This window comes from Lontra canadensis, unplaced genomic scaffold (genome assembly GCF_010015895.1).
Source record: "Lontra canadensis isolate GAN:19392208 unplaced genomic scaffold, GSC_riverotter_1.0 scaffold47, whole genome shotgun sequence".
Lineage (NCBI taxonomy): Eukaryota > Metazoa > Chordata > Mammalia > Carnivora > Mustelidae > Lontra > Lontra canadensis.
This window is the reverse complement of record NW_022631041.1, coordinates 8,985,966-9,130,144: the sequence shown is the minus strand read 5'-3', so window position 1 is coordinate 9,130,144 and position 144,179 is coordinate 8,985,966. Positions and strand designations below refer to the sequence as shown.

General features: G+C 40.5%; 1 protein-coding gene across 1 annotated transcript; it reads right to left on the bottom strand.

The window, feature by feature from the left end:
• Positions 1-65,633: 65,633 nt before the first annotated feature.
• Positions 65,634-115,855, bottom strand: SAMD5 (sterile alpha motif domain containing 5). The gene is made up of 2 exons (XM_032873148.1): positions 115,147-115,855; positions 65,634-66,658 (listed from the first exon to the last, which is right to left on the bottom strand). The coding sequence occupies exons 1-2, from the start codon at positions 115,600-115,602 to the stop codon at positions 66,596-66,598; spliced, it is 519 nt and encodes a 172-aa protein (XP_032729039.1). The 5' UTR covers positions 115,603-115,855; the 3' UTR covers positions 65,634-66,595.
• Between the last annotated feature and the right edge of the window lie 28,324 nt (positions 115,856-144,179).

Here is a 144,179-nt window from a genome sequence, read left to right as displayed (position 1 = left end):
TTCTAGTCATTTGATTATGCATCCTCCCTCCAGCCCCCGCTGCCCTATTTAAATCACCTGGTTTTTTATTTTTGTGTCCTGGTCCCATCAGAACAGAAAACTGATCTGCTACTGTAGAAGTATATGGATATTTACTAAATACATACTGTTTACTCATGAACATTGCACAAGCGATTACACTCTTCTCTTTCCCCATTCCCAGGCTCTGGTTAATGGGTAGAATTTTCCATTGGTCCTGCATTTGTATAAAAAGCCCACAGACTGGCTGTGGCTCACGGGGCACCGGTGGTGGTAAAGTTTGTGGACCCATACCCTCAAGCTATTTCTCGGTTAACCGCAAATCTGGTGTAGCTGATTACACAGAGGCAACAGCATGCTTTCATTTGTCCCCACATGAAACCTAAGATCTTTTCTTTCGTCCAGCTACCTTGTTCTCTCTCTTAACAGCTTTAAAAAAAAAAAAAAAAAAAAGATATTTGAGAATCTATGAAAACCCTTTTCTCAAGGGTACAAGTCTGAGCAGACCTCTCTCCCTGGACACACAACAAAATTCAGCCTTTAGTAGTTCAGGGCGAGCCTTGTTGCAATAGGCATTGTGCGGTTTGATGTCATCCTGAAATCCCACACAGGTCCCATTGCAAAAGACCATTTAAGCAATTTCAGGTTGCTGCATGTTTGGCGGCAACGTGCTACTTCAGCTGCAAAGGCTCTGGGTAAATCCCATGAAATAAAATGGTAGGACATATCCAACATGGTGGGAAAATGGAATGCTATGATGGTGGGAAGATTTTATTGTAGTTTATTTTTCTCCATCCCAGCTGGAGGGATCTGGGAGACTGGGAATATCTCTGGAATCTGAATAAAACTGGTCAGGATTGTGTTCTGGAGTTAGGAGGATAGGTCCACCTCTGGCCCAACTCACTTCAGGGTCCTCCCTGTTCATCTAGATCCTGAAAAGAAAGTCAACTCCAAAAATTAGGGGTAACTAGGGCAAAACTAGTGTTAACCATGAAAAACTGCTGCCATGATCAGTATCTTGAGTTGGCGGAGTTGCCCTCATTGGTGTAAAGTGAAAGTCTCCGAAAGAAAGATGCGTGACAAAAGCCTGACCCCGACCCTGTACTCCAATCTCTAGCCAGACCTCTTCCATCACACCTTCATTTCTCTCCGCCAAGCAATTCTTTCCTTCCAGTGTATTCTTGAGCTTATCCTGGGACGAAGCACGGAGTCCTGCTTGCAAAATATCAATCTCTTGCAGGTGCAAAATGCCAGCACTAAGTATCTCCATCTCTCCAAAAAGGTGAGTAAATAATCATTCACGTGTCCATTGCCACAAGGATTTGCAATATCAAATAGAATGTCAAAGCAGAGAGTGTGAAATAGATAAGAGACCATTAAGTGTTCCTCATGGAATAATGAATACATTTGTTATTATGCCATGATGTGTTTACTTGCTAAATTTCTTGTATCTGGGGAAGTAATCAATATCTTTGCAGAGTTAGGCACATCTAAGTGGTCTGTGCTTTCTGTTTCTCTTCAGTGACTTTATTTTGGGGGTGACAAAGGTGCCGAGGGCAAGGAGCTAGCCACTGGGATGCCTCTCACCTGGGCGCTGAGCTCCCACATACCAGACCAGCCAGGAGGGGTGGCCCTGGAGGAAATGGGTAGGTTTCAACCTTCCATAGGAAGGTTTTACAGAATCAGGCTGTAAGGTTTTGCAGCCTCAGTTTGGGATTATTTATAGTAAGACTGGGGTTGGCATAGCTATTAGAAAGACAACAAAAAGTCAGTTTATTTGCTCTCACATCGATGTTTCAATAAAACACTGCTTTGTTTTCCTGATCTGTAAAAAGGAAGGGTGGGGCTAAATGACCTTGGCCCTCGGAGCTGATAGACTTCTCTCAGAAAGAAGGTCTTTCAGGGAACATGCAAATGAGAACCTTGAAGCTTGAATGTAAAGGTCACATCTTAAAAACGCAGGGCATGAGGAGGGTCATTCAGCTGCTGAATAAATGACTTATTAACCTTGAGCACTGCCAGGATTACAGTGTCATCTAACTTGGACTTTCAATGATTTTCAGAATCATCTTCAGAATCATCTAAGGAAAGGCTCCCATTTCTCAGCTGAAGAATCTGAGGCCCAGAGAGGTGACATTTCTACTAATGGGGCCCTTATTCAGGGCATTTTTTCACAGCTCATATATAGAATTAAATGCACTAAAAAGGACAACGAGGAACACGAGAAAAGCTGGAAACTAAAATCTTTTTATCAGCTCCTTAAAGTGAGAAGGTTTTAAAAAAAATTGGATTTTTTTCTTTTTAACTAAGAAATAATTACAAGTGCTACATGCATTCTTACAGTGGGCTGCAGTCTAGCTCATTATTTTCCTACAAAGAAAGAGAAAAAAAAATGTGTGATGTGTGTATAATAACCTCATTGTTCACTTTACAGAAAACAAAAAGGAAAGTTTTAACGAAAGGTACAATTCATTATTTCCGAATCCGTACAAATTAAACAGAACAATAACATAGGAAAATAAATCAAACATCTTCATGTTAGACTGTCATTATTAGAACAAAAAACAAGTACCCTAAAAGTGTGATTTTCTTCTAAGCATCTTATAACTGAATTAAGTGAAAAATCATTTTAGTAAACATATCATGAATTCAAACTCCAGTGAAACAAGAATTTTAAAACTTACTCAAAGTTAATAGGTAAGGTGAATAGATTCTGTTGCACGCCTCCTACCAAACACTAAAAATGTAACGGCCAAAGTCTTGCAATAGCACGCAGGGCAGAATACCAAAGAAAGCTCACAGCAGGGTTTTGAGACAGCTGGATGTTAATCATGTACAAAACTCTTAAAAAATTTAGGATCTGAATCATCATTTTAAAACACACACTCTCTCTTTAGACATTTTGAAATTTTATGATGAGAGTCTAATCATCCAACCATTAAATTTCTGAGCAAAAAAATATTGCAAAAGGCAGGGGGAGGAAGAGTGTTGGAGAGTTTGCATCAGGCAATAACCAAGTTGGAGAAGCAGCCTGATATGCAGAATACTAACATATGCTCCAGCTCGTGCCTCCTCCTCCTGAATGCTGCACTCTACCATGTCTAGAAGGTCCACCTTCCAAATGGGGGTGACTTTCTTGATCACACTCATTGATGACATACATTGCCAATGAGTCAGCTCCTAAATTTAGCTCCCTAGCAACTGGACAAGGGATTGTATCATGTACTGCTGATGCACAGTTTAATGGCGAAATGGGGGAAAGGAAATTCTTGGGGGAACTCTCCCAAGGTTGGACTTCCAACTTTGAACCAAATACCTTAGCTGTAAGAGCTGAACATTGAGTAGGCTGTTCCAGGCAAAAAACTTCAGGGTTCAGGTTAAAAATCTGGACTTCTGGGTGCTATATCTAGAAATGCTCATTTATCATTGTCCAGCTATTATTAATGTCTACTGGAAGTGAAAGCAGGCTTACAGAGGATTAAGGAGCCCAAACCTACTCTTACTCAACTTTTTTTTAAAGATTTTATTTATTTATTTGACAGACAGAGATCAAAAGTAGGCAGAGAGGCAGGCAGAGAGAGGAGGAAGCAGGCTCCCTGCTGAGCAGAGAGCCCGATGTGGGGCTTGATCCTAGGACCCTGGGATCATGACCTGAGCTGAAGGCAGAGGCTTTACCCACTGAGCCACCCAGGCATACCTCTTACTCAATTTTTAAGTTTCAACAAGAGTTCAGTGAATCTTTAAAGGACTATTGGAGGAGTTGAAGAGGCAGCACAAAAGAAGCTAACATTAAATTGAAAAATACTTAATTGCTAAGCTACAAGATAAGCATTTGAGTGATCTTTTTAACGACAAAGTCCCCAGGTCTATCTTTGGAGGTCATGGCTTTGATACAAAATCTTGCAAAGCCAGTGGCCATTTTCTTGACAACTTTTCTAGGTATGCTTCCATTTCAATATTAAGGAAATGACATCCTAGAAATGTATTTCTTTTAATAAGGATATTTCCCATTGAACCTGTCTTAAATGGAAAGAACACAAGGATACTGGTTTCTTTGGGTAAATGTTTAAGTTAAAATGTGTGCTTCTTTAATTTGTGAGGAAGATTTTAGCATTTTAAACACATTCTAGGGTTGGTTCCTCCATGAAAATTGGCTAGATTTTGCAGAGCTCTGCTTCATTTTATGTTTATCATCTCTTGCCATTAAGCCTTTTTAGCTATAATATATGCAGTTTCCATCATAAGCTCTTCTTTGTTCCTTCTCTACCCTTACAAAAGAACCTGTAGTCTTCTTGGCCTTTACTGCCAGCAGCAACCTTTTCTAATAAAAATAAATCAATAAATAACTATCTCAATTAGAAGTTGTCTCTCCTAAATGGTTATTAAAGATTACCTAATACCATAATAAAACAAGAAAGAGCAGTAAGTAGAACAATGAGATTGTGTCAAGAAGCAATCATATTAAAAAAAAAAAAAAAAAAAAAAAGCATGGGGACCCAAAATTGGAAGATAAATGTATAAGCAAATAAGTGCATCCAGTTCTGAAGACACAGGATACATGGAAGGAGAGAGAGGAGGATGAGATTTAATTCTGACCCTACCATTTTCCAGCTTTATGACTGTGGGGAAGTCATTTCACTTTCTTCCACTTGTGCAAAGGGGATGAAGACATTCACGTGACTCTTTAAACATTTCTTATTGTAAAACTATTCACATACACAAAATAGAGTAGTATAATGAATACCATATGCTCATCACTCAGAATCGACAACTTTGGAGATGTTAACATACTGGCTTCACTTATTTCTTCCCTCCTGAAGTAGCTTAAAGCAAACTCCTAACATTGTATTTTTTTTTTATCCCTGTATACTTTAGCACACCTTGATGAACAGTATCAGCACTTTCTTATAGACTCACAAAAATTTAATAATTCTTTTGCAATAACGATGTATCAAAACTATAATTCAAATATTTTTGTCTCAAAATTTACTTTTTATAGTTAGGAAAAAAAAGATGACCTATACTTGAAGTTTTAGGATATAGGCTGCCAAGTCAAATGGAATGGATGTTCAAATTGATAAACCTGAGTAACTGTTACCTCATGATGTTCCAAGAGTGAATATATATAAATCCTTCCAAAGAAAGATGCAAAGAAAACATTCACAAGCACATTTTCAACTCTTCTTAGTCAGAAAGGAGGCAGCTGTGAGGGAAGGCAAGTCTTATGTTAGCCTCTACTATTCCTATAGGCCTCTGGCTGACAGAATCTGGAAGAGGTAGCACCCCCACTTTGCTCAAGGAGCTCACAAAGATGAAGATGAGTCATGGGTAACTTCTCTGGGATCCCCAGACAGAAGCTCCATTCTTCGTGACCAGTGTGGGCCTAGCTTTGAACTATACAGGCAGCTTAAGGAGAGACAGGTCTTATTGAAAATGCCATTCACACTCATGAACATATACACTGGCTATATGGAATAAAACTAATATCCTTATATTGAAAATACATGCATTTTCATAGACCCAAATACTGGATAATGTTCAGCATTTTTAAAATTAGAAGCTTCATTAATTGTGCTCTCTATTCTGTTAATAATTCATATAACTACAGTATGATACTTAGAATGGTAACTACCTTCTAGTTAGAGATTCTGGCTTCCTGGCATGGATTCCAAGACTATAAAAATCCAAAAGAGGTTAGAAACTGAGTAACTTTCATTTGCCAAGTACTTGCAATTTATAGCTTAAGTAATTAACTTTGTCTCGTCTATCTTTACCAGAACACATAGCATCCTGCCTGCACGGAACTTGTCCAGGTCAACTGATGTTTACGTATTTGTGCTAACGACACTATCCTACTGGGAAAAATCAGTCAGCATTTGGTGTGACACAAATTAATAAATATATTTCAATACATTGGCCTATCAACTCATCAGATAAAAAATGTATTAATATATTTGTATTCTATCAAGATGCATATACAAGTAACACAAAATAAATTTAACAGCACTATCCCTGAATTCTAGAAGGTCACCATCTACAACAGAACATACTCAAGTTGACAGACTCAGGAAGAATAACTGTGCACATAATTGAGTCCGTAATAGGGCTATAAAAATGTCTGGCATCAAGGACTGAAACATCCCACATTTATTTGCCCAAGGATGACTTGGCCAACCAAGTCACGTGTGTCACGGCACAAACAGTCACCTGGGGCCCACATGTCACAAAATAGTGCCACACAGCCTTAGGTAAGCCCTGCTGGACCCAGCTGAATTTTAAAGCAAGCTTGGGAGACAGGTGAACATCAACACCAGCACATACCAGACACTCACGTCTCACATTCCTAATCAAGTTTATCAAAGCAGTTCCCTTTGGCTGTGATTCATAGAATGGATGAAGAAAATGTAATTATGCTACTTTAAAACAAAATCAAATTGCCAAAGTATAGGTCTAGGCAGAAAAATATCTTGATGTAATTCCTTTGAAGCCTTTGGTGAACAAATGGAAAAATTTCAGTAGTGTAGATAAATGGACTAATGTTCCTAACTGACATATAATAAGTAAGTTATATGTGCCATAACCATCCTATTTCTTATCAAGAGGCAAAGCATTTTCAGAGAGTCATTTTTTAAAATAGCATCAAATGTGATTCTTTTCTTTGCTTTACACGATACTCCCCCCCTCCCCCAAATATTTGGTGGAAAGAGAGAGAGATAGCACATGAGCAAGCAGGTATAAATGGTAATGCTTTTCTCTGTAGTCCCCATTACCATTACTAAATGTAATTGAATGTATTAGCAGGTCTCTGTAGGAATGTGATATGCTAACACACTCTAATTTTCATTAGTTTCTCAAAACTGTCATGTGAGGAATTTAAAATACATGCATGAGAGAAATTAATAATGGTTGGTACTGAACAAAAGTATTAAACTGGCTTAAGAAAGAAAAAAAAAAAAAGCAGAACTTGCCTATGAAAAGGAAGACACTTAAATCATCCACAGGAAAGCCTTCTGATGACGGACCACCATTCATTTTTCTGAAACAGCTGCTCTGCCGAAGAGTGATAACAAAGAAGGCTTCAAGTCCCCATCATGGTGAACATCTTTTTTTTCCCCCCCACTATTGTAGATATAGGGGAGCTAAAAACACTGATGAGATTAAGGGTTTCTCTCTCTTTTTTTCTCCCCAAAATGAAAAGGTGTTCAAAGCTGAGTGGTTTTCAGTTAGACTACATTTCTGTTTGAGAAGACAGTCAATGGAAAAATCAGTTTCTGCTAAGACGTTAATACCTGGGCACTGTGGGGAGTTTCAAGATGGCATCCACCTTCTGGTCCTTCATCCCTTATATCTAACAAGCACATTAGGATTTAATTATGCTTGCAGGCAGTGCTTCTTCCTTTCTTTCTTTCCTTTTCTTAGATTTTATTTATTTGACAGAGAGTGAGGATGTGCACACAAGCAAGGGGAATGGCAGGCAGAGGGAGAGGGAGAAGCAGACTCCTGGCTGAGCAGGGAGCCTGACATGGGGCCAGATCCCAGGACCCAGGGATCAGGACGTGAGCCGAGGGCAGATGCTTAACTGACTGAGCCCCCCAGGTGCCCCTGGAGCATTTCATTCTATCAGTAAAATGGCCCCAAGGGAGATAAGTAGGTATTATCCACTGAATAGATAGGAAAACTGTGGTTCAGAGACATAAAGTCATAACCTGCCCATGATGACATAGGTTCAATAGGCATCTGAAATCAGTTTACTCTGTTACATGTAATGTTTATGAAGAGCCTTTATGTCCCCAACTCTTTGGCACTGAGCTGAATATAGAGGGGCACCCCTCGCCCTTCCTGGACTCCCTCCCTTGTGACTATGGGATTTCCCCTCCGTTTAAGTTGAGGAGGGTCTGCCTTGAGTGTCTTACTGGCCCCAGAAAATGATGGCTGTCCAGGCTTGGGCTGCTCTGTGCCAGATGAACAATTCTCCACGGTCTTCTAGCACCCACTTTCAACCTGATGCTCAACCACTTCTCTCTCTTTGCTATCTCCATGTGGCTGGAAGATTACTGCCTGGGATGAGTAATTCTAAGATGTATCCCTCTATTTATCCAAGACAGTGTTGTTGCTATTGTTGGTGTGTGAGTGTGTGTGTGTGTGTGTGTGTGTGTGTATTCTTCACTAAGTCTATTGCTTGGTCTGAATTATAAGTATATTTAAAATTAATCTGCTGACCATCTCCTAACATGAGGTAGCAGCAAGAGACCATAGGTCCCAGGGGTTAGAGTTTAGCTCACACCATGAACAGTAAGATTTAACACTGGGTGGTGGTCGGCCACATGACTGACCCTTTAGAAGGATTATTAAATGTAAAAAAGTTAAATAACTTGAGAAGCTAGATCTTCACCCAGGTCTACCTGACCCCAGAGTCCAAACACTTAATCACTGGGCAGCAGCACCCCCAGCTACCTTGGCCACAGAAGTAAATAAAACCGATAAAAAGTGACAGACACAGGAATATCATGACAAGGTATCTTATTTTTGATAATCCAGGCCAGCTGACAAAAAAATGAAAATGAGGGGATTTTGTCATTTCATTCCTATGGTTTCATTCAAGTATCTTGACCACATGCTCATAACAATGAATTACTCGGGAGAGACTCTAATTTCTCAATTTTTGGTGGTGGATGTCTAATTTCTCAACTCTTGATAAGGCTGTCATCTCTATTTGCTTCAAACAGGACTGAAAACCTCCTGAAAAGGGACATTTCTTGGTGTTCAGAGGAGGTAAGTCCTCCTATATATTACATAAATTTTCTCGCATTCTCATAGCCCCTCGACCTTTCTAGATACACCAGTCATTCATGCTGTCCTCTTCTCAAAACTCCCAGAGCACAGATGTAGCCACCTGCTGGGCACCTTGCCAGATTTCATCCTGCCTTCTAATAATATATGAACATATCATTTTTCCTGACTAAACACCAAACTTAAGACACCAAAGACTTTACTCAATGCATCTCTATATGCCCAGCACCTACTACAGTGGCCAATACATGGTAGACAATCAAATTACTCTTGGTTGAATTAATTACTGAGTGAAAGCCCACATAGATTCTACTGTAATAATATCATCAAAAATAAGTTTGTATCACAAAGGACCCCAACCCAGTGGCTTGCAAGGTCAAACATGTATTCTTGTGCTCATAGATTTGCACAGTTGAGCAGATCTGAGTGGGCTTCAAGGTTGCAGATCAGCTGGGCTTGGCCCCAGGCAGGTTGGCTCTGGCCTGCTCCATATGTATTCATTCTAGGTCCCAGACTGAAGGGACAGTGTCTATGCGGGCATCCTCTTTTCATGGCAGATCATTGGTGCATGAAAGGCAAGTCAAAGAGTGCTAGCACATTTTAAGGCCTCTACTTGCTTTACATCTCTTAATATTCCACTGACTAAAGCCAGTCATATCAACCCAAATTAATGAGGTGGGAAGAACATGCCACCCACATGGAGAGCAGCTGGGGTGGGGGTAGAGGGGGGTCCGTGGGTTTATTTGCTAATAATCTAAACCACCACAACTATAAAATCATCTTAAATTAAAATGGACTGAAACAGAATTAAGACTAAATGTTTGGGAGCTGCAATTAGAAATGACTTTAGAAGAATATGAGGATATCAGAGTAGATCAATTCTAGTTCAAATTCCAACCTCATACCCTACTTTTCTCACATGTAACACTGAGGATATGAATAGGTCCTACCGCATAAAATGGTTAGGAAGACTAATAAAATAATCCATGTAAATTGTTTTGGAATTTGTGTCATGAATATCATAAAAGACCCATTTTGGTCCATTTTAACATGTATGCAGTAAATGTCCAGGTGATGATGATGGTAGTGGTGGTGGTAGTAGGGATGAGAAGGAAGAGGATGGTGATAAGCCACAAAAAATTTCAGTTACTTACCAATGAACTGGTTTTTAATATAAATTGAAACAATTTCAGGATATTATACAAACCAACCAAACATAACTATGTACATGGTTGGCTCTGCCAAAATTCTCAATGTAATACATGGTGAGTACTATAAAATTTTGACTCCTAAAATGGTTCTGTGTATCTCTGGGTATATCCATTTGCTACTCCCACTCTATCTCTGAGCCTTCTTCTTTCCAAGGTCCTCTGTGTCCCACTGTGGGATTTAGCTCTTCTCCTTTATTTTATCCTTTTCTATTTCATACTCATTCAACTTACTATGCCAAACCATCTCTCTCACTTTCCCTTTCATATCTTCCCTAAATAAGCTCCCCTCTGGCTAAGCTAAAAAGATGCCAAGCTTTTTTTTTTCTACATTTACATCTATTTAGCATCAATTCAATTATATCATATTTGTATTATGTTGCAGAAGACCTAAGTCTAGTAAGGAAAGAAATCCATCTCCTTAAAATACATTTAATCCTGGGTTAAATGTCTGACTCTTGATTTGGGCTCAGATTGAGATTCTTTTTCTTTCTCTCTCCCTCTCCCTGTCTCTCTCTCAAAAAAAAAAAAACAAAAAACAAAAAACAAAAAACAAACAAACAAACAAAAAAACAAACAACAAAAAAAAACAACTTATAATCCAACAGATGAGATAAAACTTCAATGCCTCCAGAAAATGAAAGAATAGAAAGGAGATATACCCATGCAATGGAGTATTATTCAGCTATACAAAGGAATGAAATACTGATTCAAGCTACAACATGGATAGACCTTGATAACATTATGCCCAATGAAAGAAACCCATCATAAAAGACCATATATTGATCTAAAAGACCATAGGTATGATTCCCTTTACAGTAAATGTCCAGAATGGGCAAATCTTAAAAAGAGAGACAGTAAATTACTAGTTGCCAAGTGCTAGCAGGGATGGAAGTTGGAGAGAAATGGGGGAGTGACTGTTAAGGGATACAGGGTTTATTTATGAGGTGATGAAAATGTGTTAAAATTGATTATGGTGGTGGTTACATAATTCTGAACATACTAAAAATCACTGAACTGTATACTTTGTGATTTGTAAGGTATGGAGTACAACTCAAACTATTTTCTTTTTTTTTTTAAGATTTTATATATTTATTTGACAGAGAGAGATCACAAGTAGGCAGAGAGGCAAGCAGAGAGAGAGAGGAGGAAGCAGGCTCCCTGCCGAGCAGAGAGCCCGATGCGGGGCTCGATCCCAGGACCCTGAGATCATGAGCTGAGCTGAAGGCAGAGGCTTAACCCACTGAGCCACCCAGGTGCCCCTCAAACTATTTTCTTAAAGAGGAAAATGGATGTAGTTTTTTGCACACACAAAAAAGTGAAATCATGAAAGAAAGGAGGAATTAGCAGATCTTGTTGTAATAAAAACTCATTATCTGAATTTTTTAAATTATATTTGAATTGCCAGATCAAGTTCAGTGCTTTGCATAGAGGCAGTGTGTGTTGGCCCCCAGAGGAAATCATTTCCACACCAATACCAGTACTTTCCTTTACTTGGAAAAAGAGCAGTTGTCAGCCTTTGGGTGTATAGGCTTCTTCCCTAAGGCTATCTCCACAAAATGCCAGATTGCACTGTGCAAGCAGAAGATGTCCTCAGTCACTCCCACTCCATTCAGCAACCAGCAAAGCTAATAATGTCGCTGGATATTTTGCTTCCAGTGACAGGGAATAAGAAACTACAGGCCTCAGGTCAGGAAACCTTACAGAGTAGTGACAGCAGAAGGTGCCAGCTGGAATTTCTCATCTTTTCAAACCAAGTAACATGTAACCCTGGTGAAAGTTTATCTATAATAATTACTACAATTTTAAAGTAAGCAATTGGATACTTTTGCCTCAAAAATGCTATATTTGGTACATTTTGGATGAAACCTCATGAAGCCTTAGGTGTTGAATGAGATGGTCTCTTATTTTTTTTAAGATTATTTATTTAGGGGTACCTGGGTGCTCAGTGGGTAAAAGCCTCTGCCTTCAGCTCAGGTCATGATCACAGGGTCCTGGGATCGAGCCCCACATCGGGCTCTCTGCTCAGCAGGAGCCTGCTTCCCTTCCTCTCTCTGCCTGCCTCTCTGCCTACTTGTGATCTCTGTCTCTGTCAAATAAATAAATAAAATCTTAAAAAAAAAAAAGATTATTTATTTAGAGAGAGAGAGAGAGTGAAAGAGCATGAGTGGGGGGAGGGGCAAAGGGAGAGGGAGAGAATCTCAAGCAGACTCCGCGCTGAGCATGAAGCCCGTCTTGGAGCTTGCCCACCACCCCAAGAAGACCCCGGCTGAAGCCAAGAGTCTGATGCTCACCAACGGAGCCACCCAGGGACCCCAAGATGGTCGCTTTCAAAAGAGCATCCTGAAAACAGGAATGCCGGTCCTTCTGTCACTTCATTCAACTTCCCCCTTCATCCAAGGGTTATAGGGGAACACTGTGTTTTTATTCTTTTCCTTCCACGGTACCTGTGGCATAGAAAGTACTTAATGGTACTTTCTTCTTAATAGAGAGTACTTCCTTCTTAATAGAGAAGGAAGGAGGAGGAATGCGAAGATGGTGGAAGAGAAAGAATGTGGAAAGGAGGGAGGAAGAACTTATATGAGCTGTAGGACACTTTAATTAGTATTAAACACACTGTTAAAATTTTAAATCATGATGCTCAAATAGGGGAACTAATCTAATACCTGTCATAGCATCAATTTGCAAAGAATATTATTTCCAGGTCTATTCTTTTTAAAAGCACATTAGCCATTTACACACACTTGCGAATTTTATTACTCAGTACTAGGTTGGAAGTGAACAAACAGCCCAAGAAAGAGTGTTGTCACCAGACACTCATCGAGCTTGTGGTCTGAATCCTCCTGACCCTTGGATCCCTCTTGTGTAAGGAGTAGGTGAAAAACCGGGCTTATGGTCTTATGGTCTTATGAAAATCCAAGGATCATGACTCATTAAAAACTCTTCAGTGGGGCGCCTGGGTGGCTCAGTGGGTTAAAGCCTCTGCCTTGGGCTCAGGTCATGATCCCAGGGTCCTGGGATCGAGCCCTGCTTCAGGCTCTCTGCTCAGCCCACCTCTCTCTGCCTGACTCTCTGCCTACTTGTGATCTCTGTCTATCAAATAAATAAATAAATAAATAATCTTTAAAAAAAAAAAATCCTCTTCAGTGGATAGAAGTTGGACTTCAGCTACTTCAGAGCACATCACCGCTGATGGTTAAAATGGAGAAGTGGCCCAGGGAGGAGATTGTTGACACACTCCCACGAGAAGAAACCGTGTAGTCAGAAACAGGGATAAAAATCCATACACAAAGTAAAAGTGGATAACTCTGTGACCCAGCACAAGTGGCTAGTGTTTTTACCATAATGCATATCATAGCTCACGCTGGCTCTGACCAACCAAAAATATGAGATCATATGTTGCCCTGTCCTAGATATCCTTTTACTTCTCTTTCTTACTATCCACTTTAAAACCAACTGGCACCCTCAAGCCTTTCTCATACTTGATGCTAAATTATATCCTCTGTCTTATACATATGTGACTGGTTTGAATAACTTAAATGCAAGGCTTTTCATCTATTCCCATTAAATTTCATCCTATTGGACTTCCTTGTCATTCTACCCCTTGGAGACCCAATTAGAGATGGATTTTGCCTTCCATCACATTAAGATTTTCCCTAGTTTCATATTCAGGAATATGATCAGCACCAATATCTTTATCTTCACCTAAGAAATTTAGAAAATGAAAAACATGAGAAACAGAAGAGGAAGCTCTGTGACATTCCACTGAAGAATGCATTCTAGAATGCCATCAATAGAATAAGAAGCCCTGTTGAGGATGGTCACTCAATCAATTAATGAACCCAAACAAAGATGTTATCAAATGAGTCAGGAGTTTTCCACCTCTTCTCCAAAGAGTTGTGAGATTTAGGGGCTGCAGGGGTAAAGAAGAAAGCTCTCCCTTCTCCCTAAGCTAACTCTTTTCCTCTTTCTTTCTCCTTCTTTCTTGCATAATGCTTTTCTCATGATCTTCTGTTAAAAAAAAAAAATTCTGTGTTCAAATGAACTTTTGAAAACCAGTGATTGAGACCAAAATTCTCTATTTCCTATGAATACATCATGAGAGCCTATGACAAACATCTTTTGAAATTTGGTGAGATTTTACTGACCTTCTCTCACCAGCACTCCTGTAATCCTACTGTAAGATCAAACAATCTTAGCAAATCCATGTTGGCTCCTAGTCCTCCCCTGCTTTTTAATTTTTTTAATTCTCAAAATATGTTTTTTTTTAAGAAATTATACTGGGATGGAATGAGCACTAAGTTTATTATTTTTGAAAATTAGGGCCACACTTAACCAAATGACAGAATTTTAGAAATTGTCATTTTTTCCCCCACAAATCCTTGTGGGGGAAATGATCAATTTTGGTCCATGAATAGGATTTACACTTGTTCTGCATATTAGAGTGTAATTCATACTAAGGGGTTAGAGTCATTGAAGGAAGCCAAAAGCTGTCTTCTAAGTTTCTACTTGGGACCTTATTCTCCCTTACCTAAAGCTTATGAGTAGATTCAAGAAACTTCATCAACATCCAGGAAACAAACAATAAGCAAATCTATCAGCAATATCTACTGTCCTTAATAATAATATTTTCCTTCATAAAGAACTGTATGTTTTCTCAGACTAAAGATATTTTTTTCTAGGCTTCTCATTTAGTATTCAGTAACTATTTTGAACAAAATCCTAGGCATTAGGCTAGGGTGGCCACAATTATTAACCCTTCTGTACTTATCAAAGATAAAGAACAATGACTTAGTGCCAGGAGACATCTGTACAGAAAAAAAAATGTAAAACAGATGAATGTGAATAGTGTCTTTAAAACTCTAATAAAATTTCATTTTTGCCAGTAGCTTGCTTTCGTTTGAGCCAAATTTCATTTAGGTACAAGGCTGGCAATACTTTAGGCTGTCATCCAAATATAAAGAAATTTTCACGCAGATTTACTAGATAGCACTGCAAATTCTAGACTGGGCATCATAAAGAGCACAGGAAAAGGGAAGGATAATTATGTAAAGCCAACATTTGAATGCATTGTGTGTGGCTGGCAGCCTTCTCCTGACTCACATTAATATTCACATCGGGCACTGTTTAATGATGCCATTCAGAATGGGGATATGGAGCAGGAAGAGGTATAGAGGCAATCAAAAAATAATTTATTGCAATAGAAATATTCCTCCTTTTGAAGCATCATTTAAAAAAGAGGCACTTTTTTTCCCCTGTCCCTAATTTTACTAAATAGATTCTCTTCCCTGTCAAAACCCCAAGGATTCTTTATGAGAAATATAAATTGGTATAATAAAAAATTCCTACATAAAATGTATATGGCTCAGGTGCCATACTACACAGATCCTTTCAAATCATCAAACTGTGTTAAACATAAGCAAGAGCCTCCAGTCGGTCAGGAGGTGCGTTTCTAAATATCGTTACCCATTTTATCCGGGTAACTTTGGAAAGCTCAAAGAAAATGCTTCTGCTATCTTTTGTACTCCAAGTCGGTCTAATATTGATATTCAAATTAAAATTACATCCAGGAATGAGAAATCTTCAGATCATTTCCAACACTGAATTTCAAGGGTTAAAGTCTCTCTTCTTAGGTAAATATTTCCTGATAGTTCCAAAGCCATTGCTTTTGTGCCATTAGTAAAGGGATGGAGTCCCATATATAACCTTTACCAGAAACCCAGAAGAAAGAGAAAGAGGAAGACAAATAGAATTACAATAAAACAACAGCAACACCGACTCACATTTTTTAGCGCAAATTATGTACCAAGCCCTCTGCTAAGTGTTTCAAATGCATGATTTTTGTTATTCCCCAAAAGCACCTTATGAGGTACATACTATTACTATTTCCATTCTAAAAATCTGGCAACTGAAAGGACAATTTCCCAAGGTTATATAGCTTATCTAAAATGCATAAAAGTAACACTAATTACAAAAGCTAAATCTATATTAGAGTAAGTAATAAGGAGGTGGAACAATTATGAATGAAAATATAGATCAGAAGACCTCTAGTAACTATTGGCTGACTAGAATATACTTCCTAGAATAAAAAAAATGGAAGCAATTGATGTTTTTAGGCTGGATAGCACCTCTATCAATAGGAAGATATTTGATTACAAGTAACAAAACAATTGCAGTGGCTTCAGTAAACATGGGTTTAATTTTCTTAAATGCAGCAAGACATCTTGAGATAGTTGGTTGCTGGTATTGGTTCAATGTTGAGGCCAGTGACACTGCAGTACTCTTGGCCATCTCCTTATGGTAACAAGAGAGCTGTTGCAACTCCAGCCATCACATCAGTCAAAGAAGTGAAATAGGTGCTGTCAAATATGTCAAAAAAGCAAAAGATTTCCCCAAACCACTACCTTTTTCCCAATTAGAAGACTTCCAGCTCTCCTAGGTCAGAACTAAGTCACAGGACTACTTTATATTGCAAAATAGGCTAGGAAATACAAATAAGATTGTGGTAACTGGTTTGACCATTTGTGACCATCTGGAACTAAGCACCCTGCTGCCTGGAACTGAAATGGGGTTCCATGAGCAAGTTGGGACTGGATTTGGAGTTCATTTGGTTGGCCACTGTTCCTTAGGGATCTGCAAACTTTTTCAGTAAAGAACCAAAGAGTAAACATTTCAGACTTTGAAGGCCACATATAATCTCTGCCACTTATTTATCTTTTGTTTTGTTTTGTTTTGTTTTGTTTTGTTTTAATGACCTTTAAAAAATTCTTCGCTCCTCAGTGTTCTAAAAATCAGCTGTGAGCGGGGCTGTCGTTTGTCAGAGGTTCAGGATAAGGCTTCAGATACGAAGGAATCTAAGTAGCTAAGGCCACTCTGAGCCTTAACATTTCCCTCTATTTATAGTTTTATTTTCTCAGAAGAATTAAGAATGGGAGTTCAGAAAACCAGATTCCTAGCCTAATAAATAATAAATAAATGTCTCAATTAATAACCGAGGCAAGTCATTTCAGTAACTCCCCTATTCAATTTAATTCTTTCAGCCAGGCTGAATTCTACAGAGTGAAAGAAAGGTCGATTTGCCGAGCCACAAGCCCCTTCCAGCTCTAATACTGAGTGATTCGAACATCAGGAAAACATAAAACAGAAAAACAACAGCATTTCTCACACTGACAAAAAGCCTAAACAGTGAGCACACTGCATCCCTGTTAACCACAGAATATTAGTGAATGAGCCTACAGTCCCAGGTCTCCTTTGGCGGGCAAGGGATAGTCACTGACAGTCACATGGACCTCCCCAGCCCCCACCTAAAACCCTTGCCAGTGGAACAACTGGTCTAGAAAGAAGTTACCCACTTCTCTTCATCTCCGTACTCAATCTCCACTCTAACTGTCCAACAACACCCTGCCTCCTCCCCACCATGACTAAATGCACAACTGGAGGAGAACTGCCCTAAACAGGCAATTTTTAATTTAAAAACAACAAAAACCCAAAAAACTAATTAAAGAAATCAAGCTCTTCTTGAACTCTTTCCATAATCTTCCTCTGTTTGTTTTAACATGAAAATAATGTTTTTAATTACTTCACTTTAAGCAAAACTGATGCTCCAGGAGTATGAGCTATGATTCCCATGGCCTGTGTTCCCGGGGAAAACCCACAGGTCCTGGGGGCTGGGGCAGTATGCGTGGTCTGGCTGGGACCCATGGCTAGGCCTGCTGGCCAAGCTTCACGTTTAGGCTCCTTATGAACTTCACTGGAGGGGTTTAGATTTTCTTCCTTTGATTTTAGAATTACAGAAATTTGGAACATAAAATAAATGTACCCAGGAAATAAACACAATAAAAAACAAATGCATATGGCCTTGGTTAAATTTCAGTCTAATTGAAACATCTTAACTGGCACCCACCATTTGCCAATTCTTCATTTCTCTAATGCGTTCAATCTTACTTAAATGTAATGGCCCTTTGAGATCTTAAGTTTTCAGATGCACTAAGCATAACACAGAGTTATGATGAGCAAAAGCTTATTTTTTCACAATATACTCAGTTTTGAGGAAGAACTGTTGCAAGTAGCTGCTGAGTTACATTATTTTCTTCAATGAAAATGTTCTAACAGGAAAATAGATCATGGAAATGGCAAAGATAATCTCAGATTACTCCATTTTCCCTATTCTACCTCTTACAAGGCTAATTTAGTATTTGCTACAGTTCAATAGCATAGCATAGGTCCTCAGATATAAATGTACAATTTTTGTGTCAAAGTCCTTCCGTATGCAAATGATCTTTGACATTTGTCCTCTGTGGCTAACTATTCATTAATCCTATTGTGTGTGAGGACTTACTGAAAATAATAGCTAAATAAGCAATAAGAGTAGTAGGCATGTTCTGAGGAGTCTATGCAGTTCTTCGGGACCCCTCTTGATTTCCCCCTGCCCTTTTCCCTACACCCACACCCACACCCACACAGCTGCCATGATTGTAAGCCATAATCTCACAATCCGGGGAAGCTCAATAAACCAGGGCAGACCATCCATCCAAAAATGTGAGATTGTGACCAAGTGACTCTCTTCATTTCGGGTTGGTCTCTCAAACAAGAAATGTTGCTGGGCCACCTTCCTGCCATATGGCCTATGAAGTGAAGAAAGCCAGCCTACACCAGGAGGAGAGACAGAAAAACATTCCAGGTGTCTTTAACAATTCACAATTTAACAATTTAGAGTTTAGCAATTCTAGATCTTTCCCTAGGACTCTTTATCTCCAGCGTCTCTCCCCTTTTTTAACCCAAGAAGTAAAGATAACTACATAAGAACCTCACTCACATTGTATTACTCTGCTACATAAACCTTCACCAACCCCCCAGATTCCAGAATAAAATTCAAACTCAGTAGCCGGGCATATAAGACCTTGTGTGACAGCTTTCTGATCCATCTTTTCAGCCTTATTGCCAAAGGGCTGTCCCCAATACACACACACCCACAAACACATACAAACACAGAAATATACCTGGTTCCTTCTTCCAACCTTGTCTCCCCTTGAAGTCCCCCCGACGCACAGACAATCTCAGCATCCAAATCGAACCCTCTTTAAGAAAGTGTACTCACCATCTTCACATCAGGACACACATGGGAAACGATGCTATTTGCATGGCCTGCGAGGTGAACAGAGCTGCTGGTGACCTCTGGCTGGCCACATCCTCCAGCTGACTGGTTGCTAAGGGGATAGTGGCTTAGTTCAGCAGCCTCCGATCCTCAGCACACCCGTAAGGGAGTCCCACTGCAGGAACACAGTCTCCTTCATGGAGTCTCTCTGGATCTGGCTGGAAGAATCTTATGGCTCTTACAACGCTTAATACTTCTGCCTTGAAGCTAAATTAATTATGCCTATGTCTCATTTCCCCCATACTGTGAATTCCTTGCAGGTGGAATTCCTGCCCAGGCTTTGCCCATAATTGGGGCATAGCAAATGCTGTGAACTGTGATCTTCATTCTGAGAGCAGAGCTAAGTAGAGATGTGGTCAAAGTTGGCCGTGAAGGTGTGCTCCAGGGGTAGGGCTCAGGCTGGAATTTGTGGGCATTACAGGTAGGAGAGGGGCCATAAAAGGCACAGAGAATAAAAGGAACAAGTGAACTATGCAGGATAGTGCTCTGAGTTGCTGAAGTTGAAGAAGGAAAAAATGAAATCCACGGGGCTACCTGGCAAAGAGGAAGACCAGGGTCCTTGTTCTTTTTTTTTTTTTTTTTTTTTTTTTAAGATCCTTGCTCTTTGCAGTAAGGATTATACATGGTTCCAAGTACAAAACACCAAGATTCTTCTGATTTTGATTACATACCTTATACTTCATATAGAATCCATAACAACTCAAATGGTACTAATGTATCACTAGACCATTAACCAGCAAAGAACGCAGCTGAAGCTTCCCTCAGTCTACTCGGACTCCACGAGAACTTCTGTAATAGATCCATCGGGCACAGCTGCAAGGGTTTGTGGCATCCTAAGGACCTGGGTGTCAGTCATTTAGGGGTAATCACCACTAGATGGCACCTTCCATTGCCAGGCAGCCTAGCTCCGCTGTAGGAGGCAGGCCTCTCTAGACACTGGATCGTAATGTGTTCCAAACACCTTTTTTTTTTTTTTTTAAGATTTTATTTATTTTATTTGATAGAGATTACAAGTAGGCAGAGACGCAGGCAAAGAGAGGGAGGAGGAAGCAGGCTCCCTGCTGAGCAGAGAGTCTGATGCGGGGCTTGATCCCAGGACGCTGGGATCATGACCTGAGCCGAAGACAGAGGCTTTAACCCACTGAGCCACCCAGATGCCCCAATGTTCCAAACGCTTTTGAGACCACCTCTACCTCCTGATGCTGCCGACAGGTTTCTCCCAGCTGTTGGCTGTGTTTCTCAAGAACTTCGGAAGGGGCAATTCTTCTCACTCTTAGAAATCACAGTTAAGCATAAGTGGTACAAATTCCCTTTCCAATGCATTTCTTTAGAGACAAGTGAAGGATCTCTTCTTATATTAATTTGTGACTTTAGAAGTAGCAAGGAACATCTTAACTATTTCCTTAGGAGTAACACATCTGTCACGTATAGAGATCAGGAAAGTTTCTCTCCACATCAAAGTGTGTGCTTCTTTCTGTCAGGATATCCGAACTAAATAACCCAATGCAATTCCTTCTTTAGCTTGGCCATTAGGAAATTCAGTATAAACTCAGTGTTCTGCTTAAGTACTTCATTTCAAGTACCTGGTGTTTTTCTATTATTTTTTTCACTTTAGAGTTTTTATTTCCTATTTCTTTTGAGTAAGGATGGAGACAATGTTATTTCTGAATGGTTTGAAAGCCTTTCTCGCATTTTATTGTTTTTTTTTTTTTTGGGGGGGGGGGGGTGGGGTTTTTTTGTTTGTTTGTTTGTTTTGCTAGGAGTTTCAACTTCCTAGGTAGAAACACACTCTCCCCAAAAGATGAAGTGACTTAAAAACATCAGTGAACCATCCGAATGTACCAAAGGAACACAATCCTACAAAGACATGAATCTCATAGGTAGACGTGTACTGTTCAAAGGACCTAGTGAAAAATGCAATGCTCCCAAGAACAAGTTTGGATGTTCTCTTTAAATATCCTTTCTGTACTCAGGAGACGCCCTACACTGGCTGAGTGGGTAATTGGTTCCGAGCTTCTGCAGAACCTAAAGATGACTAGATCATGGGCTTCTATTAAGGATTGAGCGTTAGTGCTTTGTCTCCTCACAGCTGGCTGTTTGGGGTGGACTGTCTCCCCAAGTCGCTAACCTCACCTTGCTCTGTGTGTTCAGTTCCTGATAACTTGCTTTACATTGACTTCTGGTATCTTAACCGAAACTCTCGTAGGTCCAACTTGCTTCCCAGACAGCTTACCAGTCTATGCCCCAGGCTCCAGTTAATCCACCCCCCTCCCATCATCTTGGAATCTGTCCCACCTCCCACCACACAGTCTAAAGTGCTACCAAGTGTCCCTCCACAGGGATCCCCCAGCACCCAGCCATTTGTCCACCTTCAGGCTTAAACAGAGGCCAGTGTCTCTGCTCTCTGTTCTCATTCCCCCTTCAACTGGACTTTTAAGTCATTGCAGTTCCGCTGTATCTTATCTATCTGTGTGCTCCTGACGTCCAGCCATGACCAGCACATTCAGAGTGCTCAGATGCCTCTGTTGTATCCATCTTCTTACCCATAAGACAGAGATTATAGGGCTACTGTGAGGATTAAAGCAGTTAAAACATAAAAAGAGAGTTCTGGCCTATTCTAAGCATTCAATAAAATTTAACCATTATCAGGCGCTCACTACATGTTTGTTGAGTAAAAGACTAAATAAATATTGGATATAATGACAAAATCAATATTCAAAGTTGAATGATTCACGTGCCCAGTAAGTTTTGTCTTTTAAATACTCTCTCACTGAACTCACGTCAACAAACCTGGGTGGTGGGTGAGGGGTCACGGGTACTGTATTGTTATGTAATGGGCACATGCCCACCACAGAACTGGAATGCCCCCGGAAGCGTGGACCGGATGGAAGGCAGGGGCCAAATCCCCTTTCTCTCAGCCCTGTGCTCTTTCTTAGAATCCAGGCCTGTGTGACCAGTTTAACATGTGACACAACGGAGAAAGTGACCCCCATAAGCTAATGTAACCCAGCATTTGTTTCCGGCATCTGCCAGAGCAATTTCAATTAGCTTCCAGAATAGACACGGCCATGTAGCTGATGTGGCAATTTCCATTTAAAGCACTACGGAGCAATTTCATTTCATAAAGCTATCCCTGCAGCTTAGATTTGAGAGGATGCCACATTTGCGCAGAGGAAAATGACATAATTATGTTCTAAGTTGAGTTGATAAGCCACAAACCAATTCCAAAGGCCAATGAATCAGAAAAGTTGCTTTTCCCAGGCATCTCTGCAGTCCCGTGGGGCCCGGTGGCACAGCGATGGGGGCAGAGCACACAACTTTCCCAAGAGATCCTGCTCTTCCTGAACTCCTATTTCCCACATGCTCCTCAAGACACACCATTAATTTTTCTTAATACTCCTTCAGGTTTCCATAAGCCTGTGCAAATCTCCCATCCTGAGGATCGCATCTTTTTGCAGTAGGTGTAAGATTCACCTAGAGAAGGACTATCAGGAAACAGAGAGATCCACACATAGAAAAGAGCCTCAACCAGACAGATCCCAATAGTTCAAATTCACAGGCCAGTCACTTGTATCCGCTAATTTCAACCTGCTCTGTCCAACTAGAATGTATTTCTTAAGACCGAGAACAAGGGGGAAAGGATCTGAACTAAAGATCACTCCCTCTCTTCTTCTTGTGAAATTACCACCTAGCAAGTGAACAGAACTATGTAAAGGTGCTACCACCTAACAGAAGGATTGCAGTGACCAGAGAATCCCCAGGAGAGGAGGGAGGAGGAGGAAAGCATTAACTGAGCAACTATTATATGCCAGACCTTGGGCTTTCAGTGTCCGATCATTCACTCTTCACACGGCTACACATAGAAGCAGATGAGACTAGATAGTCTTCTACAGATGAGGGTACTGAGCCCCAGAAAGGTTCTGCAAAAGCCTGAGGCCATCCAGCCTCCCAGTTTGTAGTGTCTGAACTTAACTCTACCTTGTGACCAACTTCCTGGGCCCCCTGCAGCATTTTCTCTCTCTCTCTCTTTTTTTTAAAGATTTTATTTATTTATTTGCCAGAGAGAGAGAGAGAGAGAGCGAGCACAGAGAGGCAGAGTGGCAGCAGAGGCAGAGGGAGAAGCAGGCTCCCCGCCAAGCAAGGAGCCCGATGTGGGACTCGATCCCAGGACACTGGGATGATGACCTGAGCTGAAGGCAGCCGCTTAACCAACTGAGCCACCCAGGCATCCCGATTTTCTCTTAACAATATAAAAGCCAAGATGAAAGTCCTGACCTCTGGTCCAGAATAGGAAAGTTACTATAAAGAAACTGTTGATGTCTTTTGGTATATTTCAAACGGTAGTTAACATAATTTACTTACTCAAACAATACTCATGCATGCATTCTGGCTCACAAAAAAATATGAATCGTTTCAGCCAATATTTTCATATCACTCAGTTAAGGAAGGTATGTTTATACGAACACTCACTTCAAGCATATTTCAAAGATCTAAACACTTATTTTGCTAGTAGAGCATGCACAGGAAATTCTTCAGCTATTTCTTGAGGGCTTTTAGAAACAAGTTCGCAGTCATGAATAAAATAATGGGTACTTTTCCCCTCGAATAAATAAAATCTCAGTTTTTCTTAATTTTACTAATTTTTAATATAAATAAAAATCAATGCTTTTTCCCATGATAGAAAGCAGACGCCAAAAATGCATGAAACAAGCAGTACCTGTGATCTATTTTTAAGTTAATACATATTTAAAGGTACACATTTATTAAATCTCATCTTAAAATCAGACCTATAATGTATTCACATGGTGTTAATAGAGCCTAATTTTAAATTTCAACAAGCTTTAAAAAAACAGAAATATAAATTGTAAAATCATGGTTAGTGTCTAGGAGGCTTTGTTTGCCTGTGTTGGTTATTTTAAATATATTGTTTTGCATGTATACTTTCTTCTGCTTAGCTTTTTACTTTTTAAAATATATATAGCTTTTATTTATTTATTTGAGAGAGAGCAGGAATTGGGGAGAGGAGCAAAGGGAAAGAGAGGGAGAAATCCCCAAGCAGACTCCCCACTGAGCACGGAGGCTGATTTGCGGGGGGTGGGCTCAATCCCAGGACACTGAGATCAAGACCTGAGTCAAAATCAAGAGTTAAAGACACCCAAGCACCCAAGCTTTTTTTTTTTTTTTCCCAATTGCAGTATATTTTTTATAATCAGGAGTGTGCACCTTGATGAATCTTGACTTGTGTAAACTCTCATTTATTCACTCTCCAAACTGGCACAGAACAAACATACAATTCTAGAAATTTCTCTTGTGCCCCTTCCCACACAAAACTACCTTCCAATCCTAGGTGATTACTTTCTAGCTTCTAAAACAATAGATTATTTTTTACTTCCTCTTCATCTCCCTAGAAACAGGGTCATAAGCATGTCTCCTGCTCCTCCTGTCTGGCTTCTTGAACTCAGCACAATGTTGCTTTAATTCTGCATTGTTGCCTGAATCAATAGTTTCTTATTTGATCTGCATATCATTTTACACGCTGTCTTGTTAGTCTCAGATGCCCCCCATTTGCTTGGCCAACCCTCCCATCCCAGTGGAGCTCGGTCAATGCCATCTTCTCCAACTCCCGTTTCTTGATCTTCCCAGCAGTCCCTCTCCTGTTCATGGTTTCCTTCAAGCATTTCCCAGTCTGCTTCCTTTGGCATGGTGCCCCCATTCCACAGAGCAATTGCCAGGAGAAGGAAAGGAGACAAGATGGATGGTCACTCAGTGGATGAGTGTAAATGGGTGTAGCCAGGGACGGCTGATTGAGAAAAATGTTTATTTGGCAAAGACCTGTTCTCAAGATGTTCTTTCCCTTTTTCCTCTTCTGCCACCTCTTTTTCCTCTGCCGTCTCCATCCTTCCCCCTCCTCCTCTAGCTCTTCTTCACGCTTCCTTATTCCTTCCAGCTCCCCCACTGTTTCTCTTAATCTCCTTCTCCTTGCTTTCTGGACCTTGTATGTTCAGTTGTTCTATTCTTATGTAAATTAATCCATGTAAAACATATTTAATGGAGTATCAGGCTACTGAGTTCCCATAAATTTAATTATCCTTCTGCCAAGACAATGCTAATGGGGGGTCTTGAATAGGGAATCAGGAAGAGAAGATCACTGACTCAAGTGTGTCAGTCCAAGAGGGCTGTTAGGTGTGAAGAATAATTGCTGTTGGGAAACAAGGTAAGTGCCCAAGGGCTTGAACCAGGAGTCATACTCTTCTCCCCACATATGCCTTATAAGAAGGCATATAGGACAATCGGAGCTCAATAAGGAAGGAAAGCTGTAGATTCACAGAACAGGAACCATTAACTAGACATCCTCTCTGTGCACTTTCTGCCCACTTTAGGGCATGCAGGGAGGTGGGGAGCAGATTACAGGACATAATGAACTTTCAAGAAAAGCTGAGACTTTAAACGCAATGTCTTTGGAAAAGAGGAAAGAGCGCTGAGTCCTGTCACTGGCTCGGCCCTATAGCACTTAGGCCATTGTCCAACCAACTAAACCAATGCTACCCTTGCTTTGTAAGAGTTTGAACTTGGGACAAACGGTGATAGATAAGCAATTGGTGTTGGGAGTAAAAGCCAAAAGGTAGACATAGGAAAACGGGATCAGAGGTATCTGTTGTGCTGAGGCTATGGGAAGACAGAAGTTCCAGCTGTCTCAGGGCATGATGATAAGTATCTCTGCCCCAGGTGACATTTTCAGCTCCATGGGGCTCAACTGTCTGACTCTTCCCAGAGCTCTAGGTGAACCAGGTGAGATTCCTGCCGTAAGTCCTTATAACAAGACTGTACCACTTCAGGTGACTTCAGGGAGTCTGATAAATTAACTGAAGATTTCAACCAGCAGGCAAGCTGAGGACTATCTGGCTCAACTCCAAATCTTCAGAGTTGTCCAAAGCACCCTTCCTATTTTGCATTAAAGAAAACCCCACTGGAGGTCACAACAGTTGCCCCGCCCTCACCCTGGTTATTTCTGACCAGCTTCCACTTTAATCCATTCTCTCCCTCTTCTCTCACTTCCCATCGAGGAGAATGTACCCAGCCCCTCCCAGAACGAGGCTTGCCTTCTTACAAAGAACTCTGGCTTTTATTGACCACCACTTGCTCTTCCTAACTCAGTCCCTCTCCAGTAGGTCACCCAACCCAGACCGTCCTTCTGGGCCCAACCCAAAACCCTGGTCAAACCTTCTGCAACAATGAGGGAAACGAAGGCCAAACCCTCACTGGGATCACTGATTCAAGAACATTGGTCAATCTTTTAAGACAGAGGCTGACCCTGATTCCCTAAGAGAGTATGTACAGGTCTGATCGAAAGGAGTAGTAGGTGATTTGAATTTCATAGCTATTCTGATATTCTTTGACATGTCCAGCAAGTGTCTTACTCATAGTAAACTACTGGTAATGATACAAATTTCAATTCCACGCTTGGATACGATTTTGCAGGAAATATATTACACAACAGATGGTGGCGGGGAGAGAGACGGCTAGGAATCATATCCCTGGAGGTCTGCTTACACACAACATTGCTCAGCCCGCCAACTGCTCCCAGGAGTGTAGTCACTGCACCAAAGCCAGTCATGTCTTGAATAAAGTCTCTGTTTAAAGGGGACATTTTTCTCCTCTTTTTACTCCAATGAGGTAGCTCAGAATAATGAAAGTTGAGATGGGCTAAATGCTTCAGGTAAATTATCCATTTCCTTCCTTTCCCTGTGTGTTTATCAGCCACCCCAAATATTTTTCACATATAAATGAAAATGGAAATCCGGAACACGTGCAATGTAAAATGTGTAACAAGAGGTATGTGCCCAGCATGGAAAGTATCTCATAAGTGAGAAAATTATGTTCACCGTTTACAGAGCACAGCAGACAACATAACGTGGGATCTTCATGCTTTGTTGATGGCTTGTCTCCCAACTGTTTAATGAAAGTGACAAAAGCCATGAGGTGTGTGGACTTGAACTGGACTGTTAGGAAAATTAAGCCCAGGTGCACAAAAGAAAATAAATTTTCCTCTGATCTTCTAAATATGTTCTCCTTTTAGCAAACCTGATAGATACGTAAAGTCTTTTAAAGAGTGTATTGATTAGCTAGGGCTGCCATAACAAAGTAACACAAACTGAGTGGCCTGAGATTTATTGTCTCATAGTTCTGGAGGCTAGAAGATCAAGATTGGGGTGTTGACATCATAGGTTCCTTCTGCAAACTGTGAGGGAGGGATCTGTTTCTGGCCTCTCTCCTTGGCTTGTAGATGGCCATCCTCATGTTCACTCAATATTCCCCCTGAATGTGTGTCTGTCTCCAAATTTCCCCTTTTTATAAGGATGCCAGTCATATTGGACTGAACCTACCCAAAGGACCCCTCATTCTGTAAAACCCTATTTCCAAATAAGGTCACATTCAGAGATACAGGGGATTAGGACTTCAGCATATGAATTTTAGGGAAACATTGTGAAACTCATAACGAGAGGTTTAAAAATAAATAGCTGTTAAAGACAGCTCTCACCCATTTGATACAGGAAAACAAGCTTTCTTTAAGAAGTAATTGCTTTCTATTTTCTTTTTTTTTTACGATTTTATTTATTTATTTGACAGACAGAGATCATAAGTAGGCAGAGAGGCAGGCAGAGAGAGAGAGAGAGGAGGAAGCAGCTTCCTTGCTGAGCAGAGAGCCCGATGTGGGGCTCGATCCCAGGACCCTGGGATCATGACCTGAGCCGAAGGCAGAGTCTTTAACCCACTGAGCTACCCAGGTGCCCCTGGTTTCTATTTTCAAAAGAAATTTCAAAATTCCATTAGAGTTAATAATTCTAAAAGCTACCACAATGTCAACATATTCCCCTCAGGCCACAAATGCACAGTTTTGTGATGGAAGACCCACCTTGGACCTCAAGTCTGCCTTCTCTGACTCAAGGCTTTGGTCTTGATTTAATAAATCCAGGGGCACTATTAAATCCTCAACATTTGCCATAACAGAATGAGGATATGGAATAGGAATCAAGAAAAAACAGAAAACAAAAAATATTATTTTACAGCATGTCAGAATCAAAAGGAGCCACTAAAGTCACCTGACTCAACCTTTCATACATTTCTTGAGTCCCCCCAAAGCACCCACACGAAAGACTCATCCAGTTTGTGCCAGGCCGCAGACCCATCCTGGAGACTGTCCAGCCTCCTTTAAATAGCTGGGAGGTAGAAAGTTCTTTCTTATATTCAGTAAAGTGGGTCATAATTCCATCTGTGAGACCAAACAGAATCTAATTTCTCTTTCACAGAAAAATACCCCTAGTATTTGAGACTTGTGATTCATTCAGATATTCAACAAGTATGAGCTGTGTACGCACTATGTAGAAGACACAGCCTCGAGCCTTAGACTTGAGGCTTCTCCATGATAAACATTCTTGTGCCTCAAACATTTCTTATGGTAAAAAAATCTTCTTCTCTTTACCATTTTGGTTTCTCTGTTCAAAAGAGAAATTTTTTTTCCCCTTTTAAAGTATGTTTGCCCAGAACCAGATACAATCTTAATGATTACTTTTTTTTACTTTGGGGGTTCAACTCATCATTCTGTCTTAGATTATTGCTTGATAAATTTGCAAAATGTTGCAATCTAATTACTATAAATTCTCTTGAATTTAAGAAAACATAAAGGGGCACCTGGTTGATTTTAATGAAATTTTAACAGATTTTTTAAAATGAGTTAATATTTTATAAAACATCCTTCATGTTCACCCTGCTTCCTATAAGTTGCTTTGTTAAGAAAAATCTGATGAGTCAACAAAACCAAGACAACTGACAGAATGGGAGAAGATATTTGCAAATGACATATCAGATAAAGCGCTAGTATCCAAAATCTATAGAGAACTTACCAAATTCAACACCCAAAGAACAAATAATCCAATCAAGAAATGGGCAGAGGACATGAACAGATAGTTCTGCAAAGAAGACATCCAAATGGTCAACAGATACATGAAAAAGCTCTCAACATCACTCAGCATCAGGGAAATACAAGTCAAAACCACAGTGAGATACCACCTCACACCAGTCAGAATGGCTAAAATTACCAAGTCAAGAAATGACAGGTGATGGTGAGGATGTGGAGAAAAGGAAACCTTCCTACACTGTTGGTGGGAATGCAGCCACTCTGGAAAACAGTATGGAGGTTCCTCAAAAAGTTGAAAATAGAGCTACCCTATGACCCAGCAATCATAGTAGTGGATATTTACTCTAAAGATATGAATGTAGTGATCCAAAGAGTTATCTGCACCCTAATGTTTATAGCAGCAATGTCCACAATAGCCAAACTATGGCAAGCCTAGATGTCCATCAACAGATGAATGGATAAAGAAGATGTGGTGTGTGTATATATATACATATATAATGGAATATTATGCAGCCATCAAAAAATGAAATCTTGCCATTTGCAACAATGTGGATGGAACTAGAGGGTATTATGCTGAGTGAAATAAGTCAATCAGACAAAGATTAATTATAATATGATCTCACTGATATGAGGAATTTGAGAAGCAAGACAGAAGATCACTGGGGAAGGGAGGAAAAAAATGAAACAAGATGAAACCAGAGAGGGAGACAAACCATAAGAGACTCTTAATCTCACGAAACAGGGATGGTGTGTCTGGGTGACGGACACTGGGGAGGGTATGTGCTATGGTGAGCGCTGTGAATTGTGTAAGACTGATGAATCACACACCTGTACCCCTGAAACAAACAATACATTATATGTTAATTTAAAAAATTTGTTATATGTTATATGTTAATTTAAAAAAAATTTTTAAAAGAAAAAAATCTGACAATATTTCTAGTTCAAGTACCTTACATGAGTCTTTGGTTTCCAGAGTAGGATTAAAAGCAGAAGGATTACTTACAGATTCTTCACCATCCATTCTTACCAATACATTTTATAAAATTAAAATGGTGCTAAAAACAGCAAAAAGAGCAGGACATCGACCTAGTACTGAGAGTGACAGCAAGATAGTGTCAGAGAAATCTTAGATGCAGAAACACAACCAGACCATAGTTTGGCAGTCAAGGCTCTGATTTTATCCCACACTAAGATATAAATCATGGACTACACTTTAGAGCTTCAGAAGGTCTTCCAGCAAAACATGTTAAGTTCTCCATTATTTATTTATTTGTTTGTTTGCTTATTTAAAGGACTATTCTACTCTCCCTGCTCTAGTCTTCCAATAAGGTATAGCCTGATGTGGACAAAAGTTATTCTAGACCTACATGGGAAGCTATCCTTAAGCCAATTACATACTAGGTGAATTCATTCGGTTAATTTGGCAACGTTGGTTCACAAGTTCCATGATGCTGAGGCTTAATTAAGTCAGCATGTCAGAGGATCAAAAGAATTCTTCCAAACAAGCTGAGTAAAGGATCCTTGGCACTTCAAGGCAAGATGAGTCAAAACTAGTTCCCTTCTTCAAAACCAGAATTGAAATTTGGGTCCCCATCTAATACTGCTGGCACAGACTCCTGTGTTTCCAAACTCGCCAAATCTGCCAATGGTCTCTCCCCTCTTCTTGAAAATAATTTTATAATTACATAGCACTTAACCTAACAGGGAAACTATCTCCTGGCTCAGATTTACTTAGGGGGAGAGGGCATAATTTCCTCACAATCTCATACCAACTGCTGAACTCTTCAGTTGTCTTTTTTTTTTTTTTTTCCAAGATTTTATTTATTTATTTGACAGACAGAAACCACAAGCAGGCAGAGAGGCAGGCGGGGGTGGGGGGGGAGGAGGCTCCCCACTGAGCAGAGAGCCCAATCCGGGCCTTGATCCTAGGACCCGGGGATCATGACCCGAGCTGAAGGCAGAGGCTTTAACCCACTGAGCCACCCAGGTGCCCCATCTTTTTAAACTATATTCACTAGAACCTGCTAGGTCTTTATAGTGGGAAGAATTAAAGGCAATATTTAAAATGATCTAAGCACTACCACAAGCCCTAAACTGAGATGCAGAGATTGAAACATCATGTAGTAAAAAAAACCAGTGAGTCCATATTATTTTTTATTTTTATTTTTATTTTTTTAATTTTTTTAGTTTATTTATTTGTCAGAGAGGGAGAGAGAGCACAGGCAGGCAGAGTGGCAGGCAGAGGCAGAGGGAGAAGCAGGCTCCCTGCCAAGCAAGGAGCCTGTCACAGGACTCGATCCCAGGATGGTGGGATCATGATCCAAGCCGAAGGCAGGCACCCAACCAACTGAGCCACCCAGGCATTCCAAGTCCATATTATGTAAAAAGCAATTTTGTCAGTCTGGCATAAGTCACTTTGGTGGTTTCATTAAGCACCAAAATTTCTCCAGTTGTCCATCTTCATGTTAGAAACAAAAATTATTTTCTAATATTAAGCATATACCCCAGATCAAGAACCAAATTTATTAAATTTAAACCTATGCCTTTTAATCCAGCTACTATGGAAAATTAAGGCCTAATGGTATCTATATCTATATATAGATATATAGATATAGATATAGATATCTCCTCATAAGTTACTACCCAGCTTTCCACTCCTTCATAAACATGGAAAAATCGAAAACTTCACCTCCCAGCAAGGTGGTTTATCATATCAAATGGGTTTGCTCCATTCATAAATATGCTAAGTGCCAATTTACCGGAAATCTTGGTACAACAGCTTAGTACAAAGATATTGGCCAGGGAATTGGGAAACCTGTATCCCAGACCTGGCTTTCCCCATAACTAGTTTTGTGACACAGCAAGTCACATACTCTTGCTAGGTCCCCAAAGCGCTAAAGAAGACAGCAATGGAGGCACCACGTGGGTATGAGAGCCATGTGGGTATGAGAGAGTTCATTTCCCTCAACTCCATCTACATATTATTGTCAGTTTCTAAATAGAGCAAATCTGAAACACTGACTCCTGCAGGATTTTTTTTTTTTTATTGTAGTAAGAACATTGAATCTGAGTCCTATCCTTTAAACAAAGTTTTAAGTTTACAACATACTATTCTTAACTATAGTTATAATGTTGAACAACAGATCTCTAGAACTTCATTTTGCACAACTGAAATTTTATACCTATGGTTTAGCAGCTACCACTTCCCCCTCTGTCCAGCTCTAGCAACCACTGCTCTAATCTCTGCTTCCATGGGTACAAGACTCTCTTAGATACCACACATGAGTGAAATCATGCAGTGTTTGACTTTCTGGGATCAACCCAGTTCACCTAGCATGCTGTCTTCCAGCTTCAACCATTTTGTCACATACTTAGGATTTACCCCCTTTTTAAGGCTGAATAATATTCCATTGGGTGTATCTACCACATTTTACCTCTTCATCCACTGACGGACAGTGAGATTGTTTCCATATCTTGGCTATTGTGAATAATGTGGCAATGAACATGGGAGTGCAGATCTTTGGGGTCTTGATTTGGATTCCTGTAGGGTTTTTAATTTTTTTTTAAAGATTTTATTTATTTGAGAGAGACAGAGAACAGAAGCCTAGGGAGAGGCAGAGGGAGAGAGCGGATTCCCCACTGAATAGGGAGCCTGATGGGGAGCTCAATTCCAGGACCCGGAGTTCATGACCTGAGCTGAAGGCAGACACTGAACTAACTGAACCACCCAGGCGCCCCTCAGTTGCTGTAGCTTTAAAGTCAGGATTGCCTTCAGGGAATTTGTGACTCTAATGAAAACAGACAAGCTAAAACCAGAAATCAAATGAACAATATCTCTCTGTTTGTCAATACTAACTTATATTAACATCTATATATAGACCTCCATGCACAAAAGAATGTATAGGGTGCTAAAAATATCACACTTGCCTGGGTCATGTGTCAGTGGGCCTAAAATTACACTGACAAGAGACTCTGTTTTATTAATAACCTGAGATTTTTTCCTCCCTAAAACTCAATTTAATTTCTGTTGTAATCACCTAGAAATCACTTCAGTTAACATATCTGATGTAATCCCCAGGAAGGAACATAAGATCAGTTTCTTTTTTAAAGAATGTGAATCTTGAACTTAAGCAGTCTTATCTTTCAATTTCATCTTTACCTTTATGTGACTTTAAAAAATTATAGCACCGTAACTTGTTTCCTACTTAGAAAATGTATTTCCATTACATTCATCCTGGTTGATGCTTATCAGCCTCAGATAATGTAGCCTTTTTTTCCAGTAGTTCTGGTCAATCACGTGATTTCAGAGCCCCCCACAGCCCCAGCTACGCCATTTTGTTTCCGTATCCGTGGCCAAATATTTCTCTTCTCTTTCTCTGATTTAAATCATCTAATAACTTACCTTATTCTGGAACTACTCTTATTCTATTGGATGACAATTTTTTGTGATTATGCTTGTTTCCACAAGAATCCCTTCAAACATAGTAAAGACACCCCTCCTGAATATGACCAATTGACTATCTCCATAATTTTTTTAAAGAAATAGGTTAGTATAATTTACTATTATTTTTTAAAGATTTTATTTATTTATTTGACAGGAATCACAAGTAGACAGAGAGACAGGCAGAGAGAGGGGGGGTAAGCAGAGAGCCCAATGCGGGGCTCAATCCCAGGACCCTGAGCCCATGACCAGAGCTGAAGGCAGAGGCTTAACCCACTGAGCCACCCAGGCACCCCTAGGTTAGTATAATTTAAAAAACAAAACAAAAAACCACTACAGAATTAATGGTACTGACTCAACCCTGTCACCCTTTTCAGTCCAGAAGTTAAGGGACAAAACGAGAGAGAGAGAGCATGTAGCCTTTAGCCTGTCCAATCTCAAATGGGTATGAAAGATGTTTCCTAAGTGAGAAAATTTTACCAGTTTTCAGGCTGTTATGTACCACTCAATCTGTGCTAAGACATTTTAAAAATGTAAAATACATGTGTGTCTTTCACAAAGTAAGACAGCGCAAATGAAATGAAACAAGGTGCTGCAAATTGGTGCGAACAAATTCGGGCAGCTGCTGCTGGGCTAACGAGATTGGAGGTTATCTTCCAGCTCTGCTGAGTCTTCAGCCTCTTCCTTTAGGATAATTGAGTGCTAATTCAAGGGAAGGAGGCAATGGACCAAGATAGTTTTCATAAAATATGAACACTCCCCAGCACATGTTCCTTCTGGCAGCTGCTTCTTCATGAAAATTCTGAAATGCATAATCGCATTCACGGTGGAGTTAGCTGTGTCAAATCTACCAGTCGACCAGCAGCAGACCATGATTAATCCTTTAGTACCATATGAGCCCAGGATAACAGTAATGCAAGACAAAACTAATGCTTTGGCTTAATTATTTAATTTTTTTAAAAAAACTGTATACCTTCCTAATGAGTTTTCTGATTCATGACAAGGATTGAGGATTATAATCCAAGGTACGTTTGTGTCCATAAAATGTGGACATGTGTTCAATTGCGAAGGTTTGGAGTATATCCTTGGATGTATTGAAGTTCTAACTCTCTAAAAACCGTATTAAACAGACATGTGTCCAATGGTTTGTTGGGGTTTTTTAAATAATAAATTACAAGTTATGGTTGAATACAAACCTTACGTTAAAGTAAGTTCCTACCTGAGTTAGAGAAGTTGCTCTGGATATAAAAAGAACCTGATTATCTAAACATCTGAACAAAATAGTTGCACTGCAGACCAACAGAAGATTTCTAATTTATGGCACTCAGTGGATGTACGATACTCTAAATCTATAATCTATAAATTCATATGGCAGAAACCTGATGGATTTCCCGATGTGTTTATTTTTGGATATTCATTTCCTAATGAACTGCTGCCAATTTGCTAGCTACACTGCGATGATCCAGAATTAGAGCTGGATCTCAAACAAGACATCCTGTCGGAGGAGCCTGTAAATTCAGTCTTATCTGTCATGGGGTCAGCTCAAGCATTCCACACAAAACCCATGGAAAGCTAATTGATCTGTTGGTTTTTCACATTATGTTTGTCACACAAATAAAACAATCTTTACAGCAAGAGACACCCATCTCTATTATTGAAAATTCTGGTCACGTGAATAGCGTCTTCAAAGTTTTAGCATTTCACCTTTATCACTTGGTGCACTGCTTACATAGTCAATAAGAGAGTTGCTATGGTAGTATTTGATTTCCTTAAGGAATTTTGATTTGGAGGAACCTCACCTCACCTCTGCCCTCATCCACAAGAATCCATAACGTGTTCTCACACTTTCTGCTTTCTCCAAGTCTCTCTAAGGTGTCCTATTACCATCCCACAGAACATAGAGACCCTGTGATCAAGTCTTGACAAGCTCCATCTCATTAGTGCCTTTTCTAATCATCATGGGTGACAACCCATGATAAATCATGTCAAAACATAAGATTCTAAATGAGGAGAGGGGAAGTGGGGGAATGTAATGTACTCCAAGAATAGATATGTTTATTCACCTAATGTTGAAATTAAAGAGAAAGAGAGATGAACCTGAGGGCAGGGAGTGCTTTGAGCTAGATGGGGGGTGTGGGGGGAGGAAGGGATGGGGTGGTGGAGGAATCCCAAGTGAAACACCCCAAAAAGAAGGAAATGAAGAGCTAATCATCTCTCAGTTCTGTTCAGTTACTTCCTTTATCTATCAAGGAATAGAGAATTTGTCTGAATCCAAGAAAAGAAAGAAAGAAAGAAAGAAAGAAAGAAAGAAAGAAAGAAAGAAAGAAAGAGAAAGAAAGAAAGAAAGAAAGAAAGAAAGAAAGAAAGAAAGAAAGAAAGAAAGAAAGAAAGAGAAAGAAAGAAAAGTTTGGCATCGCCAACTCTTAGTTCATTCCCATGCAGGAGGACACTGACTCATACATGAAGTCTGCAAAGCAGGGCTGGAGGGAAAGCAGAGAGAGCTAGAAAGGAAGGATCATGGAGAATCACTGAAAAACTCATTATAGTCCTTTGCTAAATGGAGCGTCCAAGAGGGGCCATTCCCCTGGGCTCTCCCCACCATAAGGGAGGGGCTCAAGAACCCCAGAGGTGACTCTGTAGCACTACTTCTGGCCACACTGTGGAGAGGAAGAGTCCATAATCCCTTGTCAGTTTACCTCCACTCTCTGCTAATAGGAGTGGCTCTCCCTCTGAAGAATAGAAGACTTAAAAAAAAAACCCAAGCAGAGGGAAGGATTGTTTGGCATCTACTGTTGCCTCACAGGTCAGGCCAGTCCAGTAAAAATACATGGAAATAAGGCCTTTAAACAAATGACTGAAAGAAATAGCCCAGGCCCAGCTTGATGTATGTGGTGGGATTTTTAGTTTTACCAAGCAGTCAGGCAAAGATGTGCTCATTTTTACAAATTTCCTGTGACGAGAGAAACTGACTGAAATGTGATCTGACAGCGGGTCTGGTTCTCATTGCTTCGAAAGCTTGCTCAGGAAGGAAACCACTGAACTGAATGTTGAGGTATCAAAGATGTTCACAAGAAAGTGTCTGGATTGGTTCTTTTCCCCCCAAAGTATTTCACTAGTCAAAATGTCAGGTTTAATCTGGAAAAAGAGAATTAAAAAAAAAATCGAAATGATGCATCTCTCTTCCAATTCTGACAAACACTAGAGCTATATTACACCAGAATTTATGCCTTACTTTAATAATGAAAATTGAAGTGACAGATTAACTTCCATTTTTATAGTTTTTGAAATCTCATTTCATTGGAAATTTTTAAATTGTTTTGGCAAGTAAAACTATCTGGAACATATCACAACATGTTCAGTCTCCTCTATTTTAAAAAATGAACTTGTCCTAACCCTTCTTGCCTCATTTACTGCCTTATTCCCTTCAAACCCATGCTTCTTTCAAGAAATCTATTTTTTCTCCTTCGTCTTCACTCTCCAGCAATGGCAATTTGGCATTCTTTGTGTCATGACTCCATCAAGGTCACCAATGTCTCAGCCTTGCCCAAGCCAAAAGATACTTAGCCCCATTTGTCACATTGTCCACGTCCTCCTTGGAACTCCCCCATTGCCTTCTATGACACCACCCACTGTGGCTCTTCTTCCTCTCCTGATTCTCCTCCCACTCCACTGATCACACCTCCTCCATGTTCAGTACTGACAACTATCCTTCTGCTCTCCCTTTAATTGTCTCTCTTCCCCAGAGATTCTTTCTCAACTCTTGTCTTTTTAATTTGCAGACAATCAAGTTGGTGAGTTCAAATGGGTCCACAGCCTCAACTGTTGCTCTGAGCTTTTTCTTTTCATCCATTTTCTTCTCCATCCTATTGTGCCTGGAATGCACCTTCGAGATGTAAGTCAGCACAGTGTTGGGCCCATATGCATATTAAGTACCAACTGAAGAGTGAATGAATGGATGTATACATCTGATGTACAGAAGTGTTCTTAGCTCTGCTAGGAGATCCAGGGGCTGAGTTTCTGAAGGAGAAGCCTGGATTACATTCAGTCTTTCAAATGCAGTAGCTCAGAACTACTCTGTGAAGTCAGTATCATCATCATCATCCTCTTGTTGAATGATTCAAATTCATGTCTTTCTGATTGTAAAACTGATGTTGTGTTCCGCTATATTATGTTGGCACACACACACAAGAGTGGGGAGAGAGAATCATTCTTCTCACTTTTCAAAAGAATACCTTGCAGCTTCATCACCTCAAGGACTCTACTGTACTAGTGGAGTGGAGAGGCTGTGTTGAAGAGCTTGGCATAATCAAGCCAAAGTAATATGGCTCCAGGAAGGAGACAGCTACCAAAAGAAGGACAGGCTAAGTAGGGCTGAGGTGCTGGGTGGCCTACAGGAGAGAGAAAAGGTAGTTCTATGTCAGCAGTATTTAGGTGACCAGATGACAGAATAATTCAGCCATGCCCAGAAGAGGAAACCACTTCTTAACCTATTAGACAATGACTTCCTTGGGGTTCCCAAATATCACCACCAAAGGCCTTGTCCAGGGGACCTAGAGTACCACACGAGTCTGAAGCAAGATGCAGGAAGAAAGAGTTTGCCACATAAAGTTTTGCCTTTTGAAAACAGTGGCTCTTGAACAGGTCATGAAATTTATATGACTAGAAATACTGGTATAATTTTCTTGCTTTATTGAAATAAATAAATCATGTTTTAGAATGTGATGACTCTTCTCTTTTGAGCTGAAATGTTTAATTTTGTAAGTACACTTTCCAGAACGGTGAGAGGAAATGCATCTGAGAAGCTATTAAGATTTTATCAAACGTTATCAATTCATGACACAGAAGTGTGTCACATACGTGAGTGAGAAGGATAACCTGAAATAATTACAAATAGATTTTTGCTCACAGCAAACCCACAACAAGCTCTCTTAATAAATAGTCTCCTTTTACTGTAAAGTTGAATAAGTGAAAGGGATTAATTCATGGTCTGAAAACACATCTCAGCAGTGCTCAAGGGACAGTATCTCAACAGACATCTGGAGAAGCCACTGATTAATTAATAGATTAATTAATCAGACGGCTGTACTCCTAGGAGAGAATTTAATTGTTTGGATTAATAACCCTACTAATTAATCCTAAAAATCAACAACCTTACAGTTGAGAGAATGTTGATTTTGTAAAGAACCATCTGTATGACAAATATCCTTGTCCAATACTTACCAGCTAACTAGATAGTGGCACCCAGGACGCTAAGTGACATCAGGAATCCAGGTGATTTTTGGTTGGGTCACCCCTGTCACCCCCCTCACCTCCACCCCTCAACACCACCATCAAAAACCAGCCCTGCCAGTCCTTATGGCACGAAGAGGAAAGTCTTCACATGGTATTTACTTGAAACTTGAAGGATATGGAAACAAAAAGTAAGTTATTTCCCAGAAATAAGGCTCTTAATAAATTAAAGAAAGATCACCACCAGCTGATATGACTGGTCCACATGACATTTTTCAAAATGAAATAAAGGCATGGTCCTTCTGCCATAGGACCTAACAGATAAAGCAGAAATGTACCAATATTAGTAAATGGCATGTCTGGCAAGTAAACAACAAAAAAAAAAAATCGTACTTGTAAAGAAATATTATTTTAATGAAATATAAGTGACCATAGTAAATCTAAATGATGTTTATAAATCGTTTTTGTAAATTTAAGGAGTTTTGAGTAGCAGTTCATTAATAATTGGGGAAAGAGAAACACTGGAGTGTTTGATAACTCAATATTCAAATAGAATTTTCAGGTGACATTCTTAGCAGCAAATAATAACTCCATTTTTCTGGAAAATTTGCATTTAGAAAATGGACATTAGTCTCTAATTACCATTTGAATATACACACAAGCCACAATGTTGCCAGTGTCGCCATTATTGCCACAATTAAATGCCAGTAGTTTAAAATAATAGCCAACCAGAAAATACACCTTTTAATCAATTTTTTCAAAGCATATTAAGTTTAAAAAGTTGAAAATATTTTAGAAGTACATAGTACTAAACGTACTGACACAGTCGTGAACCAATAAAATCCAACCACGTGATGATATGTTGTTTGACAAAGCGGAGGGGCTGCTTCAAAAAAACCATACCGAGAAAAAAATCAAATACATGATCCTAACAAGAAGGAAAAGAGTAATGAAGATATAAGATATACTAAAGTAATCTGGTTCTTTAGATTAACTTTGAGTTATTTTTACATGGCCTCGAGTATCTTACTTAACTGGGAATCTGGCAAACAGAGAAGGAAGGGGTCACAGCAGCACACACAGTGTAAACCAGATATAGTCCAGATGTACTTGCATTCAATATCCCTGGCCAGCAAAAGCCATACAGCCAGAAGTCTATATCACATTCACCCGCGTCATGATGATAAAAAATAAGAATAATACCGAATTATCTGAAAGGCGGTTGTCACTTTCTGGATAAGAAAACAGGGGCATGGAGAGTATGGATGAATTGCTTACAAAATAAGACTCAGTAGTGAAGCCCCCCGCTACTAAAGATGGGTGGGAAGTGGGGGGCACCTGGCCCAGGAAGCAGAACAGCAAGGGGATAAAGGCTATGCTGGAGACCTGCTTTGGAGTCTGGACCCCACTCGCCGACTCTCAGGAAAGTTATTCCAAGCTGCAAACAGTTAAATGGGGGAAATAATAGTACTTACCTCATGTGAACATTAAGTTATTTCTTGCCCATAAAGCTTTTTGTTTGCACTGTGCTAATAATTGTAATGCTTATTATTGTCATAGTATGAAAAGTAGGTTTCACAGTGTATGTAAGCATTCCAGATATATTGGGAATATTTTAAGGGGCTGCTCAAGATGGAGTGAGTCTCAGAGCTAGACTGACCCTCAAGATGACATTACATGGGGCACCTGGGTGGCTCAGTGGGTTGAAGCCTCTGTCTTCGGCTCAGGACATGATCCCAGGGTCCTGGGATCGAGCCCCACATCGGGCTCTCTGCTCAGCAGGGAGCCTGCTTCCTCCTCTCTCTCTGTCTGCCTGTCTCTCTGCATACTTGTGATCTCTGTCTGTCAAATAAATAAAATCTTTAAAAAAAAAAAAGATGACATTAGGCGGTAGTCTTCCGAGGTGGAGCAAGTTCTGAGGCAGTTAATGGAAATTATTCTACCATAAAAAAAATTTTTTTTAAAGACTTTTTAAAAATTTATTTGATAGACAGAGATCACAAGTAGGCAGAGAGGCAGGCAGAGAGAGAGAGGAAGGGAAGCAGGCTCCCTGCGAAGCAGAGAGCCTGATGCGGGGCTTGATCCCAAGACCCTGGGATCATGACCTGAGCCAAAGGCAGAGGCTTTAACCCACTGAGCCACCCAGGCACCCCTCTACCATATAAAATTAATAGCTTCACTAAGCTTTTCTTCTGGAGCTTTTGGCCAGTAGAATAAGTTCTGTTTCCCCACTGAGGGTGGAGGACAGACGGACCAACTGAGTAGATATTCCAGTAAACAGAATTGTCACATTTAAGGAGCACACATCACCAACTCCTAAGGAAAGCATAGCCTGATACTTGACAAAAGGACACTAAAGTTACTTCCATTTTCCTCTGAGGCTTCAGATAGTGTTTCAAGCTCGTGAATTACCTGAACACCATCGGACTGAACCCCATGCGTGGCCAAAGTTGGGAGATACATCAGGTGGTGACCACCTCTAGTTCACCAGTTGTTCATGGACAGTGTTTACAGTTATGTGTCCGGAGATAAGGCTGTAGTTTGATGGGCTCAGAATTCCCCCCTGCCCCATCCTCCCACCTAGTATCTTTTCTGCTTTCACTATTAAAAACGAACTGGTCATCATCATAATGTTACAAAATGTATTTAATTATATACCTTAAAAGGGAAATGGCTATTTGTCAATACCTGCTTTTGTAACATACTAGATTAGATGAAAACTTGTCAAATAAACTCAGTCTCATGATCTCTGCTGCTCAGAATGTGGCATAATTAAAGTCAGTGGCATTAGCTATAAATGTCATTATAATCTCATTTCACTTTCAATCTTCTCAGCCACCAAATTTTTTATAGGAGCTGTTAATAAAGAGGAAAAGTGACTATTGCATTCCCCTCTTTCTGCTCTTGCCTAACCTCCGATGGAGTCTTAACAAGCAAAGAAATGAGCAAAAGTGAGCAAGAAAGGGAAGAATAAAAGATCAAAGTGCTGAGACAATGCACGAACAGACTAATTAAGGATTGGAAATGGAAGCTCTCATGTTTGCACTTCACTCTTTTGCTCCTGTTGCTTTTTACTCTCCTTTCCTGGGAACCAGTGTGCATAAGGACTAAGTAGACCGCCTACAATGGATGCGTTCTTTTGGACTTGAGTCTTAGAGAAGGAAAGTAAACCCGAGAGATACTTACAGAGAAGAGAGAACAGTGGGGTCCAATGTCTATCATGATTTTGCAATTATTTTGAAATCCCTGTTCAAGTCATGTCAGTGTCTGTGAAAAACCTTCAGATACAAGTGGCCTGAAAAGCGCTGCATTTAGCCCACTGCAAACACCTGGTACCCAGCACCTCTGTGCAAAGCTAGGAATTAGCTATTAGCTAATGTCAAACATATTAACTATGAGGAATAGAACACGGAGGCTTTGGTTCTACCTCTTCCTGAAGGAGGTTCAACATGTCAGCACTGGCTCGGTGTCACAGATCCTGAAAACAGTGCGCGAAACAACAAATCCTGCCAACAGCTATCACAGCCACCCCTGAGTGCCCACTCGATGGCAGACACCAGGTGGATATTTGCCACACGTTCTCTCTCTCTTGTTCCTCAAGGAACCTTCCAGTATGGACATTATTATCTCTGCTTTCCAGACGAGCACTCTGATGTGCAGAGAAGTTAAGCATTTTGCTCAGGGCCTTGCAACTAACTCAAGTTCATCATCATCAATGTCACTTTGTGCCCATAGTACTGGGTATTATTAACCCATGTATCCAGTCTTCTAGGAGCTTCCAGTCTATCCGAGAAAAGAAAATGCGAGTGATAACCTTGTTTGCTCTACACATTACAGATGGGCAATCTTAGACCTGAGGGAAGGCGAGGACTTTATGAGTCAGAGAAGAGGAAGGTAGACGTCAGTGGGACCCCAAGTGTTTGGAGACCAAGGGGAATGGTGATAGGCATGGAAGGTTGGGTAGGGGCAGAGTAAGAAAAAGGTCTAGAAATATGGATGGGGAATGATTGAGTATAGCTTAAAGTATCTGGACTCCATTCTTTAAATCATTAGGAGCCAATCTCCTGATTCTGGAGGGGCTGGTAATTTAACCGGCATGCTGCCTCCTCTAGGAGCCTTCCTTGAATGCCTGAGACCATGTCAGGTGCCTCTCTTCCATTTCCCATGCAGCCTGGGTCCACTCCTTCCTATCCCTCCCCTACGCTATTGTCAATGCCTCTGCATTTCTATGGGGGAGTATTCTCCCTTTAAACAAGAGTGAAACAAGCAACTGGAGGAGAGGACATATTTGTACCAGCCAAGGTTGGTCTTTGGGAAATATCTGGACATCTTGGACATCTCCTTGAATAAGCAGGTGAGGCTCTCTGGGACCTAAAGAGAAAGGAAACCTCTACTACTTTCCGGTTCTACTTCCGACCTGCTTTTCCCAATGGCTCTATGGCTAACCTCCATAGGACAGGAAGAAATCAAAGAGACTTTTTAAAGATCTTATTTATTTATTTATTTATTTATTTGACACAGAGAGAGAGAGAGATCACAAGTAGACAGAGAGGCAGGCAGAGAAAGAGGAAGGGAAGCAGGCTCCCCACTGAGCAGAGAGCCCAATGCGGGGCTAGATCCCAGGACCCTGAGACCATGACCTGAGCCAAAGGCAGAAGCTTAACTCACTGAGCCAACCAGGCGCCCCTCAAAGAGACTTTTTAGACAGAAGACCCCTTCTCTGAGGTCTGGAGCATGTGTTGCCTCAGGAAGAAGAGGGAACCTATAAATGTGGGTGCTCATGCTTGCCACAGCTTGTCATTTTCCAAAAAGTCACAGTAATCTTTATATCTTTATTCTAAGTACAGTAAGCCAAATTAGTGAGAATCTCCTATTTCTAAGTTAATAAAAATCCCCATTTCAAAGGAAAACTGAGCCGCACATGGCATATGACTGAAGTTAATGTGTGCTAGAATGTTGATCCCTATGTTGCAAGCCATAATATGTAAGCTGGCACAAAGAAAAGTTGAACATGTTGCCTCAAGTGTCACTTAGTGAGGTCAAGAAAACATAATTTTTTAAAAAGATTTATTTTTTTATTTATTTGAGGTGGGGGCAGAGGGAGAGGAGAGAGAGAATCCTCAGCAGACACCCCACTGAGCACAGAGCCTGACATGGGGCTGGATCCCAGGACTCTGAGATCATGACCTGAGCCAAACCGGGAGTTGGCTGTTCAACTAGCTGAGCCACCCAGGTGCCCCAAGAAAACTTATTACTAATCTTTGTCCCTAGTGAATAAGAAGTAGAAAGAAAGAGAGGGAACTGAAATCCACCAATGACTGACCCCCTCCGGTGGGGTGTGACCCCCCCTTAATTCAGCAAACACTCACTAGCACGGACAGGTGCAAGGCCCACGCCCAGCATGGGAGGGTCACAGAACAGTCGGGTACGTCATTCCCCAAAGGAGCTTATATTCCACTGGAGTTACACCATTTCAAGGAATGCTATGGAAATAACATTTCTCCCAGTTCATACGTGGAAACAGCCATAGGCTGTTTAAGAGATAAATACAATTGCTCTCTCCTGGAAAAACCCAGCAAAATATTTAGGACCATTAAACCATCATGATTCTGGCTCTGACTTCAAATAAACAGGATAAATAAACCCTCCCTTCTCTGCATTTCTAATTTAGCAAAGCCTTTACACACCCCTAAGAGCAAGTGAATTTCATATTTGCATCTTATTCGAAATGTGCTGGCATTTTGCTAGATGTTGTAACTGCAGTTTGGCAGCTCTGAACTACCTATTTGCAGATATAAAGCAATATCTGCTCAGAGTGTCTAATTCTGGGCCCATATACACATACATATGTATGCACATATTTAAAATATCTAGGATGCATATATTAGTGCTGGCATTAGGCACGGACAGAAACTAGAGATGTGCCAGACCAGTATCAAGTAATATTACGAGATCTCATTTATTAAGCACCGACTGTGTGTTAAGTCAGATGCTTGCACTGATACCATGTTTAATTTCCAGAGTGCTCATAAACAGTTACTAACACGTACTGAGCACTTTCCATGCACCAGGCTTTTATTTGTTTATTTTGTATGGGATTGTTGAGTCACTATGTTGTGTGTCTGAAACTAATACAACATCGCATGTCAACTGCACTTCCATAATAAACATTAGAAAGACATACATTATCATCACCTCCCAAATTCCCTTCCCATTCTCCATGTGCCAGACTTTTATTTGAAGAACTTTTTCATGCATCAGCTTGTTTAAAGCACCGACGACCCTAAGTTGTCGCAGAGCTGGAACTCATTCCCAGGCGGCTGGGCATCGAAGTCCAGACTTGCAACTGCTACACTTTACTGCCTTTTTAAGAAGAGTTATTGATAGACCATGTAGAGATGGGGACACTGAGATAGTCAGCAGAGAGGCTCACAGAGTAAACACACAAATAAACAAATACTCTAAAACTCTGCAAGCAAATCTAATAGGAAAATCACATTTGTTTTACTGGCATTCACTTTACAATCAACTTTACAGGAAAGCAGCTATTTTCTTCAAAGCTTAAAATAACATAAAACCATAGATGAGGAGCAACAGAATTAATGTCAACATAATTTATGTACTAATAATTGTTTACTAGAATTTTTCCTACAGCATATCAGGGAAAGAGAAAGGCGAGGAGCAAGAAAAACGGAAAAATGTTAATGTCTTTCTTCATTTCAGCTTTTATTTCATTCATTGGCATTTGTTTTATTTTTGCTGCCGTAGGATCTTTTCCATACTCCCTGTATGGTTATATTTATCTTTACATCATTTATACCTTTCTATTATCGTAATAGAAATTATCATAGCTAACCCATTAACCCCCCTTATTATCACACAATAGAGAGGAAACAATGATTTTTAAAAAAGACACTGAGGTAATGCTTGAAGAAAGACCCTGGTAATGCGGATGAGTTTCAATGTGGGGTTCAGGCAGAAATATTTTAGTCTCTCTATTCTACAATCCCTCTGTAAACATCCACAGAGCTATTGAACATCAACATTAACACAGATATTTCTTCTCTAGTTTGTTTACCTTGTGGAAGGCAAAAGCATTTGTACTAAATATCTAAGAGTGAAATTTCATAAAATTTGGTATTTTTGAATGTATGTACACAGGGTTCCCCCCACCCTTTAAAAATAAGTAAAATATTTGTTTCCAAAGCCTTCCAAATACACACATCCCGACAAATTGGTTTGTGATGATATGAGACTAGGCAGTTTGCCCATAATTGAAGACATTTTGCCAACAAGTCAGAGGCTGCCAAGAGAAGCAGTGACAGCATTCTGAATAGGAGCGGACGATCCCTATGTAAATATAGAGGCTTTCCGCCCTTTCTGAAGCAATGACTCAAGCCCATATGACTGGCAGATACCTTAATTAATCACGGCACCATGTGATGGCCATCCATAAGGACGACTGCCATTTCAGCTCTGAGCTACCCCATTCTTTGATGTGACCCATTCCTTTTTGTCATGATCACATCGTTCTGAACTGAGACACCAAGAAAATTTGATTTAAATTACAACCCTTATCTTTTTGCCGTCTTTCCAACAGGATTTATGTCAACACTGAATTTTTACTTTTTCCCTAGCTGTTTTTAGCCCTCGTGGTGTGAACATATGTATATATTTTCTCTCTCAACCTGAGATGGCACTAGGATTTAAGAAAATCAAAGCTCTTTAGAAAATCATAAAGCCCCCAAATAAGAATCCTTTATATGACAAAGAAATGGCATGTTCTTAAGCCTGTATATGGGGCCGGTTCTCCCTGCAAAGACAGAGTAAATTGCTACTCTTCTGGAACATTTTTTTCAGGCCATTAGAGAGCGATTTCTTACGCTAGAGTAGTAATTTATTAAATGAATTCCTAGTGGCCTGAGAGACTTAATGCTCCCACTAAACAGGAGTACCTCATTGCCCCCTCATTAGTAGGAGTTCTTGCCTGTTACAGAAAGTTTCTAAGAGGCAGTAGTGAGCCCATCAGAGCCCTTAAGAGCAAAATCTTATTCTCTTTGGTGAGATTAATTATTGACTTTGGGGGCCTATTTTCTGACTTAACAATCACTGGGAAAAGGTTCATGCTATAACTCCATCAGCCCTATCCCTCCTGCCTCCATTCCCTCTGATAATATTTACAGTGGCCTTTGGAGTTATCTCTATAGCTTTTCATTTGAAACCGTCAATGGTTAAAAAGCCTCTACTGGCCTCCATCCCTCTCCATTAATAGGTCCTCCATCTAGTTGCCATGACATTCTCCAGATTCTTATATCACCATCAATGGTCCTCAAACTTTCGTACACCTCCCATAAATAAGCGTGGCTCTTTCAAGTGGCTGGGGCATCAGAGGCTGGGGACAAACCATGTAGAACAAACACAGGTGGGAGAAATTTTGAGAAGCCCCAAACACTTGTAATAGAACCCTACATTTATGGAACTTTGATATATTAAAAACCACTGATTGGCTATATTTACTTCTACCAACAGCCACTTTTGTGAAATCAACAACAATTTTGTCTCAAGCTCCTGCTTTCCGTCACGTTTTCTTTCTTTTTGTTTTTTTAAAGATTTATTTATTTTAGAAAGCGAGAAAGAGAGAGAGAGGGCATGAGGGTGTGGGAACAGCAGAAGGAGAGGAAAAGAGTCTCAGACTTACCACTGACGTAGAGCCCATGGTGGCCTGATCCCACAACCCTGAGATCATGACCTGAGCTGAAACCCACAGTGGGTCACTTAACTGACTGAGCCACCCAGGTGCCCCTGGGTCACATTTTCTAATAAAGGTTTTATAGCTGATATCAAGTCTGCTGTAAGGAAAGGAAAATAAACAAGTTACACTTTGCTAGGCACTCGCAGAGCTCATCTAATTATGGCATGAAACACTCTAAAGCAAATTATGTGTCTTCTTTCACTTGTTCCAAGAGGGGATATTTTACACTCACAGAATATGGATATAACTGTAATACATATATTAATTCATCAGTGATAAGATGTTATGTAGAATCGGGGATGAATGGCACCCAAACCATGTTCCTACACTGCCTGGCCTGATCCCTATGTCTCATTATCCAACAATAAGGAGAAAGGATTTGGCCAGGAACGGCCAGAGCCGACACTGTGAGGAATAGCCTTGGCTGCTGGAAATGCAGGTGGAGTACATGGGCTCAGGGCAGTTCAGTCTAAGTGAGCACTGTCCAGGACTAGCACTAAAGTCTTGGGCATCCTAACACAAGGAAATGAGCAGCAGAGAATGAAAGAAACAGAGCATCCAATTAGAGAGATTAAGTAATTCCTTTATCAATATAATGTAAAGACAAATGACAGTTCTTTGAGAAACAAAAGGAAATCCTTCCTTACAAATGTCTGAATGATGGTTATGAACACTCCATAAATGGGTGTGAAATACTTAGGGGTTTTTTTGGTGGGTTGTGTTTTAGTGATCATGGAAGCAATATGTCTTCAGTGCTGATAGTCATCAATAAAAGAAAAATAATAAAAATGCCCATAACCATACTAATCAGAGATTCAAAACGCTAACATATGGCCATCTGACCTTCCAGTATGTTCCTACATTTACAGACTACATATATACTTTTGCATACCCTCTGAAGTGTTTTACAGTATTTTAAAGACTTTTAGAATATTCCAGAGACTTATTTTTCATTTGTCAAAGAATCAATAGGCTTTTTCCCCCCAAATATATTTTTTTCCAGGTAAATGGCTATTTGCGTGTGTGTAGGTATGTTCGTGTGTGTGTGTGTGTGTGTGTGTGTGTGTGTTTTAATTCCATTTTTTAACACGATTATCAGGGAATTCATTCAAGAGCAGGAGAACCTTCCATAAATTTCTCCTGCTCTTCATTTTACCACTCTATGGTGCAAAATAGCAATAGGTTATGAACTAGCTTTTGAGCACTTTTTCATTTCAGTATAGGGCTGATGGTTCCTGCATAAACTTACCTATAACCTTCTGGATCTACCTTTCAAGTAGTTACGCATATGATTTAATATGCTGGCCCAGGCATATTAGAGTCATCTAAATATATGGATTGCGTGTGTCAGCTCTTTCTCATAAATAATAATGTTGTACTTTCTTTCTCAAAACAATTGGCTGTCACGATGACAACTGATTGTAGGAAAAACAAAGAGAGTTTCTTGTCCTGGATCCTTAATAGGTTTTAAATAATAAAAATTAGAACGTGGTAAGCTCAAAATCATAGCAATTACATTTCCCTTGTTGAGATTATAATCCAAATTCTCACACTAATTCCATGCCGTGTGTTTAAATTTTAGTTCACTGAGCCTTGCTGATTAGACTAGAGACATCTTGTAGTATTTCTTTCAATATCTAGCTAACTATGGTATTGGATTTAGCAACTATTCCCTCAGAGCCCTGATGTGGCATCTGGAGAAACAGCTGCTCAGTTTCATATTGGGGGAACAGCCATGAAATGAAATGTTTATGTTTAAAACTAGATATGGATTTTATACATCCTGTTCCTATTTAATGAAAGGCTATGTGGCTTTAAGAAATCATTAGGTATTTCATTGTTTAGTCCTATGTTCCTTTTACATAACAAGATTTTCTCAGAGGCCGATGCCACCCAGATCCCAACAAGGCTCAAAGGCCTGAAGAAAGTGTGTTTTTCAGCACCTGCAAAGACTGGGTTTCATTTGTAAACCAAGGCAGGCAGGCAAGCTCTCTGGACCCTTTTCACTCCAAACAGGAGCTCCTAACTGGAGCCTCTGGACACAGTGCTGACCCAGCCCACAGCCTCACTCCCAGGGTAGTGCTTCTGCACCTTAGAAACGCAAGGAGGTGTTTTCATAGATTTTTAAAAATTAAAACCACACACTTGCAATGCAAACTGCAGAAAGGAAAAGCCAAAACAATGACTGCACTTGCTTCCTGTTTTTAATTTCCCCAAGAGGGACACCTCAAGTTCCTCTCTGTTCAAGGGCTTCAAAGCTGCTTTGCTGCTGGAAGTCCTGCGGAGAGCCAGGGACAGGGCAACTTTCCCAAAGCGTGGTGTCAATTTCGGAAGCACGGCTGATTTGCACTGTGACTCTTTTTAGGAACATATTTATATCAGCTCTATCCTTACATAAATGTCACTTGAGAAAAATATAGAACTTTTGAGATAAAAGTAGGTTCGGCAAAGCCGGCAATGAGGACCTGTCCCAGCCACCATCTGCTGAGTCCATTAACTTAAACTTTGGGCACACTAGTCCATTCCATCTTAAACTTAAACTTCCCTCTCTCTGCCCAAGGTCAATGTCTCCCCACCACACCTTCTCAGAAGCGCCATCTCTGGATGATCTCCTCACTCTGTTTCTTGCATCTGGTCTTCCAGCACTCTCTGTGGACTCCCTAGCTTGATCCAAATCCAACCTAACTTTCAAAACAAAATCCACAAACCTCTCCACCCGTCTCTCCCCTTCTCCAGCTATAGCTACTCCAGCTCCCTCCCCTCCACGGCCACCCTTTTCTAAGAGGTTGATGCTACTCACAGTCTCTTTTCCTCACCTTCCACCGAGCCATCAAAGTCATGTCACCTCTTCTCCCCAGAGTCTGTGCCTTCCATGTCATGGGGCTTAATATACTGGATAGTCTTCATTTCTTACCTTCCCTTCACCTTTCTGCAGCACAGGACACTATCAAATATTCTTTTTCATAGAATTGTCTCTTCTTCTGTTTTTGGTGAATGTCTTCTCTTGGATTTTTCCTCCTACCTTGCTCAAAGCTCCTATTCCTCACCCATCACATAAATCTTGATGCGATGGCTATGTTCTATCACTCATCCTTTCCTCTTTTCTCTCTTACTGCTATCCCTGAACCATCTTATCCATTCCTGTGACTTTAAGATGCACATGCCAATTACCCCCAAATATTTATCTCTGGAACAGATCGTTCTCCAAGGGTGCAGACACATAGCCCACTTCTAACCACACATTCACCATGAAGACCTCACACTCAAAGTGGCCAAAATGGAGCTTATTTCCTCCCTTTCCCAGCAAACAGATCCCTTCTCTTGTGTACCACTCATGAATGAGCGCACCATTCCTGGGGCTGACTGTCAGGTCATACGTGACCCCTCCCTTCCTTCACCCCATATCCATTAACAACCTGGAGTCAGTGATGGGGAGCCATATTACTTTTCAGGGTACACTTCTGTCTAAACAGAGCTACCTCTTCTCTCTTGCAGTTCTTATCCTCAGGCAGCCTGTTTGGAGAGAGAGGGAGAAGAAACTGTTCTTTTCCTTGACTAGGCAATGGCAAGAGGTAGATTAAATAAAAAGCCAGAGGGGAGCTTTACCCCTGAGATGGCATCTCTTTCCTGCCCACCCTTGTAACTAGAAAGCCATTATGGAGACCAAGCATGATCAGTTTGCCACTTTCTTGCTCCTAGATTTAGGTGAGAATCAAAAAAGAACAAAAACAAAACAAAACAAAACAAAAAACCCCCAAAAATAAAAAACATAGATTTGCTGCCAAAAAAAGGATACTTTAAAAAGTAGAAAAACTGAATATAAGAATTTGCCAGATACATGTTATGAAGAAAAAAGAATACAAAATTGGATATTTTTGTGAACATCTAAATTTGTGCAAATATATTAACACTAGCTAAAAAAAATCTATTTAAATTGTGGTGCCTGGGTGGCTCAGTTGGTTAAGCATCTCCCTTCGGCTCAGGTCATGATCCCAGGGTCCTGGGATCGAGCCCCGTGTTGGGCTCCCTACTCAGTAGCGAGTGTGCTTCTCTGTCTCCTCTCCACTCATGTTCTGTCACTATCTCGGTCTCTCTCTCCCTCTCTCTCTCAAATAAATAAATAAAATCTTTAAAAACAAATATATTTAAATTAAAATTAGTTTAATTAAATGCAATTTAAAATTGCAATCTTCAGTTGCACTAGCCACATTCCAAATGCCTAGTAGTCCCATACATAGTGATTTTGAGGGTACAGATCATCTGCTGACAAGTGTACCTAAGGAGGCAATGTGTGTGTGACTGGCAATTTTATGCATTCGGCTCTTCTATCATAACCAAACTATCATGGATTTGCATCCTGATGGGTCTTCTTGAACAAAAGAGAAAGTAGCAGCCAGAACTAAGCAGCCCACATCTATATTTCATTAGAAATGCCATCCCCACAATGGCAGGATTGAGGTCTAGTTTTTCCTAACACTTAGAACCGTATCGGGCACAAGTAAGGATTCTATATGCATCTGTCACCTGAAAATACTTTGGGCATGAGAATGCCATTACTCATATACTGTGAGAAAAGGAAAAGTTTAATAATGCCCAGCCTATAAAAGTAAGTATGTCCTCTTAGTATAATTTAAGAATCAGAGGCCTGTTTCCAGGCTATAAGAGATGTATCTTCCCTCTTACCCACCTACTCATCCTAGATTCCAGGGTCATTGGCCAATGTCCTTCTGCCACAAAATATCACACAATTCTATCCCTTGAGGCCTTTGTTCATGTGGATCCCCTATCTGGGAATCCCTCCCTTCTTCAGTCCACTCCCAGCACCCCATAATCACAACCTACCCATCTTGGAAGATCATTCACCAACATTCTATGTGTCTTCTCCATACTTCTGCCGTGAGTACTAGGGATTTGGTTGGCAGTAGTGTCACTGCATTTTGATAGAGCTTGGGTTCTCTGCACATCCTCTCCTCCTCCACATGGTAAATCTTTTGTTCTTTTGTTCATTCCTCCTCGGGTGCCCTTGGAGCCCAGTACAGTACCTTCAAGGCACACTGCCCAATAATTTCTTCTCAAACTGGATCATTTAGAAGTTCATTGGGCCTTGGCCCATCACACAGTCTTAATAGCATGAAACATGAAAATGAAATGATGACAAATGTAGCCATTTACTGGGCAGTTACAGTATGGAAAGCACTACACAAATAGTTCATGTAAGCCTCAGATAGGTGAGGTAAATTGCCCAAGACCACCTGATTGAGGTGCTAGAAAGCAATTCAAACCCATATCCAACTCCTTCCTTTCCAGTGATGCACTGTGCTATCATCTGTTGTAAGTATGGACTGGTTTGTTTTCATTTTACAAACATTATTCTTGATGCTATATATAAGATATGAATGATTATTACCCACAAATAATTTTTAATCTCTGCTATATGTTTTCCTATGATTATTAACTCCCCAACTTTTGATAGCATTTTTACTATAAAATGTAGGCTACAAACCATTAATATTCTATCATTTGCCATGTGTACTATAACCAACTTCACCATCAAGGGAAAGATTAGACTAGATATTTTTTTATAACTAGATAATTCCTCAGAATTATTTTTGAATCATGCAAAGAATAAACTCATTCTTTATTATACATTTGTTCTCACATAATTTTTTATAACTGATATGCTTTAAAAGATCCCATAGCATCTCCAAGGTGAGCAAAGAGGAATATTGCCCAGAGCAAGTTACCCTCCTAATTTAAAAGCATTCTTTGGGAAACTGAGAATGGAAATGTATACAGTATAGTTATCATTCAGTATTATTTACTATTTATGAAGCTACATGAATTATGTATAAAAACACCCAAAACATTATGCTAACAGCACAACTAAGCAGCATAGTATCAAAATAATTAAACTGTGGGGTACATGGGTCGCTCTGCTGGTTAAGCATCTGACTGTTGATTTCCACTCAGGTAATGATCTCAAGGTGCTGGGATCAAGACCCATGTCTGATTCCATATGAGTGTGAAGGCTGCTTGGGATTCTCTGTCTCTCTCTGTTCCTCCCCCACCCCACTCATACTCTCTCTCTCTTAAAAAAAATAAAATAAAATAAACCTTAAGCAACTATTAACTAGAGTCAAAAGATCCAAAGGTCTCGGGATCCTGGAATTGAACCCCACATCAAACTCCCTGCTCAGTGGGGGAGTCTGCCCTCCCCCTTCTCATTATCTCTCTCTCCCCCTCTGCCAAGTAAATAAATAAAATCTTGAAAGATCCAAAGAAAAGATTTTAAAAACTTGGGGTGCCTGACTGGCTGTCAGTAGAGCATGAAACTCTCAATCTCAGGGTTTGTAAGTTTGAACCTCACACTAGGTATAAAGACTACTTAAAAATAAAATCTTATAAAGCAATGGGGTAATAAATGTCTGACATCACACAGCTCTTTCTTGTCTTATTCTCTTGTTTGTACATAAATTTACTCCATGGAGCGGCTTTGTACAAGTGTTTCCACTTCTCCCAATTGTATGACACAGTTAAAGGCTTTGCCTTATTCCTAACACTGCATTTAACAGAGCTATTATTCTGGTCAATTGGACTTCTGTAATAGTGTACTTAATGCTAGAATATGCCCTCCATTGGTTTATTTTTTTCTAATTATTAGTTGAGGTTACAGTATGGTTTATGATATAAAAACACTAACTACTAGATTTTATATATATATATATTCAGTTATTATATGCTTGTTTTTTAACTCATTCATCAAAATTACAAACAACCTGGCTATTTTCTTTACTGAAAATAGCTTCTTTAGTTTATATCAATGATGTCTCTGGGGATTTTAAGTGTAAGTATGGATTTTTCATTCAAAAGTCACTTTTGTGCCAACCCTTTCCTCACACCTCCCAAATCCAGGAAATTGCCAAGATTTTCAGAAAATATATTTGCTTATTCATGCAATGTACTTGGAAGGAGATTAAAGCATGGAAAAATAAAAGCAGATGAATAGGACTTGTGGGCTAAAAGAGATACAGTCAATTCATTTTGTTGTCATTTCCAAGAAAGAAAGAGGGAAAAAAGGAAGGAAAGGAGGGAGGGAGAGAAGAAGGACTCCACAATTTGAGACAGCAATTCTAATGTGTCTCAAAGCTATACCCTAATCAATTATACCCATCAAATTATTGAATGAACTTCTTTGCCTTAACATGTATATAAGTATTACCCTTTTTTTATATTTGGTAAAAGCAATGAAATACTCTTCCAAAGGATATATTTCTAATTTGGACACTGGGATTTTATTCATATCAGACTATTAGAAGTTATGGTTTGGTATGCATCCAACTGGATGGTTATGATTCTTAAAAGTACAGAAGATATTAGGTTGTCTCACCCAGAGGCCCACTAAAAAAAAATATTTGGCCACTAAATTCCTTCAGTTAAGTCATCATGGAGAATATTCCTGGGGTAGGAGATATTAGGCATTGGTATAAAACTGCCTACTGGTTTTTCTAATTAAAAAAAAAAAAACTTTTAAACATTATCAATTGTCTAAGACAAAATAGGGAGAATCAATTTGTGTAACAGATATTGATTATGGGTGGGAGGGCTTCAAAAATTCCAAAATGTTATTTTCTTCTTGGAATTTATAAGGCAATTTCAACCAGCAATTTAATATTCTTTAGAGAATGCAAGGAGAAAGCAATTTAAGATCAGTGTAATAAAAATTAGTTTCCATTTCCAGCACCTGACCTATCCAATATGCTATATCTAGGATATCACTGATACCCAGAGCAAGTCTACCTCTTAGAATTATAAAGACCCCTCTGATAACAGAGGTGAAGTGAACTTAACAAGGTCTTTATACTTCAAGCCCTAGTTCCTTACTTGTAAAATGTAGTAGTAACAATAATTACTTCACTGGGTTGTTATGAAGCTTACAAGAAATATGTATAAAACTTGTTCTAACCTGTGAATGTAGGGTTTTGTTTTGTTCTGTTTTTTGGTTTGTTTGTTTGTTTTTTACCAAGACCATCTAGCAGTGAGGAGTTAAGAGTTTCCCTCTTCCTGGTCTGAAGGCCCCACACTTTTTCTGCTATCCCACACATACTCTAAGCACAAGGAATGGGAGCCTCAATTCCCAAAGACATTTAGAAACTTCAAATACCTTAACAAGGATTCCAATGCTTAGAGGCCAAATAATAAATTTTGAACTGCCACTTGGAATTCTAATTACAATATAGAGTTTCTATTACCCTAAAGCACTGGTGACAATTACCTCTTGCTTTCAACTGTGGGCGGGTATAGCAGTGCTTTGCGATCAGGCATCATTATTAAAAACTAAAATACCTAACACGTGCACACCTGTGCAAGCACATGTGCACACACACATACACACACAGGAATATTACACTGGAATAAAAATGAGATCTTGACATTCACAATAATATGGACAGACTTGGAGGGTATTATGCTAAATGAAATTAGTCATATTGAGAAAGATAAATACCATATGATCTCAGCCATATGTAGAATCTAAACAACAAAACAAATGAATAAACAAATAAAAAGCAGAATCAGGCCTATCACTACAGAGAACAAACTGATGACTGTCAGAAGGAAGGGGGTAGGGGAATGAGAAAAACGGTTGGAGGAGAGTGAGAGATATGAATAAGCCACAGGAATAAAGGCACAGAATAAGGAATATAGTTAATGATATTATAAACACCATTATATGGTGACAGATGGCAGCTACAATTGTGGTGAGCATTGCACACATATAGAGAAAGTGAATCACTATGTTGAATCACCTGAAACTAATATAACACCGTGAGTCAACTATACTCAAATATAAATTTTTTTAACTAAAATACCAAAATAAATTATTATTGTTTTCTGGGGCAAGGTGCTAAATTCTATAAAATAATATTTAAATCATTGTTTAAAGACTATCCACAAGCCAGGTACCTCCATGAAATACAGAACACAGTAAGCCAAGTACTACTAATATGCAATATGTGTCTAAAGAATAAATCATGTCAGAGACCCACTGGAGAAAAATGCTAGCACAGACTCACTCACAAAAAGAAACAAAAGAAATTCTTATTCTGAATTCAAGGTTGTTAGAGACAAAATCACTACCACAAAATTATCAACAACATAGAAGAACAGAAGGTAAGATGAGATGGGGTTCCCAACTCCCTTGTAACTGGACAGGCAAGTAAATTTCATGGACTTGAATGCACACATTTTTACATTTAAACACACATGAAACTAGGTGGAGAACTATAGTTGATTTTGACTGACAGCTAGCAATATGGTTGCCACGTGTGTGCAGGTGCCCATGCAGTTGCCATTCCTGGTGGCAGGACGGCCAAGCAGTGAGCCCACAGCTTCACAAGTAACAAACCACATCACGACCGTTTGGAAAAAGAATGAGTTCCTACTGAAAACCTGCAGATGACTTCAGGTAAGACCCAGAAAATGCCAGCATCCAAACTCATAGAATGGTCTGGATGTGACTGCTGCATTGGCAGGACTCCTCCTGGCCAGAGGGTGACATCTTAGGGACCATGGAAGCAGGGATGGAAGGGACCTGAGTGGAAAGTGATCCAGAAGACTCTGCCTGAAACAAGTCATAGGATTACCTCATGTTTACTTAGTGTTCTTTTACTTTTACGCTTGTCTGAGTGATAAATCATAAACACCTGTGTATAAATATGTCTAAGATCAGTCTTTCGAGATGTTGAAAACAAGAATCGTAATTGAAAAGCATATTGCATAAGAGCTGAACTGGAAGCATTCTTCTTGCTCACTGGTGGGCTTGCCCTCTAGGGTCTCTTAGACTTGATGGAAGGCAATGTATTTCAGACCTTCTTCACCTGGTCTGCTGACCTCTCAAACACCCTGTTTTAGGACAAACACTACTTTTGTCAATCTGCCCTCTCCTACTTCTTAATTTGTGGTCCTTATGTTTAGTCTCATATTGAATTTGGCCTCACAAAACATAAATACAAATTAAGAGAACAGGCTTGGGGAACTAGGGTGGCTCAGTAGGTTAAGCATCTGCCTTTAGCTCAGGTCGAGACCTTACGGTCTTGGGAGGGAACCTGAAACAGGCTCCTGCTCAGCGGACAGTCTGCTTCTCTCACTACCCACCCTCCTACCCACCCCCTTCCTGCTCTTTCTCTCTCAAATAAATAAAATCTTAAAAAAAAAAAAGAAAGAGGACAGGCTTAAAGTTACATTGCTGAAATTCAAATTCCAACTTAATGGCTGGAATTAATGACTGTGTGGCCTTGGGTCAATCAGCAAAACCTATATTCACCTCAGCTTCTTCATCTGTAGAATGGGAAGAGTGATGGCCTCTTCCTGGCAGAGTTATTTTGAAGATTAAATGAGAAAAATACATGTAAAGTGCCTTGAACTGTCCTGGGCACACATTAAATGTCCTTTTAAGTGCTGGCAACTCTACATTTTAATGTTGTTGTTTTGTAATCCATTCAGGAGTGTTGGCTTTTTTCCTAAAATATCTTGGAAACAATTCAAGCTCATGAGTCCTAACCTGTCCCCTCTGTCCCAACTCTCCCCTTCTACCCTGCCCACACTGCCTAGCTGATAATGTGGGAAGAACTCCCATTGCTCCAACACAAGACCCTCTGTGGGTTATCTTACTTGTTAGCACGTTCAAGTTCCATAAGACTTCTTCAAGGGGGCATTATCAATATCACTTTTCTGGTGGTGAAACAGACTGGAAAGGATTTCATAAACTGTCTAAGGTCACTCGGCCAGCTGCTAGGGCTTGGGATTTGCAACCTGGATTTTGGGAGTGAGTCCAGACCATTCATGTTCTTCCTTCCCTTCCACATAAGGCATGCATATCTGCAGAACTAAAGAAAGACAAGGCATGTAATCATCGCATGCTTGCCAGTCTCCTCTTAGGTCAAGCCATCATGACAACACTCGGCAGCCCCGTGGGACTCCAACCCAGGTCTGAACGCCTTGGACAGACACTTCTTCATTTCTCCACTCTCTCTTTTTTTGGTGATTGCACTGATTAGAAAGTATAAGTATTTCCAGGGACAAAATCATGGGTTCACATATTTATATTAAAAATATCTAAAAGGGAGCGGGTCTAAAGTGCAATCGAAAAGATAAGTTAATTTTTGCGCAGGGAGGGTATCCAACTAGGTTTGTATCTTGTCTGGCAGCATTACCATCCGCTAGCATGTATGCCATAAATACATTAATCATTGTTTGATTAGTTTTAATTGCAGGAATTGATTGCTATTTTATTAGCCTTAATTGCAGGAATAGATGATATCCCTCTCTCACAATTCAGATGAGGAAAATATGGCCAAAAGAAAACTATAATTCAAATAAGTGTGTCATTTTAGTATTTTCATGTGCCTTCACAAATGACAACATTCAATATATTCCTGGAAACCTACATGAGTATGTATACTTTTATTTTAAAAAATATTCGCATTTATCGCTTTACACGAAAGACTACAGGAAAGTCATAGGATCTGACTCACAACACAACCATGTCCAAGGTGAACTTCTGATCAAAGGAAACCTGGTTGGCAGGGCTTTGAGGTGAAAGGCATGCTTGCCTCCCCACACAAAGCCCACAGTGTTCCTCAGGGTTCTCTAAAACCAGGAAATGCCCTGCTATGGCCAACTCACACAGCTTCAGGGTTCGGTTTCCTCAGGCTTGCGAGAAAGTTCATTTAGACCTTCACTCATTCAACTATATTACAGAGCCCCTGCAACCACGGAACGCCAGAAAATGCACCAGCGACTAGGGAAGGACAGTCGCTGCCCCCTGAGTGGGGGCAGACCACATGGGTTCACAGCCTTGTGCGAGTCACAGTAAAAACCAGACCACAGCACTCTGGAACTCTCTCCCAGAGAAGGTGCTATTACTCAGATACGGTTGACCAAGCCCTTCGCAGGTGTGTCTAGGCAATCCTGCTCACTGGCCACTGTCACAGACGGGACAGCAGCAAAGCTGTGGAAGTGCATGACTGGACAGCTGCTCACCAGGAAAGCCACGCCTGCCGTGAGGGCTTCTGAGGTGTAGTCAGAATTCAGAAAAAAATTCAGTGTGTATTCTTCACTCAAAATGGCTATTTTTTGGGACACCTGGATGGCTCAGTCGGTTAAGCGACTGTCCTCAGCTCAGGTCATAATCCCAGAGTACCAGGATCAAGTCCCGCATCAGGCTCCCAGCTCCATGGGGAGTCTGCTTCTCCCTCTGACCTTCCCTCTCATGCTCTCTCTCACTCTGTCTCTCTTTCAAATTAATAAATAAAATCTTTTTAAAAATGGCTATTTTTGTCATAATGTGGTTATGTGCATTGATTAATTTACAAAATGAAGTTGAAGTTCAATTGATGGGGCTCAACAGACATAAAAGAATGTGCCGAGTGTATACAGTTTGCAACTGGTTCTCGTTATTCAACCGAGAAACAGATGACATTGCACAGACATCCTGTTAATGGTACATGGACATATTTTAAAGTGGAGGAGCTTGGCCAAAAAAGTGTTCATAATTACACGAATACACTCTGTCCTCGGGGTAACTCGAGGAGGGGAAAAAGGTTAGTTTTTCATTTAAAATTGTTCAAAAGTCCTCTTTTAAATTACAGAATCCTCAGTGGAGCAGCATATGGCCTGGAATGAGACTAGAAGGTATTCATTTTCCAGATTCAGATGAAAGACTTTCAAAGCTGCCTTATGTGAAGTGATTTTATTAATGATATAAACCATCCCATTCCTTATCAAACACTCCTTTCTTGAGATGTCTACTTCATGCGTGCAACTTCCCATTTAAAAAAAAAAATTTGGTGCTTCCTGCCAATATCTTTGACGTTTCTAGATATGCCTGATAGATCAAGGAAGACTTGAAGCATCAGATTTCCGAGCTGAAGGATGAGGTTTTCATACCGCACTGGGGGCTCATGCAGAGCCCCCTGGGCTGTGCGGAGTTTGAGGGTGTGAATCAGCGTTCTGAGGCTGTGACTCGAAAACCATGGTTCTAAGTTGAAATTAAGTCCAGACTAGAAAGACAGGTCTCTTTTGAAGATGCCACAGATCCCGTTAGGTATACTTCCTGGAATCTGAGACAAAAAGCTGGAATTTAGAGGGTCGGTCACAATCCAGCGTGTGACTGTGGGCACGGCACAAACTCTTGCCTGCTCCGTGTCTTCACTACACAATTTCCGAATCAGATTATGCTCTCCCTGGGTAACTTTTCACTTCTAAAATCCTCATTTTTACATATTTCTTCCTAATATTTACTCTACATCTCTGTTGCTTTAAATTTACTTTCTGCTCCCCTTGCAGTTGGTGGGAATAAAAACAGCCGCTCGTCATCACCACACATGTCATATGTGATGTCATGTACGCAGAACCCATAACACCAATACAAAACTTTTTTTAAGGCTTGGAGGTTGCTTAGTCTGGGCTAATGATTGTGCTAAGGTCTCTATTTATTTATTCCATTTGCTCAAGGTCCTGAAGCCAGCAAGTGGCGAGGCCGGGATTCGAGTCTAATAGCCTCCAGATCCAGTGACCCCCCCCCACCCACAAGATGTCGCTTATCTGTGGACAAAAATCACAACCACGTTTGGATGATAGATATTAAAGGCTGCAGGAGCCACGGCAAAAACTCCACATGTGACCCCACCTATCAGTTTATATGTCTCGCCACCCCACCTTCCACTCTGGTGAGCAGAAATTACCGGCACAAAATTACAGCCTATCACCCTCGGGGGTACTTTTTAGTCAGCAGTAGGGAGGGGGGGAGAAAGCCACAGAATAGACACATGTAACAATCACACAAAAGCATCCAAGCACACATCATAATGATTTATTTGCATTTTGCACAGAGTGTGAGGAGCCTTGCTTTTTCCTTTCTTTCAAGTTGGAACTCTGATTTCCCATGCTAACCATAATGCTCCTTTACTGAAAACATTTATACATCATCAATTTCAACAACACACATACTCTATGCCATTCATCGGAATGGAAAACAATCACAAAAGAGGCCAAGGCGGAACCGCTGTGAAGACCATAACATTTATTGAAGGGCGGACATAGGTTTGCAAATCACGGCGCTGCATGGGCATACAATCCGTGGTTCAGAATGGTGTTCCAAGTAAGCTTTTAATAGAGCCTTCTCATATAGTCCCTTTTAAAAACAATTAACAAAAGGGGGAGAAAAAAGTGTCAGTTGCAATTACATTTACAAAAACCAAAGTGCAGCTTTTATTTAGAATGAATCTGTGCTCGACTACTTGGATGTACACACGATTATTTGGACCTATGCACACATTTCTGTAAGGCAGAAGTTTCCCATGAATAATAGCTCTAGGAACCCAAAGAGTATCTCAGAAAATTGTCAAGCTTAGAGAACAGGCAACAACTGCAATAGAATTTATATCATTTGCCCCAATTACTACACCACTTTGCCCTCAAGATACTCAATTCAGCATCTTATTTTGGAGTAATAAAGGAAAATTCATCTGACAAAGGGCATGACGCAGAATGCATCTATAAAAGACACTTTTCATCTTAATGTTGAAAAGCTGACTTACTTTCTTTTCTTCCAATGGAAGAAATGTTGGCCAAATTGTCAAAAAAAAAAAAAAAAAAACCAAACAACAAAAAAAAAACTCCACCCAGCTCTTAATGTGGAATTTAACCTCTCATTTTCTTCTAAAAGTTATCTTTTAACAGCAGTAATAAAAAAAAAAAAAAAAAAAACTTCGTTGGAGGCATTTAAACAATTTAAAGGAAAATATCTATGTTGGTAGGAAAAAGAAAAGTTATTCATTTTTCTGAACTACTGTGTCATTTTTTGGGTTTTTTTGGTGGGGTTTTGTTTTTTTGTTTGTTTTGCCCTTCACAGACATATCTAAAACAGTGATCATGGAGTAGAAATTTGATTTTATATCCTTAGAGATAATAATATGAAGCTAAAGAGTATTTTCCAAAGAATCTGGTAGTGTAAAATATCTGATGTAGGAATATCTAACCGATGACCACTGAGATCGCTAAGAGTAAAATGAGAAAATTCTAAACCAGTAAACCTTGCTGATTTGCTCTGCTCTACACAACTTACTATGTTTAATACAGCATCTATCACAGCTTTACTCAAAGCACAAGTTGTGAGCTGACTGAATTCTAAGCCCGCCCCGTACTTGGCCCTTGGTCTGAATAGAGAACTGACAATTTCAGGTTAGACTCTGGCTCATGTCTTGTATGTCTCTGGACATATTATTTTACTTTTCATCCTTTATTTACTTTTGAGATTCAGAAATCTCCTATCTGCCTGAACATGATGCTTTGATACCTAATTTAATATTACATGTAAAAAGTTACATAAATCTAGTATTTTGTCTAAAAATGTCATTTTCTTTAACTTCTCTTTTTGTTATTCATCAATGCCCATGCAAGGATGGTGCTGTTTATGGTGCTCAGACTCTTCACAGAGAACAATCCAGATATGCTCATCTCAGTTTTCTGGAAGGTGCTTCCTAGCCCCTGGTACATCTGGTTTCTCTTCACATAGAAGACTGTGCAGCATCTGCTTGGTATCTCGGCTGGATTTTTCCCAGGAGAACCTACGGGGGAATGCCGACTTGCACTCCGAATTTGTAAATCACAGTCATAAAATCGGATGAAAATACACATATGCTCCTCACTATCAGTACACCGAATTTATAAACCCAAAGCTGTCAAAAAGAAGAAAGTTGAAGAAATACCTTCATATATGTCTATGTGATTATTTCCCCAGCCTTGAAAAGTGCTGGCCTTACACATTTGCTCATTGTTTTTAAAAATCACATTCCTTTCATTCAATCAATAAACATTCAGTGAACGCCTGCTGTGAGTGGCCACTGTAACCTTTCTCTCCTGTCTAAAAGAACGCAATGGGGCTTTATTTAGTGGGTGGAAGGCAGCAATAAGCACACATCGATTTATGCTTGAGTTTTGACGTCAGTTTCAAGGTAATCTCTTTCATATAGGAGGAAAGAAGGAAGATCACGGTAAAGAAGGGAAGGGAGAAAGGTGCTCAGCACCTACTAAGTGTCAAGCACCAGGCCAAGAACTCTGCGGCTGTTTGATGTAGCTTGATGTAGAACTATAGAAGGTATTCACTTTCCCTGTTCTATGGACAAGGATAAAAAGCTTTTGATGGGCTCAACTATTCAAGACCACTCCCCATGCTACACTGTAGTTTATCTTCCAAACAGATTCACCAGCTGAAGAGGCAATCGAAATCTGATTCCAAAATCTGAACTAAGATCCGAGGATCTCCAAAGTCAAAACTCAAGGCTTACTGTGTTTGTTGATTTTACACCACCAAGATGCTGTAAGTTTCTCGGGACAAAGAAACCACTTGAGTACAGCTGTTCTAATTTGCTTCAATTCCTTTGGTGGGAAGGAGGCCTTGCATTTCCTGAACCAAGAGATATCTTATGTAAATAAAATCTTTCTTTCCTCAGCCCCAAAATGTTGTTAAAAGATGAACTGAACAAAAATTTTACTATACTCCTCCAAATTCCTCAGTGTTATGAAGTAAAAGTCTCTATTACTTAATGTCTCTTGATGTTCTAGGAAATACAAATCAAGATGCTCCTCTAGTTCTGATCACATATTTGTCCCTCAGAAACTTTGTTTACCTTTCCCTATTAAGGATATCATAAATGTTAGATAAAATTTAAAATGCTATAAAACAAAATTACTCATCCTAACAGTAATTGTCTTCAGATACAATTCGTGGTAAGACTACTTCCTTTCTCTAATCTTCTAACTCTTGCCTGATCTTGATTTGATGCAAAAGGAACTGAGGGGTTCCTTTAATACTTCTCTGCTTAAAGCTTTCTCTGTCTGGCTTTAGGTAAGAAGTCTTTCAAGTCCATTGGCTGACTCAGCATTCTAGATTGTGACTCTTAATTTAGTTAAAAGGTCATTATTTTCAAATTCCAATAGCAGACACCAAGAGATCCAAAATTCAGCAAGCTAACTGCACTTAGATATTACACAAGTAGAAAATAAAACTTGAAATGACCAGAGTCCCTTTTCTTGGTTACAGTAGATTGCATTATAATGCCAATGGTGAAAATAATAGATTTTTCAGATATTGGGTTCTTTCTAGCAACAGTTCAACAAATGCATGTAAATGCACATCTGTGAAATAAATCTGCCAAGATGCTGCACCTGGAAATGGGGTCTTGAACAGGAAGCCATTTATTATCGCAATAAATTTTATCTGTAATCTATCCAGACCCCCCACTCCTTAAGAAAAATCCAGCCCAGGGGTGCCTGGGTGGCTCAGTGGGTTAAAGCCTCTGCCTTTGGCTCAGGTCATGATCCCAGGGTCCTGGGATCTAGCCCCACGTTGGGCTCTCTCCTCAGTGGGGAGCCTGCTTCCCTTCCTCTCTCTCTGCCTACTTGTGATCGCTGTCAAATAAATAAATAAAATCTTTTAAAATAAAAGAAAGAAAGAAAGAAAGAAAGAAAGAAGGAAAGAAAGAAAGATCGATCCAGCCTGGAAATCTGAAAGACTCTGGTTCACTTGAAAAAAATTTAAAAATTAAAAAAAATATGTGAAAGGTTGATTGGAGTCTAATCCTCACTTATCTGCAAGCTACATACAGTTTAAAGGACCATTTATACATGTTTGCAAGCTTCATTTCCTTGCGTTTGCATTTAAGAATGAGACTGATTTTATGGTATCAAAATTAATCTCTAGAAGTAGATAAACTATGTAAACCTTACATTTTTAAAGACCTTGGAGAACTAAACTGCTCACCTAGAGACTAGCACACACCAGGAAGAAAATGAACATAAGATGCTTCTCCTTTGGGAGTTTCCTAGTCTTGAGCTTCACAATACTGAGGTAAACTTTAGCAGATCGTGTGTACTTCCAAGTAGTGCAGGAAAGATTCTGTAACAGGACTAATGGCTCATGGGCTCTCTGAAGCTGCCTAGCTGTGCTCAGCCCCCCACCCCAGCCTGTGGTATACCTGGACCTTCTTTGATAATTTCCTTTCAATTACTTTTTTGGTCCCATCAATATGGCTGCATTTTCTAAGCCAAATTTTGGCTTTCTACCCACAGCCAAAGGCAGGCACAGTAAAAATTAGAAAGACTCCAGATGTGTCTTGATGTCCTTCCCCCACTCTATTCTACTCTCCTTTTGGGCTGTGGTTATGCAGGGCTCCTAATGGCTGCCACTGCTGACCTCCCTGCCCCCATGGGCCTGACATCAGAAACCTGAATGGGGTGGGGGGAGGGGGGATGGAGAACAGCAATGGACATGACAGTCCCCAAGGAGTGAGGAAAACTAGAGATCAAGTTACATAGCTGATCTTGCTCAGTTGTCTGTGAGAGCAAGATACCATTCCTGGTCCTAACACTACACTTTAGGTTAAATTAAACGCTAGAAGTCAGAACAAACCCTTTCCCCTTGCCGATGTTCCTCAATTCATCAGCTCTATGATCCTACCTATACACGAAATAACTATGAAAAGCACCTTAAAATAAGAGTTCTGTCACCAAACTATTCTATAGAGAATCATATAAAATATCTCAACCCATGAAAACACAGTCATATATGGAGTGAAAAAAAAAAAGATGTATGCTAAAATATAAAAGTAAAGGCCCTAATTCTCAAATTAAAGGCTCATATGGAAATGACGTAATGATGAGCCAATGCCAGAAACCTGCTTTTTGTCTTGAATTACACTTAAAATTAGTTATCACCCAAACGTCTTAGCCATCAAGAATTCAGAGAATGGAGGGGAGGATTCCCAAAACAGGCACAAGACCTGATCTCAAAAACCAAACTCAGTACCTCTTCATGTATGATGTTTTTACTGCCTTGTTTCTAGCTATTATAAGTTAGTTACCCAGTGTACTAAGTTGATTATTCCAGAATTTTTCCAAGCAAAAAGTTAAGCTGTTGAGTATTTCCAGGGTCATCATCCATTTCCCTTTTTGAAAGAAGTTTCTAAATATGCCCATTTCCAGTCTTCAGGCACCTCATGAGTCCTCCACGAGTTCTCAAAAATGATATCTAGCGGTTCTGTGATGACTTCGGCCAATTCATTAAGTACTCTAGGATGCCAGCCATTGGGACCTGTGGATTTGAACATATCGGGGTTATTGAGGTTTCTCCTTTACCCATTCTTCCCCTAGTCCATCATGGGTTCCTGCTCCTATTTTTTTTTAAGTAAACTTGACCCCCCAGTGTGGGGCTTGAACTCATGACCCCAAGATCAAGAGTCACATGCTCTACCAACTGCTGCTCCTATTTTTAAGTCACAATTGTCCCTTTCTGGTTACCACATGGACTTCTGAAAAAACAGCATTTTTAAAGACTCTATTTGTCAGAGAGAGAGAGACAGAGAGCACAAGCACAAGTAGGAGTGGCAGGCAGAAGGAGAAGCAAGCTCCCGCTGAGGAAGGAGGCCGATGCAGGACTCGATCCCAGGACCCTGGGATCATGCTCTTAGCTGAAGGCAGATGCTTAACCAACTGAGCCACCCAGGCATCCCTGAAAAAAATAGCTTTAAGTCTCTGTTTTTTATCTATCCATTTTCTCCTTGAAGTTACTAAATGAAAAATGTATTTTATTCTTTTCCAACCTGTCTTATTTAAAAAGGTTCTGTTTTTCCTTTTACAGTTCTTGTAAGAACAAGAAAGTTAAAAAAGAATATTAATGAAAAGTATATCTTGCAACAGTTTTTCTCCCTAAATCACACCCCTCCCTATGACATCCGAGCATCCTTGGTTAACAGAGCAAGCATCGACACACTTGGGGACATTTTACCGGCCACCTATCTTGTGCTCAGAGGGTACAGATCTATCTGTAAGCACTAACTCAAAGAGCACTTTCTGAAATAAAAAAGATTCACAATCATCTTTAACTAGAATCATCTGTATGCATAAACAGCAACTTTCTTCACATAGGCATTTAAAAAGCATAGTTGCACACGAGCTGGAAGAAAGGAAGAATGACTCCCCACAAAGCAGGACCCTGGTAGAATTCATCTGTGTGGTGTGGTCATCTGTGCCAATGTTCTGGGCCTGCTATTACACTAATTATCGCTGAGCTCTGATAGGTGTTGACAGTTTTAACCCCTTCGCTGTCACGGTGATGCCTCAGAAACTGAAAGCCAACCACAGATTACAGTTTCTTGCCCATATGTTGCCGTTTGCCCCAAATCCCCTGACAGTTTGAGAACAGACAGAGGGGAGGAAGAAAGCAAGAGAGAGCTATGGTAGAAGGAGGGGCCCTGAGTCTTCTGTGTGATTTCTGATCTGACAGGTGGATTGTGTTACTTGGACTCCACTGTTGACTTGTTTCACTTTGTTTTCCAATTCGAAAAGCTTTTGGTAAAGGTTGAATCAATTTTGTTGTCTTTTGTTTTGTGTTTCTAGTCGCTATCTCTCCAGTCTTACCCCCAGTTTCATCTCTTAAAGCTGTGTTAACTGAAAAAAAAAAAAAAAAACAAAAACACATTGCAGACACCATTAAAAGACAATCTTTTTAAAAAATAATTCTGCACATTTCTCTAGGGTACAACAATTTGTTTTAGCACATGCCATTTTCACCCCTGTTCAAATAGCCACCTGCTGATGGCAATATGTTAACTAATATGTCATTATTAATTAGTTTGGGTAGTATCATCCAACAATTACATCTAAATGGAGAAAAAGTGTTAATATCCATGCTCAGGAAAAAGTGTTACTATCTATTCTCAGGGAATCAAGATCTTTATGAGTCTTTTTGTTTTCTATATTATTAAGTAATAAATTCATACCACTAATTACTAAATTCAAATAATCATTCAAATAAACTCATACCTAAGGCAGTGCCTCTATTAAAATCACCTTCAGTTACAAACTGTGGAAAAGTAATGTTCAATCTGTTTTGACAAACTAATTTTTCGGCAGGGAACAAGGGGAAGTTTGTAGAGGAGGGAAGTCACCCTAATATAAAGAAGGCAAGAGTCCTTTTTTTTTTTTTAAAGATTTATTTATTTGAGAGAAACAGAAAGGGCATAGGAGCATGGGGAGGGGCAGAGTGGGCGGGAGAGAGAGAGAGAGAGAGAATCCCAAGCAGACTCTATGCTGAGCGCAGAGCCTGATGCAGGGCTCCATCCCATGACCCTGAGGTCATGACCTGAGCCAAAATCAAGAGTCAGACACTTCACCAACTGAGCCACCCAGGTGCCTCAAGTCAGTCCAGTTTCTAATGCTGAAACAGGTGAATGAATGAAAAGGCATTCCACCAAAAACTTTACTAGTCAATACAGTGCAAGAGAAGGCACTGAAAAAAAAAAAAAGAGAGAGAGAGAGAGAGAAAGCAGAAAGCGCCTCAGGTTACGGTATTAGGGGTTTCTGAGATGGCAGGAGGACCACAGCCAGGATCAAGGAAGGGAAGGAAGAGGCCACATCGGAAGGACAATCTTATTAAAATGGAAGATTCTCAGGTGCCTGCCCATGCTAGATAGAGCTCTGGACGTCAGAAAGATGGTCTCATCTACCTTTAAAAGGTCATTTTTATTCTAGGAATCTCTGAAAGTGAAGAAAATGCCTTTGGACAGGTTATCACCAGCAAGCACAGACACCTCCGTATTAAACCCCTCTAAAGATGTGGACCGCAGAATCATTCACAAATCTAGCATCATGCTGACGGCCTGCGAAACCTCCTGAGCCTTTGGTTCAACAAAAACAAATCACGTTCATTAAACAAGCCCAGCCTTGCATTTGGCTATTTTCCGTACTTTGGGGGAGAAGGTGGGAGGCAGACAAACAGGCTCTCCACAGTTGGGTCACGGAGAGTTTTCACGATGTGAGAACAGTCTCGGAGAGCAGTAATGAGCCCAGTGCACGTGGCCACATGATCACAAGGAAACACTGCCTGATAGATCCCACTCTTCGTGTGGAATAGAAATGAACAGGTTTTTAAAGTTCTGGCTGGCTTTCGGGAGAGAACAGCTGTAAGTTTAAGTCTTAGGGGCAGACAGGCACCGCCAGGCTGGCCTCATTCCACAGAGCTGCTCTCACCTCACCATGCTTTTTTTCATACTTCCTTTCCTCCTCTAAATTATCTGGGATACGCCCACCAAGAGAGAAGCTCTCTAAAAATCTGCTTATATGTATCTATCAAAAGGCTTCTTTGGATACAGTACTAGGTTGACAAAAAAAAAATCATGCATGGCATTATCTCAACTCTGGTCCTTTCTAGAAATCATGAAAGCCAACCTCGGGTACAATAAATAGCAGGTTATATTTTTGGTTCTATCAGTGCTCCTGGAGTCTTGCTCTTGTGAATAATGAAGGCCAGTAGTTTGCTTTTTTTTGTTTGTTGTTTTTTTGTAATGTTCCAAATTGTATCTCCCTATTTCTAGGGAAATACTGTTTAAAAAAAAAAAAAAAAGTTTCTTAGCTCAGTGGCCTCATTCTCCCCCTACCTATCTTTGAACAAGACACTGGGTACTGTGCATAAACAATGAATTTTGGAAGACTGAAAAGAAACAAAATAAAATAAAAGCAGTGTCAAGCAGAGTTCTTATATTAGGGCTACACAAACCTAATTCTTGAACTGAACTATGACTTTCTCAGTTATATTCGTTCTATTATGGGAAAGAGGAGGGGAAGTGGGGGAATTCTTTCATTTCACAGATATTTGCCAATTCTAATCTATGTTAGAGTTCCAATCTGAGAAACAGAGAGGGGCAGCAAAATTTATTGAATGAATAAAGAGACTATTGTCCTGTGGTTAAAAATGAAGATTTATGAGATTACATTTTTTTTCCTTAGGCGATTATTCTGAATTTTAACTGATTTCAAGTCTGTTACTCTTCTTAGCTTGGGATTTTTCACCACTAACTAAAGACAATCAGAGTTATATGAAGGCTATCCCATATAAAAATTATTTCCCTGTTGTGTTATTATTCTAAAGGATAGAGCTCCATTGTAGACGTAGAATCAAGAGACGGAAAATCTCTGCATTTGGTTGCTGGGATAAACACCCACAACTAGTGAGTATACACTAATATCCCATATAATTCCTTACAAGGGCGGGGGACAACCATCTCATAAGGAAAAATTAAGATTCATGGTACAAATACTACCTTCTCTCCTTCTGGATGACACAAGGGGGACAAAGTTGAATCTGTGGGTGGCCCGGTGACAAGACAGAAAGGTTTTTTTTTATGTCATGACTTTCTCAAGCTAAGTTTACCAACATGTGGCCACAACACATTGCCTCTTGTTATGGAACCCAGCATGGTTAGAATTGGGGGGCTTAAATCCAGCTTCATTTTAACTCTAAACTTCAAGCACAGAAACGCATTGCATACTTCTTTGTATCTCCAGTGGGAATATATATACTACTGCTGATTGATTGAATCATCCACAGTATAATTTTTATGTATAATTTCTCAGTAAACTAAGTTTCTATGGAAAATACTAGCAAGTCAGCTGGGAGCACATTTTCCTTTGCCTATACAACAGAGAAAAACTTTTCGATATATATCCACTCTACCAATAATGGTCGACTTTCAGTTCCTCAAAAGGCTTCTGAGGGTCCCCTAGGGAAGGCCTAAGCCACCTCCCAGACCCCACTAAGCTGGAGGATGCCCTCTTATGTTAAAAAATTAGCTGGCTTCCATGTCCTTTTTCTGCTAGAGGAATCATACAGGGCAGATTTCCCAGGGACTTTCTGTCCAAGACTAAAAAATGTTTGACCTAATCCAGAATGATCTACGTATATTGTTTTTTTTTTTTTTTGTCTGTTTTTTTGTTTTGTTTTGTTTTGTTTTGTTTGTTTTTTTACTTTTAACACAAACCCCCGATGCCATATAAACTCTTCTGTGCAGTTCTCCTATCTGTCTTCATCTCTGGTGTGTCCTTGCGAAGTACCGATTTACTAACCAGTGCCTGAAAAAAGAAATTCAGTAGGCTAAAATAAACTGCACAAGCACGCTTCTCACTCCCTCCTCTCAACCCACATGGGTTCTAAACTTCACTCAGGACTTATCTGCAGGTTTTCAGCAAATGGAAAGTATACCGGGGAGGCTGGAAATTTTCCTACCCGCTTATTATTCAGCAAACTCTCAGGAACAAATTCAGAGGTTAAAACACAAAAGTGTCTTTGTTTCTCCTAGCCTCAGGGCATTAACCGATTTTATAATTTTCCCAACAGAATAGCTATGTAAATTCCCGATTTCTAAAAATCATTGTGTGAGACTCATCATTGACTATTCTGAATATGCGAAATTCCCCCACACTGAGAACACCACACAGGGTTGTGGTCTGAGTGGTATCGAGCTCCAGGAGACAAGGCTCAGAGGCCCTAGACCGCCTCACTGCCTAGAGTTAGAGCAACATTTTATCTCTACCAGGAAGAAATTACCAAGATTTAACTATTGGGAGTTCCCTATTGTTCTTTCAATAATTTTATAATAATTAACAGCTGTCACAACACGCAGCTGAGGCTAGGTCACCGCACTTTGAAGAAGCTGAACAGAGTTAAAGAAGGAGAAATGGTAGCTGGAGGGGACAGTGTTTTTAAGAACAAAGACGGAGCTAAGGTATATTTACAGACTGAGTGCAAGGAATCCACAGAGAGAGACCAAATGCCAGAAAACAAAAGGGTAATTATGGGATCAAAATTATTACTTGGGATAAGAGTAGCTACCCAGGGGAGGGATTATTCTTAGAGGGGAGAGGGTTCATTCCTCATCAGAAATAGAGGGAAAGATCAGATGGGCAAAGATGCCAGGACATTCTGATGGGAAGGACAGAAAGGGAAGGAGCTCATGTGCAAGGAACTGCTAGTTCTCAGGAAGCACCAAGCCCAGGCTATCTGCACAGCGAAGGGTGAGAGGGGCAGGGTAGGGCTTTAAGGAGAGGGAAGAAGTCTGAGACAGCCACCAGGGGGACTGTGACACGAGGTCACTATGACAGCTGCACTGCATTTGACTATACATGGAATTAGAGTAAAATGGGCTTTTAGAGTTCTGTTTACGCTTCAAAGTCTCCAAATACCACCCCAAATAGTGATCAGGACACAGGCCTAGAAATGACTGATACAAATCTAGAACAGAAATAAGGATAAATGCTAGAATGTGCTGCGTGTCAATGTTCTGTCCTCTAATGCAGGTCTTCCTAACACATTTGGTGGGTTTTTTTCTGTTTTGTTTTGTTTTATTTTAGATTTATTTATTCATCTGATGGGGGCGGGGGGAGAGCACAAACAGGGGGAGCTGCAAGCAGCGAGAGAGAGGGAAGCAGACTCCCCGCTGAGCAGACAGCCCAATGTGGGGCTGGAACCCAGGACCCTGCGATCATGACCTGAGCTAAAGGCAGAGGCTTAACCGACTAAGCCACCCAGGTGCCCTTTTGGTGCATCTCTTGATGAAAGTCCTATTGATGACTGTCTCAGTCCATGTGGACCGATAGAACAGAACACCAGAGACTGGGTGGTTCATAAACAGAAGAAATGTCTCACATTTCTGGACGCTAGGAAGTCCAAGGTCAAGGCACCCACAGATTCAGTGTCTAGTGAAGGCCCTCTTCTTGGTTCAGAGACACCATCTTCTCTCCATGGCCTCACATGGCAGAAGGGGTGAGGGAGCTTTCTGGGGGACCTTTTATAAAGGCGCCCATCCCATCTTGGTGCTTTGCCCTCATCACCCAACCACCTCCCACAGGCCCCACATCCAAATACCATCATACTGGGTATTAGATTTCAACATAGCAATTTTGGAGAACACGTTTGTTCTACAGTAATGTCTGTTTCTAACCAAACTCACGGGCTGCTCACTTAAGGGTTTTCATCTCTCCATCTCTCTTTCTCATCTACAGTGTCACAGTAAAATCATCCGTGATTAGGTACTGATGGTCTTTGAAGACACCATTAGCACTAAGTCGCTAACCTTATTATAATTATCACCAATACAGTTGCCCTTAACAGTAAGTTTATAGTAAATACTATGATTATTATTATTACCTTCCTGGCCTAACAATAGTGAGCAAATACTTCTATTTATTTAGTGAACTTCCTCTGTGCCAGGCACCGTGCTGAGAATACCGTGTATCTGTGCGTGATCTCCATTACTTCTCACCATAAGCCCGTGTGATGCCTGACACGGACCCAGCTTTACAGATGAGGGATCTGAGGCTCCACAATGTAGATAACCTGATTGGGTCAAAGGGCTCATCGGTGACAGACAGGGTCTGTCCAGCAGCAAAGCCTACCCTCATCAAAGTATGTCTGAACTCCCCAGCACTTTTGATTGGCAATGTGTAATAAATGAATAGTGTTCCCCAAAGTTCACATCACTCAGAATGTGAACTGAGAAATAGGGCTTCTATAGGATGTTCAGGCTCTCAAGATAAAATCATCCTGGATTTAGGGTGGGTCCTACATCCGGTCACTGTGTCCTTATAAGATGAGGACAGTAAGCAGAGAGACATCACAGAGGAGACGCTCGTGTGAAAACAGAGGCAGAGAACTCAGATACACGTAGCCATAAACCAAGTCACGAAAAGCCTTGAGCCACCCAAAACTGGAAGGGGCCAGGAAGGATTCTCTCCTCGAGGCTCTGTGGGGAGCATGGCTCCAGCAAGACCTTGATGGCAGACTTCTGGACTCCAGAACAAAGTGAGAATAAACTTCTGTTGATTTTAGCCACTCCATCTGTGGCACTTTGTCACAGAGCCCTCAGAAACTAATAGAGAACCCTTTCACAGAAATATATAATTTCTCAAATGCTCTCAGGAATATTTTTAATCACTTCATTGTTTTTGGCATTACATGCAAATGTGACTTTAGGCAAAAGGTATTTTTATTCAGAACATTAAAATCTGTGCAGAATGCTTACTTAGATATTATATTTAATGTCATTCATAATATATAAGGAAAACTTTGCCTCTTCATATTAAATAAATGATGCAAAGTATTTAAATTAATTATGTAAGAAAAACAGGACTTATAAAAAATACATTAAAAGCTATACACTATGTTTATACATGGACTCTGTGTATATAAAAAATCAGACAGATTTAACCATGACTTGTTACAGCATCAAAAATAGAAAATAATCAGAATCTGAAATGCTTGCTTTTCTTTTGCTTAATGTCCAAGGCTTATTTATTATTTATTTGAATATTTATGATTTGTTTTAAATTACAGGACAAGAGAAGGTTTCAGTGGCTATTTGCCACCATTTCTCTACTAATAACACACTATGTATGTGGATATTTGTATTTCTAATAAGTTCAAATTGAATATAATTGCCCATATTTTTCTGTTTTGATATGTTATTGACGAATGAGAGTTTAATGTGCAAGGTAAGCATATTTGATCACTACGAGGTTTTCATTTTAAAGAGGAAAATATGTAAATAATTTTCATTAATACATTTAAAGATATATAATGAAACAATCACTATTCCTAACCTAGAAGACTTTTTTTTGACTCATCTGACAGGATCTCTCTAGCTGGAAAACCCTACAATACCCTATATTAGCAGTTCTCAAAACATTTGGTTCTGGGATCCATTTGCATTTTTAAAAACCACTGAGGATTCCAAAGAGCTTTTGTTTCTGTGGGTTATAACTATTGATGTTTATTGTATTTGAGATAACAACCGAGACATGTTTAAAATATTTAATTCATTTAAAAATAAAAGTAGAAAATGCATTACATGTTAACCTAAGTAAGATTTTTACAAAAAATACATTCCCCTCCCTCCAAATTAATAAGAAGCGTGGCATTATTTTGCATTCTGGCGTATTTCTTTAATAGCTGGTGGAACAAACTACTAGATTCTCGTATCTTCCACATTTGATCTGCGGCAATGTTTTTATAGATGAAGTATCTGAACAAAGTCTAGCCTCACACAGATGTGTCATCAGAAAAAGGAAGATTATTTTCATAGTTTTAGATAGATAATTGTAGGTATTATTTTTGATAACATGCCAAAACTCGACAACAGATAGTTGTCAAGCAACTTCTTTAAAAGTCGGTTGCATTGTGAAACCTGAAACCACATCAACGAATTTTTCATACTCTGTCTACTATGTTAACATCCCTGGTCTATTTATTGTTAATGGACCTCTTCCCATATATGATTTTCCCACATCATGTACTGGTCGTTTGGAAAATGGCGGGTTCCTGGATTATGCTGATCTTCTAAACCTTAACACAGAGCATTATTTGATATAACAAAGTAAATTTGTTAATGTGATTGCCCATTTCATCAAAAAAGCTTTCAAGTGGTGGCGCCTGGGTGGCTCAGTGGGTTAAAGCCTCTGCCTTCAGCTCAGGTCATGATCCCAGGGTCCTGGGATCGAGCCCCGAATCGGGCTCTCTGCTAGGCAGGGAGCCTGCTTCCCTTCCTCTCTCTCTGCCTGCCTGTCTGCCTACTTGTGATCTCTGTCAAATAAATAAATAAAATCTTTAAGAAAAAAAAAAAAGTTTTCAAATATTGGAAAACAGTCAATCTCACAGCGACAGAAACCGGTTTTCCAAAATGGAACTCTTACTTGAATATTCAAATTTTACCATTAACAACAAATACTCTTCACTCACTGTGTGAATATATCTGCTATTTACCAAAGTCTAAATAACCATGGTTTGTTTCTTAGTTACTCTTTCAACTGAAAATGATGTCCAATGAATAAAAGCAGCAGGTTAGGCTAGCAACTCCAACAACAGCAGACGTGGTTTGCAAAGAGACAAGGTTCACACAGACTTCCATTTGCAGAAGAAGCCTTTACGGGTATGGGGAGAAAGAAAATAAATTTCCTCCTACCCTTTAGGTTCTTGGCTAAGAAAACCCCTGTAATAAAAGATGAGACTAACAAGAGAAAAACTAATTTAACTTAATTTTGTATGAAGGCCTCAAAGATATGAGACCCAAAGAAGTGACAAAAGCAGGCAGCTTTTATACCTTTTAGACAAAGAAACAATAAATGGGTAAAGAACTGACAAGGCAAAGAAGTTCAGGCTTAGGGCAGAAACTTAGGAAAGAAGTAACAAGATTTGTTTATAAGACCCTCTTGGCCTTGAACTCCCAATCTCTGGTGATAAGGATGGCTCCTTTCCTCCTGGCACACAGAGGGGACCATTCACATGGAGATTTATTTTCTGCTTTCAGAGAGACAAAGGACACTCAGAGAGCATCCTTCTTGCATCAGCTGTTTCTCATGGAACTTTAATTCAAAGTAATCAATATGCCAACACGCTGCTATTTGGGGCACCCTGCCATCAAACAATTCTCCTTTTGTTACACAGAATATTTTTTCAAAAAATGTACTCAGAGATTGTGATTTAATAAACTTGCTAATTTCTATGGCTTCATCAAAGATATTTTAAGGAAAAGGGCTTTTCTGGGCATGTATAGGCAAGGAACACAATAAACCCTAATAACACGGTTTGGTGTCCCTGCCTTGATTGGCACTAATGAGCCAGCATTTTTATTCACTCTTGCTTTTGTGCTCCTGGTACAAGGTGAAAAAGGACAAAGATGGTCACAGTGTTGCTATGAGATAATTATGACCTCTCAGACCCCTAAAAGGATCTCGGAGAGCCCCTGGGGCCTGTGGGGCACACTTTGGAAACCAATGCTCCATACCACCTACAGATGCAAGAGGCAAGGTAGATGTCACAAAATCAGCACCGGCAAATCTCTGACCAGCTCAGCAGTCCAGAATAGAATTCCACCCTTTGAAATAAAAGCTCCTTCCTAATAACTGAGCTGTATTTACCCTCCTGGCTCTGCATCAGCCTTGGCCCCATGAAACTGGAAAGACTGGAGCCTTCCTGCCATGAAAGCAAGTTGACTTTCCTCTCCTGTCTGGTGAGAGAGATTGCCAAGATAGCTGGTCTGAGGCAGTGTGGGGTGGGGGGTGGGGAGGTGGGGGAGGCATCTCTAAGGGACTGTGCCCGCCAGCTTTCACCACAAGAGCTTTTGAAGTGACTCGGGCAATCGTGAACACAGCCAGCCTGCTGCATCGAAATTACTGTGGTCTCCTGGCACCCCATCCCGGCTTCCCAAACACTGAAGCGTGCTCCACTCGGCCTTGGCCTCACCTGCCAAATTGGAATGGGCAGGGAAGCAAGGCAACAGCCATCATCCTCTTTAGCAATTCCTCGCAAAGCATATTTGCATGTTCAGTGCCTCCAGCACGAAAGACTGTCCGGGGCATCTGTGCTGTCTGCTACCGTTCCACCTCCCCTCTGGTTTGGGCAAGGGAAAGGAGGGGCGCTTTCAAATGTCTCACAAAGGCCACACGCGCTGATGCCATCAGGCAGAGTCTCTGTGACCCTCCACTGATCACTTGGGACTAGGACTTAGAACGTCATCGGAATAATCCTCAAGATGCTGGCCTTGTCTAGATGAACTCTGAAGACACATATCCGTGGGTTCCCTGATGCAGCAAAACACGGCAACACGACTGAGTTCCGTCATATGCTGGAGGTCTTTTACCACAACATACTTGCTGTTTGAAGTGATGGTTCCAGAAGGTTTGGGAGCAAAGACCAGATCAAAGGACCTCACAGTTACAGTACAAGGTAGCCCTAAGATCACTGTGTCCATAAAGCCCAGGTGGCTGTGTGTGTGTGTGTGTGTGCGCGCACACGTGTGTGATGCTGAGGGTTAGGGATGGGGAATGGACAACACATAGGGTATCCTACCTCAAACCAAACCAGCCTGCCCTTCAGCTATTCCTCAGGAGCCACCTATCCCTTTCTTCCAGAAAAGAAGGGACATCCTCTGTGGTAGTGGGTGGGGGAGGGGTGGGAAATAGTGCAGGACCAGAGTCTGAACCTGAAATGAAACCCCAGGTTAACTACTTCTTGTATGGGTAGCCTTGGGTACAGAACCTAACCATTCTGTCCTTCAGTTTCCCATCTATAAAATGGGAACAACAGTAGTACCACCATCTCAGAGCAAGCTTATACGCAAACTAATATTTTAAGACGGTTTCAGAACAGTATCTGGCAAGCTGTAAGCCCATATAAGTGTCTGGGTGTTTTTTCTAACACCCACTCCATAAAAGGCATAGAACTCGATTTCTCCTTTCAATCACTGAGTTCTATAAACCCACCCCCAAGGAGGCACAGATACTGAGGCACATCTTCAGGGAAAAAACCAAAATGTATGTGTGGCGGCATTAAGTTAGTCATCCACAAACGTTATTAGAATAAATCATGAATAATGTGTATGCTTTAAGCACTGTCTAGCCATTAACTTTTAAATATTTCATTTAGCTTTGTGAAGCATGCCCTATAGAACATAACTACCAGAGTAGTAGTTCTTGGCTTGTTCAAGCATAAAGACATCTTTAATTATTTTAAAAACATAATCCCCCACACACATACGGCATGTGAATAAAAAAGAGCATGCGAATAAAAAATAAATAATCTTACTGTTATACTTTTCTTACTTTCCTACTGCCCTTTGATTGAAAAAAAATATTGCTTTAAAAGTGACCAAGAATTTGGGGCACCTGGGTGGCTCAGTGGGTTAAAGCCTCTGCCTTTGGCTCAGGTCATGATCCCAGGGTCCTGGGATCCAGCCCCACATTGGACTCTCTGCTCAGCAGGGAGCCTGCTTCCCCCTCTCTCTGCCTGCCTGTCTGCCTACTTGTGATCTCTGTCTGTCAAATAAATAAACAAAATCTTTAAAAAAAAAAAAAAAGTGACCAAGAATTTAACAACACCTTCAAACACATTTAAACAGAACATACTATTTAGGTAGAGATCCCCTGAGAATGTCTGGTACCCAAAGAGGTCCCAAGACTCTTGTATTAATTCCTCAAGGGTCTGCATTCTTTGGATCATGCCCCATTTAGAATCATCAGAAGCTAAAATTGCATTCTTGAAAACATTCAGGTATGTTAGAATGAAAATTGGTTAACCAAAAAAAGTCAAACCCCAGAAAACCAACTTTAGTGTAACACTGGTAGTCGCAACTTTCTTGTCTTGGTTACCATATGCCAGGCAAGACTATAGAGCAGTATTTCAATAAGGGAAAAGGGCAACATTTTTTATGTCTGAAATCAGAATAGCTTGCTTTACTCTCCATACAACCTTCCGCAGTTGGACCTTAGTGTTTCACTGTTTACTCCTTCAGGAATCCGACCCACTGCAGCAAAGACGTTCAACGGAGAAACAGATAATCCCATGTAGTTTCTGCAGGAACCGTGCCTGTTTCCAGAGATAATAGAAAGGACCCAAATTTCCTGGAACTTATACAGTTCCATGGAAACATCCCCAAGCAAAAACACAGAGGCTCAATGCATTGGATATTTCTCAGAAAATTCAAAACCAGGATAACAAGGGATTTTAGTACTCCCCCGCGCCGCTTCTGCTGACAGGAGTTTCCCCTGCATGACCCAGAATGCAAGTCCAAGTGCTGAATTTTGTCCCCTAGATAAAACAGTGTTTAAAATAGACATACACATCTGCTGCAATCACCTTCTTTTCTTGGGTACCTCTCATTCTCTTCGAGGCCAAATGGAAAATAACCTTTCACATTGCTGCGTTTTACTATCACTTTAAAGGAGGAATTGTTTTTATTTTAGGACATAATGCGCAAAATCATGCTATTTAACACTACATTATATTCACAGATCATGAAAGTTAAATAAAGACACCTTGCTGATTCCTTAATATAGATTCAGCTAAGATTAGTCATGCATCTGCCACCTTAACATTCGGATCGGAGGGGAAAAAAAGCCTTAGTTAAAAATCACACTTGCATTGTAAGTGCTTAGATTTTCATGGTTCATTTAAGAGCAACACAATCAAGAATTTAATTATGTCAAAAAAAGAATGGTATCTTCTTAACAGGCAAGATTATATCTTCCCTCCACCCCCCGCCCCACCAAAATGGATCATTTTCCTTAACCTCTATGGACTTGGTTTCTTACCTATGAAATAGGTATTTGGTTAGATGATCTTAAGATAGCCTCTGGTTCTATCATGCTGCGATTTTAAGATTTCTAAGGAACAGACCGATGAGGAGGCAAAGGAGGAACAGAGCCAACGTGCTATGGGAACCTGGCTGGTTTGACTCCTAAACAAGGTGTTATTTCCCATGATGCCAGACAAACGCCCCACAGGGCACTGCCAGGGGACTGAATCCAGGCTGAATGGCAACAAGGCACCAGAGAACAACAGAGAAACCCAAACCTTAGTTCTGCTTTAACACTTAAACATTTGCCTCACAACACGCTATTCCACAAAATCAAGGAACCTCAAAAACCACGGACTCTTCCCAGCCAAGACCTGTGTGTAATGGCACTGGGACAGACCCAGAACTAATAAAAAGAGGTTAATCTTGGAGGGGAAGGTCTTATTTTGGGGTCAGCAAATCTAACAATTACTTCCAGGCTGGGTAACAAAGCATTTATACCTTGTAAGTTTCTAGAAATACAATGTATAATCCTTTATACCACTGAATTACTTAAATAATTCACCTCAATGGTGGAGAGCATTCTGACTGGTTTGATTAAATGAAGGTTGATGGGGGAGAAGCCCTCTTCCCTCACCAAACAGAGCCTGAGACAAAGGTTTGTAAGCAGGCAGTTTATTTGGGAATGTGATTCCGGAGAGTAAAAGTAAGGGCCAGGGAAAGGGAAATAAAGGAAGGAAAGCCAACAGGAGGATTCACCACGGGGCTGGCCACTTAGGTTCAATCCTGCAAAGGAAATGCATCCCAGAGCCATGCATATTGAGAAGAAAGAGAGAAACCTTCATCCCTCAGAGTTTATTGGCCATCTGTCAAGGTTTGCCTCGTAGGTGTTCATTTCCCTGCAATTCCTGTTTCCACACGTGAGTCCCAAGTCCGCTCCCACAGCAGAGCACGACAAAACCAGAGGAGGCCCTGGACGTAAGGAAAGATACTCAGGCTTCACCTACGTGCTTCTAGTGGAAGCCTGGGCAAAACTGCTTGCTTAGCAGTGGCTGGAACATGAACTCAGGCGGAGATGGTGAGAACCGGCTATACACAAGTATTAGGCATGTGTACCAGTCCAGTGGGGCCGTTGTGCCTACTGTAACAAACGATCCCACAATGTCAATGGCTTACAACAACAAACATTTGTTTTTCAGTCACGCCACAAATCCAGTGTGGGGTTGCTATGGTTCTGTGCCATGTTCTTCACGCCAGGACCAGAGCCGACCCAACAGTCTCCGTCAGGAACACGGCCAGTCACTGTGACTTGGGAGGGAAGATTAAATGTGTGAACCATGCACATTTCTGTAAAGTTCTGCCTGGAAGACACCTTCTACTCACTCATCATTGACCCAAACAGGCCATGTGCCTGTGCTCATTCAGAGGGCGGAATACGGGATACTCCTAGGCGGCAGCAGGTGGAGGGGAGCAATGCTGGAGGGATGACTTAGCATAGAGGGATACAACCTCCATACTCTGCCTTCATTTTCAGGGAGAAAAACCAGGGGCAGGAGGAGGAAATCACTTCAGGGAACTCTGTGCAAATTCTCTTACAGGACCGTCTTTCCTTTGAGCGTATAGCCAGCCAGTATTTAGAAATACTAAGTCCCAATTAAATAAAGCAGATCTTTTACAATGAGAGAGAGAGGGGGGAAAAAAGAGGATGGGTGATTCCTCACAGGGAAACATTAGATATCCTCGACTTCTTATGCCATATTTTATTTTTCATTTTATAGATGCCGAGATGGGTCAGCTCTCAGAAATCACCAAAGAAGTGACTTCTGAGCAGATTAATGACATAGCTGAGACTAGGCTTCGATCCCTCATATTCCCTTTTCAGAGCAAAGTTGGTAGAAAACATTATGATTATAACTTTATATTCAAGTTACCTGAAGAGTATATGTATTTCACAGAATATCTTTTTTTTTCCCCAAATTAAACAGCCTAACCTGAACAATGAGACAATTTTAAATAGCTAGGTTAGCACTACACTGACAAGACAAAGTCCAGCTTACTTTATGGATAAGTATTACTGGCCTACCCATCCTACAGAGTGCTTTTCTACCAGCCTGCTGACCAGAGACGTCAAGTTCTTGGCAGACACTTAGGAAGCATCAGAACTGTATTCAATGAAATGACCAAAAGGGAGAAGTTTAGACAGGCCTCAGTGAAGTAAAGGGAGCCCGTATTTGGGAATGAAAAATATAACCCTCCAGGCCTTCACCTAACTCCATCCGCCTCACAGACCAATGAGGAAAGGGTGGCAAACCACTGCATTCCTGTATTTATTCAGTCCACGCTCACTGAGTGCTCACGATGGGCATGGCACAGTTCTAGCCACTGGGCTGGCAAATCTGAAGCAGCCAATGTCCCCGCCCCCGCCCCTCACGGAGTGTGCCGTTTAGGGAGGGGGTAGGGAGTGCAGGGGATAGACAATCAGACATGCAAAGAACCAAAATAATTATAAATTGCCACATGTCTGTAAACACAGTAAAGCAATGACATGGTAGTGAGGGGTGGGGTGCCAAGCTCTTAAATGATGTTCTCTTGGAGCAGGCAATATGTAAGAAAATTATGAAATCATTTATGGCAAATCGCAACGTAGTTTTCAGAAGTAGTTAGCAGCATTATCCCATAAGGGCTATTGTTACTCTGTTAAGATCCTTGAATGAATTTTACCTTCTGTGCTTTCTCTCCACTTCCCATTCCCTACCAAAGTTCTCACTTAATTGGCCGTTACTCCATTTTTTTCTTGTTGTATTTATTAAATGCAATTTTACGATTATAGTTCTTAATTTAAAAAATCAACCAAGTACCCTTTTTATATGCCCATTATCTAAATTAAGTTTCTTTTTAAGTATTTTCTATATATCACAAAGCCTTTGGAAGAAAATTCACCCACTCTTTTCACAAATCCCAGTCACCCCTTCCCCTACCAACAGCTAGCTTCTGTTGTAGAAAGATTTCTTACCTTTCAAAACAGCAGTTGGGCAAAAATACAGGTTCTGCTAAACAAAAATGTCCTTTCTAACCTCTCCTGGCCTAAAGGCATAGAGGACACAGAATTCTAAGCATGACTTTGATGGCCCTCGCCTTTGTCCAAGGCTCTCCCCTCCAAGTATGGGTGGCCCCTGTGCAAACATGAGAGGTCGCTCCCATGACTAGGTTGCATTGCAAGACAAGAGGCAGATGCTTCTGGTTGGCCTAATCTAATCATAGTGTTTTCACCAAAGCATAGTTGTTTTTCTGGCTGGAAGACAGGAAGTCAGAGAGATTGAGAGCACAAGAAGGCCCCAAGCCACCACCGCTGGCTTGGAAGATGGAGAGGCGACCTGAGAGTAAATACACATAGCCTCTTGATGCCAAGTGGTCCACGCTTAACGGACAGTAAAACAACTGGGGACCTTGGATCTACCACTGCAAGGAACTGGATTCTCTCAACAACTTAATAAACTTAGGTTCTTCCCCAAATGTTCCAGAGAAGAACCCAGACTTTCTTCTACCTTGACCGGCCTTACAAGATCCTGAGCAGAGAACCCAGTGCGGCTTGCCCAGAAGGCTGCCATACACAACTCTGGGATAATAAAGGAGAGTTATTTTTAGCCTTTAAGTTTGTGGTAATTTGTCACATAGCAATAGGACAGTAATTTCCAGATTTATCAGCTGAAGTGTTCTACTGATGAACACTGCATGACCCGTCCAGCCTTCAGGATGGGTGCAATTCATTCTACTGAAAGGAAGGGGATTCTCTGGGGAAGAGAGAAGGGTCAGTGATGGAAAACCAGAACCCAAAGCAGAGCAGACCAATGGGAAACACTGTATCATTTACCTGCCCAGTTGCCATGTTAGACTAGTGCTAGGCCACCAACTACCCTCAAGGATGGAAAGCAGTAGAGCACCTAGGATAAACTAGAAAGCACCAAGCCACAGATGACAGGGATCTGGATACAACCAACTGACCTTCTTTCTAATTCTTAGCACGTGGCGGGGAGGGGGAAAGAGAGGGGAGATCCTGACATTGTTTACCATGATATCCTTGCCATGACTTTATGGCATTCTTCCAATTATAAATTCACACGATCACATGCAAACAGTTCAAAAGCATTTACATGCTGCAGCCAGGGAAATGCTGAGCGCTCATCTAATACCCTCTTATTTTCCATGGTGCTCAGCCTCCCCTACAAATAGGCGGGGGGGGGGGTGGCATTTGATGGCATTGCTGACAGTAGGATGGAAGTAGAGATGACAGAAGTCATCTCCAGGCCACACTTTAAAAAAAACATATCGTGAGTCAACATCCAGTTCTCTTGTCCCTCAGAGGCCCTATGTTGAGGTGACAGGTCAGTAGATGGAGGGAGCCTGGGTCTCGGAATCACTGGATGGAGAAAAGCCTCCACCAACATACACTGGACTTTGCAGGAGCCAGGAGTAAGTATTGGTTCTATTCATGTCTTGAGATTTGGAGGGGAGGGTATTTTCTTATCACACCATAGCTTCATAATACCCCAGTCCCTCTATCCATTATGTGAATGTGGTCTCCCCCCACCCCTCTTAGTACCTTATTCTGCTGTGCTCACCTTTCTTGTGATGAAGTGAGAGGCTAAAGTGCGATGAGGCCAAGTGAGGCGTTAAGTTGCTACTAACCTCCTAAAGCTACCACAGAAAGTGGATCATCCACCCCCAGACCGCGGTTAACCGTGGCTAACCAAAGCCGCAGAGAGCAAAGCCACAGATAAGGAGAGACCTACTGTCTTAACCTAGCCTGAAGAGTATACGTGTATTTTCTCATTTGATTCGATTTAACAGGTCTAGACGGAGTCTCTTTATCTTACACTTTTTCCTTATTTGGTATAACACTCAAGCATTACACGAGAATGTTAACACAGGAATTTGAATATCATATTTAATCACTGTAACAAGAAATTCTGACACATCTGATATTTACAATGGATGATTTCTTACAGAAAACTATAATGTGAAGCATACAAATCCTGATCTTTTGTATATATGTATATGCGTGTGTGTGTTCATAAACATGTGTATATCCATATGTAAATGTACACATATAGAATTATTAAGGATAGAAATAACGGAGTAGCAATAGAAACAATGAGGAACTCCTTGCAATGCCAAGTGAAAGTGAGCTCCTCCTTAACTCCCTCCTGGTCTCCCATGGCTTCCATCCCCCAATCAGGAGAGGGGGTCTACCTCTTTGATCTTTTCAGCCTGATTTTTGCAATGTGAACCAGGAGCAAGGATGAGTTTAAAATGAACAAAAGCAACACAATGAGAAGTAAAAATTATCTTCCCGAACACTCAGAAAAGTGTTAACTATTTATAAACCAGGAAGCAGAAGTGAATATACCAGGCTGTCCAACCCAATCACCCATTTCTCCACTTACTTGAAATGAATTTTCCAAAGACCTAGGAAGTGACAAAGGGCTAATACATATTCTTTAATGTACAAGATTATAATTAACCTAACGTCTGTTTCAAATTTACTATTATCTATTAAAGAATAAATAATTTTACAACCCTCTAATATAGTTCTGAAGATTTAAATCACTGACCATAACTAATAAGCGGCTTAATAGCAAAAATATCCTAAACAGAACCACAGACCACAATTTCACTGAGCATAAATCATCATCATTTCTAATGCAAAGGCAACGGCAAATCTCTGTAATTACTGGGTGCATTTTGAATCACTTTTATTATTACTGCACTGGCCCCATTAAAAATCCAAAACACTGAACTGCACAGAATATAAAACTGGAATTATGATACCCTACAAACTCTAATTGAAATCCATAAATTTTCTACTACTATTCAGAATTATTTTGTTGCCAAAGAATTTCAGCTATTCAGAATTAACTTTGAAAGCGTTTGCTTTATCTAGAGCAATAAGTAAGAACATTTTATCCTGCCAAATCTGGGAAGTCGGTTCTGAAGCAAAACTTTTGTGGATGGTTTCTTATTCATTCAGGATTTTACCTTTCTCAAGCGAACCACAATACACACACAAAAAAATAAGGAAAATAAAATATACCATCCACAAAAAATATTAATTCATGCCACACCCACCTCCAGCCAATGAAAGTCTCCCCCAATGGGACAACAGGGACTATTACAGACCCCAACATTAATCTCCTTACTAAAAATGAGAAAGGTATATCACTAAATTCATGAAAGGGTAATCATGGCAACATTATCTGTGTGCCTATGAGAAATGAACACAGGATGTACCGGAAGCCATCGTGAGGGGTGCAAATATTATGCACATAACTTACCTTGTAAGGTTAATGGCTAATGATGTAATAACTGCTTCTTCTATATTCCCTATGTACTCGCATTCGTATTTGCTGTCTATATCACCTGGCTAAACACGCAATGTAATCATCCTATTAAAAGCAAATTTTCTATATTTTGCCTCTTACTAATTTGCCTGATGTCCACCATAGATCTCACAGCCCTGCAAAACCAACAATTTTCTTTCAATAAGGTTGTGCCACCATAGGGAGTCTTTTTGTAAATGATATGTCTTATAATTTTCTATTCACAGTATGCTGGCACCTTAAGGGCCTTAATCTCCTTTAAGCATCTGAATTTTAAATACTTTTTCTATCCCTTTTAAAAAGAGAGGATTTTGCTCCTTTGAACAGTCCTATCCCACTCTGCATGTGTGCTTATATTTTATACTCTGCAGGCTGTCTCTGCTGCTCCTCCCGATTCATATCTATACCTGACTCCATCCTTTCTGTTAGAAATACCCAAATCACCCCCTCCTATCCCTTATTCTACAGATTTTTTTTTAAGTCATCTCCACACCCAACACGGGTCTTGAACTCATGACCCGAGATCAAGAGTCACATGCTCTACCAATTAACAGTCAGATGCTCCCCATTCTCCTTATTCTAAACTTAGTTCATTTAACAACCATCCAATCCCTCATCTTTGCTGCCTTAAGCTCTCTTTTAATTTATGCATTTAATATTTAACAAATTTCTGTCATTCCTTGTCAATTATAAGTTTATCAACAGAGACCATACTCTGTGTCAAAGTATTAAAAAAAAAAAAACCTGTCCATAATTCTAACTACTTAACACTTGCATAATTTCAGAAGTAAGTGTGCTTTCTCAAGTTAAGTGCCCTAACTATTGTGTATTCTGGTAGTTAGACCCAATTTGGCTCCAAAGAAATCAAACACACAAACACTAATACAAAGATTCAAAGAGCAACTTTTAAAAATTAAAATTTTCTCATTTCCATATCAGTTCAATTAATGTCTTTAATTCAAATTTTACTGCATGAGTACTTTCTTCAGAGCAGGCTTGCCTGCCATGAGCTCTCATTTGAAACTAGATGTTAAAATATTTCTAGGTGTTAAAATGCATGTGTTGAAGCAAAGCAATGCAAACAAGAGCAAACTATACCTTTGAATAAATAAAAAGAATTTTCAGCCAGAAGGAATGTGACTTCAAATCTTGCTTTTGTCATTCTATGATCTTGGGACACTGGTTCATAGGCTTAAAGAAAACCCAGATGGGAGAACAGGGTTAGAATCAAAATCAGAGATTCTTACACCTGCTGGGGGTGGCGTAGGGGGAGAGGGTCATTCTTGTCGCTTATCCTCACCAGTCCCTCAGACAAGCTCTTTCTAACTCTGTTTTCAAGTTTGAGATTCTTTGTGAGATTCTGCCTCAAAAAACATATCTACAGAAAACAAATGAAGACTCCAGTCTTTTCACCTCTGACATGCATGTCTCTGCAAAGGCTCTCATTTTGCACAAGAAAAAACACAGGCTGGAAAACTAAAGGGGCTCCTCTACCTCAGGACCCAAAATTAAAGTACCAATAGCAGAGCAGGGACCTGACTGCAGTCCTTTTCCTCCATTCTGGGAGCACCCTTTGTCCTGGGCTAGGCCAAGAACTTGTCCTTGGGCTTCTGATGGTTCATTCTATATATCAACTTGGCTTGACTATAGTGCCCAGGTTATTGGTCAAAAACAGTGGAAATGTTGCTGTGAAGGTACTTTTTTACATGTGATTAAAATTTAAATCAGATTTTCAATAAAGCAGATTATCCTGCATCCTGTAGGTGGGCCTTATCCCATCAGTTGAAGGCCTGAAGAGCATAGATTGAAGAGGGAAGAAGGGAGGGATTCCACCTCTGGAGAGCCTTCAGAGTCAAAACTTCAATATCACCTCTTCCTGGGCCTCCAGCCTACTGGAGGCCCAGGGAAGTCTGATTTCAGACTTGCCAGCCCCCAAAGTTGTGTAAACCTATTTCTGAAAATCAACCAATCTCTCTCCTTCTTCCTTTCTCTTTCCAGGCACGCCCCACCCACTGCCACCCCCACCCTACTGGTTCTGTTTGTATAATACAGGGCCATTCTTCCTGCTGGGTTCACTGTGACTCCCTCAAGCTCCATCCTTCTTGAGAATCCTGCTGGTCTGTCTTCCCATCTCAGTCTGCAAGCTTATTTGATCTCTTAAATGCTCTGTTTCCTTGATCAAAGGCAGGTCTGCCATGAATTTGAAGGGCTTACCTGGGCTTTTCCCAGGCCTTTCACCTCACTGCATACTCTGTTCCTTAAACAGGACTCCCTCAATTTTATAACCCTCATCTCCAGAAGACCTGGCTCCACTGCTGGACTCCGTGGCTTGATGTGGGCTCACACTGGCATCTGAGCCATGAATGTGACCAACTTGCCTCTGGCAGTGCTGCTACACTCCTTCCCTGTCCGGGCCTGACCAGTCCTGGGGCCAGGCTCTACTGCAGATGCATATAGCAAGGAGAGTAAAATAAGACCACTCCCTTGAATTTCAGCTCAGAAGAATGAAAGTTAACTTTTATGACCCAAAATCCTAAAAGTAACTATAATAATAAGTAGGGCAGTGCTAAATATTTGAAAGCTGACTCACTGCAGGGACGGGGGTGGTGGTATATGCACATATACATGTTCATATATTTATAAATTTTACTGATATAAAGGGTGTGTAACACACAATTGACAAAAAATATATAGTAAAATATAGAATACCCCTTATTGTGAATTCCGTATCTCCACCTGATTCCCACAGAGTGCTTTTATTGATTTGGGCTGAACTCTTGTATTAGAAGCCAACCTCTAAGACAATGAGAACAGTTGTGACATGAATGTTGGTTAATACGTTCATTCACACTAACGAGCAAGAAGAAAATGGACACGAGTGTCCTCTTTGTATACATTCTACTCAGTGCAACACTCATGGGGTGTCTCTCAAGTATCAGGCATGGTGTCTGGCCTTGGGACTGAAGAGATGAAGAAGACATGGGCCTGCCCTCACATCTTAAGGAACAAAGAAGACTTAAAACAGCAATTATCCTGCTAATAGTTCAAGATTATAATTACCTGCAATTTCAGGCAGAATATTATAAATCCTCAGCCAAATTCACTTCTATAATTTATATGATCCTTATATATTTTATAATTTGTAGGATCTATATAAATTATATTATACTATCACAACTTTGGTGTGGATCTCACATATGGATTGAACTTTATTCATATAAACAAGTATTAAAGTGTTTTTCTAAGACATTAGAACAAAATGAATTGAGCATTTTAGAGCCTCAAGATCCTCTTTGAGCTCTACAATTGAAGGAAGGAAGGAAGGGAAGGAAGGAAAGAAAAAAGAGAGAAAGACAGAGAGAGGAAGGAAGAAAGAAAGGGAGGGAGGGGGGAGGAAGGAAGAGAAGCAAAGGAAAGAAGGAAAGAAAGAAAGAAAATTATTTTTAAATCCTCCAAAGTTTAAATGTCTGGGATAATTGAAATATATATTCTGGTTTTCTTGTATAGACTTCTCAAGCCAGAAATGATCTACAGCAGGAAAAGAAAAAAGCCCTATGTTTTATAAACAGAGCACTATTTAATGTGCTATAGTCAAGACAGTTTACAATTTTAAATAAGACTAATTCTGGATGAAAGTAGGCCAAGTTCAGAGGTTAACTTGGATTAACTTGGATCTGTGCACCATGACTTTGTAGTTCTCAGAATAACAGATTAAGACATCACATAGCAGAAACTGCAAAGAAGGCTGATTATGCAAAACTCCCAGGCTCCAAACCCAGAACCTGCTGCTTCTCTCAGTTTTGGGGAGCCACAGGGCTGGCCTGCACCTCACTAAGACCTCACCTCCACCCAGACACTTGGTTCGCCTACTGTCTGCATCTCCTTGGTCACTCTCAGCATTCACAGCAAGGCCCCTGTCTGCAAGGTCTGCATCTCACTGGTTGTTCTGCTAATTATTAAATGAAATTGGTATTCACCTAATTGTTGGATTAAGGCTGAGGAAAGTATTCTTGAATATCACTGGGGTATAAGCAAGAATAAAAAGTACACTTGATTTGACAAGGCTATAGAATAGCTTATCAAATAAACTATAAGAATCGTTATGACATTTTTAAAACACCTGGAATACAGGATTGACAACTTGACGAAAAATATTTCTTCAATTTGCATCAGCGTAACTACCAAAGACTAACACTTTGCTACAGTTCTATAGCTAACATGACTGTGAGCCGATCTACTATTTTGTCTTTAATAGACAACACTGAACACATATTAGATTCATTAACTTACTGAGCGTTTACTATATATTGTGTACTGTGGATTTTCTTCCTTAATCCTCAGAACAGTCCATGAGGTAGAACACATTATTATCTTTGATTTATAGGTAAGCAGAGAGTGGCAGAGAAGATTAAGACACCTGCCTGAGGTCATACACATTGAAAGTGACAGAGCCAGGGGCATCTGACTGGAGAGCAGGAGATCCCATCAACCATACTTGTTTAGTTAGTTATTCTCTAGCAGATGTCATGCAACTATGCTATGGCTTTGTGTTCATCATTTCCAAACTTACTTCATACTAGTATAACATAGACTGCTTCTGGATTTGGTAGGGCCTGGGGTCTTCAGAAGGGACCACCTTCACTAGGCAACAATCTAGTTTCATCAACTTCAGAGCAATTAGCTTCCTTAAGTCTTAGATTCAAGCTCAGATTCCAACCATATGTAACTCCCATTGGCTTAAAACCCAAAATCATGACTTCCTGACAGGTGATATATCATGAAAATAACTCCTTAGATCACTGTAATGGGCTGAATTATGTCCCCTCCAAAATTAATAGGTTGAGATCCTAAGACCCAGTGCCTCAGAACGTGACTATATTGGCGATTAGGCCTTTAAATAGTACTTCCTGTAAAATAAAGCCATATGGGTAGGTCCAAAAACAATAGGTCTAGCATCCTTATAAGAAGAAATTAGGAGATTAGGACACAGACTGAACAGACTGAGGGGCAACCATGTGAACACACAGCAAGAAAATGGTCATCCGTAACTGAGAAGAGGGACCTCAAGAAACCAAATCTGCTGATAGCTTGATCTCAGACTTCCAGCCTCCAGAACTGTGAGAAAACAAATTTCTGTTGCTTACTCCACCTAGACTATGGAATTTTGTTACGGCCACCCTAGCAAACTAATACGGTCAGCAAGTAAATCCACATCCACCCTTTTGCAGGATACCCTGTTCCTGAGTACACGCTCTTGATCAGGAAAATTGATTACCACTGGAGCCACACACCAGAGTTTTATAAACCAAAGCCAGAAGACAGTGAGTTGGGTAGGACACAATCAGTGGGGTTATCTATGGAAAAAGAGATTACAAACTCATGAGGAAAGAACCAGAAAGAATTCAAAGAAGAGTAAATGTATGAAGGAGCTTGGTAAAATGAGTAGGTTTAAGTAACTCTCCAGGTCAAGCATGTCTGACAGGTCCCACGGAGTGGAATAAAATTCTAAACCCCTAGCACTAGAGGGACTTTTCTCAACAGTTCAGACCCACCCAATGCTTCACCCTATACCATATAACCACTGGCCCCCAACCTACCACCACCCACGATGGGCCACTCACCAAGCTATTGCATGTATTCTCTTGACTCTGAGACTTGCTTATGCTGTGTCCTGCATTCATTCAATCAACAAATTCTTGCAGCAAGGTACCAAATACATGAAAGTTTATAAAAATAGACAAAATTAAAAAAAAAAAATAGACAAGATCCTTATAGAACTCAATCCAGTTCCCTCAGCTTCCAGTTCCTAGTCCGCACTGTGGCTCTGCCTAGTGAAACCCTACTGATCCCTCTAATTTCAGCTGTTCTCCAAAGTTCCTCGAAAGTCCCAATCAAAATGAGCAGTTTTCTCATTGGTGTTCCCATAGAATTCTGTCTATATCTCACTCTGGCATTTATATCATATTGAAATGTTCTGTATACTTAGTTAATTACATATTTATTATGTATGGATCTCTGAACGTATGTGTATGTGCACCCATGTGGCTAGATACAGATACTGAAACTGATAAAGATCTCCCTCCAGATTATAAATTCCATCAGGACACAATTAAACTTCAGTTATCTTTGAATTCCCTATGTAACACTTAACATTTGTGGTTAATAAGTATTTGCTGAATGTGATTAGTAATATTAATCAAGAATAAGCAGTAATATGCTAAGGTGTAGAACTAAACAAAAATATGAAACTCTCCAAATCTAAGCCTAAATATATTTTTTAAAGATTTTTATTTATTTGAGAGAAAGAGAAAGAGAACAGGAGTGGAAGGTAGGGGCAGAGAGACAGGGAGAAGCAGGCTCCCCACTGAGGAGGGAGTCAGACTCGGGGCTCGATCCCAGGACCCCAGGATCATGACCGGAGCTGAAGGTAGATGCTTAACTGACTGAGCTACCCAGGTGCCCCGAGCCTAAGCATTTCTAAGTTTACAATGTTTTCTCTGCAAAACACTGTCCCCCATTTGCAACAAGCCTATATCATCACGCTTGAACTCTACCCCAGGAATTCATTTCTAACAGGCCATCTGAAGAGCGTGGTGTGTAGATGACACAAATGAAATGTCAAAAAGCAGCCAGGTGCGGTCTCTGTGGCATATCCAAGGATAACAGCCAGAAGGCTGGACCTGTATCTGCTTGTTAGGAACTTAGAAGATTGGTTTAGAGACTGATGCCTTATCGCCATCATAAAACCACCCAGCTCTCCAGAAGGCATGCTGGCTTTCTCCATCCTGTCTTCTTCCACCTGTAGATAAGCATATCAACAGACAGATCCTGCCAAGAAGCACAATTCGTGGAGCACACATTCTGAGAATCACCAGTCCTTCTCTCTCACACAGGCTGGCAGATGTTTCTGTCTTCATCAGACTGACACAGACATTGGCTGATTTTGCCTCCATAGGAACCAACCACCAGGGCTCACACCTCAATTAAAATCTTAACAGCTCTCTGTAGGAGGTTGATGGCCTTGGTTTAAGTTTGACCTTTCCACTGTGACTAACAACAACGCCAAGTCACAAATGAGAAAAAGTTAGAGTCATATCCCTTGGAACCTCTAGCTGCCTGTACTTTGTATATCAATTGTTAAGAGATCAAATACTATTTACATAGATTCAGTGGGCTTCTTGAGGGTTGTTTTTTTATTTCCTTCTGTTTTAGTGTTCCATGGACTTTAAAAAATGTATTCCCACTCCCACAAAGGCCAAAATGATAGCCAACTTGCCTCCAACACACACTCCCTAGGGTTCAGCCACATCATCACCTCCCCCATAAAATCTTTCCCCCCTCCAGATTGGATGCCCATGCCACAGACCCAGAACAGGCTCCTACACTTCCTCATGGAGCTTATCACAGTCAATGCATTATAATCCCCTACTGATCACTCTGTTTTCATGAAAAGTTCCTGAGGGCCCAGACTGAGTCTTACTTAAGGTAATTTCACCACCAAACACACTGACATATAGAGAATGCTCAATAAAAAATTAAAAACAAAACACTTGTTTTAATTTGAACTTTGAATGCATTGCGAAAGTGATTCTATGCAATGGTACAAGCAAACATCAATTTTAAACTAAAATACTAACAATCATCGAAGTTTTTAGTTCAGTTCTTCTGCAACTCACGGATCTCAGGCATCTCAGCCTGCTCATACACACAAAAGCTAAAGCAACATTAACATCATCATGGAGAGCATCATTTGAGTACTTTGCAAATTCTGGAAATTTTTCGAAGCCCTTTATGTGTCGTGTTTAATTCATCTTCTCAAAAAAAATTAAACCAAGATGTGGGACTGGTATCTCATTTTATAGATAAGGAAAATAAAGCACTAATATGTGAAGTAACTTAATCGAGATCACTCAAAGATGATAGCATTATCCGAGATGGTCAATTTTTTTAAAATTCCGTTTCAATCATTTTCTGAAAACTTATTATATGTTCTTCTAGAGTTTCATACCATATTTTGAATGGGTTTGTTGGTATAATTTGTACATGATAATTTGCTGGTTTTATCTATACAGCTCAATGAGTTTTGACAAATGTATAGATTCATGTAACCATAACCACAATTAAGATATATTAACATTTTCATCTCAAAAATTTTCTACCTGCCCCTCCACAGTCCCATTCTGCAGTCTAGAATATCATACAACTGGACTCATACCCCATGTACTCTTTTGTGTTTGGCTTCATTCATTTTGCAAAGTGCTTTTGAGGTTTATCCACATTAGGTAAGTAGCAGTGATTTGTTCCTTTTTTCTTTGCTCAATAGTGTTTCATAGAAGGGATATATGACAATGTTTTTCCATTCACAAGTAAATGGAGGTTTGAGTTGTTTCTAGTTTGGGGCTGTTTTAAGCAAAACTGCTATGTATATACACATCAAGTCTTTGTAGCGACATCTATTTTAGTATCTCTCGGGTAGACGGCTATGAGAGATTGCCTGGTAAATTTATGTTCACCTTTATGAGAAGGTCCCAAACTGTTTTCCAAAATGGTTGGATCATCTGCAACCATACCAGAAATGTGTGAGAGTTCCACTCGCTTTATATTCTTAACAGTACTTGGTTTTAACAGGCTTTTTAATTCTAGTGATTCTAATGATATCTCATTGTGGTTTTAATTTACTTTCTCTAATGACTAATGATAGTGGGTGTCATGTGCACAACTGAAATCCATGACTCTTCTTTGAAGGTCCAAATGTTTGTCCATTTTCCTGTGGACCTGGGTTTTTTTCTTACTATTAAATTGTAAAAGTTCTTTATGTATTTTATTTATCAGTCTTTTATCAGATATGTGCTTTAGCAAAGTCTTTCTCCCTGTCTCTAGCTTGAACTTTTATTTCCTTAACAATATATTTTCAATGTATCCTTTAACAATATAATTTTTAAATTGACTTTATTTTTCAAAACAGTTTTAGATTTAATTGAAAAAACAGTACAGAGGATTCCCTTATAATCCCTTACCCAGTTCCCCTATTATTAACATCTCACATTAGCAGACTATACTTTATAATTCATAGCCATTGTTTAAGTTTCTATCTGGTAGTTTCAATATCCTAGCCATTTCTGGGTCTCGTTCTACGGGCTGCTTTTTCTCTTGGTAGGTCATTTTTTTTTCCTTTTTCTTTTGCATGTCTTGTAATTTTTTTATTAAATGCAAAAGACCATAATGGTCAATGAACAGCCAAGACCGAGGTAAACTGAATTTACTTCTGGAATGGATATATCTCTTGTGCTGTCAGGCTGTCTTTGTGAGTTGTTGTGTCAAAATTAAAGTAGTTGAGGTAGCTTTGGATTTTGCAGTTGCTATAGTAACCTTCAGTTCAGGAAAGGCCATGAATTCCTCAAGCAGGGGATACCAGCCACCTTGAGTTTTGTTTGAAGCCTGGAGTGACAGACGGTTTTTCCTTAGTGTTCCCCCTCCATGCTTATAACACAGAGGGGGTCTCTCCCAGGGGCCCTGTCCTTCCCCCAGCTTTGGATTGTTACTCCATGGAAGTCTCATAATCCTGTCAGAGAAGTTTTCTTTATTCTGCTGCAGCCTCTGTCTTTGATAGACCCCATGGACCTGAGCTTCAGCAGTAAGATTACCTCGGCATTCTTACCTCATTCAAGCATGAATGACAGCCAGTCTCTACCCAGCATTGTTGGTAGGTGTTGAGTTCAAACACACCCCCCAACCTGCCCAGTTACGGCAGATCACTGTGTATATCAGTTCGGATCTCAGGCACGAATGATTTCCCACCCCTCCCCTGGTACAGATGGGATCTATCTAGTGTCAATGCAGGGAGCAAGAGCATGTTTTTCTACAGCTATCCCAATAACTGTTGATCTTTGCCTCAGTCCAGGTGTTTGGGCAGGTTTCTTGCCTGCCCCTGTGTGTGACAGCCTCTATGTCCTATGATAAATGTTCCAGGACACTAGCAGACTCTACCCACCTCCCAAAGGTAGTTGTCATCATGAGTCAGTCTGTGCCACTGAGGGGTTCTCTCTGGTTTCCTACTGCACTTCTAATCTTTCTCATAAGCATCTAATGGAGGCCTGTGGTCAAGAGCCAACAAGTGGATACAGACCTTCTATGTCTGGGGTTCCTGAAAATTTGAAATGATCATGCCAGCCCATACTTGGCCTTTAAAAATTCACAAAAATAAATCCTTATTTTTGCTTTAATGGCTGCTAACCCTCCCTCTCCTGGGCTCTGCCAAAGACAAAACAATGATGCGTCCCTTCTCTCCTTGGAATTTAGATCACCTGCCTCCTTTTAGACCTCAGGTCTTTGATGGGATGAAAAAATGCAAGATATTATAGGTCATCCATCCTTTTCTCAAGATTAAAGTGGGAGAAATGTCTTCTTACGGCTTTCTACACCCTGTGTGAAAGGAGAATTAGAGAGTTCAAGATCATTTAAAACAATGATCCTGTAGTAATTACTGATTCTATAGAACATAACAGGATAACCAAGTACTTTCTCATTATGTTGAAACTCCCCTTTCCTTTCTTCCCAACACAATAAAGCCGCTATTCAGCATGTGACTTTTCTCAGATGATCTGAAGATATCGTAGACATAGTTCCACTAAAACCCACAGTATGCTCATAGATGTAACATGGGCCTCCACCTTACTGAAACTGTACAACATGGCAATTAATTCTTCAGAACAGGCTTACTCCCCCTCTCACAATTAAGGCCTAGAAGGGAATGTGTTTCCTGGGTTTATAACTGGTAGCCACTGAATTTCAAATATTTATTCTTAATTTTAATAGCGAAATAAGACCATTATTCAAAGGGGATATTTATTACAGAGGGTTAAGTAGTTTGTTTGTTTTTAAGCAAACAAATCGAGACTTATTTGCCAAAAAAAGTATCTCTGAAAGTACTTTTTTTGGGAGACTATGCTTATTACAACAGTGAAACCACCTACATGATCAAAATATTAATGAACCATTTCCCCCTGGAAATGCTCATTTCTAAGAAAAGCAGCCTTATCACTTTGTAACCACATTTTTGTTTTATTTTTATTCGATTGTTTACAATGTGGTACTAAAAACAGGACTACACACGAGCTATCTCATCTACCAAAATGACTTTCAACTGTTTCTAAATCTTACCTCAAACACCAAATATGCCATTATGAGTACTGAAAAACTGCTGGAGGCTAAGGAAGCAACTCCAATTAGCTTCTAGAAGTATTCTGTGTAAGAAAAGAACCGCTCAGTTAAATGCCTGATTCCTATATTATTCTCCCCTCTATCTAAAAGAAAGCAAGCCTTAGATATTAAGAAATTCTTTAAACTAAAATTCCAAGGTGCGGATTTAGCAGAGACATTAAAATGGCAAAAACTCCTGAAGAGCTAAACCAATATTTGTTCACACACAGCAGCAATCACACACAGCTGATGGTTGCCGATCACTCTGTCATCGTGTAACAGAAGACGCGACAAGACACTCGATGCTCAAGCTTAACAGGAACTTTCTTCCCCCAAATTGGTGTGATTTAATCTACATATGACCTTTCCAGTTTCCTTCTGTTGATGATGATTTGTAATACATGTTGAAGGAATGAAGGAATTCTCTTTAAGTGGTATATAAAACATGGATTCATTCTAGCATAATGTCTTTGAAATCTACACTAAATACAATGTTATTAAGTTTAAAAAAAATTAAAAATCTTGCACACCTGGGTGGCTCAGTTGGTTAAGCGACTGCCTTCGCCTCGGGTCATGATCCTGGAGTCCGGGGATCGAGTCCCACATCGGGTTCCCTGCTCAGTGGGGAGTCTGTTTCTCTCTCTGACCTTCTCCCCTCTCATGCTCTCCCTCTCACTCTCTCTCAAGTACATAAATAAAATCTTTACAAAAAATAAAAAGTAATTTAAAAATCTCAAGACATACCCACTCCCTCCCCCACAGCTGTTTTTTAGCAACTGAAGAACAGCTGCCAAATCCCCAAAGCAAGGTCAGAGTCAGAATGGCACAGTGATACTGAGCATGGGCTCTGGGTCAGTACGCCTGGTTCCCAGAGAAGATGCGCTAACCGTGTGAGTTTGGACAAGTTACATAAGCTCTTTAGGCCTCATTTTCCCACCTATAAATCAGGGATGACGAAAACATGACCACAGGGGGCTGTAATGAAGACTGAATGAAATGCTACGGTAAAGCACTCAACAAATCATAAATACTGACCATGATCAGTTATTATTATTATCTGCGTATTTCAAAGCTGTTTCCTTATGTTCTATCTGAAAAAGTTACCAACAGCAAGAAGCTTATCCTAACTTGGGGAAGTCTGAATGAACAAGTAAGTTAGCATGGAAGATTATATTTTAGCTTTCTAAACTCCACGGGGAGAATGAGGGAGGAGGATCAGGTAAGAAGAGAAGTCTCCTCCAGATGTGAAGAGTAGAATCAAAATATCCGTAACTAATGACCATATGGCTGGATTAAGAATAAATCTAATTTTTGTAATTAATGAACTCAAAGCACAATGATAAGGTTTTTGGAGTATGAACTGAGTTCACTGCCCCAGGAGCTCTTGCATTTTCAGTCTGCCCGCTTCCAAAAGAACATCGCTCTCCCTCTTTCCTCACAAAATATTTTTAATATAATTTAGCGTGTTCATCCCAAAAGAGCAATACTGGGGGTGACAAAGAATGCTGTACTTCCTGTCAGAGAGAGGGACTAATATGGCTCAATAGTCCAAGCATGTTACTATCCCAATGTTTTAATAAATGATCAGAAAAAGATCAGAAGATTTGGTTCGCCACCATTTTCAAGATAAGTATATCAATACAAGGGGTCATATTATACACTGGTCCAAACTGCTGTGCCAAGAAGTGGCAGTAAAACTCTGATTTAAAATGACACCGCAATAAAACTCCAAGTTAATGCCCCCGACCTACCTCCAACTCTCCACACCTCTCTGTAATGAAGTAGATCTCAAAAGAGTAAAATTGCTTTGCAGACCCTCTGGCACAACTTTAATCTCTAATGGAAGCATTATGCATATCTTGAATTTTCTCCCACTATATAAGCCTAATCAAGCTAGAGAGACGGTGGATTTGTGCGATCCCAGATAGCACATAATATCATCTTTTCTTGAGCTGCCTCATAAATGACACTGACTAGAACACCAACTTTGGATGCAATTAACAACTTCTCAAATTATCAGTTTTTTTCTTTCACATTTAGGTAGAGCTACTTTTCACCTGAGCAGGGTACCGTAGGAAGCAAGTCCTGAGATTGTGTGGCAGTTCTTTATGGAAAATATTTTCTCTTCATAAAGATTATCTATAGCTTTATTACTTTCTGGCCATGAAAATATTGCTACTACTTAATGCAGCGCTACTTTTGTCAATCAAGAATTTCCCAGAGGAGCGGTTCATAACGTAGCAGTGTTCCATTCTGTGTTGATACATGGTTACTTTAAAGTGGCTCTATCTTTATTTCGAGATTGATGGCTAGCCTGGGAAGAGCTGGGTGCAGCCATTTCTGCAAACCCAGCTGAATTCAGCACCTGATAGAGGTACTGTCTCTAGAAATGTAACATTCCTGTACCCCACTGTTAATTCTTGCTTCAATGACCTTTTAAAAAAATCTTTCTATTTGACCTGTCAAGGAATGTTTAAATGAAATCAAGGACAGTATTTCCTATTGCATCTTTCCATTGTATCTTTTTTCCACACGGGGCTGTTGTTCCTACGCAAAGTCAAAGACTCAAATTAAAATGAATGCCTTATCAATTTCTTTTACAAGGTTTTCAATTTCACATGGCATCTGGCAAGCAGCCTTCCTTTGTATTTTGCGCTAAAAGGCCTGGTGCGGTGGGGGTGGGGAGGCGGGTGGGAAGGAAGCAGGTGCCTTGGGGCAGGGTGGGGGCGCCAGTGAGTAGACAAGGGGGAGAACTCTTCAAAAACAGTAAAACCAATAGGGTTTTGAGTTAAACCCCATCCCCCACCCTCCTCAAAGTCTCTACCCTGTGGTTCAAATACAAAATGTCTGCCCAAACCAGAAGACGAAGTAGCTACCCACAACAGGGCTGTGACCTTCTGAGCCACAAGGCTGCAGTGCTCATCCCACGTCTCCCCGCTGCGGCTGCCTCCTGTGCTTATGTAGCTGAGGACCACAGCTCCCACAAAGCTCCGGGCACAGAGTCAACTGTAATAATGTCATGACAATTACCGTCAGAGGGGTTACCAAACTGAAGGTAAATGTCAACCATTGTGCATGAGAGAAAAGATACAGAATGTAAAACAATGTCAGAATAAACTGGGATAAGAGGATATATCCCTCTTCTCAAACTCTGGATGCTACAGGAGACATCGCTTCCTGATTTGCTTCATCTTCCTAGCAATGGAAGGATGGTATACTCTTAGGGAATCACTCTCTCTCTCTTTTATTTTTTGGTGGTTTTTTTTTTAAGATTTATTTATTTATTTATTTATTTAATTGACAAAGAGAGACCACAAGCAGGCAGAGAGGCAGGCAGAGAGAGGGGGAAGCAGGCTCCCTGCTGAGCAGAGAGCCCCATGCGATGCAGGGCTCAATCCCAGGACCCTGAGATCATGACCTGAACCTAAGGCAGAGGCTCAACCCACTGAGCCACCCAGGCACCCCAACAGGAAATCTCTTAAGGCAATACTGCATGGCGACATTAAGCCCAGTAAGAAAAGAGCTCTCCATTGCTTTAAGTTGTTGAAAAGATATTTACTAGAATCAGATATCCATTCCCAGTAAAAATTTCCACCCAATTTGAAAAAACAAAGATGAATTTTTAACACCATAAGGAGTATCTTAGACTGATAACCTGGGGCAGAGTAACAGCATTTCCATTAAATTTTGGAGTATGGCAAGAACGCAGAAAGCTGGAATTCCTGAAAAGTACATGATATAACAGTCATCTATGTAGGATTATGTAGAGCATTAGAGCTCTCTGCCCTGTGCCATGTGCCAAAATAAATTTCAGGTGGGTGAGAGAGCACAGTGCAGAAATGAAACAAACAACAAAAGAATAATGGGAGAAATAGGCAATTATGAACTGATTTTGTACTCAAGAAAGGGATTTATAAGGATAAAAATGATCATAAAAATAGAATTAACTATATTTCTCTATTTTAAAAAAAGGAAAACCTAAAAAGTTAATGATAAATTGACCAAATATTCTTGATGGTGATAGCAGGCAAACAAATTACATCTGTTGTGGGGATTTAAAGAGATTTTTGAAATTAAAAAAGAATATTTAGCCTCAACAGATTGGTAAGGATGTGAACTAACAATTTAAGATAAGGTCTTCATCCTGAGAAGAATGTAATAATCATAAGATTAAGAAGTAGGTAATATTATACTCATTTTATAGATGAGACAACTCAGGTTTAGAAAGATTAAATAAGTTGTCCACGTAAATGGTAAAAAATAATTCAAACTCAATTCTGAATTCACACTTTTTTATTCCTCCAGTCTGAAAGAAATTGCTAAAATTATTGATAAGGTGGACTATATATGAGTTTTTAAATTTGGTGCATACAAAAAACCCCCATAAAATTATAAGGTAAACCACATTCTGGGAAAAATCTCTGCAACCTCTATGTAATCATGATTATTTTCTTTAATATATAAAGAGCTCTTGCAAAGCAACTGGGAGTAGTCTGAGACAACAGAAGAAAACAGGTAAGCACCATGAACCGACAACACATAATTATAAATAGTAAAAGCTACAAATATGAAATTATGTAACCTGGTAATCTAAGAAATCTAATTCAAAGAATGATGAAATATTATTTCTCAAACACGACATTTTCAAATGATAAAAAATTATAATAATCAATAATAATATGGGTAAGGTTTCAAACCAATAAGAAATGATTAGAAATTAAATTATGGTGCTAAACTAAGACAGACTATGTCTTGTATTAAAACCATTTTTCAAATGATACCTGAAACATAGGAACAGCCTTCCCCTCATTCACTAACAGGGTACTATGAGATTTGTGCCCCGGGATCATGACCTGAGCCAAAGGCAGATGATTAACCGACTGAGCCACCCAGGCTCCCCTTACCTGTCCTTTTAATAAGCGCTATGTTCTGCATGAGAGTTAGTTCAGAGAACTCTTACACAGTTGGCACCAACCCACAGACTTGGTTTACAAGAGTCCTTTCCTAGAATAAGTTTGTGAAAATTGTCAAATCTTTCTTATAGTACAATTATATATCCCGAAAGTAAACAGTAAGTTTGAAATCAACAATGAAAAGAACCATGATTTGCAAAAAACAAAGAAACAAATTTTGAAGTACTTCGATTTTATTATTCTTTTGCAGCCACTCTGAGTTTTTATTTGTGTTGAAAATTCAAAAGCAGTGAGACAGCACAAACTATAAAGTATAATACTTTAGTTTCGTTAAGTGCAAATTTTATGTCATAGATAATACATTTACTGTAAGGTTCGAATACTTTAAAATCAAAATGTACTCCTTATTTTAATTGTTAATTGCTTTAAAACTAAAGAAGAAATAAAGTATTTGTTTTATTTTATCTCATGGCCACTACTTAAAATAATTTTGTCTCTAGGGGTGGGTATTAAAATTATACACTGTGTCAAATACAGTGGGTATCCCTCTAGTCTTATTATAGAGTTCTGAGTTCTAGGGAAAACAAACATCTTAAAACTTGGAACTGCTGTTTGTTATGATTTGGGTAAACAAAAAATGCATATCAATTGTTTTCCTTATCTTTCAGACATGTTTCAAATGAAGTAGGTCTTATTCTGTTTGTTTTTATAACTTTTATGGAAACCTAACAGTAAGGTTTTTGGAACTCATCAGACCATTTATTTCAATTAGCAGCAGTAATGAAATCTCTTTAAACTATTAGATGTCACTTAGTCTCTATGTAAGACAGATTGTATCCTTAATGCCTTTTGGCATGATCCACAATTATTTACTCTTAATAGTTTTTGCATTGACTGAAAAGGAGAATTTCCTCCTTACCCTTCTCAGGCCTCCCAAGTTTGAATCAGCAGTTGATCTGAAATAACATTTTTTTCATAAAACTTAGAAAATAACTCTTAAAAAACCATCAACTCAAACTCAGAGAGTAGCAATAATAAGCCAAAGACTCAATGCTGCTTCTAACTCTAAACAGGCCATAACCTTGAGGGGCTATGACTATCATGGTTCCTGGGGAATTTTCCCTCAGTAGAGGCAATGTTCTTCCAAATACCTTAGGATATCCTTCTCTATTTCAACAACCAGCCCTGGTCAAGTCTACATCATCTGACTTACCTTACTTTAAGAAAATTCATTTCAGAACATACTTCCAGTGAACTGAAATCTGAGCATTCTAAAAAATCTAAAAAGAATGGTATTTTTAAAACTTAACTCTTCTTTGTCATAGTATACCTTAGGCAATAACCTAAGATAACATATAAGGTTCATGAGGGCCTTCTTTTTCTTTTTTTTTTTTTTTTTAATGATTTTATTTATTTATTTGTCAGAGAGAGAGAGAGAGCATAAGCAGGGGGATCGGAAGGCAGAGGAAAAAGCAAACTCTTCTGAGCTTGGAACCTGATGTGAGACTCCATTCCCGGACCCCAGGATCATGACCTGAGTTGAAGACAGATGCTTAACTGACTGAGCCACCCTGGCATGCCCATGAGAACATTCTTAACCCTGGTATTCCCGCCTTAAGCATCTTTTTTTGTACTCAAGGGTGAGACAGAAAATGAGAACTCTGACTTCTGTTAAGACTTGAGATGACAGGGTATAGCAAAGCTTTCTAAAAATAGCAGGACAAGCAAAGGAAAAGCTGTAAGAACACCAAGAGACTACCCAAATCAAGATTAACTGAGAGAGTGCTGCAGTTTACTCATGTCTATGCACAGTTTACTTAACTTCTCCCCTATAGGACCATAAGCACTAATTATCTGTTACACTAATTATCTGTTGGGAGAGTCCATAACTAATGCCTTGCTCTTTGCAGATATGTAGGGAATTGACTTGTGTTTTGTTGAGGTATTCCATACTTATGACATGGATACACAGTAAGAGCATATTTTTAAGAATTCAAAAGTAGGAAAAGGATTATAAATATCACAAAATTTAAAACCACTTTAGACGTCATACCAAAAAAAATTCATTTTTTCAGATTCTGTCTTCCATTCCATATTTTATTGACTATCATGACTCACAATTCTCAGATTTGATTCCAAATCACTTTAGGTGTGTACCCCAACCAGATCCTCCTAAGAATGACGGATTGCCCCCACTGACCATGTTCTAAAAAGTGCTCTACAGGCACTAGAACTTCAGAAAGGTTTTGATAATGGAAATCCTATGCTCTACCAGGTGACTGTTTTGAAGATTACAATCTAATTTTGAATGTCTAAATTCTGAAGTGTGTATATATTTATTTTTTATTTTTAAAAAATTATTTTCATTATTGTATCTTCAGGCAATAAATGACTAGGCATCATTTGTAATAAAAATCTGCCACTGGGGGAAAGAAAAATCTGCCACTGACTAGGGCACCTGGGTTCAGACTCAGTCGGTTAAGCATCTGCTTTCGGCTCAGTCATGATCCTGGGACCCTGAGATTGAGCCCCGCATCAGGTTCCCTGCTCAGTAAGGGGCCTGCTTCTCTCTCTCCCTCTGCCACTCCCCCTGCTTGTGTGCTCTCTCTCTCTGCCAAATAAATAAATAAAATCTTTTTAAAAATCTGTCATGATTAATTATCAAACACGCCTATCATCAGGAATGAAACCTGAGCCAATGGATTTTCTATACACAGCTGACGTAAGACCACTAGGATGGAAGCTGAACCATCTGAGCAAGGTTAGATCTGGCGTAACAGGAGCTAACTCGGGTGAGCACTTAACATGAGCCAGGTTATGCATCCGGTCAGTGCTACTTTCTCAGTATCTCAGTATGTACCAAGCAAGGCCAGCAGTCTACCTTCTCTGTCCTACCTCCAGCGGGTGTATGAAGTCTCCATCCAATGCCACAATTTAGTTCTCAGGGTTCTTGGTCACCTTTCCCTTCCACTGGTCCATTACATTGACGACGGTATGCTGCTTTGACCTGGCAACAAGAAGTAGTGACTACTCTAGACTTAATCATAAGATTTGCATGTCAGAAGGTGAGACGTCTGACACAAACTGAGGGGCCTCCTACCTGGATGAAATTTTCAGGCGCCCTTGGTGGGGGGGCATACTGAGATATCCTTTCGTAAGTGAGAATAAGTTGTTGCATCTGTCCCACCCCCCAAAACCAAAAAAGAGGCACAAGGCCTAAACGGGCCTCTTTGGACTTTGGAGGCACCCTATCCCTCATTGGGATGCACTACCCCAGCCCACTGACCAAGACACTAGGAAAGCTGCTGGTTTAGAGTGCAGCTGGAACCAGAGAAGGCTCTAGTAACAGCCGTATTGCCACGTCCTGGGCCATCTGCCCCAGCAGACCCCGGGGTGCTTGAAGTGGCAGGTGCAGATACAGAGATGAGTTTTGGTGGCCCCTATAGGTAAATCACAGTGCAGACCCTTGGGATTTTGGAGCAAGACCCTACCAACACCTTGACCTTGAATTTGTAGCCTCCAGAACTGTGAGAGAATACGTTTCTGTCGTTCTATAGACCTACTTTGTGGTACTTGATGACAGCAGCCCCTGGGATCTGATACAAATTATAGCCTAGTAAGTCCTCAGTTCATCTCACTTCCATAAGGCCCTCCTAAAGCAGTCACTAGCGTTGTCCACTTTCTGCAGAGGGGCTGAAGTGTCCGAGCACGGAGAAGAGCTGGGACCGAACCCCACAGTCTGGTTCGGAGGCTGGGCTCTTCACCACCGCGGCACAGTGTCGGCAGAGAGGACCTGTCCGATGTACAGAGCTCTCCCACCTGGAGGAGCTCCCCGAGCTGCCATAATGCACAGAAAGCATGCGGGCCCGTGGGGGAGCTTGGCACGTTTGGGCCCACAGCCCACTGCGGCTACAGACGGGTCTGAAGTATGGGAGGTGACTGCTCGCATGTGATTGGAGGGCTGCCGGCAACGCCCACAAATACCTGGTATTTCATAATGACAGATTTATTTCCTTAAGGGCAGCGGGCCCACAAGCAGGGCCCAGACTTGCGCGCCCCTGATGATGAGCACCTTCTTAAATTCTGCAGTCATGGCCCTGCTTCAGAGGTCTGCTTCCCCCCGCCCCCTTTAAGATTTTACTTATTTATTTATTTGACAGAGAGAAAGGGGGAGGGAGAGAGAGCAAACTTGAGCAGGAGGGAGGAACAGATTCCCTGCTGAGCAGAGAACCCTACTCAGGCCTCCATCCCAGGACCCTGGGACCATGACCTGGACTGAAAGCAGCCGCTTAACTGACTGAGCCATCCATGGGCCCTCAGAGGTTTGCTTTTTAAATAACCTGCCCAACTACCGTTTTCATTCCCAGTTCTTCAAAAATACTTAATGAATAAAAATACTTTGATTTTAAATTTCATCACTGATAATCTTCAAGTTTTGATGGAAGTTGGTCTTTTTTTTTTAACACTTAAAACAAACACAAATGCAAAATTCACCAACCCTCGGCATTTATAGAAACAACATTCAACGATTTTGTTTCCAAGGGCAGTCTGCCTTGCACAGGGCCTCATCTGGATGCGTTTGGCATCTTAGAAGCTTGACCTACCCTATGTTCTCCTACAAATGGACCTTGAGAGTTTGTTTGGAGGTTGTAGCAGGGGAACGCAACATTTTGTATACCCCTGACCAAAGAACGGTCCCCCTCTATCAGGGAAGATAGTTGTCTTGGCCAAGTGCTGGCGGCTTTGGGAGGGAGGCCTGCAGAGCAGTGAGCGGGGAGGGGACATGCACCCAGCCATCCAGAGCAGTCGAACCAACCCCGGAGACAATGGGGTGACATGTTGCAGCCAGATCGCCTTCATGTCCCACATTCAACTTTTATACGGCACTCCTCCCACTCATCAGATACAGGGTTAGGCCCCCCACATGCACATCCATAGCTTTAAGAATGAACCATGTCATCCATGGATGAACCAGTTCATCCATCTCATTAGTCGGCCTGGTTCACTGCGATAACCTAGGGCCTAGCTGCTGAAGAAGGTCAGTGAGGGAACATGACCACAAGTGGACCCCAGAGCTGGACCCCAGCCATCGGAGCCTCCTCACCTCCTCCCCACCTTTAAAATGAGTATTACTCCCACTGTTCCCATGCTGGGAGGCACTTCAAGAACACAGCCTTGAGAGCGTAATGTGGTACTGAGATCACCTGAATGATGTACGGGACTATACCCGGTTAAAACTTCTCTAGAGACCTTTAAGATTCTGGCGGCCACAGCAACTTCTTTCAAGACACGGCTCCAAGGGCAGGGGAAACATAAGCGAAAATTAACTTCTGGGACTTCATTAAGATCAACAGCTTCTGCACAGCAAAGGAAACAGTCAACTAAACAAAGAGGCAACCCACAGAAGGGAGAAGATATTCGCAAATGACACTACAGACAAAGGGCTGATATCCAAGGTCTATAAAAAACTCCTCAAACTCAACACACACAAAACAGATAATTGTGTCAAAAAATGGGCAGAAGACATTAATAGACACTTCTCCAAAGGAGACATATAAATGGCTAACAGACATATGAAAAAATGTTCAACTTCACTAGTCATCAGGGAAATACAGAGCAAAACCACACTGAGATACCACTTTCACCAGTTAGAATGGCAAAAATTGACAAGACAAGAAACAACAAATGTTGGAGAAGTTGTGGAGAAAGGGGAACCCTCTTACACTGTTGGTAGGAATGCAAGTTGATGCAGTCACTTTGGAAAACAATGTGGAGATTCCTCAAATAATTAAAAATAGAGCTGCCTATGAGCTGGTAATTGCACTACTGGGTATTTACCCCAAAGAAAATAAGGGCCATATGTGCCCCAATGTTCATAGCAGCAATGTCCACAATGGCCACACTGTGGAAAAAGCCGAGATGCCCTTCAATAGACGAATGGATAAAGAAGATGTGGTCCCTATACGTAATGGAATATTACTCAGCCATCAAAAAGGATGAACACCCAATTTTTGTATCAACATGGATGGGACTGGAGGAGATTATGCTGAGTGAAATAAGTCAAGCAGAGAAAGTCTATTACCACATGGTTTCATTTATTTGTGGAACATAAGGAATAGCATGGAGGACATCAGTAGAAGGAAGGGAAAAATGAAGGGGATGGAAATCAGAGTGGGAGACGAACCATGAGAGACTGTGGACTCCAGGAAACAAACTGAGGGTTTTAGAGGGGAGGAGTGTGGGGGGATGGGTGAACCCAGTGATGGGTATTAAGGAGGGCATGGATTGCACGGAGCACTGGGTGTTACAGGCAAACACTGAATCAAAAACTACATCAAAAACTAATGATGTACTGTATAGTGACTAACATAACACAATTAAAAAAAAAAAAGATCAGCAAGATAAAAATAAATAAATAAATAAATAAATAAATAAATAAAAGATTATGGCTGGCAGGTCCAGGAGCTCCAGTGAACTCCTCACTGTGCATCTGCCCCAGACAAGCTTCTCACGTCAGTTCCTTGCTTATCAAACCTGCCAGCTGCTGACCCGGACAGGTCTGCCTTTCTCTCTAGTCTCTCTCTGCCCTCTGTGGACAGGGGCTGGTTTCCAATTTCACCTGGGGACTCTGGAGGCCTTGATCCAACAGGGGAACAGGGTGCTCGGCATTCCTGAAGGCGGTGGGTGGGCAGACGGATGGCTGGCTGGCTAAGAGTCTGAATGTTAGAAACTCTCCAAAAAGTCAGCTACAAACAGCGTGAGGAAAGCTGCCTCCTTCCGGGCCCTTCCTTTTCACCATGTTCCAATGAGGGACTAAGAACCACAAAAGCCTAGAAGGATCTTCATTTGCTCAGGCTGAGGATACTTGAGGATATTGATTTGAGTTGGGAGAACTGAACTTTGCCAGCTTCCCATCTGTCTCCGACAACATCATGAAGGCAGAGGAATTCTGGGGGAGGAATATTTATTGTCATTTTAGCTCTGCCAGGACCCAAGGTGAAACTCCCAAGTTTTCTTCCCCAGCTTCTGTCTTTCTACACACTTCTATATCCTCACCTTGGCACAGACACAGAAGCCCTCGTGCCACCTCTGTCTCCATATTCCTTCATCCTGGGCCCTGTTCCCCAAACATCCATTAACAGACCTATTACCACGGGAGTCCTGTTATGTAATTAGATTCACGCGGAAGTGGGAATGAAGCCTAACGCTCTTACGGCATTATTAAATAAGGTTATACTAATTCAAACAGTGTTAAAGGGCAATGTATGCCAAGGAGATATGTTTCAAGTGAAGAAGTGGAGAAGCCTGCCCCATCCGCTATCTGCCTGAAGACCTGCTTTCTGCTTTTCCAAGTCTGCTAGTAAACACAACGCCTTTAGAGCCCTGCGGTATTCCCACCTACCCCACCGCCTTTCCCGGCACTGCTACACAGCCCAGGGCTTGATACAGCCTCACATGTAGCCTGCCGCCTGCACCCCGTACACGAGAACGATGAGGACACTGTCTATATACGTGGGCTTACATATATCCTAGAAGCACTACTGCTTCATGTTTATGCTAGGTATAGCCATACGCACCGGATCATAGCACCCAATATTTGTATATGAACACAACCTTCTCCATACACCTCTAATCTCTCCACCTCCCCGCTCACTGGTATCAGATGGTCAGAGAGACACACAAGGGCTCCTCAATGTCACCCCACCTCAGCCATCCTTCCTCTGCCCCTTCCTACTATGGAGGACGCACCCCTCTCCCCTAGAAGCAAATCTACCTCCTTCTAGTGCTTTGGGCACAATTCCCTCCCACCTCCTCCAAGACCTTGGCCTGTGGGACATCTCCCTGTCTCTGGCTCTCCACCACCAACACTCAGACAGGAGTGTTGAGCTCCTCTCATCCTTCAAAAAAGTAACTCCGCAAAACCCTTCCCTTGACTTAGTCTCCCTTCTTCTCCAGCCGTAGCCTTAGGTCCGTGTTCTCAGCCAGACTTCATTAGAAGCTTGTCATGGTACATCCAGAGAATGGGATGCTATTCAGACTCAGAGAAATGAGCTGCTGAGCCAGAAGGAGACACGCAGGACCAGTGAGTGCACATTACCAAGGGAAAAAACTACATACTGTATGCTTCCAACCGTGGATGTTCCAGGAAAGACAAAACCGTCAAAACAGGAGAAAGATCAGTGGTCACCAGGGGTTCTGGGGAGGATGAACAGGTGGAACGCAAGTGGATTTCTAAGGGAGTAAACATACTCTGGAGGCAACATCTTTCTCCCCAGATGTGCTCTTCTCTCGGGTCCTCTACCTCGTCAGGGAATAGCATTGCAATCCTAAGCCGGAAATCTGCATGTCACCCCGAGCTTTCCCCTCACAGCCCTGGCATCCAAACTGTCATCAAGTTCTGTCCATTCCACCTCTCAATTACCTCCACTGCTCCTCCCCGACTCACTCCCCCAGTCCAGGCCACCTGCAAATCTCCCTGGACTCTCCAACAACCTAACTGTTCACCCTGCCTCTGCTCAGGATCCACCAACAGCTCCCTCTCAAGATACACTCCAAATTCCTAAACAGGAGGTCAAGGCCATCCAGGACCAGCCACTGAGTGTCTTTCCAACTCTTGCCTTTTCCTCCAAGCATTCTGTGCTCCAGGCAGACTGAGTTCCCTTCAATTCCTGTTGCCCACTCAACTTCCTGCCTTCCTGGCCTTTGCACATACTGTTCTATCTTAGAACCCTGCTCTTTCTAGGGCCAAACTTTCCTAACCTTCAGTTCTCTGACTAAATGCCAGTTCTGGAAAGCCTGCTCCGGCCCACCTCCCTGTAAATGAAGTTAGATGCACCTGCCCACAGCATCATGCACTCCCCACCGAAGCAATCATCACACTTTAGCATGACTGTTCATTCCACTGTAGGTCTTCCCTGCTACACCCCAAGTTCTGTGAGGGCGGGGCTTCTGCATCCTGCCAAGCACAACAACCTCGAGCCTTGAGGCTTGTAGGGAAGCCTGGTGAAGAACTGAGATCATATGCACAGAGCTCTATCTAATTCCTACCCTATGAAAACATATCCCCATCCTGCTAAGGCAGCAATCACAGCAGTCACAGAAGCTATACACAGGATAGAAAAGGGACTTGTCTACTGCTTTTTGATTTCAAGCAGAGTTCTTTCCAGGCTCCTGCTTTTCCAAAGCTGCAGACTTGCTTTGGAAAACAAAGGGGAACTTACTTTGAACGTACATTTTAATTACTTTCTTTGGAAAAACAATGGAGAACTTACTTTGAACTTAGATTTTAATTACTGTCTTTGGAAAACAAAAAGAAACTTACCTTTTACTTACACTGCAACTCACCTAAGAGGGGAGAGTGGCAGCACCTGGTAAGATGAGGCCAGGCCAGCAGCACAACAGCCCAAACCTTAACTCTTCCTGAAGCAAATTCTACAGTCCTAAAGCCCTTTCTGGTCATTCTTAGGAAAACTCCTCAGTTTACCTTCCTCTATAAAGATTTGCTATTCCTGCCTTGACCATCCAGGGTATAAATCCACTTTCAAGCCATCCAATAGTCTCACACACACACACACACACACACACACACAAAATCACAGGGATTGATGATGCAAATGACTATAAAGGTGAAGTGAGGCTTGCTCAAGTAAGCAGAATCCCGATGCGCGTAATGAACAGCTAGCTACACATTCTGATCATGACAGAGGCAAGGAACCCAGAGATATATAATGTGGATCACAGTTTAAAGAAAAGTCCTGGCACTATCTACACAGAAACAAGCTGCATCAGAAGACAATTCTCAAATAATTTAAAACACAAAACTTTAGAGGCAATGAACACATAAGCAACAAATTCAGAATGACCCACGTGATCTGGCACTGTACACCTGAATGCTCAGTTTGGGATACGGTAATTATATTTCAGTTCCTATTCTGTGTTTTTCTTGAAACAAACTGGATTTTTCTTATAGCAGATATAGAAAACTACAGGAATAGATCTTTGTTTTTCTTTTTTTATAATTTAATTTGCCATCTTTTTTTTTTTTTGGATTCACGGGCAGAATACCAATGGAGGTACGAAACTACTTCTGCCCCCACTCTAGTCTTTGATCTGTTCAAGACCCAGAATTAAGTGTGTACGGAAAGTGAATTAGGTGTATCTTTATTATCAAACATTGTTATAGGATTCATATAGAAGTTGACTGAAGTAATCATTTACACAGAAAGAAAACAGTATTACGACACAAGGTGAAATCTTCTTGTGTAAATCACACTTGCTCAAACGCACTGCCATATCACACGCTGATCTAGGCAGGCGGGTACCATCCGAAGCCTACACCCACACATTTCATGTCCATACAAGAATCTTTCTCAGCTTCTGAAGTTTGCTATCTATGCCTGTGTTTTTAAGTATCAGAAGAACACCACTCTCCGCTCCAGCCCACCCTCTCTTCTGCCCCCTTGCCTGATCACAGCTCTGGTCCTGAAAAATAAGCAAGCCCCAGGGACACACCTTATTCTCTATAGCCCTTTCCGGCCAGACCTCGACCTGCACCCTTACCCCCTTAGCGTGTGCCCACATGCTCATATTTTCTCAGCTCACACCCAATTCACTTCCTGGGAAGCAAATCACAAGAGTGTGACCGGGCTGAACTCTTCTGACCTGCTATCTCCAGGAATGAGCCTTATTCCAGCCCGCCCATCCACACCAGACATAACTAACGCTGCCTGCTTGGGAAAAGTGTGCTTTCCTCTGTCTTCCCGCTTGGGCCACACATCAGTAACACAGAGTGGGTAACTGAAATAATGTGTTTAACGTGAGGCAAACTGTCCTTCAGACCTGCCTATTTATTTTTATAAAACAAATGTATACTACCAAGCACAGTATCTGAATTGCTTACCTTTCTTGCAGATAACGTATGGACAATATTAAACCCTTCATTCTTATCTACCTTAACCACTTTTTAGAAAGTTTTCACTTGCCCTTCCTTAAATCCAGACATTCTGACCATTAATTAAGAATATAAAGCAACTCAGGTGACTAAGATGAGCACAAAACGTTTCGATAATCCTCATTTCCCTGTTCAGGTGCCGTGTTCACAGCTGTTCCTCCCCCTCCCCCGCCCCCAGCTGTAGCTTCTTCACCACCTTTTCCCTCTGGGCTTCTCTATATGATTTCCAACTGAGGGGCTCCTTTTCCTGGGAAATTCCAAGCAGGCTTGGGGATTACCTGTGGTGCCTAGTTCTCCCTTTCAAGGCAGGACCCTATACTTGGATGACTCCAGAAGCCTACACACTTATCTGGAGGGACAGCTCTTGTATGAAAACAAGACTTTCTGTTACTTAATTATTCTACGCCCAAGTCCATATTTCAGTAGCTTTCATAAACTCCCAGCTCCTTCCCTGTGATTCCTCCCCAGGGATTCCTCACTGGCCACAGAAAATCTCACTTCCTTGAGCTGTGCTCTCTCCTCCCAAAGGGGAGTCCACTCAGACTTTCTAGAATAGTTGTGCCTTCTTCGTCTCATCTGGATTAATAGTAAACTAAACTGGTGACCCAGCAAAGAGCTCAGCAGTACCCCCTCACTGGTCCCATTATGTCCAACGTCTTCAGCACGGATTCCCTCCCTGTACTTAAGTTGAAGAAACTAGCCCAAGTGGACTGACACTTAACTCTTCCCCCAGAATGTCCATGTCAGTGGTTCACTTTTCAAATTTGCAGCAGTGAAGGCATTCGACTGTATGGAACTGATAGCAACAGGGTCCGATTTCCCACTCTTTGAAGACTTGGCCAATTTCCCTTTGGAAGTTTCTCCAAAAGATAGGGAACGCCTGTAGGACTAACCGTTCCAGTACCCTTCAGACCTAAGCACTGCTACGGGGAGTGGGGGGGATCCGGAGTTGCCCTTTGCTCCTGGAGTAGGGCCGCTCGTCCAGTTCTCCACAGTAGAGCACCAGACATTAAGCGGAGTCTTGGTCCTAGTTTAGAACTGACTCCTGGGTGTGGGATCTTGCCTTACCAGCCGCTGGTGACACCAGGAAAGAAAGCATAAAGAGCGAACACAGAAAGAGACAAGATCCCAAGTACCCCAAGCATCCTTGCCTCCCCGTCGTCACCTGGAATGGGCTGCAGCGGCTGGGCCGTGTCCCCTCCCGCCGCGCGCCCCGCGCGGTCCGGGCGGCGCCTCCTTACCTTGCGGGAGTACGGGGGCTTGCTCAGGTGGATACCGTCGCGGACGAGCTTATCCCTGATCATGATCTTCAGCTTCAGTTTGGGGTAGCTCACCAGCTCCCTGCTGCGGGGGGCGGCCGTCTGGCCGCGGGGGTCCCCGCGGGGGCCCGGAGCCGGGCCGCCGCACTGCTCCCCCCGGCGGCCGGTGGGGACGGCGACGGCGGGCGGCGCGGGCGGCGGCTGCGGCTCGAGCGTGAAGTAGAGGCCGGCGGCCGCGGCGTCCTGCTCCCGCAGCCGGCGCACGGCCTCCAGGATGCGGCGGCGGTGCGCGGGCGCCAGCACCCCGATGGCGTCCAGGTCCGGGTCCCCGATCTGCTTGCACACCTCCAGATCATCGTAGCCGTTATCCACGAAGGACTCGGCGTACTGTGGGAGCTGCAGCGCTTTCAGCCACTCGTAAACTATGTTGGTGCACATGGTGGCACCGGAACCCCACGGGCAAGAGCTGTTCCAGCGCCCGAGCGGCACAGGCAGCACCAGTTCTGGGAACTTTTAATCCTGTCCTCCAAGAGGAAAAAGAAACAGCAGCGAAGTTTTCCGTCTAAAAGAAAAGGGGAGGGTCGAAGCCGGAGAGCCACCAGGAGAAGCCCTAGGAGGGAGAAGCGTCCAAGCGGCAAAGTGAATTCCCCAAGCAGCCTGGAGCTCGCAGGCACTGGCGGCTGGGCGAGCCGCTCCGCGCCGCCCCTGGATGCGCCGCCGCCGCCGCTGCCGCCGCGGGGAGGGGCGCGCGGCGGGCGCGGGAGGGGGCGGAGGCGGGCGGGGCCGGCACAGCCCTCGGACTCGCGCGGGGTCAGCGACGCGCGGGGCCGCCCGCGAGTTTGCTGGCCCGGGACCCGCCGGGAGCCCCGCGCCGCATCTCGGCTTCTGGCCGCCGCCGGCGTCTGAATGCGCGCCCCACGCTGGGGAGGCGGCTCCTCCGCGCAGACCCGCGGCCGCCCAGGAGCGCCTCGTCTTCGCGAGGGCGAGTCGCAGCCGTCCTCCTGGTGCCCGGGGGGTGGCTTCTAAGCTGCCGGACTCCCGCGGCGGCCTTGGATCGCTTTGTACATTTCTTTTTAAGCCGATTTCGCTAGTCGTGGACGGCTCTGCGCTCACTTCTTCCCGAGCCTCCCCGACTTCAGCCGGCGGGCTCGCCCGCCGCCCAAGGGCACGTCCCCGCCGCCCGACCTGGTCGGGCGAGGCTGCGAGGCCAAGTTTCCCTCCTCCTCGCCCAAGCCGAGCTACACGCCCCTTCCTCGGAGCCGGCGCGCAGGCGGGAGCGGTCTGGTTTCTTCCGTGGACGCCGGCCCAGAGCCCCGCGCGGTGGCACGTTAGCCCGGCGGGTGGGCGCGACCAGGAGGCCGCCCGCGTCCAGCCCGCACTGCGTGCCGCCCCTTCTCACTGCAGCTGGGCGCGCGGGGCGGCGGAAGAAGCTGGTGCTTCTACCTGGCTCGCCCTTCCTTGGCCCCCTGAGTCTGCGAAAGTTTGGGATGGGTCGTACTTTCCCCTCGGCAGGCGCATTCCGCTCCCTTCCCCCCGTACTATCTGCCAGGTTCTTTGACCCTAGTCTCCACTGTGCTTCCAGTCCGGTCCGCCCTCAGTGAATTCAGCCCGGGCTCTCCGGGCAGCTGTCCCCAGGGTCGCTTCCAGGCGCTCCGTCCTGGAGCCTGGGGAGAAGAGCTCATTCCTCCCGCCCGGGATCGCGGGGACATTGGCACGCTACCATCCCCTCGCTTTAGAGACGCTCGGACATCTCCGCCCGCGGCACTTTCTCTCTAGGGAACAGAATCAACCCAATTCGCCTGTCTTGCTGCTGCTTGGCAAACGCCTGGGCGTGGGGACCCGAGCGGCAGTGCATCGCCTAAATTTCCTTAATCATCTGACCTCTTGGGCTAAGATCATTTTGGTCCAGGTACTCGGTGGGGCAAGTTCACTGTCTCCTTTTCGCAGAAGGGCGATTCAACTTCGCACCTGAGGTGTTTCAGGACCTAAACTGGGCGCTGTCCCTGAAGGAATCCCGGAGGGGAGTGCCATCCGGGGGCCCGGACCTTGGAGACGGACACCTGGTGATTTCAGAGTCCTTTCCAAAACCGCGCTTTGGGCTTTTTGTTTTTGTTTGATTTGTTTTGTTTTAGGGAGAGGAGGTCCTCTTTTCCTGAATCAGAAGAGCTTAACCCCTTTAGGGACATGGATCTCTTAAAGAACCAAAAGACAGCTTTGACTCTTTTGCCTACACCCGACGCAGAGGCACACCCCAAATGTTCCCCACGGTTTGGGGGTGGTAGAGGAAGGGTGTCTGGGTTCCCAAGCTCAGACACTAGCGGATCCCACATTAGGAACGATAACCGCCAGGAAGAACCTGCCGGGAAGAAACCTGTTGCGGAGTCGGAGGGGAACCCCAGCGTAGAGCTGTCAGCCCCCACCCACAACTGGGTCATCAAGGCCACGCCTTCCCGAGCCCGAACTAGGGGGTGTGTTTCTCCAGGGTGCTGGGATGCTAGAAGCGTCCAGCCCTTTCGGCCCCGCGCTGCTGTTGCCTCTCCAACGCCAAAGCAGACTCACACTGTCCCCTTGCGGTCGCACACGCGAATTTTAAGGCGTTGTCCAAACACCTTTTATTCAGCATAAGTGAGCTGAATCAAATTTATTTTAGTTCCCTGAGCCCCTTTCAAATCACAAATGTTACATCACGTCTACCTTTATTCCCCAACTCTCTGTCATCAGAGCCTTTGATTTTTAGGAGGAAAATATTCCAGCAGTTTGAATTATGCTGCTGAAGACCTAGGAGATAATTATTTAGGCCTCACTGTATGTCAGGCATCCATGCTTGCGTCTCCTTGTCTGTGACTACGTATTATAACCGGTATTTTACAGAAGAAGAAATTGAGGAAGCAGAACACTAATTTGCCTCCCAGGATGTCACTGTTCACGAAGGAGAAAGGGTTAGAACTCTGGAGGAGTCAACTCAGCGCCTGTCTCCCGGCAACTGACCTTCCCAGGCTCCCGGGTACGCTGGAGGAAAAATTGGCCCGTTTATAAGAAGAGAGCCCCCTTTCTTGTAGACTAGGAAACTTAAAGCCCTGGGGTTTTATCGTTGTGGATTTTTTCTTTCCCAAGTTTTGTGGAAAGCCCTGCACTTCTGCTTAGCCATTATCTGTTTACTTATATACAGCCTCTCCCCGGGGGAGCTTAGACATTCACCTTGTCTCATTAATCCTATGTGAAGGCAGCAAGTATTTTTATTTCCATTTTATAATTAGTGAAACTGGTTTGGAGGAAGATAAATGACTGGCCCAGGGTCATACAGTAAATCAGGACGGAGACAAGAACAAACCTGCCATGTCAAACTGATACTCCAATAAGCAGCAGTGATTCTCTTTTATTTATGGGTAACGTCACCATCCAATTAGGAAATAAAGCATTCTAGTGCTCTCTTCAGAAGGGAAACCTTTTATAAAGTAATCAGTTGTTAATCAGACATAAATAAAACTTACTGTTACCTCTAGAGAAAACCTGTTATCTGGAGACTTGTGAACTATGATGCTTCCTGTAGATATCCTTCTACTTCTATTGTCTCCTACACTTGCTCACATCTTTTATGTGTGAACCCTCAGGCTACTGTCTTTTTTCTTTCCCCAAGACTTTATTTATTTATTGAGAAAGAGAGGGAGAGCACAGAGGGAAAAGAAGCAGACTCCCTGCTGGGCAGAAAGCCCAGTGTGGGACTGGATCCCAAGACCCTGAGATCATGACCTGAGCTGAAGGCAGACCCTTAACCTACAGAACCACCCAGGCTCCTGTCTTTCTACTGCTTGCCTTAGCCCAGTGAACCTAAACAGAGTTAGTTCTAGAGGCTACTAATATGATTTCAAATGCTGAGGTTTTATAGCCTAAATGTGTCTCTACCTATGGCTAAAGTCCAAAGTCAAACTGGCAAGAATGATTGGCTAATTTTAAGATTTTGAACTAGGGTTCGAAAAGTAGGAGGCCCTTCAAGATTATCTCAGAAATACACATTTACATGGAAGAAATCAAGGCTCAAGAGGGTCTAGTTGCTTACCTAAGATCACACAGCTAACCCATGACAGAACCAGGACAAGAACAGGATCTGTTTCCTCGTATGTTCCTCGCAATGTTGCCCTATTACCTCGTTTTTTCTGTAAGTGCCTGGCTTCTGTCAAAACCATTCATTTACTCATCAAATGTTTATTAGGTTGGCATTCCAGTGCCAGTCACTGAAGGAAAAAGAGAAGGGGTTTCTTCATTAATTGGAACTGGAGAGGTTTCAGCATTTTAAATATGTAGAGGATAAATAGATAGTTTTTTATATATTCATTCATGAATTAGGAAGATTACAAAGGTGATATTTTCTAATATCTTTAATTATCTAAATTCTATGAATCATAACATTAACCAAAATCTAAAATTGAACTATATTTCACATCAAGACAAAAATGTACTTATAAAAACAAGTGGCTATTATGCTCCTAGGCATAGCCTTAGAACAAATTAATTTACTCAACACGCACTGTCAAGTACCTATAATTTTACAAGTACTTCTGAGTGGTATTGCTTTATTAGAGTTTTTTTTCTTACATAAAAATTTATGCAACATTTATCATGTTGTTTATTATTTAATATGTTTGGAGCCAGATTTATTTATTTATTCACTTATTTACTGCAGAAAGAACTTCTTGCCTAATGAAAACCAATGGAAAAGTAGGTTGTGAAAAAAGTTTCTTTTTAGGCACCACTTTAGAATTGTTTTGTGCTGGTAATAACTCTGGCAAAATGCCCATTGATACTCTCAGTGTAATAAATTAATGATAATTATATTCATGTTTTAAATTCTAAATATCAAGAAACAGCTTTTCCACTTTGCTCAAACTCTAGCTTGATTTAAGGATATAGAGTGAAAAATAATGTGTTTTGAAATTTTCTTAGTACCATGGAAGGTTTCATAGCATTTTATTTCAAAGATATATGTTCTTACGTAGGGTGTGTACAAATTAAATTCCATTAACATCTATTAAACGTCAGTTCCTAGGGTGTCTATCCTTGTAAAAGTCAAGGATATATAATATTAATCTTAAAATGCAGAATATGTTTTGCCTCTCCCCAACTATGAGCTAAAAAGCATCTAGAAGGAACATATGCTATAGGGAGAAATGAGAACAATACGCTTGAGTGATGTAACGAGCAATCTGTTCTCCAGCGGCTGGAAGTGAGGCGTTGGGTTGGCAACTACATTAGGGGCAGGCTGGGTGGAGGCGTCTGTTAAAATGTCTGAGCTGTATACATTATACTTGTGTGTGACAACACGTATATGCAAGAAGGAGAGACAAGGAGCAGTAGGGAGTAGCAGCGGGATACCACTGGATTACTCATTTCTATTATAACAGGCCTTTCTTTCTCTAAGGAAGGAACAAAGGATAAAAAAGAAAAAATGTTCAAGAAGTCAGAGACCAGGAGTTCACTCACCGAAAGAGAGCCAAGCAAGAAGCTAATAGTGATAGACAATAAAACGAGATTCATTTTTAAAAATTCTTATCCTCTAATCTCTGGTAATCCCCAAATGGTCTATTTTTTTTTTTTTAATGCACCCACAAAGAGGGGGAAAGCATTAGTCCAGTGTCTCCTAAGGTAAAAATGATAGGTGGAGTATTTTGTTAAGTAGCAATATACAGCTCTTAGGACTTTCTTTCTTCTTCTTCGTTTTCTTTTTTTTTTTTAAATCCAAGTTAGCAAAATTACCTTAAAGTTAGGTTGGAGAATCTCATACAAGTGAAATGATATTAATAAAAGCTATTTCAGACAAATGCAACTTTTTTATGTAATCACAACAATGAATGTATGATCTGGTGTACAAATTGAATAAATATTAGTTGTTCCCATCTAACAGTTGGCTTCCATTCAGGAGCTGGGGCAAACAATTTGATGGAGGCTACTTCCTGAGAGCGACTTGGCTCCCGATGACTGAGAGGTTGTATTTTATCTTTTCTGAGGCAAAAGAATTCCATGTGGTTTTTAAAAAGTCATTATTCCTTCTTATTTTGTTTAAATTTGCCATGGGGGGGGCACCTAACTGGCTCTGTTGGTAGAGCATGTGACTCTTGATCTTGAGGTTGTGAGTTTGAGTGTAGAGATCACTGAAAAATAAAATATTTAAAAAATTTTTTGCTTTTGGAATATATACTCTAAAACTCTCAATCCTTTACTTAGAAGACATTGGCACACAGTTAGAACTTCTTGTCACTTTTCCAGATTTGGAGATAGGTAGTATGCATTGCAGTTTTGAAATTCTGACTTTTGAGATCATTTGTGATATATGTAGGAATCTTAGACTTTTGTTTATGAATGCTGAGTGGCGCATCAGATCCTTAGAATAACAAAGCCCCATTCCTAAAAGGGTGGTTGACAAATCTGGTAATAGTACATGTTCTGACTACAAGTTTAAAACTTTAAATTATATCAGTTTCACCAAAGTCAAATTTCAGACTCTCCCTTGGGGTTGTTCAGCTATCTTGTCTGAGTGAGCCCAGACTCCCTTGGATGGTCATGGTCGTGGCAGCATGCTCTTAGGGTCTTCTGACCTCGAAGAACTTGCTAAAATCATAGGCAAAAAGAGGGGGTCTTCAGGGATCTGCCCAGAAAAAAATACAAATGAAACATTCTTTATATTGTACACCAGGAAAAATTCCAAGTGGATCAGAAACTTAAAAATGAAACAATATACTTATTAAAAGAAAACATAAGTATATTCCTCTATATCCCAGGCATAGGAAAGACTCTTAATTTTGCTTCAATTTCCAAAAGTGACAGGGAAAAAAATTGATAGCTTTGATTACATAAATTATAAAAAATGCATGGCAAACAAATGAAATAAAAATTTTAAAATCAACTGCCATTAACAAAGTAAAAAGACAAATGATACCCTGTAGGAAAATATTTATAACATGTGTGACAATCAAGGACTGATAGAGTTAATATCAAAAAAAACATCTAAAAATAGAGAAGGAAAAAGTCAGAAGACCTATGAGAAAGTGGGACAGACAGTTCTGAGTAATAATGCAGATGGATATCCATTTGACCTATTCTCCACCTTCCCCAAATATAAAAGAAAAGCACATTCAAACTATACTGAGAAACCATGGCTTACCTAACAGATGAGCAAAAATCTGAAAGTTTAGCAGCACACTCTGTTGCCAAGCTATAGAGAAAGAAATATTCTCACGGATTGAGAGTAAAAATGCAAGATGATAAGACTTCTATGCTAGTCGGACTCAGAAAAATAAAGTTCACATCATCTAATTAAAAGAGAACTGTTAACCAAGTAGTGAATCTAAAAGACAAAAAGTATATCCTGCAGTATCATGATGTAGTAATTCCGGCAGGTAGCTATTATCCCTAAAAGTTGAGGAGCCAAGGAAACAGGTTGGGATTGATAGAATGCAGAAACTTGGAAGGGGAGCCTTGCTGAGCCGGGACCCAGAATCCTGAGAAAGTTATGCTGCCTGATTGGTTAGGAGAAAGGACCCTGTGAGCTAGGATCAGACATTTGAGGAAAGGGCACTTTCTGATTGGTGTAGGGACCGCAGCGGTTCAAAGGATGCCGCACGAGCCAAGGTTTGGTTGGAGACTGGCTGGAGTGGAAAACTCAGAGAGGTTTCTAGGCGTATAGAAAGTTAGAAGGTATCTCCTACCCTTACTGGATGAAAAACTGTTTGGGGGTGACCTGACAGGAAGAGGATCTCCTTTTTCCTGCCATGTAGTCTGTTGCTACCACACTGTTACCAAAACCGAACAGGGTGCTTACTGGGACAGCAGAAATGTGGTGGGCTGAGGCCCAGGGTCAGCATCTCAAAGTGGAGGATATAATGCTGGGTGGAGAGATGAGAAAACAAGACAAAAACGATAGAGGGGGATTTGGCAATATCCAGCAAATCTCATGTTCTTTTTACCCTTCAATTTAGCAATCCTACTTGTATGAATCTGTCCCCAAAATAATATTAGCAAAAAAAATATTTTTAATTAAGTACAGATAAGACTATTCATTCCTGCACTCCTTTTATTAGCTAAACATTAGAACCAGCCCAAATGTCCATCGATAAGGGATTGACAGAATAAGCTATGGAATAAGCTAACACAATGAAATAGTTGGCAACTGTGAAAAGGAATGAAGTTTATTTCCATGCATTAGCATGGAGTGATCTCCAGGATATATCACTATTTGGGGAAGAAAAAAAAAAAAGCAAGTTGGAGGAAAGTTCTTATAGTATGGTACTCTTTATTTAAGGAAGAGGCAGTATGAATATATGCCCTATAATTTCAGAAACGGTTACCCAGTTAGAGATGGATGGATAGAAAATGTGGAAGGGATGGGGATAGGACTTAGACTATAAATAATTTTGTTTTGTAGATTTGACTGTGAAACCATGAAACATAATCATAAAATTAAATTTTGAAAGGTAACTTCCCCAAATTAGAAATAAACAAAATAAATGAAATTGTTTGTTTTATATATAAAGTGGCATAACTACATAGACAGGAGCTATCCAGGAGTCTTTTTAAAGTAGTAATTTGACCACACACACATCTGATGGGATTACCCTGGAAAAAAGAACAGTGACAGATAGTAAATTGTTTTCCGTTATGAGACTGTTGTTGGTAGTATTTGAATTATTAATCAGAGGTTGTTATGTATATAATGTGGCATAAATCAAATGAGTAATTTCTGGTGTTGAGATCCAATATTTTTGGCACAACTGAAAGGAGAACAAGTTATAAGATCAATAAATTTAAAAAAAAAACCCAAAGAACTCTGTGGTCCTAAATTTTAATCTATAACATCAATATGAACTCATGGTGTATTTTATCTTAAAAAAAAAATTTCTTAGCTCTGTATATAAAATGGTTTAGAAAAAACCTGACCCTATGGTAATGAGACCTCTAAAACCTAAGCTGTATCTTCTAATACTGTTTCTCACTAAAAAGAACAATGGTTCTTTAAAGAAATGCCTGAAAATCAAAATAAAACAAAGCAACAACAAAAGCCTGACTCCAGATTTGGGAAGGAAATGATCAAGATTATTTTGGAGACTTTTGTCATATTAGAAGGCAAACTATCTATCAAAGAATTCTAGACATGCCAAAAGGACTCAGCAACTAACTCAATAAGGCATACCAGATACTTTCAGCATTATCAATCATGATCATAAGTGTAATGAATTGAAACTGATCAAATATGTTTAAATTCATAAATTCCTATGATATTTTAATAAAACCCTAATTGGTAGCCTTTAGAGGATGTTAAAAAAGCATGTCTTATTTTTAAAACTGGTACAAAAAGGGAATGAATCTAGTGTCCTGCTTGAAAATTTAGAATATCACTAATGTAACTACAAATACAGTAATATATTTACCAGTAAATCTCAAAGATTCCCTGAGACTCTTTTAGGGGTACCAAAAATTCACAACTATTTTCATGGTAATATAAAGACATTATTGGCCTTTTTCACTAGCTTCATATTTACATGACTGTTACCAAATGTAGCAGTAGACAAAACTATTGGTGTCTCAGCACCCACCTATCAAGGAAGTGGCACCAACTCTACTACTAATAGTCATTGCATTCTCTATCACACACTACAAGAAGAAAATAAGCCAGTTTCATTTCAGAATGTCCTAATGAAGCATAAAAATTAATTGTGTTAAATCTTGACTTTGAGTATTTAAAAGAAGTATTCCATGTAATAAATGGGAAATATACTTAAAGCACTTGGGATCAATACTATCTCAAACAGTCTGACAGTCATCACCTTAAAAACCACTTGTGTGATAGTTTGAGTTGCCAGCTGGACTAGCCACTTGCTTCATGGAACACAGTTTTCACTTGAAGGAAAGATAGGTGGTTGTCAAGACAATGACTCTGTTGCCAGTGGTAAGATTCAAGCTTTTCAATAAAAATTTAAATTTGGGAAACTTGATCTGGCCACCATAAGCTTGACAGCTTCCCAACACTTAAAGGCTTTTAAAAACCAACATTAGTGGTTATTAATGAATTTTTTTGATATTGAATAATGAAATATGTCCACATTTAGAAGATCTACATATATCAGTGACTCAATATTTTCCAAATATTATCACAAAATCATGCATGCTAAGAGATCTATAAAAAGAATAAGATAAACCAACAGATTTTAATATAACAGAATATGAAAATCTCATTGACAAATTGACATGGTTTTGGATTTCACACTGTAACTAACATTTGGAAAATGGCCATTTGTCAAGTTTTGGTATAGTATCCAAGAAGAATATCTACAATTATCTGAAAAGGGTATTGAAATAATCTTTTGACTTCCAACAACACATCTTTGTGATGTTAGATTTTTTTATGTGCTTCAACTAAAGGAACATATTGCAACAGATTGAATACAGAAGCAGATAGAATATTTTCTTCTATTTTATTAAACTAGACATTAAAGAGATCGGCAAAAATGTAAAACAATGCTCTCTTATAAAATTTTAATTTTGGAAAATATAATTATTTCCCTTGAAATTATGTTATTTGTGCTAGCATGTAAAGGTTTATTATTATTATTTTAAACAAATAACTTTTAAAGTTTTCTTAGTTTTAAATTCTAATGTGAAGTATCAGTAGGTAAAATCCACAAAAACAGAAGCTCTGTAATGTCAGTGGCGGATAGCATCACAGAAAGAGTGACATTTAGACATTATTATTACTTCTTATTGGAAGTAGGCACTTACCAAAAGTGATATGGAACCTGATTCTGATCAGAGCCTCTACATCTACCAATTTATCAGAAATGTACCAGACAAAAATGTGGGAGATGCAATCAGCAAAATTCAGGCTGAGGGAGACTCTACAGGAAAAAAATGACAAGTTTCCTTGAACAAAAATGGTGGGGTAGGGTTGGGGCAGGGAGAAGAACTGAGAGAGAGAGAAAGACAGAATGAGAAAGAGAGGATTTGCTATGAGAAATAAGAAACAGACCAACCAATTTTAAAATATGGATTTTTTTTTCTGGAACCTGATTCAAATAAACACAGTTAACAATTATTACACGAAAATGAGAAAAATGTGAACACAGACTAAGAATGTGTTGATATTAAGAAATTATTGATAATTTTAGGTGTGAAAGCAATATTGTAGTTACGTGTGTTTCCCTTTTGTTTTTAAACGTAGACATCCTATAGAGATGAAAATTTCAGAGATGAAATGATATTAAGCCTGGAACTGGCTTCGGAATAATCTGGAGAGGTAAGAGGTGATAATACATGAAACAAGACTAGCCATGAGTTCATTGTTGATGCTGGGTTGATAGTAAATTTGGCTCATTATATTATTCTCTTTTCTATTTTACATTTTTTCAAATGTCCATAATAACATATTAAACAAAAAACAAAAACAAAATCACATAGGTGATGCAAACTCCACACTGTCCTATGGGAAGAAATGCAACCCTGAAAACAGACAAAAATATGGCTGTTGTAGTTAAAACACACTTACCATCTCTCAGAGGATAAGGTTGACAATGACAATGACAGAGATCAGAGATACTATGTAGATGTTAGAAGTGTCGAGGGCCACAACCAGAACTGTTGAAAGAAGTTTTATATACAGTCCATGTTCGGTGTACCAGCAGGGCAGAACTAGAGTTTAAAAATTAGAAAAATACCTTATGACACTGCTTTGTCATTTAATATTTCTTAATCAAGCACTGTTCTAAGCTTGGAGATACAGCAGTGCCCAAGAGAAACAGAGTGTCTGTCCTCATGAAGCTTAAATCGGTAGCTCTATATTTCAGATGAAGATAAATAATAAGAAGAAAAATATAGAAAGGAAGAAAAAAATACCTTGAAATACCTGGAGGCATGAGTGTTCAGGGTAGAGGGCAACACAAATGCAAAGGTACTGAGGCAGTCCAGCATACTGCATTTGGGGAGAATTAAGAAGGTCTGCGTACTAGAGTAAAGTGAAAGTGGGGGAGAGTGGTGGCCATTGGAATAGAAAGGGAGATAGGACCAAATCACAACAAGGATATTGGAGCTTATTCCAAATGTGATGGAGAGCCAGTGGAGGGTTCTGACCAGGGGACCTTGAGCTGATTAGTGGTTTCATAAGACCACTCTGGCTGCTCTGTACAGTAGAGACCACAGGGACCAAGAGCAGAGGAGGTGAGGCCATGCAGGAAGCTACTTCAAGGGGTCCAGGAAGATCTTGGGCTAGGCTACCACCAGGGCAAACATGGTCAGAAGTGTTTAGACTCTGTGATATACTAGTAGCACTTGGTGGATGTGGACACAAAAGAGAGGAACCAAGGTTGACTCCTAAATTTTTGACATAAGCCAACTAAGAGAACGAGTTGCCACATTCTGAAATGGAGAAGACAGAGAGCCGTGAGTCTGGGCGTGGTGGTGGAGAGGAAGCAAGACTCTTCATCTGGACACATGGAGTTTCAGAGGCCTAACACATCTGAATGGAGTTGTCAAGGGGGGTCTGTAGTTAGGGGAGAACAGCAGGGAAGCAAAGCAAACAGGATATTTCAGCATGGAGTAGGTATTTAAAGTCATAAGACGAAATGAGACTGGATTAAGGGAATCCAAGGATGAACATTGAGGGCACACCAACCTGGAGAATCTGGAAGGGACTCTGAGGAGCCACAGGAGAGAAGCATTAGGTGAGGCTCTGGGAGCTGTGAATAAAGCCACTGCAAGAAGAGACTGAGTGACAGTGTCCTCTGCTGCTGAGGGATCCAGAGAAGTGGGCGCCAAAACCAACTGCAGGCTGGGAGGCTGGTTTCTGGCTCGTTGGGAACAGTGTCGGCCAGAGCGGGCTCTGGAGAGACTGAGGGAAGAAAGTGGAGGTGGCAAGGTGAACAGTGGCTTCAGGAGTGTAACTGTTAAGGGAGCTGACAAATGTGGCTAGGGCTAGAGCGGGATATCTGGTAAAGGACGGTCTTGCTCCATGACAGAAGACATTGCTACATGCAGGGCTATGGAGAAAATGGTCCAGTAAGAGGAGAAGCACGTGATGCTGGAACAGAGCCCTTGGGTGGCTGAGGGGGAGGGGAAGGAATCCAGGAGCAAAGAGTCTGACCTCGGGCAGGAGCCCAGCTGATTCACTTTATTTGTTACAGGTGTGAAAGCAGCATCTGTAGGAACAGAGGCAGGGAAGGGAGTAGAATTGGTGATGAGGGGAGGTGAAAATTCTACTCTGATGACAGAAAGCAAGGTCATCTGATGAAAAAGAGGAGGAAGGCACGGGAGCTAAGAAATGCTGTAGACTCAGTCAGGCTAGAGCTCAGAAGCATGAAATGACTAGAGAAATATCACAGGCAGGCCAGCCATCCCAGGGTCCTATTGGAGCCCGATGGTCATAAATGTAACGAGACCAGTCAGCAGGATTTCGTGTTCTCCTTCAGCTGGATGGAGATGTTCAGGTGCAGGTGCGGAGCTGCTGGGGGTTTCCTTTGCCCAAACCCGGACTTAGAGAAACACACAGAGTAAAATGCAAGACGGGCTTTACATATAAGAAAGAGAAACTGGGACAATCAAATTTAGAAGTTTGACCGTCTTTCTGTTATCTGGTATAAAGCAAGAAAGAATTGATCTAGTTAATCAAATGACCTAATAAAAAACTTTGTGGTATAGGATTATAAATTTTTAGTGGATTATTATAAATAAAATACCTACTACAACCATCCCGGCAACCTTCCTGATTCAGAAGCCAATGTGGTACCTTGGGGTTATAACTATGAGCATCAGTTACTGTGTCAGTAAAAGAAGTTAATACTTGATGTTAGAGAGACGAGGAAAAGATGATATACTTGATAGAATTCCAGATAATCCAACTCACATTCTCACTGAAATTCTTAATATAACCTCCCATCCTGAAAGTACTGCAGGAAAGGAAATCACGGGACTCAAAAATCTTTTTCCAAGGCCTGAGATTAGTGGGGTAGATGAGTAAAGACGATTTACAAGTCACTGTGAGCACAAAGGGACATAAATTTCAGGCACAAAGGAAATAAAAGAAGTGAGTACCAAACCACATGAAAAGAAGAGTTTCTTCTTTCAATTTTACTGCATTAATTTAATTCTATACCCAGAAATAGTGAAAATGACTTAAGGCAATTTTTTTCTTTCCAGAAAAGTCTGAAAGATTATGCTTTTGTAAGGTAGAAGGGGAATAACTTACAAAAAATACCATGAAAGATTTATAAAATATAAAGCTATAAAGTAGGCTTTTTCCAAAGACACTGAAATTTAGGATCTTTGAAAAAACTATGTTCTCCAACAAGTTCTATAAGATTAACGGAGAAAGTGTTTAAATTTTTTTGACAAAAATCTCAGCGTGTCCATTAAAACCTGGAAAGTCTATGAGGAGAATACTAGATGATAAGTATACAACAATAAATTATCTTCTACTTCCTAGAATTTCAGGTAAGGGCAGATTTTTGTGAGGCCAGTGGTGTCAATAATAGCCTGTGCTAGAAAGATGGCACAGTGCCTTTCTTTAAAACCCTGGGTGTGGTGCATAAACAATGAATTCTAGAACACTGAAAAAAATAAAATTAAATTAAATAAAAAAAAACACAGAGCTCCTATATTTTCAAAGAAACTCTTATGTGCTATTATGAAACAGGGAACTAGTTAATGTTTTTTTTTTTTAAGGGCCTCACAAAATACAGAGTAATCTATAAGCCAATTATTTTAACATGACTGCTTTTAGTAAAATTCCATTTTCCTTGTAATAATATTGCATTCCAAATTTCCCCTTTATATAGCTATCTCAAGTGTCGTACAATAGTTAAGACAAAAGGAAGTTCAGAATATTCTCTGTAGATAAGTAGGGGAACATGTCATATGTTTCTTAATATTAGTACAAATTAATGAGCTTTATCAAATATATTGGTGAAATGTGAATTTTTAGACCCAGCAGCCCCTGCTTAATCTCATTTTGAGCCCATTGCCTGCCCTATAGGACATCACTCCCTCCTCTCATCCGTCCCTCCTGTGGCTTTGATAACACTGCACTGATTCCCTTCCACTGGTGGCCCTGTATCACTGAGCCTTCCCTCTGGCCCCCGTTTGGCAACCACCATCCTTCCCTGATTCCCAAATAAACCTGTGGTCCATCGCCCACTCAATATACTTCTATCCCATGCAATTCACTGATCCTCGCCTCCATCCCCAAACTATCTCTTTTGCTTTATTTTTTTCTCAAGATCTTATTTTCTTATTTGAGAGCAAGAGATAGCAAGAGAGAGCAAAGTGGGAGGGAGGACCACGCGGGGCTCAATCCCAGGACCCTGAGATCATGACCTGAGCCGAAGGTAGACACTTAACCGACTGAGCCACCCAGGTGTCCCTATCTCTTTTGCTTCAAATCCAAAGTTCTAGATTCCCCTGAAGGACAAGAGTACCTACCTCTCACTACCAGTTAAATTGATCTTGAATTCCATCTGCTGCAAATAGAATCATCTTTGCAATTTAGTTCTTTTTTTTTTTTAAGGTTTCATTTATTTATTTGGCACAGAGAGAGATCACAAGTAGGCAGATAGGCAGGCAAAGGGGGGCGGGGGGCTCAACCCCAGGACCCTGAGATCATGACCCAAGAGGAAGGCAGAGGCTTAACTCACTGAACCACCCAGGCGCCCCTGCAAGTTAGTTCTTTGTCCTCTCTTCTGTTATTTGAATCAAAAACCTTGTACTAAGTATCCCTGTGCCAGGGGTGATGAAAAGCCCTAGGGGCATAAAAGACACTCACTCACTACCTTGGAGGCCTTGTTACACTATGGTGAGCACAGAGGCTTAAATGCTGACATTAATATAATAAATAAGTGCTCAGCTGATTATAAGAATGAAGAGCTACAGGGGCGTAGCCAGTTCCAAGCTGAGCAGCTGGGCCTACAGCCATAGGTGAGGATGAGCTCCCAAGTAAATAAAACGTCAAGTATGAAACCTATGCTATATACAGCTATTAATTGGTAACCTTCATGCCATGCCTTGCTGGGGGGCAGGGCACAGATTGGTTTAAACATTCGGCATTTCTACTCCAGTGTGTGTATCCCCAAAAAACTCTCACAGAGGTCTGTAAGGATGTCCCTTGAAATGTTATTTATGATGATAGGGCCTTGGGAGCAACCTGTTATTCATACTGGGAGGGGAGGAAGGTAAGAAACTGTGGCGTCCAACAGCATATAATGGAGACACAAAGCAAGGAAGTAGGGATGCAGTGCTCTCCAGAATGGAAGGAGCACTGGAGAAGTGGGAGGAGGAAGAGGCATCTTTAACACAGGCTCAGGACAGAGAGAGTGGAGAGAGGGAGCCTACTATAGCCCAAGGTACCTTCCAATTTGAACAGGATTTGTTCAGAGGCTTGGTAGAGATAAGTCTGTGGCCCCAAAATCTTCAGGGCTGAAGCTGGGGGTTACTTGAGAAGGTTGAAATGCGTCTTTCCGTTACCATCAAATCTTGTCTTTCCAGACTCAGCTCTCTAGCAAACCCTTGCCCATACCACGGTGTTTTACTATGGGGCCCGGATCAGAGCCCTTATCCCACAGGACTAGAATCTCCCAGGAAGTGGTATACAGAACGGTTAAGGCTCTGAGCTTTTAGTTACACTGCCTGGTTTCCATGTATATCTACGGTTGCATGGCCTTGGGCAAGTTATTGAACCTCTTGAAGCCATGGGATTTCCTTTTTAAAATGAGATAATGTGGGGTGCCTGGGTGGCTCAGTGGGTTAAGCCTCTGCCTTCAGCTCAGTTCATGATCTCAGGGTCCTGGGATTGAGTCCTGCATCAGGCTCTCTGCTCAGCAGGGAGCCTGCTTCCCCACCCCCACACCTGCCTCTCTGCCTACTTGTGATCTCTCTCTGTGTGTCAAATAAATAAATAAAATATTTAAAAAAAATAAAATAAAATAAGATAATGCTTATAGTACCTATTTCATAGGGTTGCTCTGGAATTAAATTAGATAAATCAGACAAAGTGCTTAGAATAGCATTTGGCACATAGTAAGAGTTCCATAAATGTAGGTGAATATTATTTTATATATATATTTGTATACAGAACACAAAGTCAAGGTCACTCAACATCTAGTGATAACTTTAAACTTATTTGTGTATTACCCCAATGGTATATAGAATTTATGCTTATTTTTCTCACAATATAGTCTAGGTACAGGAGGCCTTAAGAATAAGTTAAACATCAAGCCTACGTGCCTTCTTCCAAAGTCACCTGCTTCATTTTTTGTACCATGTAATTTCAATGTCCTGCCCTGGAATGATATTCCCTGTTCCTAGACATTTTTGCAGTGGGTATAATCTTATTATTTTATGAGTCCATAACAATCAAAAATGTACTTGTAATGTCTGTCATATTAACCACCAATTTTTAACAAATATTGACATCAACAGTTCTCTCTATGTGAACATGGATGACTAGGGCAGGAATTAACAAATTTTTCTGTATAGGGCCAATAATAAAAGTTTTAGGCTTTGTGTGCTACATAAATATCCAAAAATACTCAGCTCGACGATTCCACAGAGTCTGTAATTTCCCCCTTTAAAAAAACCCATCAGTCTGCATACATTTATACTGTGTACTTGGGACAGATGTGTCTGATGTGTATGAAGGGGCAACATGTCAGAGTTTCCATGACCACCATCAGTCTGCATCTGAAAAGCCACATGGAGATTTACAGGGAACCACCATGAGAACCAGAGTCCTTGCATATTTGACATTTCTCTTTGCTATACCCAAGACCATGACTGCTTTTGTCTTATGATAGAGTTAACTTCATTTATTTTACAGTTGAACTGTAAAATCAAGTGTGACTTGATATTCACTAAGTAGAATACAGCAAAATAGTATGAAGGAAGGATAGGTGACAGACAAGATGTGATAGAATTCTTTTTTCCTATTTGCCCCTGAGTGATGGCAATGAAAATACTTTGAGGTATACCAGGAAGGAATTTGAAAAGGGTAGAATTAACAGGGATAAATAGAGGCTACTCTGTCAGCCGTTAGAAGCATCATCACTAAGCCTGTTTGAAATCTTTGAAACATGAAAGTTTGTGGTTTTCCCTTCAAATCTGACAAGTTCTTGATGCACCTAAAAGATGAAAGTGGTGAGAGACTGTGGATATCCAAATGCACAGTGTATTCCTTGGGGCGCTGTGTAGAACTTTTCGGTCCTTTGCTGATTCTGAGCACCAAATGGGAAAGGTTGAATTGGAATCCCAGCAGTTTCTTGACAGCAAAATGAAGAGATGTGGTAAAACGAACACTTTTCTAACAAAGAAACAAACTTCTGAATTTGTAAACTTATAAAAAATACAGTAGGTTCAGATCTGCCATGTTTATAAAAACAAGAAAATAGGATAAAAGCATCACCAGAGACAGTAAGCAAAATTGAATAGAAATGCTAACTTTTTGAGGCACCTGAGTGGCTCAGGTCATTCAACAACCAACTCTTGACTTCAGCTCAGGTCATGATCTCAGGGTCATGAGATGGAGTCCTGTGCCAGGACCAGATGGCTTCATAGGTGAATTCTACCAAACATTTAAAGAAGAATTAATACTCATTTTCTCAAACTATTCCAAAAATAGAAAAGGAAGGAAAACTGCAAATTCATTCTATGAGGCCAGTAATACCCTGATACCAAAACCAGTATAGATCACACACACACACACACACACACACACACAAAAGAGAGAGAGAGAGAGAGAGAGAACTGCAGGTCAATATCCTTGATGAACACAGATTCAAAAATCCTCAGCAAAATACTAGCAAACCAATATTCACCATGATCAAGTGGGATTTATTCCTGGGTTACAAGGGTGGCTCAATAGGGCAAATCAATCAACATGATGCATCACATCAATAAGGGAAAGGATAAGAACTCTATGGTCATTTCAATAGCCTCAGGAAAAACATTTGACAAAGTACAAAATCCATTCATGACAAAAACCCTCAAGGGGTGCATGGGTGGCTCAGTTGGTTAAGCATCTGCCTTTAGCGCAGGTCATGATACCAGGGTCCTGGAATCGAGTCCTGCATCAGCACCAGTGTCAGCAGCAGGGATCCTGCTTCTCCCTCTCCCTCTGCTACTCCCCCTGCTTTTGCATGCACGAGCTTTCTCTCAAATAAATAAATAATATTAAAAATAATAAACACTCGACAAAGTAGATTTAGAGATAACGTACCTCAACGTAATAAAGGCCGTATATAAGAAACCCACAGCAAACATCATATTCAATGGCAACAACTGAGAGCTTTTCCCCTAAGGTCAGAAACAAGACAAGGATGTCTACTCTCTTGTACTGGAAGTCTAGCCACAGCAATCAGACAACAGTAACAGTAAAGGAAAAAAAAAAAGCCATGTGAATTGGTAAGGAAAAAGCAAAACATTCACTATTCATAGATGACATAATGCTACATATAGAAAACTCAAAAGATGTCACCAAAAAACTGGTGAAACTGATAAAAAACAAATAAAAGAATTCAGTCAAGTCACAGGATACAAAATCAACATACAGAAATCTGTTGCATTTCTAAGCACTAATAAGGAAAAGCAGCAGAAAGAGCAATTAAGAAAACAATCCCATTTACAAGTGAACCAAAATTAATAAGATACTGAGAAATAAACCCAACGAAAGAGGTGAAAGACCTGTACTCTGAAAACTGTAAAACACTGTTTAAGAAATTGAGGAAGATACAAAGAAATGGAAAGACATTCCATGCTCATGGATTAGAAAAACAAATATTGTTAAAATGTCTATACTCCCAAAAGCTATCTACACATTTAACATGATCCCTACCAAAATATCAATAGCATCTTTCACAGAACTACAACAAACAATCCTGAAATTTGTATGGAACCACAAAAAGACCCCAAATAGCCAAAACAATCTTGAAAAATAAAAGCAAGGTTTATAACATCTGGACTTTAAGTTATAACACATGCTGTAGTAATCAAAACAGTATGATACTGGCAAAAAAAAAAAAATAGACACATAGATCAATGAAACAGAATCAAAAACCCAGAAATAAACCCATAAGTATATGATCAGCTAGTCTTCAACAAAGTAGGAAAGAATATCCAGTGGGGAAAAGATAGTCCCTTTAACAAATGGTGTTGGGAAAACCAGACAGCCACATGCAAAAGAATGAAACTGGAACACTTTCTTATACTCTACACATTAATAAATGCAAAATGGATTAAAAACCTAAATGTGGGGATGGCTCGGTGGGTTAAAGCCTCTGCCTTTGGCTTGGGTCATGATCCCAGGGTCCTGGGATAGAGCCCCACATCGGGCTTTCTGCTCGGCAGGGAACCTGCTTCCCTTCCTCTCTCTCTGCCTGCCTCTCTGCCTACATGTGATCTCTGTCTGTCAAATAAATAAATAAAATCTTAAAAAAAAAAACCCTAAATGTGATACCTGAAACCATAAAAATCCTAGAAGTGAGCATAGGCAGTAGCTTTTCCGACATTGGCTGTAGCAAGTTTTTCTCTAGATAGGTCCCCTGAGGCAAGGGAAACCAAAGCGAAAGTAAACTATTGGGATTAGGTCAAAATAAAAATCTTTTGCAGTGAAGAAAAAAGTCAACAGTGAAGGAAGAAGTCAACAAAACTGAAGGGTAACCTACAGAACAGGAGAAGATATTTGCAAATCACATACCTGACAAAGGGTCAATATCCGAAATATATAAAGAACTGATACAACTCAATACCCAAAAACAAATAATCCAATTAAAAAATGGACAGAAGACAAGAATAGGTATTTCTCCAGAGAAGACATCCAGATGGCCAGCAGACATATGAAAATATGCTCAACATGACTCATCATCTGGGAAATGCAAATCAAAAACTACAATCAGATATCACCTCACACCTGTCAGAACGGCTAAAATAAAAAACATAAGAAACAACAAGTGTTGATGAAGATGCAGAGAAAAAGGAACCCTTGTGCACTGTTGGTGAACCACAGTGGAAAACCAATATGGAGTCTCCTCAAAAAGTTAAAAACAGAACTATCTTATGATCCAGCCATCGCACTACTAGGTATTTACCCAAAGAAAACAAAAACACTAATCCAAAGGGGTACACGTACCCCTGTGTTAGAGCAGCATTATCTACAATAGCCAAGATATGGAAGCAGCCCATGTGTCTCATTGATGGAGAAAGAAGTGGTGCATATATACACATAATTCAGCCATAAAAAAGAATGAACTCTTGCCATTTACAATGACAGGGATGGAGGTAGAGAGAAAATGCGAAGTGAAATCAGTCAGAGAAAGACAAATACTGTATGGTGGCACTTACATGTGGAATTTAAGAAACAAACAAAAAAAAAAAGCAAGGGGAAAGAAAAAGAGAGAGAGTCAAACCGAAAAACAGATTTTTAATTATAGAAAACAAACTGCTGGTGACCACAGGGGAGAAGGGTGGGGGATGGGTGAAATAGGTGATGGGTTGCAAGGATGGCACTTGCTGTGATGAGCCCGGGTGATGTATGGAACTGTTGAACCACTACGTAAAGATAAGCACACTCTTGCCAGAAGTGGGAAAAAAAAAAAAAAGGAAATTGAAGTAATCTATTTTTCCTTATTCATTTTTTAAAATGTTATTTATTTATCTGACAGAGAGAGACACCAAGAGAGGAAACACAAGCAGGGCGAGTGGAAGAGGGTGAAGCAGGCTTCCCACCAAGCGGGGAGCCCCTAGCAGGGTTTGAACCCAGGGTCCTGGGATCCTGACCTGAGCCGAAGGCAGAAGCTTAATGACTGAGCCACCCAGGTGCCCCTATTTTTCCTCATTCATTAAACAACTATTTGTAACAAGGTTTATTGAAAATTAAAAAATTAATTGCTGATCAAGAAGATAAACCTTCTCCCTCTATTTGCTCCTTCCCTGGCTTCTATTTTTCTCCCAAGAACTTACTATCATCACACGTAAGATTCAATGTTGATCCAACGAGAGCGTTGATGGCATGGGGTGTTTTACGCACTGCTCATTGCCTAGACTGTTTGGCACAGGGTAGGTGTTTAATGAGTATTTTTGGAATGAATGAACAAATGATACACAGTGGGAGATGTTCTTAAAAAGATCAGTAAAGACAGTAAAGGTGGAAAAATCCACAAGGCACTTTTAGACCTAGCAAACTTGTCTACAAGAGTGCATCATTTCTGCCAAATTTTGGTAAAGAAAATCTTTTCATTATGTGCATCCCTGGAATGATATACATTACTCTAGTTATTTGGAAACGCATACACAGCAGAATTCTAAGACACTTATTAGGATTTTTAAAGACCTCTATTTAAGTTATCTGGCTCCCTTGGGCTGTTACTGTGGGTTATTTTATTTTGAAACATTCACTGTCTACTGTGTTTGCAGATTTATAGCAGAATGATTGTAACAGCCTCAAAGAACTTTGCAATAAAATGAAAATTGGTCTCATCCTTACTTGTTCTTCTGAACTCTTAGCTAATTTATCTCAGTCCACCCATTGTTTAAAGTCTCGTGTGCTACATTGCACGCTCCTCTGCCTAGAACAGTGCCTGTCCCCTATAGATAAACTGGGAAAGAATGGGGTACTAATGTGTGGGCTCCCGAGCATGGTGGCATTTAGGTTTTTGCATAAACTTGGAATATTAACAAAGAGAAAAATAGCAGATTCAATTATAGATGTGGAAAGCCTCAGAGACACTGGGAGGAAAAGGAAGACAAAGTCAGAAACATTAGAGTCTTAAAATAGTACTACCGTTAGTATTTCACTGTAGAAAGCACATTGAGAACTTTATCTCTTATGCACCTCATTCATTACAAGCCTTGAAATGATTATTTTTATCGCTTTAAGGATGTGGAAACCAGGGCTTGGAGAAGCTGTGGGTCATTCATAGTTGCTTAACTATTAAGTGACAGACAAAGGATTATCAACCCCATGTCTCACAGCTCTAAATTCTATGGTTTTTTCACCACAACAGGTGAACATATTAATTGTTCCTTGATCAAAAATTATCAGAGCACCTGAAATAAATGGATTTTTAAAAACATCCTTGAGGTACCCGTGCCAAAGACATGGCATAAGACTTTGCCTAGAGTCCATCTTCCACAATTTTTTTAATTAAAGAAAGAGGTTGAGATGCAGTAAGTAAACCAGCAGTCAGTATGTATCAAAATAAAGGTCAAGGGGCACCTTGGTAGCTCAGGTGGTTCAGCCTTGGACTCTTGGTTTTGGCTCAGGTTGTGATCTCAGGATCACGAGATCAAGCCCCATGTTCAGCACGGAGCCTGCTTGGAGTTTCTCTCTCTCCCTCTGTCCCTTTCTCTAGCTCTCTCTCTCAAATAAATAAATAAATCGTAAAACAAACAAACAAACAAACAAGGCAAGGTCAAAATAAAGTAAAAACTGGAGGCACTGGTTAAAATGGCCCTTCCATGTACTATGAGCATTTGCAGGGAGCCACAGGGAACAGGAGAGCTGCTGGGCTGAAGAACTTCCCGATCACCCAAAAATTGACCGCGGTTACTACAAAGGGCATAGGTAAGAGCTTACAGTTCAGGGAGACCCTCGCATGGTTGGTTGTGAAGCAGTCTTAATAATGTCACAATCTATTGTGCTATTTCTTTATAACAGTCTGGTGAAATATTTCAGGTGCTTTTTAACATTAGAAAGATTTTGCTTTGTTTTGGGTTATCATACTTGAAACCAAGGCACAGAAAAATAATGGATGCATGTTATGAATTGGGATACAACCAGATCTTTAAAAATTACACCCAGTGCTTTGAGGATGTGAAAATATTTCACTCCTATGAATTGATGTCATGTGAATTTTTAGAAATACAAGAAAATAAATACCTTATAAAAAATAAAGTAGCAAGTCCTGCTGTTGTAGTAAGTTATATTCCCAATATAACATCTTTCTTCTTTAATATTTCAGGAAAAAAACAGTGTTCTAGGAGATAATAATGAAAATTAAATTAAATATAAAATCATTGTGTTTTCCATGAAAATGTTTATAATAGAAATAAGTTTTTGAGATATATAGAGGCTTCTTTCAAAATTTGCAAAGCAGAGAATATCATAAATTAATTATATACAAGGATAAATTGGACATTTGTATTTTAAGCATCTATTCTGTCATCGGCTTGACGAGATTCTAATTATGAATTTAAAGCTGGACAACCTGCATCTGGTAGAATTATTACACTTAAGATATAAAAACAAGTATTCTTAAACATTTGGCTTATACACTTAACTTACCATGAGGAATCTTATTTGATCATAGTTCATACATCTAATGCAATTTTTGTAAATGTGCATAAACTCACCTGAGTGAATTGTGGATCCATATGTAATGCTTGTGGGTCTAAGAGAGAGGTATACCATTCCTTAAAAAAAAAATAAATAAATATGGCCTGTAAATTTTATTTTTAAATTTTTAAAATTATACACTAGGTCTGAGAATAAATAGTCTTATCTTAAAATGGTGAGTCTAAAAAATAGAAAATCTTACAGACAGTTGTCTTTTTTGGCTATACTGTGCTTTCAACCACATATAAGAATATCCTTTTCCTTAATCAAAATATATTTAGATGATTATCATGAGAAATGATATCTTCACATGTTTGATGGGGCTTTTGACACATTCAACTATCTAAAAATTATTTTTTCTTGAGTTTATTTTAAGAGAAATATATATTCATGTTGAAAATTTAGAAAATTAGATAATGAAGAAGAAAATAGTACTTATTCATAATCTCATCAACTGTGGATAATAGCTGTTAACACTTTGACACATTTCCTTCCCATTTATATGTACATATAAAAATTTTTTTCATTAGTATAAACAGGCATCCAATGAACATTTTTTTTTTAAAAGATTTTATTTATTTATTTGACAGAGAGTGATCACAAGCAGGCAGAGAGGCAGGCAGAGAGAGAGAGGAGGAAGCAGGCTCCCCGCTGAGCAGAGAGCCCGATGCGGGGCTCAATCCCAGGACCCTGAGATCATGACCCGAGCCGAAGGCAGTGGCTTAACCCACTGAGCCACCCAGGCGCCCCTCCAATGAACATTTTTATATGTTCCTCTTTGTTTACCTTTTCTTAGGTCAGGTTCCAGGAAGAGGCAATGCATTGCTAAAGTGGTTGATATGTACTGCTGTAATTACTTTCCATGAAGATTCTACCAAATTCCCTTTCACCAAAGCTATATGAGTCTTACCAAGTTATTAGTCATATAAAGATTTTTTCCTTGTTTTGACAACTGAAATTAGCTTATCAGTGTTATTTTCATTTTCATTTCTTTACTAGAGTTATATTTTTCAGCTATTTCATAATAATTTGTGTTTTTTCATAGTAAACTTTCTTTTCACATACTTGGTTCATTTACTTATTTGGACTTACTATTTTCTTACTGATTTTAATGAGTACTTTGTTTATAATAGTGTTTCTCCATTTGTCTTTAAATTATGTTTCTAATTTTTTTAAACAGAAAATTTAACATTTTATGTTCTCAAATCTTTCATTCTCCTTCTTTGCTTTAAGATTAGGAAGTGATTTACTAATCAAAGATGAGCTAATTAGGTAAAGAATCTCTTCTAATTTTTATATGGTTTGATTTTTTTAGATCTGATTCTTTAGTTCATCTTTATTTATAGTATGTTATGAAGTGGGAATATTAATTTTAAAATAAATAACTAGCCAGTTTGTTCTCCACTAGTTTGTGATGCCACACTTTCAAATCTAGGGGTCTGTTTCTACATTCTTTTTTGTTCCATTCATCAGTTTATCTCTTCCTGTGCCAATAAAACACCAACTTAATTTTCATAGTCTTTCAAGATGCTTAAAATCTTGCCTCTTTTTTTGAATAAAAATTTAAATCAAGCCTATCTATGTTATAATCATTTTGTTAAATTCCTTTAAAAAGTAAGATTTCTGAATATGATTGCCTAAAATCAGTCTTGTAATTCAGGAATAGAATATGTTTATCTCACTTTTTCTTTTAGTGACTTTCAGTAACATTTGAATATATTTTTTCATATGGCTCCCTAAAATTTCTGGATTGAATCCAGATTGAATCCATCTTGCTATTTTTCTCTGTGGTCAGCAAAAGCAACCTCCCTAAAATATTAACCTTCAAACAGTACTTAGTTTATTTTACTATATTATCTCAGATTCATTCATTTCTTTGCCCCTAATCATTTGCATATAGAAAAAGAGCTCTTGTCAATTATAGTAACCAATTATTTATTTAATATTATATAATATTAATCTATAATAATATATTAATCTATAGCATAAGTTATAATAGTATATTAATCTATAATAATATATTAATCTATAATAATATATTAATCTGTACTATAATTAATTTCTCCTTCTTAAGTGATGACTGCTTTTTCTCTTATAAGCCTCAAGTACTAAAGTTTAGAGTAGTGTAGGTGTGTTCCTTGCTCTCATTAATTCCTTGTGAATTAATACAATTAGCTGAGAACCTCCTCATACAACAAAATATACCCAACTACCTACCTGCCCCTTGAGTTCAGTGGGAGAAGTAGTCATGCCTGGCACCCCACCCACTTTTCCACGGGAGCAATGGTATCCCTGTCCTCCACTTTGACAGTGATTTTGACCCTGCAGCTATCCATTCTCCCTCCTGTATCAGTCTCCCCATCTCCACAGGATTGTTCTCATCTGCACACACACTTCTCTGCTATTTCCCTTCTTAAGAACACTTCCTTGACCCCATGGCCCTCTGTAGGTAACTCATGATTTCCTATTATTCTATACAGCAAACTTACCCATTATCTTTGCACAGGATCTCCACTTCTTCATCTTTCCTCAGCTCCTTGCAGTCAAACATCTTTCTCTTTACATTTTTGAATGGTCACTAGTGACTTTCACTGTCAAATCCAAAGGATTAAGAAAATCATAAGGAAGAGAAAATACATGTACAGTAGTGTTCTGTATATTGAAAAAAATCTGCATATGAGTGGACCTGCAGTAGTTCAAACTTGTTTTGTTCAAGGGTCAATTATACTTTCTTTTCTTGGTTTCTGGTTTCACTAAACCATCCTGGGAAATATACAGTAGAATGTACATTGTGTTTTCCAAATCTGGGCAAAGAGGGATATAATTTAGGAAATGTCCATGTCACTTCCCCTCAAATGATCGTGGGGTGTGGGAACAGAGCACATCAACATCAGGAGGGCCAGAAGCCCTCCTATTTCTCATCCTCGAATTCTGAAGATTGTGCCAACTTTTAAGCAGCTCGGTGAAACAGGTGTGGCCCTGCCAACAGCAGGAAGGAGTCCTCAAGGCTTGCAGTGGTGGGCGTGTTGGAGGCAGGGCCAGAAAAGTAGATCAGTTACTTTCCTTCCAGAGCCCCTCATACTTGTTGAGAATAGACAGGCTCTGCCAAAATCATTTTGGAAAAAAGAACTTTCAAACTTTTACTTTTGTCAAGGGACTCACTGCCTCCCAACATGGTGAAATGGGTCTTTTAAGGCTTTATATATGGATGACAGTCTTACGAATTTAGAATAGAGTCATAGACTTTGTCTAGGATGTCCTTTGGGCATTGGCCATAATTCAGCTTCAAAGTCTTTCACTGACACTTCATAGTATTAGACCATCGTGTTAAACTATTTATATTAGATGCTATGATTGTACTAATATATCCTAGAACCAAACTAATTAAATGCCTTTTGATTTGAGCAAAGTGAGAACAGCTAAAGAAGATAGATTCTAATTTTCTTTTAAAGTTAATGGAGTCTTAGACTGGTAGGAAACAAAGGTGTTGAAGGAGAAGCTTAGCAGGGACAGAGAGCAAGGACTCCCACCCTCCACCAAATTACTTTCTTTGTCAGAGAGGAACACTTGTTAATTATGAAATACTCATAAATCTGCCTCAACTTAAGTGCCCAAGAGCCGAGGATAATGGAATGAAAAACAATTTAAATCACATTATGTAGCAAGGAACTGAATAATGTATTTTTGTACTAACTCAGTGCATTTCATTACTTTAAGGCCACAGATTTAATCCTGCAACTTGAAATAGCAGAAAGAAAACACACTTTTAGGTTATGTTGTTCTCTGTGATTCATGGGTTCTCAGCAGTAAACAGAATGTTTGCTTCAGAGGACTTTTCCTTTTTGATGCCTGCTGCCAATTTATGGCTTGTTTTATTGAAAGACTTTGAAAATATTGAATCTGCTAAAAATACAGTTATCCCTGAGTTTTATCAGAAATTTTAGAAGAATTTTTTAAAGAAACTCCAAACCATATCTCAAAGATAAAATAAAAACACAACAACAAAATTAGTATAGTTTTGAAATACCTTGCTTCCAAGGGTATGATATTGTTATTTTACCTTTTCTGGCTACTATTAAAATCCCACGTGAAGAAAAATAACAAAATTTTACTTTGGTACATTTTGTCTAACTCTTAAATTTTAAAGTAGAATTATGATACTAATCAATCAGGTGTACAGGCCCCACTAAAAGTACTCCCACTATCTGAGAGAAAATGAATAAGTCACTCAGGTCAGAGAAAAACTACACTTTTGAGTAGAACTATCTCATCCTCACTGATATGAAAGAACTCCCTGAAATGATTAATAACTATCGAAGTTCCTGCACAATTAGAAATTATTGCACATAAGAGTCATGGACTTTTATAGCTGAAAGCATCCATAAAAATAATTTAGTCCAATCTCCTCATTTTTCACAAATGGAGTCACTAAAGCACAGAGAAAATGAAAGACTTACCAAAGGTCATGCTGCTAGAACCAGGATCAAATTCCACACCTTCTAACTTCAGTTGGAGTGAAATTAAAAAGACATTAATTAAGTTCCATTGCAAGCAATATTGTTGATGAAATGTTTGGAAGAAATGAAAATTGCTGAATAATTTTGTTTGAAATATTTTATGACATGTTCGAGTGGGAAGAAAACTACTAATAGTAAGGGCAAAATGA

What these genes read in the sequence shown, in the direction of transcription:
- SAMD5 (XM_032873148.1), bottom strand. Translation starts at nt 115,602, where the DNA reads ATGTGCACCAACATAGTTTACGAGTGGCTGAAAGCGCTGCAGCTCCCA. An exon ending in AGCCCCCGTACTCCCGCAAG is followed by an intron (nt 66,659 to 115,146) that starts GTAAGGAGGCGC and finishes TCAAATCCACAG; the next exon opens with GTCCCAATGGCTGGCATCCT.